Source organism: Nyctereutes procyonoides, unplaced genomic scaffold (genome assembly GCF_905146905.1).
Source record: "Nyctereutes procyonoides isolate TBG_1078 unplaced genomic scaffold, NYPRO_anot_genome, whole genome shotgun sequence".
In the NCBI taxonomy this organism is placed as follows: domain Eukaryota; kingdom Metazoa; phylum Chordata; class Mammalia; order Carnivora; family Canidae; genus Nyctereutes; species Nyctereutes procyonoides.
Window position 1 is genome coordinate 15,593,653 of NW_026575155.1, and position 139,150 is coordinate 15,732,802.

Consider the following 139,150-nt stretch of genomic DNA (forward strand, 5'->3'; position numbering starts at 1 on the left):
TCATGTTTCTGTAATCCTGCGCTGCTTACATTGAGTTAGAGCGCCGAGATTGATCACTACTACTGTGATCATCTGCCTCGGGTTTTATTACCTCCTAGAGGCTTAGCACCTCGGTGAGATTCTCCTTATCACATTTTTTTATTATATAAAAGTCCTAAAACCACATTGCCCAAAAGAAAGGAAATGAGAAATACAACTGTGCCAACCCCGCCGTGACTAACCTGTCCCATGCCTGCCCGGTGCTGGGGCTGCGGATGGACGGTGCCCTTGGCAGTTTTCTATCCTGCTGGGTGTTTCTGTGTAATAGCCAGCTTCATGAACTAACCACTGAGACCCGTGTGGCGTGTGAGGTTCGCAGGGCGGGGTGGCGTAGGGTGGAGTGCAGAGTTGCGGTGGGTTTCCTCGGACTGCTCCTGCCATGGGGTCCTGCAACTCTGGAGCGAACAACAAGTACAAGTATATTTCCATGTGCGTGAAGCTTTTCCTTGGGAACCAGGACTATTAGTTTATCCTCCAGTCTCCAGGAGTTGGCTCCCTCTCCTCTGTCCCCCAGGAAGGCTTGAAAGCGGACACAAGGGGCACCTGGGGGGCTCAGTCAGTTGGCCACCTGCCTTTGACTCAGGTCATGATCTCAGGGTTTTGGGATTGAGCCCCATGTTGGGCTCCCAGCTCAGTGGGGAGTTGGCTTCTCCCTTTCCCCCTGCTGGTGCTCTCTCTGTCCAATAAAATTTAAAAATTAAAAAAAGCCAAAATGAGCGGTGCCAGCCATGGCTGTGCTTGAAAGACCTGCCATGGTGCATCTGCTAGCAGCACAACTGTTGCCCACGGAGCACAGTTTTCAGATGTGTGCTAGTGCCCGTGCTCTCTTAGCAAGCACTGCCAGAAACATTGGTGTGACTATTACTCATGTTGTGTTTTGTATTGTTTCCTTAAGATGGATTTCCAGAAACCAGTCTGATGAATCACATGTGATTCACAGACATTTGTGTTGCTTCCATTTCCACAAGGTTTTTACTTTTTAAAAATTTTTATTTATTTATTTGTTAATATATTTTAGTACCTTTTTTTTTTTTTAAGATTTTATTTTTTTCATGAGAGAGCGAGAGAGAGGCAGAGAGAGAAGCAGGTCCCATGCAGGGAGCCCGACATGGGACTTGATCCGGGAACTCCAGCATCACGCCCTGGTCCAAAGGCAAGCGCTAAACCGCTGAGCCACCCAGGGATCCCCTTTTTTTTATTTTTAAAATATTTTTAAAGATTTTGTTGACAGAGTGAGCAGGGGAGCTGCAGAAGGAGAGAGAATCCTCAAGCAGACTCCTCACTGAGCGCAGAGCCCAACATGGGGCTCAATCTCATGACATTGAGGTCACGACCCAAGCCGAAACCAAGAGTTGGACACTCGACCCACTGAGCCATCCAGGTGTCCCTCCACAAGGTTTTTTGTTGTTGGTTTTTTTTTTTTTTTTCCTCTACGGGGTTTTGAAACCAGTTTAATATGTTTGAGTTAAGTAAGGTAATTATTGTTTCCTTTTGTGTTTTGCCTGTCACCTGATCTCTAGCATCCTTCTAGACATTTGTTCTTTTACACCTGTTACAAATAAACACCCTCAGGCTGGAGGGGATGATACATGAAGCATAAGTCTGTCCCTCGCTTATTGTGAATTCTTGTCCTAATGTTGACTGGCAGCCAGTTCATAACTGAAAACCAGAAGAATGTTGTGTGACTTTTATGATTCTGCTTCCAAGCACGTGCTTTGTGTTTTAAAGGTTGGTGTTGTCCTGCCTGTCTCCACTAGCCTCCGCAAACCAGGGAGGTGCTCCTCGGCTCTGAGGTCGCCACCAGCACCATCTGGCCGTGGCCCCATACCTTGCACATAGGAAGCACCCACATTGGGCTCCCTGGATGGAGCCTGCTTCTCCCTCTGCCTGTGTCTCTGCTTCTCTCTGTGTGTCTCTCATGAATGAATAAATAAAATCTTTAAAAAAAAAAAATTTACTGCACCCTAAGGGATGACAATACAAAACCATTGCTTCCCATAAAGCAGAGCCAGCTGGCTTTCGATGAAGGACCAGATAGGAAATCATTTGGGGGGTTGCCACATGCAGTCACTACTGCAGGGTCTTTTTTTCTTACAACCCTTAAAAAAATGGGAAGCCCATTCTCAGTCTTCGGCCTATCACAATGACAGTTTCCCAGGGGCCGTGGGATTGAAGGGGCTGCTGTAAGCCGCTTAATACAAGGGCCCACTAGACCTTCAGATCACTGGTGCATTTCAGGTACTCAGCACCCATGCTTCTACCGTGTTCTCTCCCGACCACCTTTATTTACCCTCCTCCTGTCTTTATTCTAGAAAGTTTTGGGGGTTTGTTTGTTTTTTAAGATTTTATTTATTCCTGAGAGACACACACACAGAGAGAGAGAGGCAGAGACACAGGCAGAGGGAGAAGCAGGCTCCATGCAGGGAGCCTGATGTGGGACTTGATCCCGGGACTCCAGGGTCATGCCCTGGGCCGAAGGCGGCACTAAACTGCTGAGCCACCGGGGCTGCCCTGTATAAATAAATTCTAATTTTAATGAACATTCATAAACTTAAAAAGTAAATTTTATTGGACATGCATTTCTTAGTGAAATGTACTGGAACTCTTACTACTTTTTAGTTTTTCCAGTTATTTCCTATATCCATGAATGAATATTACCTAAGGCTAGAAGGGGTTCAATTAAAACAGCCAAATAAAGAAAAAGAGCAAGTATAGAGCAATCATGGAGAATGGATGCAGGTTTTATGGGGCCTAAAAATTAGAGAGTTTGCAGACCTCTCTTAAAATAACGCAGAGTTACGAATTCAAAGTCAGGTGTGACAGTGAATATTATGTAGGTTGAGGAAAAGTAGCTTACAAATCTTAAAGAGTGGTAGATGCTATAAACTGCACAAAATCTAGAAAAATAACCTAGTTTAATTAGCCACACAACATACCTCTATGTGTCAGGCAGCTAATAAACATAACTTTGAGAGGCACCTGGGTAACTCAGTCGGTTAAGCGTCCAACTCTTCGTTTCGGCTCAGTTCACGGTCCCAGGGTTGTGATATCGAGCCCCGTGTCCAGTGCAGTGCTGCTGAGTGTGGATCCTGCTTAAGATCCTCTCCCTCCCGGGGCACCTGGGTGGCTCAGCAGTTGAGCGTCTGCCTTCGGCTCATGTCATCATCCTGGGGTCCTGGGATCAAGTCCCATGTGGGGCTCCCCACAGGGAGCCTGCTTCTCCCTCTGTGTCCCTGCCTCTCTCCGTGTCTCTCATAAAAAAATAATCTTAAAAAAAAAAAAAAGTTTCTCTCTCTCCCTCGCCCTCTGCCCCTCCCCAACACATGCAGGCACACACTTGCTCAAAAATAGAAAATAATGTTGCGCTGTATACTTAAAAAGAAAAAAAGATGTATTCATTTGAGAGAGGGAGCGAGCACACGGGATGGGGGGAGAGGCAGAGGGAGGGGGAGAGAGAATCCCAAGCAGGCTCCCCCTATTGAGCCTGGAGGCGGACGCGGGCCTCGAGCTCAGGACCTGAACCGAAATCAAGAGTCAGACACTTAACCGTCGGAGCCCCGGAGCCCCGGGCTGCGTCCTTCTTGATTGCTTCTTCACACGGACGATCGGGCTCTGTTTTGCCAGATGTAAAGATGACGCCATCGCTCCTCCGGCACGGCTGATCGGAATTTGGTTTTGGTAGTTCAGGTTCATAAACGTGACCCCACACAGAAGTCTCGGCTGTGCGTAGTGCTGCTCCGAACGCAGGGGTTCCGGGAAACTATTTCACACCGTCCCCTGAAAAGAGGGAAAGTAAGGGCCGCGTTTAACCGCATCTGCTGTGTCGCGGAGTCCGTCCTCGCCAGGAATTCTGTTCGTACAGATGGGAACTAAGCCCGCTCATAGGAGTTTTCATGATCTAAAAGGATTTTGCACCGAGTAGCTTCTGTTCCATGTGCTTCAGGACCCGCACACTATCCCCCCCTCGCCCCCCGCCCGGCTACTGCCAAGCGTCGCAGGACCCGGCCACATCACGTTTGTGGCCAGGCCGCGCACTCCTGGTCACGTACGTGGTCACGGCCGTGTCCGTGATGGCACGAGCCCGAGCCGCGGATCCCCTCTGGTCACCGCCTTCACACCCGAGCGCCTGGCGCGTCGGCTCCGTGGGAAGCAGGGCTGTGGTTGAAGCCGTTCCCACGCCAGACCAGCGACCCCCTTCAATACGTGCCACCTGCCAGGCAGGTCAGCGGGCCCCCAGCCACCCCAACACAGGCAGGGGACAGAGCAGGCTGGGGTGGAGAGAGGCTGTGGTCGGTAGCAGTTGGGACCCGGATGTCTTCCTTTTGCAAATTTGACACCAGCGGCCGGGCGGAGCCTTGCCTGGACCCCACGGCGCCCCAGTGGGGGCTGAAGCTTGTGGCCCCATGGGAGTGCCCCCACTGGGCGCGAGTAAGTGTCCTGCGGACGCGGTTGGCAAGTGACAGCGGGCAGGCTGGCCCCCCGTAGGAAGTGAGTGTGGATTTATGGCATTCAGTCCTCAGTCGGCAGAAATGAACGCCCGTGTCTTCCCCACGAGGCTGGAGAACCCACAGAACATCCGGGGTCTTGAGGATGTTGCCTTGATCTGCCCGGGGTCAGCGGGCCTCTCCGTCCGTCTCCGTGAAGTAGCAGCAAATACGCAGCGGAGACCCGGTCAGCGTGCGCAGCGCCGCGTCCTTCCGTCCTTCCTCGCGGTGAAGATCGCCGAAGATGCCCCGGGGCTGGCGTTCCCGGCATGCTTTTGGCTTTTTGCAAATACTGAATGCTCCTGCAGTTCTGTGGCCGAGGGACTGTCCTGCTGCCTGAGGACTCCCCTCCCGCTCCCCAGCAGGATGTGCAAGAGGCACAGCCACCTGTGACCGCTGCCCCACGCCCCCGGCCCCGGACGCACAGCACCCCGACACCGGCCGGAACGTCTGCGGGTTACACTATGTCTTGTTCTCAGCAGAAATACATATATGAGGGGCACCCGGGTGGCTCAGCAGTTGAGCATCTGCCCTCAGCTCAGGGCGTGACCTCGGGGTCCTGGGATCGAGTCCCGCGTCGGGTTCCCCACTGAGAGCCTGCTTCTCCCTCTGCCTGTGTCTCTGCCTCTCTCTGGGTCTCTCATGAATAAATAAATAAAATCTTAAAAAAAAAAAAAAAAGGAGAGAAGGAAATGCATATATGAGACCAGGGAAGAGGGCTCCGCCGTGGGGTCAGGGGCCCTGACTACGGGCACTGCCCTGGAAGCGTGCACGTGTCTGGGCCCACGCGGCCAGGTAGGCTGCCAGGTGGGTGAAAGGGCTGCCTGCCGCCCCAGCGAGAGGGTGGGCCCTCCAGAGCATCAGCTGCTCCGGAAGAGCACAGCCCGTGCCGTGGGCCACGCGCAGTCTCCGCTGCCCTGCAGCACACTGCAGATACCCCCCGCCCGCACCGGGTTGGGCGCCTGCAAATTGACTATAAACCTAAGTCACGTTGGGAATGAAACAGGAATGTTGGCAATGAACCCCCTCCTCGGCCTCTGCGGGTGGAGAGGCCAGAAGGCGGGCTGCTGGACTCCGTGAAGAAGCAGCTCTTCTTACCCAAAGAGGAGGACATGTCTCTCCTGTGGCCCGGTGGGACAAATCAGGACACTGAACATAGCCCGGGGCAGCCGTGCCAGTCTAGTGTCTCAGACAGGCAGCCGGCAGTTTGCAGACGCACGAAAGGGACAAAGGTGGGAGGAGAAGAGGGAGGTTTCTCTGCACTGCCCTCGGCAGTCAAGGCCTGGCCACCAGCTGGACCCCCTTGATGGGAGTGTCATACGACTGAGGACACCAGCCCGGGCCCTGGGGGCAGGACCAATCCCTCCACGTTGGCACCCACTACCCTTTCTCTCTTTCTTTGAAGCACTGGTTTAGAAATCTCTCAAAATCCAAACTAATCAGAGCCCAGGTTACAAGTACATCTTGATGTTTTCAGTTTGTTGGAAGCCTTGCCAAAGCTTTTATTTTTGAGTACGGGGCTTAAAATATACCCTCCTCAGCTCCGAGCCAGCCAGGGCAAGCCAACATGAAACCCCATCTTCCCTGGAACATATGGCAAGTCACTGCTGCTGGAACAAGAGAGAAAGCAGAAGAGAAAGGATATTATGGAAATAAAAATGTAGGCCTCACGCATGGCAATAGGCATAGCTTCATGCCACCAAAAGCTGTTTTTTTTTTTTTTTTAAGATTTTATTTATTCAGTCATGAGAGACACAGAGAGAGAGAGAGGCGGAGAAACAGGCTGAAGGAGAAGCAGGCTCCATGCAGGGAGCCCGACGTGGGACTCGATCCCAGGACCCAGGATCATGACCTGAGCTGAAGGCAGACGCTCAACCGCTGAACCACCCAGGTGCCCCTAAAAGCTGTTTCTGAGCAAGAAAATGGTAACGATAGAGTTTATGAGAACAAGAAAGGGAGACAAGGCGTCCCTGAAAACGGACTCAGGCCCCGGGGACCCACGTGCCGGAAGGACCCGAGAGGTGCCCTTTCCACGCTGCTACCAGCGATATGCTCCTGCGGGAGGAGCCCCCCTGCCTTGGCCTGAATGGTACTTAAAGCAGCTCCTTTTCTTCCTCCTGCCTCTCGGTGTGTCCACCCTGGTGTGTCCACCCTTCGTCCCTTGGCACTGGGCCTGGGGTCCTCAAAGCATCCTGACAGCGTCCCCAGACCCCCACTTGCAAACTGAGGTCATGCGCAGCCCGAGGGCCGCTACAGAGCTCGCGCTGCTTGGACTGTGTTTAAGGCTGACTTTTCGGCATCCTTTTAATGTCCCCTGTATTTTTTTTTCCACTCTTTTGGTTATTTAACCTAAAACCATAATTCTCCTCCCATGCTTTTAGCATTCTGGGGGTTTCCATGTCTCTCTTGTCTTTTCAGTGACTGCTGTAATTTATGGTTGTCGTTCCTAAAGAGCTGACAACACAGAGAGTCGGAAATTTTATGTCGTGTTACCGGAGAGCAACGTTTTAGATATTCGGGTTTATTGTTGGAGTCAGAGTGTCATTAGGAAAAAATGCGTCCGCCGAAGGAGACCGCGGGTAGTGTAATCGTAGAGGTATCGGGTTAATATATAATGTATAAGTCTGCGTAATGGATAGTTTTTATTATTCATAAAATGTTCAAATGACTCGCAGATGTGCGGCCCTGCAGCTGCTCCCTCCTCGCGAGCGGCCTCGGGCTGTGACTCAGGGAGGAATGCGGAGCCAAGGGGTCCTGGCAGGGGGCGCAGCCCTTGTGATATTCCCAGGGAGGAAATCGCTCATTGTCAGCGGGGGTGATGATGACAGTCCCATAAAAGGCTGAGCGGGGAGGAGCTGCTGGAGACAGAAGCGCCGACTGCGTGCTACGTGCTACGTGCTTGTGCTTTCGAAAACAAATGTATTGACTTCAAAATCCTTTCCCGTGATTTACTGTAGTCTGCTCTCCGCGCCCCCCTCCCCCCGACCCCAGGGCAAATCAGAGTGGCCCCCGGACACAGGCTCAGGGACGGGGCAGTGGGGAGAGCGGACTCCTGCGTGGTGGCGCCCCCGCCCCCCATGCACTCCCCACCCCCCTGCACCCCTACCCCACCCCCCACCGAAGATGCAGAAAGCATCCTTCAGAGGGCCCACTGCTCAGCCCTCACGGCATGCCCTGCCCGGGCACACCGGGGCCCCCGCGGCCCAGCGGCTCACACGTGATCCTGCAGGAATCCCCCAAGGGTGCTGGTGGAAATGCTGATTCCTGGGCCCGCGGGGGGCGCTGCCAGGACAAGACCAACACGCAAGGAGAACGATTTTCTGCGGGCCACTGCAACAAGTGGGGGCCCCATCCACAGATCGGGGGGGTCGCGCCTTGGACTTTTGCAGGGAAGGTGGGACGAGTTACAAGTGGGTGACTCACGGTGTCACTACCACCCGGCCGAGGGGGGCTCGGTCGGTCCTCTGAGCGGGAAATGTTTGTCTCTGTCTAGCCGGTCTTGCTGGGACAATTCGAATCTCAGCTAACCATGGATGAGACAAAGGACGGGAAACTGGAGAGTCTGCGTGTAAGAGGGCATCTTTGTGAGCCGTACGGGAACAGAGAGAACAGAGAGAAAGACGGACAGGGAGTCTCACCCGAGGCACACGGGGAAGTGGGGGCTTCTCGAGGTTGCTGTTTTCTGGGGGATCAGGTGATGTTCATTATTGTCAGCATCAATAATCTACATTTTTTTTAATATATATTTTTTAATAATCTACATTTTGACCAATGCCCAGACCTTGAGAAGGTCTGGAAACTTCGGGGGACTCCGCTATGGGGCATCAGAGCCATGCAGGTGCTGAGTCACCCCAAAACTTCGCCCATCATGTGGTGACCTGAGACGCCGTCACGTGGCCAACCACCCAAGTCCTCTCCGGGGTTTGCTGTTATTCCTGCTCATGGATGTTGGTCTTCCACGTCTCAGACCTCAGAGACCTCGGGCCTCTGCGTTCCCCATGAAGACGAGGGGCCTCACCACCCCGTTGCACAGTCTGTACGGGGATGGCCTGGCCCGCCCAGCACGGGGTACCTGGCCTTGCCTGCTCTCCTCAGTGGCCTTGGCCGCCCTGTCCTCTCTCCTGGACTTGGTGGACTGCCCAGAACGATCCGGGCGTCTCCGTGATAACCCTTTGTGGCCGGCAGGTGGCTTCTGCTCCTAAAGGGCCCCAGCCACCTCTCACCTGGCCCAGGCTGCTGTCTGCTGCCCTCCGCCCACGTGCTGGCCAGGGCCAGTGGGACACGGAGCGCTCTCGACCCGAGGGACCTGGAGACACTTTATGCGGGCGGCCAAGGGATGCTGTGCTGTTAGTTCCCAACACAAGGTTATCTAGGGCTGGGAGCCCATCAGGAGAGGACAAGGGGAGGCAGGAGTTCGCTGAAGCCAAGGAGGCAGTTGAATGCGGGACGCGGGCAGTGGGGCATGGACACCGCACCCATGGGGGCCTGGGCCTGAGCTCCACCTCGCTTCCCTCCTACCCTCTGAATTCTGGGAGCCAGAAGGAGGGAACCCAGGAAGCAGCCGGTGCGGGTGGCCCCTCTGGGCCCAGAGCAGGAGGGAGAGGGGTGCACAGACCTGGCGGGGCCGGCACCTCTGTCCTCCCCGGGGACCCAGGGCCAACCCTCCTCCTCAAAACTGCTGGAATGCCTTGGAGAGTCTGGAAGGGACACCTCTTCCAGGGGATAGTGGGCACCTCCATCTTCATCTCTTGGCTTCTATATTTTTATTTATTTGCTTCTGCATTTGAGCTTCTAACAAGGTGTGTGTTATTCGACAATAAAATCCAATACGCCTGTTTGAGGACATAAAGCAGTAGCGCAGGGGGAGGTGCTGGAGCAGCTGACCCACCCCGGATCCACCCTCCGGCCCTGGCCTGGCCCCTGAGCTGCTGTGCTGAGGGCTGGGGCTGGATGCGGGTCTGATTACTGTCCAGCCCGAGGCGCAGCCTGTAATATCGGCTCAGGGCCATCGCGCCGGGACAGCGGGACAGCCTGTGTGACCCTGACAGCGGCCCCCGGGCGTGGTGCAGACCCCGCAGCTCCCCTCCCTTCAAATGGCCCTCGCTCCAGATGCCAGCTGCACTCTAGGAGTCCCAGCTTCCACTCGTGCTTCTGACCGCCTGGCTGCAGATTCGAGAATTCCTACCTCCTCCTCTGGCTCGATCATGTGCTAGAACTACTCCGAGAATTCAGGAAAGCACTCTGATGGTGCTTATAGTTTCACCGTAAAGGACACAGATCAAGACCTGCCAGAAGAGGAGACCTCAAGGTGAAGTCTAGGGGGCAGGGCTCAAATGCAGAGTGTCTGGGCCCTCGGGTGCTCCATCCTCCCGGCACGTCCCCGCGTTCCCAGCCCTGGAAGCTCATCTGAGCGAGGGACGTCTGGAGTTCTTATCAGGGGTTTATCACTGGGGCACGTTGAATCACAGGTCACGTGGCTGAGCTCAATCTGCAGCACCCCCTCTTCCCCAGAGATCAAAAGTTTTGCCTGATATCACTTGGCTCAAAGTCCCAACCCTGTAACCCAGGTTGGTCTCTCTGGCATGAAGGGCTGGCATCCTGAGGCTGTGGCGGGCGTTAGCCACCTCCCTACCTCCCTAGCACAAACGCAGGTGTGGCCTGACGGTTTAGAGGCCCCCTCCCAGGAACTAGCCACAAAGACCTGCCACATTCTTCCTGTTAGGCCACATCGGCTTCCCACGGGCACAGCCAGGGACCGAGGGAGCCACCCTGGAAGCCACAGCCCTGTGGGACGCCAGACGTCCCGGCCGTGCTCCCCTGACGGGTACCCAGGGGTTCCCGAAGCTCGAAAAGTGGTCGGGAGGAAAACCCAGACATCCAAGATGTCAATTCTCCTGGCAGGAACAACAAAAGCGAGTAGGGGATGTTATTCAGAGTTGCAGGTGACCGACCGCAAGTTCCCACATTTACTCTTTATGACTCCCTTTGTTTGGATTTTTATTTTTATTTTTTTAAAGATTTTTATTTATTCATGAGAAACACACACACAGAGAAGTAGAGACACAGGCAGAAAGAGAAGCAGGCTCCATGCAGGGAGCCCGATGTGGGACTCGATCCTGGTACTCCAGGATCATGCCCTGGGCCAAAGGCAGGTGCTGAACCGCTGAGCCACCCAGGCTTCTCTGATTGGATTTTTAAATGACTTTTCCACCTAAATGTAACTTTGGGGATTTAGCTTGTAATTAATCCTTTCGAGGGGACTCTGATAGCTTCCAGAAGTGAACTCTTTCAACCCATTTAAATATTTATAGACCGAGATAAATCTGTCTATGTTCTTAATCTGGTTGAGTATCTTGGCCACAGCCAGCACCAGGGAGTTGGTGACCGGCTGTACATGTAACTAAGCAAATCATTTCGTGGGAGTTTGTGTCTGTTCTGAGGAGCAGAGGTGTCGGGATGGAGGGGACCACTCCCGAGGCCTATCCTACCGTAGACTCGGTGTAACGTGTCGGATGAGATGCCTCACTTTACGGTGCCCCTTCTTCCCCATAAAATGGAACAGATCACACTTTCTCCTGCTGCAGTGAAATAACCCGATGTCTGGGATTTGTCTGAAACTCCTTAAGAGGGGGAAAAACAACGGGAAGTGGATGGGCCAAGACTTGGGAAACATTGATAATCTTACAGTGGAACGATGGGTACTCAGAGGTTCATTACATTTCTCTCTCTGCTTTGGTGCATGTGACAATTTCCAAAATAAAAAGCTAATAATAATAATAATAATAACAATAATGCCCTCCTTGGTGTGCCGTGCAGGAACGTTCAGCAGTGTCCTCAGAGTACCTTTGCCTCTTGGAGAGGAGGATGGCACGTAAATACATTCTGAGTTATTGCTCTGTGGCCCTCAAATGATTTTATCACCCCTGGAGGTATCGTTGACAAGGAGACAGAGAATAGATTAGGACCCACGGGACCCACGGCTATGAAACACGAAGACGAAGCGTCCGAGGCATCGGATGCTACGCGGAGGATTTCATCTTAGTGTGACAAACTGGAAGCCCATCTGGGCAAATCGGCAACGTAGGAAATAAATTCGCAATATATCAAAAATATGTTGCCCACTAGCTGAGAATTTATCTCTGCATCTCCGTATGTGTCACATTTCCAGGCTCGTAAATGATAAATAATAAATGTTTATTTATAAATCACCAGTTCCCAGCGGCAGATGAGCAGCCTGGACGAAGAGACGCGGCCGCAGACGCTGGTTCATTCCCACCAGTGCGACTCGGGTCCACATGTCCCCCCAGTTCAGGGAATCGGGGAGCCAGTGAGAAAAGCGGATACACTGAGGAAACCGGGCCTGTCCTCACTGGCGGCTGATCTCGTGAAAAGTGCATCTGAGGACAGGGAGCAGCGGAGCACAGGAACACAGGCGGTCAGGTCTGCGCGGGTGCAAAGATGAACCAACGCACACGCATCCCTCCTCGGAAGAAGCCTGTTGGAAAAGACGTTGCAGCTGGCTTCCCGCAAAGCCCGGAGCTTTCTGGGGTAGTATAAAGGGAATGACCCGGTGTGAAATATCCCGAAAGGAGAAGAATGCCTCCTGGGGATGTCGGCGGCACCCCTCAGAGACCTGGGGTGTACGGGTCCGCATGGGCCACGGCGCTGGCTGGGGGCAGGGGTGCACCTGCAGGTGCTCAGCCGCGCTTGGGCAGCAGGAACCCAGAACCTTGGACAAATATGACAGTTGTGGACAAAGGCAATGTGGTTGTGGCTGAAAGTGGGGAGGACGATGTATGCAGAAGTATCCTGTACCTCTAGGCCTCCCGATTATTTATTAATTATTATTATTTTTTAAAGGTTTCATTTATTTATTTATGAGAAACAGAGAGGCAGAGACACAGGCAGAGGGAGAAGCAGGCTCCCCATAGGGAGCCCGATGTGGGACTTGATCCCGGGTCCCCAGGGTCACGTTCTGAGCTGCAGGCAGACGCTCAACCGCTGAGCCACCCAGGCGTTCCACAGGGGGATCTTTAAGTCAGCAAAAAGTACCTTTTTTTTTGTTGTTTTTTAGTAATCTCTGCCCCCCACATGGGGCTCGAACTCATGACCCAAGATCAAGTGTCACACACTCTTTCCACGGAGTCAGCCAGGTGCCCCAATAAGGAATAACTTTTGAAAAGACTTGTAAACTTTTACATAAAATTAGAAAAAGTTAGGCTAATTATAAATGATTCCCTTTTTTTTTTAAGATTATTTATTTGAGAGAGACAGAAAGAGAGAGAACACAAGCGAGGGAGAGGCAAAGGGAGAGGGAGAGGGAGAAGCAGACTCCGTGATGAGCTGGGAGCCCAAATGCGGGGCTTGATCCCAAGACCTGGAGATCACAACCCGAGCTGAGGGCAGACACCCGGCCATCTGAGCCACCGGGCGCCCCTAATTATAAATGATTCCATCCTGTTGGTGACAAACCTTCTAAAGAGCCTTATTAGGCCAGAACCTGTGTCCCTTGTTCACAATGAACAAAGGTAGGAAAAGGGGACACCCAGATACCAGCAAAGAGCACCCGCCGGGAGGGGGACCTGGACCTCATCTTCTCTGCGCCTTGAACTTGTCCAGATGGTCCCTCCCCATAAAAGGACCCAGAGAGCCTCCCTCCAGCTCTAAAGCTCCGTGAGCTCTTTCTGTTTTCTGGAAACAGAATCCCTCCCTCCACGGATCCTGCCCGTTTGCACACAAGAGTTCACGTGTTTGCAGGTACGGAATCGTGTGGAGGCGACAGGCAAGAGTGCCGTCCAGCCGGACAGGCCGCAGGGCGGCCAGACACACAGCCGCGTGGCGCGCGGGCCGTCGGACCCAGCCCACGGGTCCGGCCCAGGCTTTGTGCTTTGCTTTTTCCTCGTTGAAAACTACAGAAACAGCAGCTCCGTCCTCTGATGTCTCAAGAGATGCTAAAGGTTCATTTCAGCAGGATTAGGAGACAGCCGAGAGGGAGAGGGCCGGGCAAGAAGGAACAGAAGACTTTTCTGGCGCGAGGTGTCTGCGCGCGCTCAGAGCCCGCCCCCTCCTCACCCCTTGGGCGCCCACCTGCAGCCTCCCCAGAGGCTCCAGCGGACCTGGGTCCCCGCGAGGGCCATGCGGCCTGCCAGTGGGCGGGGAGGCCGGAGAGGGGCCTGCAGCCAGGCCACCACCTCTCTGCCCCCCTGCACCCCCAGGCAGGAGTGTCTGAGCCCTGGGGGCTTGCACGGGCAGGAGGGGCAGCCTTACACCCTTTGTGGGCAGACGGGAGCGGAGGTGGAATTGGAAGGCACGTTTTTCTTTTCTTTTTTTAAGATATTTTATTTATTTATTCACGAGAGACACAGAGAGAGGCAGAGATACAGGAGGAGGGAGAAGCAGGCTCCATGCAGGGAGCCCGATGCAGGACTTGATCCCGGGACCCGGGGGTCACGCCCTGAGCCAAGGGCAGACACTCAACAGCTGAGCCACCCCAGCATCCCTGAAGGCCTGTTTCTCTGAGGCTGACACTCAACTGTGTAATCCCGCCAGGAAGAACCACGGGTAAGTGGCTAACTTGGCACAGGCCTTCCAGAACCATCCACAGCAGCCGTGGCAGTCCACAGTGCCTGCCTGCTGTCCTGATGGCCTCCACGTGCCATCATAAAGGCCTAAATAGAAATGAAGAGGGCTGGGACTCCTGGGTGCCTCAGTGGTTGAGTGTCTGCCTTCGGTTCAGGGTGTGATCCCAGGGTCCTTGGATGAGCCCCACATCGGGCTCCCTGCTCAGTGGGGAGCCTGTTCTCCCTCTCCTCCTCACTTGTGCTCTCTGTCCCTGTCTCAAATAAATAAATACAACCTTAAAAAAAAAAAAAAAGGAGATGGTGTTGTAGCTCAGGGCACCTGGGTGGTGCAGTCAGGGGAGCATCCAACTCCTGATTTCAGCTCAGGTCATGATCTCAGAGTTGTGAGATCAAACCCTGTCTGGGGCTCCAGACTCAGCGCAGAATCTACTTGAGATTCTCTCCTCCCTCTGCCCTTCCCTGCCCTCCCATAAATAAAATCTTAAAGAGAGAGAGAGAGATGATGCCGCAGCTTGAGTCCAAGGCCAAAGGCTGTCTGCTGGTAGATTCCTGCCTCTGGGGGAACCTGTCTTTGCTCTCAAGACCTTCCTTCCAAGGTTGGGATGAGGCCCACCCCCCCCACCCCCCCGTGACGCAGAGTAATCTGCTTTACTGATTTACCTGTTAATTGCATCTAAAAGAAACCTTCACGCCCACATCTAAACTGGTGCTTGACCAAACATCTGGACACCATGGTGCAGCCAAGCTGAGGTACAAAACTAAGCATCACAGGTTCCAAAGCTCGGGAGGTACCGCCCCGCCCCCGTGCAGCTAAGCCCACGCCCAGAGCCAGCTGCACACACTTGTGTCACTCCACAGTTCCTGCCCCTTGCCGTCTGAGCACGTCGGCGGCCCCCCGTCGAGGGGGACGTGCACACAGCTGGCTGTGCCCCGCGCCCCCCGCCTGCTTCTGTTGTGCAGCGTGGGCCCCTCCTCTGCCCGCCGTGGGGTATTAGGTTTTAGCTGATCACTGACCTAGTCTAGAAATTCTCTTTCTCATTCCCTGTCTCTTTTTAAACATACACCAGACTATTATTGAGCCTTAAAAGGGAAGGAAATTCTGACCCGCGCCGTAATGTGAACCCCGAGGACACGATGCCAATGAAATAAGCCAGTCACAAAAGGACAAAGGCTGCGTGATCCCACGCGTACGAGGCACCTGAAGGAGATGGAAAGAAGAACCGTGAGTACCAGGGACGAGGCGCAGAGCCCCCCCCCCCCCCCCCCCCGCCAGATGGAAGCGCTCTGTGGACACAGCAATGTGCCTGCACTCGAGGGCATTGCCGCCTGACATACAGTCAAAGCAGCAAACTTTATGCTACATGTTGTTTATCGTTAAGTGTGTTACGTGGTTTCCAAAACTTGGGGATTTTTAGTTCTCTCTCTAGGACTGATTGGTGGTTTAGCGCCTCGGAGAGCGAGAACATGCCTTGGAAGACTTAAAATCCTCCTGAATTCCTTGAAACCTGAGCATCCTCGCTGGCTGGCTCTGTCCTGATGCTGGTGATCATGTTTCGACTGTTCATTGACTTCATCAAGAAATGATCTCTTTGGAGACCTGGCGTCTATCAGGTTGCAGAATCGGGTAATTTGGAGAATCGCTGGAGCATACACTGTATTACGGTATTTGAACGGCTCCTGGCACGTGCTGGGTGTGACCCTGGAGGAGTGTGTAAAAACTCAACTCCAATTAGAGTAAAAAGCAGGCAGGTTTGCACGTAGCATGTAACACCCAGCAGGGGACCTTGCACCTTCTGGGCTCTCATTACAGCTTAATAAGCAAGTGAGAGATGTAGATGAGGGGAAGAAAACTCCAGAAAGAGATCCTGCTGCGTAACAAATCAGAAGTCAGTTCAAAGAACGCCCCCTCTTCTGTGTGACATTAAAGTCGACCAGGTGGGGCGCCTGGGGGGCTCAGTCGGTTAAGCATCTGATTTCGGCTCAGTCATGATCTCAGGGTCCTGGGATCGAGCCCCGCATGGAGCCCCACGCTCAGCAGAGCTGATCATCCTCTCCTCTCTCTCTCTCTCTCAAATAAATAAAATCTTTTTAAAAGGTGTCCAACCAGCTGCTCTGAGAGCATGGCCCATGGGCCCCAAGGACCCCCAGGACCCATTCAGGGGAGTGTCTGTGGTCAGAACTATGGTTATAACAACACCGAGATGCTACTCGCCTTTTTCCCAGGGACCTGGGCCGAGCAACGGTGGGAAAAACCCAGGCTCCTCGGCACATCCAGGCAGTGGCATCAAGTCATGGGCTCTGCGCCTGCACCCACTCACCATCAAGACAGGATGGTTTCGGGACGCCTGGGTGGCTCAGCGGTTGAGCGTCTGCCTTTGCCTCCGGAGTTCTGGGATCGAGTCCTGCATCGGGCTCCTGCTTCTCCCTCTGCCTGTGTCTCTGCCTCTCTCTGGGTCTCTCATGAATAAATAAATAAATAAAATCTTAAAATAAAAAACAACAGGATGGTTTCTCTAAGGATGTGCTGAGGAAGCAGAATGTATCAACCAATTGCTACCAATTATTTGACCGCTGAATATGCGAGTTTTGATATTCTGTGTAAGGAAATGGGAAGTGCCCTCATCAGGTTCCTCCGCTGTGGCCCCAAGTACGGCGATGCCTGGAGGAAGGCTTGGGTGATGGTTTGAGCTGCCGTGGCTGCTGTTTCTCCATGGAACACCCCTCTCACTTGAAAGCACAAGTGACAGACAAACTTTTGCCTATTTAGACTCGGGGATTTGGCAGACATTTTCTTAAAAATGAACAAAGTAAGTTTGCCATTTCAAGGAAACCAACGGATGGGATTTGCTCTCAAGTGATAAAATGCAAACTCTCAAGTAAAAATTAAAATTCTGAAAAACTAAAAAAAAAATAAAAATAATAAAAATAATAAAAATAAAAACAAAATTCTGAAAAACTTGGGGGCACTTGGCTGGCTCAGTCGGTGAAGCATCTGCCTTCAGCTCAGGTTATGATCCCAGGGGTCCTGGGATCGAGCCCCGCGTCGGGCTCCCTGCTCAGCAAGGAGGCTGCTTCTCCTTCTCCCTTCACCTGGCTCATGCTCTCTCCCTCTCTCAAATAAACAAAATCTTAAAAAAAAAAATTCTGGAACTCTGAACTTGATCACATTGCAATGCTTATAGACTGTTCGGATGAGGTGGTGATGTTGACAATTGTGACTTTTCATACCGTCTAGTGAAATGTACCAACACTTGCAGAATCTGTATAACTCGGGCAGCTCCGGTGGCTCAGCGGTTCAGCGCCACCTTCAGCCCAGGGCGTGATCCTGGAGACCCCAGATGGAGTCCCACATCGGGCTCCCCACGTGGAGCCTGCTTCTTCCTCTGCCTGTGTCTCTGCCTCTCTCTTTCTCTGTGTGTCTGTCGTGAATAAATAAATAAAAAATCTCAAAAAAAAAATCTGTATAACTCAGTGGATTAATATTTTTCAAATGACCGGAGTGGCCGTGTGACAAAATCACGAATGGGTAATAGGTCCATTTGAAGTGCCGGAGAGACCAGTGGATTTTAGGCTAACAGCACAAAAAGTTCATTGATGCGGTGTCGGACTCCACATGGCCACACACCTTTCAGAAACGTCTACGTATAGGTTTTGCTGGGGTATCTATATAAATACTCCTGCACTTTCCAACTGCACATCTCTGCGAGGCCAAATTTCCTTCACATACGTCATCTAAAACAATATACCACGACAGACTGAACACAGAAGCAGATATGAAAATCCAGCCATCTCCTCTTAAGCTACACATTAGAGATTTGCAAAAGTGTGAAACATTTTATTCTTTTAATTATTTTTTGTATTTGTTTTTCCTAAAATACACTTTTTATATCATCAGAGAATACTATGGAGTAGGTTTCTTTTTTAAAAAATATTTTATTTATTTATTCATGAGAGACACACAGAGAGAGGCAGAGCCACAGGCAGAGGGAGAAGCAGGCTCCATCAGGGAGCCCGACGTGGGACTCGATCCCGGGGCTCCAGGATCAGGCCCTGGGCTGAAGGTGGCACTAAACGGCTGAGCCACCCGGGCTGCCCATGGAATAGCTTTCTTAATGAAAAGAAATTCTTATTTTTAAACTTTTTAAAAATTGTATTTATTTATTTGAGAGAGAGAGAGAGAGTGAGAGAGAGAATGAGCGAAGTGAGAAGCAGAGGGAGAAGCAGATTCCCTGCTGAGCAGGGAACCTGACCTGGGGGCTCGATCCCAGGACCCTGAGATTATCACCTGAATTGAAGACAGATGCGTAACCGACTCAGCCACCCAGGCACCCTCTTAATGAAATTAAATCAATTAATAAAAATCTTTTAAAAGCAATTTCTTGGTTTGATTCTCTAATGCCATATGTGTTCATAAGCCAAAAGCCAGCTGGGAAGAGTGGCAGGGCAGTGTCTGGCTGGCACAGCTCAGGGCCGGGTAAAGGGATTCATTCCAACTGCTCTGGGGAATGTAAGTCCAAATTTCCCAATTCTTCATATTTAGGAAATGCCTTATCTTATAAATTTAACCTCTTGAGTATTTCAGAAGGCCGGAGGGGAGAGACAGGAGCTAAAGAGACAAATGGTCTTTAAAAATCATTGATACCATCTTACACCCACTAGAATGGCTACGACAAAAACAAAAACAGAAAATAACCAGTGTTGGCAAGGATTTGGAGAAATTGGAGCCTTCGTACGTGGCTGATGGGAATGTAAAATGGTGAAAAACAGGATGGCAGTTCCTTAAAAAATTAAAAATAGAACTGCCATATGATCCAGCAACCCCATTTCTGGGTATATACCCAAAATAATTGGAATCAGGGACTCACGAACTGGAACAGATATTTGGATATCCATGCTCTTAAAAACAATTTTTAAAAAACTTTTTTTGGGGCCCCCGGGTGGCTCAGCGTTTGAGCGTCTGCCTTTGACTCAGGTCGTGACCCTGGGGATCCTGGGACCAAGTTCCACATCCGGTTCCCTTCAGGGAGCCGGCTTCTCCCTCTGCCTGTGTCTCTGCCTCTCTCAGGAATAAATAAATAAAATCTTTTTAAAAAAACCAACACAACACTTTTTGTATACCCACATTCATAGCAGCATTATTCACAATAGTCAAGGGGTGAAAATAACCCAAGTGTCCATTGGTAGATGAATGGGTGAGTAAAATATGGTATATGCAAACAATGAAATATTATTCAGCCTTAAAAAGGAAGGAAATCTACATGGAAAACCAAGTCATTGATGAAAGAAATTGTAGAAGACAGAAAGATCTGGAAAGATGTTCTATGTTCATGTTAAAATGTCCATATTACCCAAAGCAATATACAGATTCATGCCCTATTACAGGCAAGCCCTGTCCAATCTCAATAACATTATTCACAGTAGAGAACAAACAATCTTAAATTTTGTGTGGAACAGAAGATCCCGAATAGCCAAAGCAATCTTGAGAAAGGATAAATCCAAAGGTAATCACCCTCCCTGATTTCAAATATATTACAATGTTGTACTAGTCAAAACAGTATGGTGCTGGCACAAAAACAGGCACCTCGCTCAGTGGAACAGAATAGAGAGCCCAGAAATAAGACCATACATATAAGATTAATTAATTTATGACAAAGGAGGCAACAATATACAATGGGGAAAGGACGGTCTCTTCAATAAATGGTGCTGGGAAAGCTGGACAGCCCCATGCCAAAAAAAAAATATATATATATATATATATATATATAGAAATCAGACCACTATCTTATACCATACACAAAAATTCACTAAACATGGATTGCAGGCTTGCATGTGAGCCCTGAAACCATGAAACTCCTAGAAGAAAACAGAGGTGGGGCAGCCCTAGTGGCTCAGCCGTTTAGCGTTGCCTTCAGCCCAGGGCCTGATCCTGGAGACCCGGGATCAAGTCCCGCGTCAGGCTCCCTGCATGGAGCCTGCTTCTCTCTCTGCCTCTCTCTCTCTCTCTCTGTGTGTGTGTGTGTGTCTGTCATGAATAAATAAATAAAATCTTTAAAAGAGAAAGAAAAAAAAAAAAAAAACACAGGTGGTGAGCTACTTGACATCGGTCTTACGAGTATTTGGATTGGATGCCAAAAGCAAAGGCAACAAAAGCAAAGATAAACTAAAAAGGTTTTGCACAAGAAAGGAGACCTATGGAATGGAAGAAAATATTTGCAAATTACGTATTTGGTATGGGGTTAATACTCAAAATATATAAAGTACTCATAAAACACAACAAAAAACACACAATCTAATTTAAAAATGGACAGATGGAAAAAAATGCACAGATGGGGCATGTGGGTGGCTCAGTTGAGTGTCCAACTCTTGATCTCAGTTCTGGTCTTGGTCTCAGGGTGGTGAGTTTAGTGTCCACATTGGGTTCCACACTGGGTGTGGAGCCTACTTAAAAAAAGAAAAAAGAAAAGTAAAAAGAGAAAGGGGATGTGAGGGCGATCTGGCTGCGACATCTGTCACCCCATTGATCGCCAGGGTTGATTCGGCTGATCTGGCTGGCTAGGCGGGTGTCCCCTTCCTCCCTCACCGCTCCATGTGCGTCCCTCCCGAAGCTGCGCGCTCGGTCGAAGAGGACGACCATCCCCGATAGAGGAGGACCGTTCTTCGGTCAAGGGTATACGAGTAGCTGCGCTCCCCTGCTAGAACCTCCAAACAAGCTCTCAAGAGAAAGGAATGCCTGGTGGGTCGGTGGTTGAGCATCTGCCTTCGGCTCACAGCATGACCCAGGGGTCCTGGGACTCTAGGATCACGCCCTGGGCCCAAGGCAGGTGCCAAACCATTGAGCCACCCAGGGATCCCCGGTCAAGTATACTTTTTATAAATTTATATATTTATTTATTTGAGAAAGAGAGAAAGACTGAGTGAGTGAGAGCACGAGCGGGCTGGGGGTCAGAGGGACAAGCAGATGCCCCACCGAGCAGGGAGCCCGATGTGGGGCTTGATCCCAGGATCCCAGGATCATACCTGAGCCGAAGGCAGACGCCCAACCGACTGACCACCCGGGCTGCCCCCCTCAAGTGTACCTTAATAAAAGCAATGTGTGTACAGGAAGGCCGACCTGTCACATGCGACAACAGGGACATAACAGAGGACCCTCGGGGACCTTATACCAAGGGGCGTGAGCAAGAGGCTTTCAAGCAATGGTTCAACTGGGTCACTCTTCGTAACAAACGACGAAGAGAAGCGCACTTCTGCTTATTGGTTCCATCTCTCAGACCAGCGAGGGGTGCACGGCTTGGCTGGCAGCTTCAGGCGCAGGTGGGTGGGTGGGCTGTCCCCCCACCTCCCTGGTCCCCTGACCCTGGGCAGCAGCGGGTGGGACAGTCAGCTGGACTCTGCGGGGGCTTCCGTGTTGTGAGTTTTGTAACTTCAACGAGAAACAGATTTTTGCAAAAATGACACCAGACAATGCCTCTTGCCTCTGAAGCTAATTTAGAAATGGGCTGGGCAGGCCGGGAAACCGAGGCAGCCGTGGTGTCAGGAGTTGCTGGCGGCCCGGTCACCCGGTCACTCGCTGCTGCCATGGGCAGAGGCCTGCCCTGGTCGGGCTGAGACAGAGGCACCCCCAGCCTTCCGGGGAGCGACAGAGCGTGCCCGGCCAGCTTCAGGCCCCCTCCACTCGCCAGGGTTTGGGTGGTGACCCGGGTGAATACCCGCTCGGCATTCCCCCCCAGCAGGTGGTTCAGGGGGGCAGGCCTTGCACAGGGGAGCCCTGGGGGTCGGGGCCCCGCACGGAGCCCTCTCCCGCGTGGATTTGAAGTTCCCCACCTGGTACCTATAGGGAATAAGGATCACTCTTCCCAGAAAGGCTGGCTGGGGGTCTCTGGGGGGAAACTGCTTTCTTTAGAGCTCAGCTTCTGGGTTACCTGCTTCCAGCTTTTCCTCGCCTGGGAGCTATTCTACAGCCCAAGTTGCGGAGAGCAGACACCGATGCAGGCGACTTTTGCCCGTGGGCATGAAAACCACGGCGTGGGGGGGGGGCAATCCTCACCCCACACCTGCCTCCCAAGCCCGTTCTGCACAATTTGCAAGTCCACGCCAATGTTCCTGGCCCATAAGTGTGTCTGCCCTTCACGCTTTCCTTTGAACTGCTTGCGATGTGGGAAACAAAGGCAGAAGAGAAATTATTCAACGTCCTGACTGCCTACAGCCCACTGACAAGTCCTTGAAACAGGCAGTGACCTCCCTCTAGGGAGTCACCTCCTCGATGGTGACACTTTGCTCAGGGCTAAAGGCAATCTTAGCCCCACCCCGGGGACCCTGCAAGTCGGCTTTCACATATAACAATTCCTTTAGAAATGTCATTTATCTCTACTCCCCCAGATACGTGTTAGCGATCATCCCCAACACACGGGCCCCCCAAATCCATCTGGAGGGTCTCATGCCTCAGGTTTTATTAGACGGTAATAAATGAGCTTTTCCCAACAACAGCGAACCCCCTTTGAGGTCCTGGAAATCTTGCTTCCAATATTCTTCAGAGACTTACACTCTCCCTCACCCCTCCCAACTTGAAAGTGTATCATGGGCCACTCCTCGTGACTCCAGGGCAGCTCTTCCAGGCTACGGGTCCTGACCCCATGCTTTAGTAAAATCACTTTTTTTTTTTTAAGATTTTATTTATTTATTCACAAGAGATGAGAGACACACACACACACACACACAGAGAGAGAGAGAGAGAGAGAGAGAGGCAGAGACACAGGCAGAGGGAGAAGCAGGCTCCCTGCAGGGAGCCCAATGCCGGACTCGATCCCGGGACCCCAGGGTCACGCCCTGAGCCAAAGGCAGACGCTCAGCCCCTGAGCCACCCAGGTGCCCTAAAATCACCTTTTTGAACCAAAGATATCTCAAGAATTCTTTCTTGGCCATAGGCTTCGAAGCCTAAGCCTTTTCCCCATCGCTCGCACCGTCTTACCGGTTCTCCGGATCGGGAGTCAGGAAGGCGGGCGTCTGGCACACGCTGCCTGTGGGCCCGCACGAGGCTCAGGATTCTTCCTTCGGTCCACAGCTTGTTGGACATCGGTCCGCCCTGCACGTGGCCGCGGCTGCCGTTCCCCGGCCGCGTTTTGCTGGGATCCTTGAGGGATGGTGGTGAGGACAGCGTCTCCTGATCTCTTAGGGCTTCACTGTCGGGATTGTTCTCTCGAGAAAGCCAAGGCTTGGGAATAAAAGTGTGCGCGTCGGGACCCCTCCTCCCAGCCGGAGCTCTTCACAAGCTCTGCTAGCCCGGCGCCCCCAGCACTTTCCATCAGCCGCCCCATTTTCCCCTCTGCGCAAGCCTCTCAGACAGGTACCGCGGCCCCCCCTGAAGACAGGGAACTGAATGAAACTGCCTCCTGGGGTTTACCTGGCAAGTGGCAAAGCCAGACTTTGTACCCGGACTGCGGGCTGCAAGCCCAGGGCTCCTCTGACCATGCCACAAGCGTCTCTCTCTAAGATATTTATGTATTGATTCATTCATTCATTCATTCATTCATTTATTTGTTTTAGAGAGAGATGAAGAGAGACATCTTCATCTCATCTTCAAGCAGAGGGAGAGAGAGAGAATCTCCAGCTGACTCTGATGAGCACGGAGCCCAATGTGGGGCTTCATCTCACGACCCTGAGATCATGACCTGAGCCAAACTAAGAGTTGGATGTTTAACCCCTTGAGCCCCCCGCAACTGTCTCTTTAACACGGACAAGGAAACTGTCTCGTGTGAGCAGCCCCTGAGGTGGCCTGCTGGGATCCTCTCCTCCTGGAGGTCATGTCTTCGTGTGATCTCCCCTCAAGTGTGAGCGGGACCTGGGACTTGCTTCTCACCAATAGAGTACAGCAAAGGTGATGAGATGTCACTTCTGGGATGCCCGGGTGGCTCAGTGACTGAGCATCTGCCTTGGGCTCAGGGCGTGATCCCGGGGTCCCGGGTTCAAGTCCCACGTCGGGCTCCCTGCATGGAGCCTGCTTCTCCCTCTGCCTGTGTCTCTGCCTCTCTCTCTGGGTCTCTCATGAATTAAAAAAAAAAAAAAATCTTAAAAAGTTATTTCTGTCTTCCTAGCAGACTCTGTTCCTTGCTGGCCTTATCTGCCCTGTCATGAGTTACCCCATAAAGAGGTCCAGGTGGCAAGAAACTGAAGGTGACCTCCTGCCAAATGCCAGCAAGGAGCTGAGACCCTTGGACCATCCGCTCACCAGGAAATGAGCCCTGACAACAACCATGTGAGCTTGGAGATGGATCCATCCCCGGTGGAGCCTTCCAAGGAGCCCCCCAGTCCTGGCTGCCACCTGTGAGACCCTGAGGCAGAGGACCCCATGAAGCCAGGCCTGGATTCCTGAGGAGCAGAAGCCGTGAGATGATAAATACGTGTTGTTTGGAGCCACTAAGTTTGCGGTAATTTGTTACAAAGCGATGGATGCTAACACACCGGGTCTTAGACACCTTCATTCATGCGTTCGGCAAATACTAGTTTGCCAGGCACCCGTCCAGGTGCTCAGCATCCATCAGCGAAGTGAAATTCGTGCTCTTAGGAAGTGTAAATTCTAGTGTTTGCATGTGTCTGGGGGGGGGGGTGGTGGTGGTGGTGAAACAGTAGACGTAGCAAATAAGTTACCTCGTCACCCACCGATACAGTATGTTCCATGTAGCTACGCAAGTTCGCTGGAGAAGAAAGTGGGGTGAGCTGCTAGGGAGAGAACCCGGAGTTTGTGACGTTTTGAGAAAGGATCTTAAGGACTAGTTCAGGGAGGAAGCCAAGCAGAGCTCTTTGGGGAGAGTGCTTCAGGCAGAGGGAACAGCCAGTGCAAACACCCCGAGGCCCAATACACCTGGAGTGAGGGAGGAGCAGCGAGGAGGGAGGCTGAAGGGTGTGGGGGCGGGGATGACGTCAGGGGTGCCCAGGGGCACAGAATTTTTTTTAAGATTTAATTTATTTATTCATCTCACACACACACACACACACACAGAGGCAGAGACACGGGCAGAGGGAGAAGCAGGCTCCATGCAGGGAGCCTGATGTGGGGACTCAATCCCGGAACTGAAGGCAGGTGCTAAACCGCTGAGCCACACCCAGGGATCCCAAGACCTGGCCTTATTTTTAAGTGGTTTTCTCACTCATTTTCCTTACTGATGCCTCCAGATCCTAGCCATCCGTCAAGGCCAGCTCGAGCCCTGCCTCCCCCCACCGCCTGCAGCCTTAACCTGGAGCCCTCCCCCACGCAGGGCATTAAGTACCTTTGTGCCATTAGTGGTGAAGTTTTGGAATACAGGTGAGGCCCGGAGCCGACGGCCAAGCAAGGATTCCGGATTTTATGGAAGCCCCGGGACGGACCCGTGGGCAGGAAGAGCGGCTGCCCCGGGGCCTGGGTGGGGCGGCTATTTATATGCCTGGGAGTCCCGGAGGTGAACCAAAGGGAGATTTCAGAAGAATTGTCCTAAGACGCGGGAGGCCTTGCCATTGTCGGGTTAAAGATTGCTTTTCCCTCAAGCGAGGCATTAACATGAAGACAATTGGAAACTTCCTGAAGAATGTCACACATCCCACCCTGGCTGGGGGTTGTTTGCGGGTTATCAGCTGGGCTTTGTCCTCAGCGAGCCCTGCTGCTCAGCATCAGGGCTGCAAAAACTGGAGGTGATTGCTGATGGCGCCCCCAGCCCTTTGTCTCCCCCCCACCCCTGAGGTACCACCCCACCCCCGCGAAAGGAAGAAAGGTTAGCAGATCAAGGGGGTACAGTGAGGAAACCTGAGCACAGAGGCCACAGAGTAGGTGAGCGGAGCCCCGGGGCTCATGGGCCTTGTGACTTGTACCGGCTGTCACGTGACCCCACACACCCAGGTCCTCTCTCCGGCTTCCAGAACCCCTGCAGAGCCGCTCTTGAGGGAGCGGTGGGTGGGGAAGGATGGCCACCCCCATCCCAAAGCCATGTGTCCCCGCCCCCTCCAGTCTGGTTCAGTCTTGATGGATCCTCATCTTCAACTCCCTCAGGAGGCCTGGCTCTCCCAGGTCCCCCAGCCCTACGTTAAGAGGCTCTATAGCAAGCTGATTTGCAGACGTTATGTAACCTTATATTTTGTCTTCTGTGTGCATTCTTCAGAGAGTGAACTTGGCATTTTAGGTCTCGTGCAGGTGTTTGTGGAAACATGGGACAGGTGTTTTGAAAACACCTAGGAGCTGGATTTGACCTTTTCCATCTAGAGGAGGTTCACAGTACTCTTGCTGAAATGGTGGTGGGGGGGATGGTTTTGGAGACCAACATGAATGAGATTGTTAACGCAAACCGATGCACTTGATGGGGCACCTGGGTGGCTCAATGGTGGAGCGTCTGCCTTCCCTTCAGGGTGTGATCCTGGGGTGCCAGGATTGAGTTCCGCATCGGGGTCCCCGCAGGGAGCCTGCTTCTCCCTCTGCCTGGGTCTCTGCCTCTCTTTCTGTGTCTCTCATGAATAAATAAAATCTTTTATTTTTATTTATTTATTTATTTATTTATTTATTTATTTATTTATTCATTTATTTATTTATTTATTTATTTATGAGAGACACAGGCAGAGGGAGAAGCAGGCTCCAGGCCAGGAGCCCGACGTGGGACTCGATCCAGGGTCACCAGGATCACGCCCTGGGCCGAAGGCGGCGCTAAACGACTGAGCCTCCCAGGGATCCCCTAAATAAATAAAATCTTAAAAAAAAAATTGATGCACGTGATAAACGAGAGCTCTGAGGCTGGCTAGCGGGAGCTGGAGCCTGTGCTATAGCGGCTGTGAAGAACATGAATCTTCCTCGGATCCCAGGAAATATCACCATCGGTGACTTCAGTATGAAAGTGCCAAATCTGCCCACTTAGTAAAAAAAATTAAAAGGGCCCCAGTCCCAGGTGAAATCTAGGGGACAAAAGTCATTTAAGCTCACCATGCAGCTGTTCGCCAAAAATAGAGACAGTCTTAACTTCTGCTCTTGGATTTAAGCCAACGCGCTGCACAGAAGCCGTGTAAAACCAGGATGGAAGCCTAACGCCGCTTTTCTGGCTCAGCGGCTTTGAAGGCCTCGGGCAGTTCCGGGGCGGTACTTGTGTCTTTTCTGAACTGCATTCCTAGGGCTCCCCAAGGCACGCCTCCGTGCTTCGGCAACCGCGTTTCAAAAAGCGTCCGCGAAGGCTCCGAGAGGTCGGTGTTCTGCGCGCATCGGCGGGGCAGCCTCCCGGGTCCCAGGACCCCGGGGTCACGGCCTGGGCCAAAGGCGCTCGCCCGGCCGCTGAGCCACCCGGGGGCCCCGCGCATCTGCACCTCGCGCTGCCTCCCCACTCCGTGGGGTCCGCGCAGCCGCGCCCCCAGCACAGACCCCGCCGCAGCCCAGGAGCGGCCCGAGGCGCGCGGCCCCGAGCTGGGCACCGACTGCACGGCGGCCCCGCGGCCCGCACGCCAACCCCCAGCCTCCGAACCCCGGAGGGCGCCGAGGTCACCCCGGGGCGCGGCCGGCCCGCCGACTGGGGCCCCGGGGACAGGTGCGCTCGGGGCCCCGCGCGGCCGCTGCAGCCCCGCCCGGGGGCAGCGGGCGCACGTGCGCACCCGCCGGGGGAAGGCGCACAAAGGGGCCCGCACCTGCGCCAGGTCGCGCCCCGGCCGGCCCGATGGTTCGGCCCGCCCTCCCCGCCGGCCCGCGGCCGATGGTTCCGCCCACCGCGGCCCCGCCCCCTGCTGCATAGTCATGAGGCGGGCCGCTCCTCGCCCTCCCGGCGCGCCCTGCTGGGGGCGGAGCCCGGCGCGGGCGCGGGCGCGAGGCGGGGGCGGGGGCGGGGCCGGCCGCCGCCCGCCCCCGCCTCGCTCCCCGCCCCCGAGGCGCCGGCCCCGCCCCCCGCGCGCCGGCCCCGCCCCGCGCCGCCGCGGCGCAGGGGCGGGGCGGGGCCCGGGCGGCGCAGGCCCCGCCCCCCGCCTGAATATTGATGCGGCGCGCGTCGGCGTCGCCCTCCTCCCATTGAGCGAGGCTGTGTCGCGTGGCCCAGCGTCGGCGTGACGGTTGGACGCGGGCGCGGCACTGCGGGTCCCGATTGCTGCAGCCGCTTGTCAGTGTGATGAAGATTGGCACCCAGGTAAGCTGTCACTCAAGCGCTCCGCCGCCGCCGCCGCTCCGCCGCCCCGTCCCTATCAATCACGCCGGCCCGCAGGCGCCGCGGCCGTCGCCCCGCCGCCGCCGCCCGGGTCCCCGCGGGCCGCCATCGCCCGGGAGGGCCGCGCCGGACGCGCCGCCCGGGGCAGGGGGCGGGGAGGGGGCGCGGGTGGGGGAGGGGAGCCGCGGCCGCGGGGAGGGGCGCTGGCGGCCGGGCCGGCGCGGGGGCGCGCCCCGCTGGGGGTTCCGTGTGGCTGGAGGGACGCGGAAATTTCTGGAAGGCGCCGCCGCTGCCGCGCGGGCCCCGCTGCGAGGCGCGCGCGCCCAACCGTCCCTCTTGGAGCGCGGCGCGCGGGCCTGCGCGGGCGGGGGCGCGGGGGCGCGCGCGGGGGGCGGGGCCTGCGGGCGCGGGGGCGGGGCCTGCGGGGGGCGGGGCCGGGGCGGCTCGGACCCCCTGGAGGCGGGCCTCGGGAGCGGAGGGCAGCCGGGAGCGGGGCCCGGCCGCGCGGTTCCCCCGGGGCCGGGCGCCCCGGTTCCTGGAATCGGCGCCGCGGGCGGGGGGCGGGCGCGGGTGCCGGGAGGTGCGGGGCAGGGGCGGCCGCTCGCTGGCACCCGCACTCCTGCTGGGGGGAATCGGGAGTCACCCGGGAAGAATTAGGAAAAGTTGGGTCCGCCTTGCCCGGTGCGGGCGGCCGTGCCCGGGGCCCCGCAGGCTCGCCGCTCGCCGGCCCGGAAGAATCAGCTTTCCGCAGAAGCTGCGGGGCCTTAGGGAGCGAGCACTTCCCCACTTGGGGTGAACGACCCCCCCCCAGCTGTCGTGGGGCGTCAGTTCGCAGCCTTCCCCAGTCCGGGCTGGAGAGGGGACTCCACTCTGCGAGCGCGACCCGGCGTGTCTGGTGCATCACAGCACGCCCCGGGGCGTGTGCTCTAAACGCGCTAAGGGAGGGTCCGGGCGGGATGGAAACGCCGGCCCGTGCGCTCGCGGGCGGATTGGGAGGGTGGCGGGTGGGCGAGAGCCCCCCCGTGCCCCCGGGTGCTGGGCGTGCTGGGCGTGCAGGCCACGTGGGCTCGCGGGTGGGAGGAGCGCTGGCCTCCCCAGCCCCCAGCGCAGGGCCGGAGCCGCACAGTGCTCTGCTCCTACCAGCGGGACACGGGCGCTTCCCTTGCCGGAGATTTGTTTATTGTCCCAATTGTGTTTATTTATTAATGAGAAGCACAGAGAGGTAGAGAGAGAGAGAGGCAGAGACACAGGCAAGAAGGAGGAGCGGGCTCCACGCAGGGGGCCGGACGTGGGACTCGATCCCGGCACCCCGGGGTGACGCCCTGGGCTGAAGGCGGCGCTACACCGCGGAGACCCCCCGGGCTGCCCTGTCAGAGGTTTAAAAGCGGGAGTTAGAATCGGTGACAGAGGTGCATGAAACGTGACTTGAAAGCTTAGCCTCCCGTGCGGAGGATTTAAGTGTCAACAGGCTGCTTGCGTGCAGACGCATTTTGTTGGGTTCCCGCCCCCTGGTCTCCATGCATTTACGCTTGTGTGTCCGCGTGTTACGACTCGAGCGAGGTACTGCGGGGGAGCGCTGGGAAGGTGCTGGTGTGGACGGCGACATTCTAGCTGTGACTTTCACTTTTGTTGCAAATTGTTAACGCGCTGGAAACTGTTTCGGAGAAAGGCTGAAACCCTGGGGTGAGGTTAAAGGCTGTGCCTCCTGGGGCTTTTCCCCTGGCCTCCGGGCTCCTCACAGAAACACTGTAGAGAAAATAGGATGGAGGAGAGAGGCCTTATATTATGTTGAAATACAGTCACCAAAATATTGAAGCAAATCTATGCCCAGGATGCTCAGGCGCCCTCTGTTAGGTCACTTACGGCAGGTGAAGTCCCGGCTTCAGCGATTCCTTGTGGAGCAGTGACCAGCAAAACTGATAGTTGGAGGTGTCTGTGGCAGCTCTAGTGCTTTGTGAAAATCTCTGTGGTCTGTGTTGGGGACAAAGTCACAGGCACTGCTGAAACTCCCAGGATTTCACGTCTTTTGTGATTGAACGGGTGCTGAATTTCAGCCAGAGGTTATTGCAGACAAAGACGTGATGTGTTTTCTCATCCAGGTGCGCGAAGCCCGCGCGAAGCCCAAGGTCAGAACGTGTGCGGTAGACATCAGTGCCCTCCCATCACCCATTTGTGGGAATATGTATGTGCCCTTGTGTTTCCTTCCTCCATGGCTGTCCTGGTGGCAAAAGGGGTGAGGGAATAAGAGTGCAGAGGACGGAGCTCACAGCTTAGCAGTCTGGGGTCAGCATGGGTGAGGGGAGAGCTGCAGCAGCCACGGTAGGGGCGTGGGGGGAGTGCCATCTTATGCCACCACCAGGATCAGTTGCTGTTTGTCTTGGACAGTGGAGATAATAGTGTCAAAAACGTTCAGTCTGGGAATTGTTAGAATCAACATTTAAGAGCCGGGAAGCCTTACTTTGGTAGAGGCCTGGCTGCAGGGCCTGTCAGATGAGGCTACGCCTGCCATACCAGCCCCTTGTTTTGGGGTGTCAGCCCCACCACGTTAGTTACTGTTTCTGGAAAGTCGGTTCACACAAGCCTGTGTGACATCACAGCAAACGTGCTGACAGGGTAGTTTGAAACCGGTGACTTGGAAGCACTGTGGTTCTGAGGGTGCCGGGGGTGGGGGTGGGGGTAGAGCAGCTTCTGAACTCTCTAGGATTCCTTAGGGGAAAGGTTCTACAGTGTTTTCAAAGTATTGAAAACTGACCTACCAGCTTACAAGACTGAGAGTCTGTGAGTAGAATTTTTTTTTTTTTTTTTTACTTGTTCATTCATGAGAGACACAGGCAGAGACGGAGGGAGCCCGATGCGGGACTCGATCCCAGGACCCTGGGGTCACGCCCCGAGCCAAAGGCAGATGCTGAACTGCTGAGCCACCCAGGCCCCCCTTAGATTCATTTTCTTGTCCTGAGTTTTCCTTTAGGTGATAGCACACAGGTCCTGACAGATGAGCTGCCAGGTCCTGCCTCCTCTCCCCGTAGGGTACGCCGCTCAGTGTGGCTTGTGGGTGCTCCTGCCTGGGGGAGCTCCCCACCACCCAGAAGGCGGGTGTAACTTCGTGCAGCCCCTAGCCCAGTGCAGCCGGTTGGCCGCAAACGCCTTTCTCTTTGCCGTCCGTGAGTGATGCGTACACGGTGATAAGCGGCTGTGTCAGGTCTCGAGGTGGCGGGGAGCAGGCTGGCTGCCAGTCCCGGGGTTGAGGGTTACACAGCAGTAAGGAAAATAGGAATCTAGTGGGATCCCGGGGCCCACAGAAGGGTCGGCAGCCTGGCAGGAGTCTGGGCCTTCCCGGTTGGGTTGGACTCTCCCCTGCTGCCTGCCGCTCTGCACACGCTCTGCAGCTCTGCACACTCCCCGGCGCAAGGTCCCCTCCCCGCAGCCTGGGGCCCAGCACCACCGCTCATCCTCTTCCTGTTTCTCGGCGGGTGCACCCCGGGGAGACCGGCTGACTCTCCCTCCGCCTGCCTCCCAGGCGCTGACGCCCCCTGACCCACCCCCACCGGCTGGGTGCTGCTCGTCCCCTGCCTGGCCTGGGTGGGCAGCTCCTGCCTTCCGCACAGCACCCTTCCCAGCACCCTTCCCAGCGGAGGTTGGGTCGCCCCGAAGGGCCTGTGTGTGTGGGGGGGGGGGTAGGTGCTGTGATGCAGGTTCCAGCCGGAACAGTCTGAACAGACTTGGGAACATAAAGCTTCATGAGAGCTTGGCGAGCTCGCAGTACGTGAACTTTAGCTCTGCGTTCTTTTAAGTTGTGTGTGTGTGTGTCCTTCCCCCCACCCCCAAGAATGTACTTTAGCAGAATTTCTTGCAGCGTCAGTGCAAACACTTCTGTGGCCCTGTAGGGCAGGGGTTCTCAACTGTGAAACTCCTCACATTTGGGGCCAGATGCTTCTGTGGTGTGGAGGCCGTCCTGTGCATTATGGGCCGTAGCCAATGCCAACGGGAGCCTTACTTCCAGCTGTGACAACCAAAATGTCTTCGCATATTGCCAAATGTCACCCTTGGTTGAGAACTGATCTGAAACGGCATTTCCCAGAATGTAGTATGTGGAACCTGAGTTTAATGGGATCTGCATCTGTATTTACATATTGTTATTTTGTATCGTATTTGTAGTCAGCATGGTTCTGTATGTTTCCATATACTTACATGACCCACATGTTTCTCTTTTAAAAAATGTGTCTAAGATCTCCACATAATTTTGTGATTCTCTTGTTTGTTTTCTGCTTTGTGGCCATGTCTGATGTTGCACAGCCTTTTGAGCGTTTAAGTTTTGATATCTTCTCTGTTGTTTCCATTATTCTCTGGCCTGCCGAGCTTAGTGCTGGTGAGATCACAGGGGATGTGGGTAGGAAGGACGGTGCTCCTGGGTCCATTTCTAGGAGCACACAGCGCCCCGGGAGGAAGGATTGTCCCTGTGAAAGGGCCCTTGCTTTGAAGAGTCGGCTTTCTTATTTTTCATAAAGTACTCGTTAACTCTTTTTTTTTTTTTAATGTGTAGATATTTTATTCATCCATTTTTTTTTAATTTTTATTTATTTATGATAGTCACAGAGAGAGAGAGAGAGGCAGAGACATAGGCAGAGGGAGAAGCAGGCTCCCTATGGGGAGCCTGATGCTGGACTCCATCCTGGGACTCCAGGATCACACTCATAGCCAAAGGCAGGTGCTCAACCATTGAGCCACCCAGACGTTCCCTTTTTTTTTTTTTTTAAACAAACAGAGAGTTTGTTTTAACAGGATTTAGTATCTGATTTTATTTGAATATTATTATTATTATTAAAGATTTTATTTATTTGATGGAGAGAGAGCACAAGTAGGCAGAGTGGCAGGCAAAGGGAGAGGGAGAAGCAGACTCCCTGGTGAGCAGGAAGCCCAACGTGGGGCTCAAACCCAGGACCCTGGGATCATGACCTGAGCCAAAGGCAGACGCTAAGCCGACGAAACCACCCAGGTGCCCCTTTATTTGAATATTAAACTTCAACAGGTACCTCCCCAAACCTTGTTTGAAAAATAATTTCTTGATGAGTGTTTCCCTCAATATGAGTTGTGGACTGAACACCTCCCAGGGAAGAGGGCTGTGAAGCCGGAATGGAAGGCAGCGGACGGGTGGCCTGTGCTGCTGAGCTGCAGACACTGATGACTTCCCACACGCAAAAGGGAAAATCCTTGAACCACGGTGACAGTTTCCTGAAAGGTATCTGCGAAAAGATCTCTTTTTAAATAAGAATTTTGACAGTTTTCTTGGATTCCTCGACAGCTTTCTTAGCTTTATTAAGAAAAAGGCTTAGGGATCCCTGGGTGGCTCAGCGGTTGAGCGCCTGCCTTTGGTTCAGGGCATGACCCCGGGATCCTGGGATTGAGTCCCCACATTGGGGTCCCTGCGAGGAGCCTGCTTCTCCCTCTGCCTGTGTCTCTGCCTCTCTCTCTGTGTCTCATGAGTAAATAAATAAAATCTTAAAAAAAAAATAAAAAAGCTTAGTTTGAATGCTATGGTTGGCAGTCCTGTGCTGGCTACATAACCGGCTCTTCTAGAGACAATAAACCTGAAATTCCCCTAGAATTTCTTGCATTTCTTGATCGGTGGAATTGATCATGCTCCTTAGTTAAAGCAGCTTTTGAGAGCAGCTGTGAAGTGACCCCCTGGGAAAATAAACCCCTTGCTAAGTCTGGCAGCTAGGGACGGATGGGGCTGCTCCTGCATCAGGCATGTGTGTAGAGTCACTGAAAAATGCAAATGACTCCATGTCACCAAAACTGAGTTAGCAGATTTTAGATGGGTTAAAAATAGTATAGTTCAATTTTTAAAGTATCACATGTCTCTTTTGGACAGCTATACTCTAGGCCAGGGGTTGGCAGAGACAGAGTCCCACTGTGGGCTGTTCTTGTGTGGCCCTGGGGCCATGGATTATACATTTCAAAGGGTCATAAAAGAAGGAAAGAAGACTACATGATGAAGATAGTATGTGGCCCACAAAGCCTAAAGTTTACCTAAAATCTGGCCCTTTACGGAAAAAGTTTGCTGACCTCCACTCAGTTCTGAACTGAAACGTGGAAGTTGGTCTGGATCTAAATGGATAAAATTGCATAACTCTGTTGGGGATAAACGAATAACAGAAGGGAAGAAGTAGGATGGTTTCCCTTGGTGGACTGTCCCCTGCTGGGGCTGGTCTGTGATATCATCTGTGTAAAAACACGGCTGTGTGAATAGCTCCTAAACCAGAATTAGAATCGTGAAGGCTCCCATGTGACTACATGCTGGAAGCTAAATCTAGAAGTCTGCTTTAGTGACTAGTTCCTGTTGCTTCTGTGCTCAATTGTTTTTCTCTGTTGTTGGCATCTGAGCACTGGGAAACCTTGCTTCACTGATGAAGTCAGTACATAGGATTGAATTTTCTCCTGGGTTCCACCGCCTCGCCCAGAAGCAGTTGTTTCTGGGACCCCAGATGCTGCTGGGAAAGCGGGGGTGGAGGGGTTCCTTGGTCAGGAGCCTCTCCTGTGGGTAGTGCCCCCTGTGTGGGCCGGGCTCAGGGATTGAGGGCGGGTGGGCCCTGGGGTGTGGGGCTGGGCTGGGGCGCCCTCGATGTTCTTTGGTTGTTCTTTCTAGAATCCCCCCGACCTTTTTGTTTGCTTGCTTTCAAATGTTTCAGCATTTCCTTTGTAAAAGGAAAAAAAAGGGGACTAACAATCTTCAGCTCCTTTATGACAGCTGTCTTCTCCCGGATGTTTTTAACCTGTCAGGATAATGTCAAGTTAACTTGCCTGAGGATGTGCTATACCTGTTGTGTATTTAAGTGTTTGTTTCTCTGTTTCAATTTTAATGTCAGTCCAGTATATCCTAAGAATATAACCTTTAATGGTTTTAAGTTTTAAAAAAAATTATCATTTTGTCTGTTATTTTCCTTGTTTTTTTAAAATATTTTATATGAATTGACTTCCAAGTGGATAATTTAGTTAATTGAATTTGCAAGGAGTGGAAAACATTATGGAACATTCCCAGTATATCTGCCTTTAGGCTTAAGAGAATGTTTTTCTAATGTCATTTTTTAATGTAATAAATAATACTGAAAGTGACGATTATAGTGCAAATAAAACATTTAAATATTTTTTCTTTTTAGTTATATTCTTGATAGGGTGTCAGTTAAATTATCTGAAACCTGTCTAGACTAGTGAGAATAATTAGATGTTCAGAATAGTTAACGTAATATGCTTTGCTGTGTTTGATGTGGCTCCTCATTAAAAGGAGGCATCACACTACTGTACTAGGAGTATATAGAATATTAAATGTGTGGATGTGTACATAATGGTATAATACAGGTTACATGTCATTAATTGGGAATGAAGCATTACAGCTAAAAGAAACCCACAGACGATAAAGTTTAACCTTTAAGTGCCCTGAAATTCATTTTAAGGGGTTAAAAATGTTCCAAAATGATCCTAGATGTGTTTGCCCTCCCAGACTGTTCTGTTCTGTATGCACAATCAGCACTGAGCTTGTTAAGGACACAGTGTCCCAGCCCCTTCTGCTAGAGGACAAATTCACGGGTGGAAGTACAGAGAATGTAAGTGTATGTTTTGTTGGTGCAGCGAGGACTGTTAGAGCCATGGCTTGGGATGCTGGGGTTAGTGTTGATTTTGGGTGGTTTGAGAGCCGGCAGTAGAAGACCGAAGGGGGGCAGTGGGATTCCCAAAGTACCAGAGGGAAGTGAGCACAAAAGAACTTCATTTCAACAAAAGTGTTAAGAAGAACGAAGAGGGGTGCCTAGCTGGCTCAGCCTGTGGAACGTGTGACGTGTAAGATGAACTTCCATCTTGGGGCTGTAAGTTCAAGCCCCACTTTGGGTGTAGAGATTACTTGAAAACAAAAACTTAGAAAAGGAGAAGAAAACAAGGAGGTTTACTTGGTGTATTAAAGCCAAACAACTAATAGTAGATGGCATGAATAACCCCAAAGATATCAGTAACTACAATTAATGTAAAAAGGTTTAAATCTCCCAGGTGATGAGGATTCCAGACTTAGGAGAAAAGTGAAATCTAGTTAAATGCTATATGTAAGTGATACATCTAGAACACAGGGAAGTGGGAAACTAAGGGATGGGACACTATATCAGTCTTATCCAAAAGGAAGCAGGTTTAGAAACGTTAAACCGGACACAACTAGATTCAATTTACAAAGCTCTAGGGGAATACGTCATATTACTCAAAGGTATGGCCAATAACTATAAACTAATGTTAACAGTAAAACTTTCCAAAGTAGAGGGTGATGGTTCTGTGTGTAAAGGGGAGGACTCTCATGTGACTCTTTGCTAGCTGCAAACCAAGTAGACCAAAAAGGAGAAAAGATATGGAAGGGGAGTTCTTAACCTGACTGTTGACATTTGGGGCCAGACCATTCTTTATTAGGGAGCCACCCTGTGCTCTGTAGGTTATTTAACAACATCCCTGGTCTCTACTCACTAGATACCAGTAGCTACCCATCTCCCTAATTGTGATAGCCAGAAGTGGTTCTGGACGTTGCCAGATGTCCCTGGGGAGCCAAATGACCTCCAGTTGAGAGCCACTGATACAAAGGACCTAAATAATGCGGCCAATAGGGGGATGCCTGGGTGGCTCAGTGGTTGAGCAATCTGCCTTTGGCTTAGGTCGTGATCCCAGAGTCCTGGGATCAAGTCCCGCATCAGGCTCCCTGCAAGGGGCCTGCTTCTCCCTCTGCCCACGTCTCTGCCTCTCTTTGTCTCTCATGAATAAATAAATCTTAAAAAAAAATAATAATGTAGCCAATAGATATGTACAGGAATTTGTACCCAACAAACATTAAAATATGGATTCTCTTCATTTACATGGAACATGGAACAAAACTGACCACATATAGGCCACAGAGAAAAACCCCAGGTTTCAAAAAGTAAGTCCTGTGGGCCAGATTCTCAGACCATAATGTACCCTAGTTATGAACTTAAGAGTGAAAGGATAGCCAAGAATAACTCCCTGAAAATGTTAGGACCCCCTTCATTATATCTCTTGGATTAAAGAGGAGATCGAAAACTATTTTCAGACAGTATAAGTGAATGGGCTACATACCACAAGCATGGGATCAGGCAAGAACAGTTCTCAGGAGAAAGAGAACGTATAACTGAAATGCATTAGAAAACAAGAGAAGTAAATGCATTCAACTTTCAACTCAAGAAGCCAGGAAAATAAAATAAAGAAAATAGACACAAATCTATTTTTGCTTTTTGCAAATCTGATTAAGAAGAAATGAGACCATAATATTTACAGAGGCGATCTAACTGCACATCTGAAGATTTATAAATAATATACCATGTACGATTTGTTGGCAACACTTCTGAAGAGTTGTGGATGGTTTATGAGGAAGATGTAAGTGACCAGAATTGACCTTGGAGGTGGAAAACTTCCTCCTACAGACCAGCTTTAGATGAAATTGAGAAGTTAAAGATTTATCTGTTTAAAAAGACACTAGAGGGGCATGCGGGTCGCTTAGTCAGTGAAGCATCTGCCTTCAGCTCAGGTCATGATCCCAGGATCCTGCGATTGAGCCCTGCCTTGGGCTCCCTGCTCAGCAAGGAGCCTGCTTCTCCCTCTCCCTTTGCCTGGCACTCCCCCCGCTTGCTTTTTCTCTGTCATGTAAATAAATAAAATGTTTTAAAAAATAAATAAAAAGACACTAGGAGCCATTGTGTGAGTTCGATTAAACTTTGTATAAATGGTAGCAACCATCAACTTGATAAAAATATATTGGTCATTACGTTACACGGTCAAGGTTTTCAGGGTAAAGAAAAGACACACAAGTATGAAGTCAAAGTAGTTAGGTAAATACCCTGTAATCCCAAATTTGAATTGTAGATATTAGTGTTAATGTGTTTTGAAAAAAAATTTTTTTTGTTTTGAAAAAATTTTAATGAGAAAACATTTCCTGTGTCCTCTGAAAAGCCTAGAAACAGTGACCAAGCAGTAGCAGTGAGCACCCATGGCATCTAGATTGTGGTCTCTACATATCATTTCCCACTGAAAGGAATCAGGGCCCTGTGAATGGATGGGAAAGTCAGAGTTTGGTGTAGAAAATGAACAAAATGAGCCTGGAGTAGCTTGTTTTACCTGAAAGCAAGAAAGCTATCGAGAAATAGGGTGTATTAAAGGCTCTAGGATGGGCAGCCCGGGTGGCTCGGCGGTTTGGTGCCGCCTTCGGCCCAGGGCCTGATCCTGGAGACCCGGGGGTCGAGTCCATGTTGGGCTCCCTGCATGGAGCGCCTGTGTTCTCTCATGAATAAATAAATCTTTTTTTTTTTTTTTTAAATAAAGGCTCTAGGAGGTAACTAAAGGGGCTTGCATTGGCCAAAGATGGGATAATTTGGAACATCAAAAAATATATACATTTATATAAAACTGTACTTACTTTTTAAATGTTCAAGCCCATGAGATCATAATGTACTAAAAACAGCCTCACTGGTCACTATTGGAGGATGCTGGGGAACTGGCACATTATTCTGAGAGTTGATAGCTCAAGGTAAAGAAGCAAGCCTGGGGATGCCTGGGTGGCTCAGCGGTTTCACGCCTGCCTTTGGCCCAGGGCGCAATCCTGGAGTCCTGGGATTGAGTCCCGTGTCGGGCTCCCGGCTTGGAGCCTGTTTCTCCGTCTGCCTGTGTCTCTGCCTCTCTCTCTCTCTCTCTCTCTCTCTCTCTCTCTCTCTCTCTATCATAAATAAATAAAAATAAATCTTAAAAAAAAAACATAAAGAAGCAAGCCTTAAGGAACCCCATCACTGGGGCTGCAGTGGGGAGGATGGACTTTGGGGTTGGGGTGCGGTGGGGGTTGGGAAGAGTGGCCATGGGAGAAACATCTGGAAGCATTGCTGGGAGGTCAGGAAATGGAGACTTGGGTGGGGGGGTCCTTCATCCCCTCCTCAGTGATTGTTTCAGTAAACTTGTTGAATCAAAGCTAGATGACTTTTCTCCAAAGTGAAATTCTGGAAAATAATCTTCACAGTTGCAATTAGAGTCTTTGTCACCCAGCATTTTAACCCTTATATGCTCACGAGTAGCGTCAAGAATCCTTCACTTGCTACCATATACTTTTTGCTACATCGGATATTTTTTGTATGTGTTGATGAGGCATGAGGAAGGAGTTCTTTCCTTTTCAGTAATTTGTCTTATGGTATTTTGGAGATGCCTGACTTCCAAACCATGACTGTGGGAGGTGCCACTTCTACACCTAAGCACCAGGCTGTCACTCTCTTTTGACTCTCGTTAATGTTTGCAGAGCAGTTACGCATGTGGGCAGCATCAAGCATTACATCCTGGCTGGGATTGAAAGGCATTCCTGTGTGCCCATGGATCTGCGCCTTCCTCCACGCTCAGTGTTTCCCATTCTGAATGACACCATAATTCATAGATTGGATTCATGAACATAACATTGTAGGCATCAAAGTTGCACAGGTTACCAGATACTGTACTGATTTGCCTGCGAGTTCTACAGTTCTGTTAGAACCAGGGTTATCGTATTCTCAGAGATAATGTGTCAAAGACACAGCAGGGCTTCAGAGCCAGACTGACCTCACAAGGGGATTTCACATCTGAGGACCCTGTTACAAATGATCTACCAGAGTGTTCTGATTAACCACTAGTGTGAACCCGATCACTCCAGAAAGCAACCATTTCATTATGCTTGTGGCTGTGTGGATCAGGAATTTGAGAAAGGGCTACAGTGGAAACGGCCTGTCTCTGCCCCACAGTGTTTGGGTCCTGAGCTAGGAAGACTCAGGCTGGCAGCGGCTTGACGGCTGAGGGCTGGAGTACTTTGGTAGGACTTTTCTCAAATCATTTCCACTGCCTTCTTGTTCTGAGTCACTAAGGTCAACCCAGATTCAAGAGCTGGGGACAAAGACCCTGCATCTCAATGCGAAGAGTCAGTGCATTAGGGGATATGTAAATATATATACATATATATGTGTATATATATGTATATATATATATATTTTAAGATTTTATTTATTCACGAGAGACACAAAACAGAGAGAGAGAGAGGCAGAGGGAGAAGCAGGCTCCCTATGGGGAGCCTGATGCAGGACTCGATCCTGGGACCCTAGGCTCATGCCCTGAGCTGAAGGCAGATGCTTAACCACTGAGCCACCCAGGCACCCAGGGGTATGTTTTAAAAGTGTCTCACAGAGGTCTTGACATACGGAGTAGACATTTAGCTGATATTTCTTCTCTCATTTTCCCTTTTCTACCCTTTGTACAAAATGAAGAGTGAGCCTCTTAGGACAAATTTCCCATGCATCCATGCATTGGCATGGACTACATAAATAGGACTATGACACAGAGCTTTGAGACAGTGTCCTTCCAAATCGGTAGCGATTTTATCTTTTGAGTGCTTCTGCCTTAACCATAACCAGCTTGGTCATCAAGAGTCAAGGTGCCCGTGGCTGAACAAGAGAGCACATGGTTGATCGTAGTGTCCTTGGAGAGTAGTGCCAAAACCAGTTTTGCCAGCATTTTGCAGGAATTGACTGAGTTCTGAGATTTTTGTAAAAGCATCAAAATTGCAAAGTTTTGTGCATTTTTGTTACTACTTCAAGCCTTGGCAAATCTCAGGTCTTATTTCTTCTATTCCATTGGCCTGTTTATTTGTTCTTGTGCCATTACCCACGTTTGGTTGTTACTGTGGCTCTGTAGGAGGTTTTGGAAGTTGGTGTTTCTTAAACCTTTCAAGAGTGATTTGGCTATTCATGGACCTTTATTCTCCCATATGCATTTTTAGAATAGGCCTCTTGAGTTTCTCAGAAACAACAGGAATCTTGATTGGGACTGCATGTGCCAAGAACAACTGGTTTCTCCATGAACTACCAGAAGGAGAGGCAGGCCAAGCAAAGTTGGCAGGTACGAGGTTAGTGCGCACAAACTGGGGGCATTTCTTATCCAGCAGTCCACCAGAAAGCGTATAACAATGGTATACTTTTGACAGTAGTGAGAAAAGCCACAAGATATTTAGGAATAAATCTAGACAAGAATACAGAAGACCTCCACAGAGACCATCCAACTTCATAAGGGATGTGGGAGGGGGCCCCATGTTCTTAGATGGGGTCACCTGGTCCTAGAGAGATGTCTCCTCTCCCTAGATTAATCCATAAATACCTTTTTGACATTGTTTAAAAAATTGTGTCTTGACAGCAGGAACCTTGTTTTTGTTTCTGCTCCATCCCCAGCATTTAGAACCAGAGAAGACTGTCCCTAAATATGCCGACTGAATGAATGCACAGCAAATGTACGCCCTCCCTTTCCACTGCACAGGTTGCTGGGAGCCCTTTCCAGGCGGCTCTTGGATGTGACCATCCTGTTAATGATTGATGACAGGTGACTACAGTTGATTTCACCATTCCTCTGTGGATGACATGTAGGTTCTGTTTCCACTTTGTCTTAAGGTGGCTAAAAAACATTGTTAGCATCTAGCTTTTCTTCTGTGAGTTTTTAGGCCTTTGAGGCTTTTGAGCATAAAAAGAGGTTATTTAACAAAAAATTTTTTTAAGGATTTTATTTATTTGACAGAAAGAGCAAGCAGGGAGAGCAACAGGCAAAGGGAGAGGGAGAAACAGGCTTCCCATTGAGCAGGGAGCCGATGCAGGGCTCAGTCCCATGACCCTGGGGTCATGACCTGAGCCAAAACTAAGAGTAGGATGCTGAACCCACTGAGCCACCCAGGTTCCCTATTACATACTTTAAATGAAGAGTCAAGGCTAAAATATGAGATTAATTTGCCAAATTTTCTTAAATACGACAAATACCTTAAATAAAGGTCAAATACATGTTTTATTCTGAAGCTTAACATAAAAATATTAAAATCTAAATCTTCACAGGGCTGAACAACCCCCCTGCCCAAAGCCATCACTGAATCCTCTCAGACCAGCAGGAGCTCCCTTGTGGGAGCCCCACCTCAGCTAGGGGACTGTGGCTGGGGTGACAAGAGAAGACAGGCCCACCCTCCACCCCACATGCAGTGTCTTCCCTGATTCGTCCACCTGGTCAGAGCACAAAACACTTCACCACTTGGTGGAATTCAACCAATCCGTTTATATCTCTCCTTTTCTGAAAAACTAAACTTACTCTTCCCATCCACCTGGACAGGAACGCATGAAAAACAGTAAAATGCCTGCCTATCGGATTTGGACCATGTTTCGTATTTTTGTCCACCTTTAAGGTCACAACACTAACACTATATTCTTAGGTTGATTTTGAGAAGACTGTGACCTGGTTTTTGGCTAAATGTGCTTATGGTCAGATTGCTCTCCAGACCAGTTACACGGTTCCTGAGTCCCAGGACTCCTTCAGGATTCCAGGTGTCACTTCATCTTTGCTAGGCAAGTGTGGGACTCTTATTTAAATGTAATAATTGCTAGATGAAAAAGGATTATTATTTAAAAATTTGTATTTCTTTAATTACTAGTGAGTTTTAATATTTCTGTACAGGGAGATTGGAAAATCGTGTTTTTTTTCATCTGTACTAGTCCGGCTAGAACTCTTGAAAGGGCACCAAAGTAACAACTTCAGTAAATGATGTGTCCCCTTTTCAGAGTGCCTGGGTGGCTCAGTCATGAAGTGTCTGCCTTCAGCTCAGGTCATGATCCCGGGGTCCTGGGATCGAGCCCTGTGTCGGGCTCCCTGCTCCTCCCTCCCCTCCCTGCTCATGCTCTCTCTAACTATCTCTGTCACTATCTTTGTCTCTCTCTCTCTGTCACATAAATAAATAATAAAATCTTTTTAAAAAATGGTGTGTCTGTGTCTTTTTTTTTTTATTGGATGAGACTTTTAAAAGAGATGGATAAAAACTACATCGAACCCTTTGACACCATGATATTGTAAGTACACCGGATTGGCAATTCTTTGAGTTGCATTTTAGAGCTCTGTGTAATGTTAAGTGAAGACAGTGTTGTGTAAGTTGAACATAAGAGGAATTTATTTTTCTGTGTAATGGTGAGAAGAGATAAGAACTGATTGATTTTCTAAATCTCATGTTAGCCTTGGTTTTTACATACTGCTTAAGAAAGCAGGTATTTTATTTTATTTTATTTTTTTATTTTATTTTTTCATGAGAGACACACAGAGCGAGGCAGAACCACAGGCAGAGGGAGAAGCAGGCTCCCTGCGGGGAGCCCGACATGGGACTCGATCCCGGGTCTCCAGGATCAGGCCCCGGCCGAAGGCGGTGCCAAACCGCTGAGCCACCCGGGCTGCCCACAAAGCAGGTTTTGCTACGGATGAGCTTGCTGACTGCCCATCCTTGGGTCGGATGCCTGTCGTTTAGTTCCCAGTGAAGGGTGGCTTTCCCTTGGGCGCCCCGATCGTGGCTGGGGCCTGGCTCGGCTGGCAGCCTCCTCCCGAGCCCGAGCAGTGGTGCGGGGAGCCGCGTGCCTGCCTGCTTGCGGCTACGGGCCGGCGGTGAGTACCTAGCGGTGGTGGAGCGCTGTGCTGGGCAGGGGGATGTGGAGGGGGCTCCGCAAGTTAGGGGCAACACAGTGGCAGGTGCCCCTGCCGGACGGCGCTGCCTGTGGGCTCAGGGCGCCTTTGGGCCCCTTGGGTCAATGGCGCCACCTGGTGGCTCCTTCCTCGGGTTCTGTGGCGTCCAGTCTGCGGGAATGTGCGGCCCCTTCCTGCTCTGCCCGTGTTTTTACTCAACAGAGGGAGTTTCCCACCCCGCACCCCCTTTAAAGAATCCCCTGCATGGTATCCTGTTGCACAGGGAGCACATGGTTTCAAAGCTGTGGGCACAGATGTCAAATTTTCCGTTTGCGATGGGTGTACTAATTATGTCAGACCTTGAAGTCGTGACCAGTGTCGATAGAGAGAAGGACTGCAAATCCCTGGTTTCGAGATACAATTCTGACTTCCCTCCAATATTTGCGATGGACATTTTGAGACATAAAGCTTAAGAGTAGAAGGGGGACCCGCTACCTCCCCACCTCCTGGATTCAGCAGTTGTTGGTCTGGCCACGGTTTCTTTGGCTGTGTGTGTGCTGTTGAGCCTGTAAAGTAAGTTCTGGGTATTGTGACCACATCCCCACACGCTGCAGGCCTCGCTCCTCAAAACAAAGGTGCTTCTCACCGCGAGCGGCCCTCCCGCGAGGGTGGCAGCCCTGCAGCCCCCGCATCGCCTCTTACAGCTCTCGTAGTGGGCACATCCGGTGGTTCCTGCTTCTCTCTCTCTCTCTCTCTCTCTCAAGATTATTCATTTATTTATTCATGAGACACACACAGAGAGGCAGAGACCCAGGCAGAGGGAGAAGCAGGCTCCCTGCGGAGAGCCCGATGCGGGACTCGATCCCGGGACTCCTGGGCCGAAGGCAGGGGCCCAACCAGTCAGCCACCGGGCGTCCCTCTCATTGTGGTTTGATGTGTATTTCCCTGATGCCAAGTGATGTTCAGCATTTTTTCATGGGTCTGTTGGCCATGCGTATGTCTTCTTTGGAGAAATGTCTGCTCATGTCTTCTGTCCATCTCTTGACTGGATTATTTGTTTTTTGGGTGTTGGGTTTGATAAAGTTCTTTATAGATTTTTGCGTACTAGCCTCTTACCTGCTAAGACATTTGCAAATATCTTCTCCCATTCTGTAGGTTGTCTTGGCTTGGTCAGCTGTGTCCTTAGCTGTGCAAAGGCTTATTATCTTGATGAAGTCCCAGGAGTTCGTTTTGGCTTTGTTTCCCTTGCCTTGGAAGCCATGTCTAGCAAGAAGTTGCTGTAGCTGAGGTCACAGAGGTTGTGGCCTGTGTTCTAGGATTTTCATGGTTTCCTGTCTCACATTTAGGTCTTTAACCCATTTTGAGTTTATTTTGTGTAAGAAAAAGTTTCTTACACAAAATAAGTTTCCAGTTTCATTCTGCATATGGCTGTCCGGTTTTTCCAACACCGTTTGTTGAAGACACTGTCTTTTTTCCAGTGGATATTCTTTCTTGCTTTGTCGAAGATGAGTTGACCATAGAGTTGAGGGTCCATTCCTAGGTTCTCTATTCTGTTCCATTAATCTATGTGTCTATTTATGTGCCAGGACCATACGGTCTTGATGACCACAGCTTTGTAGTACAGCTTCAAGTCAGACATTGTAATGCCATCAGGTTTTTTTTTTTTTTTTTAAGATTTTATTTATTTACTCATGAGAGAGACAGAGTGGGGCAGAGACTCAGGCAGAGGGAGAAGCAGGCTCCATGCAGGGAGCCCGACGTGGGACTCTATCCCAGGTCTCCAGGATCATGCCCCAGGCTGAAGGCAGTGCTAAACTGAGCCACCCAGGCTGCCCTGGTTTTGTTTTTCAACATTCCTTTGGCTCTTTGGGGTCTTTTTGGTTCCATACAAATCTTAGGATTATTTGTTGCAGCTCTGTGAAAAATGTTAGTGGTATTTTGATAGAGATTGCATCGAATGTATAGATCGCTCTGGGTAGCATAGACATTCGAACAATATTTATCCTTCCAGGGCATAAGCATGGAATGTTTTCCCATCTCTTTGTGTCCTCTTCAATTTCTTTCATAAGCGTTTTGTGACTTTCAGAGTACAGATCTTCCCTTTACCTCTTTGGTTAGGTTTATTCCTAGGTATCTTAGGGTTTTTGGTGCAGTTGTAAATGGGGTCAATTCCTTAATTTCTCTTTCTTCTGTCTCACTGTTAGTGTATAGAAATGCAACTGGTTTCTGTGCATTGATTTTGTGTCCTGTCGCTTTGTTGAATTCCTGTATGAGTTCTAGCAATTTTTAGGTGGAGTCTTTTGATTACTCAACATAGAATATCATGTCATCTGCAGAGAGTGAGAGTTTGACTTCTTGGCCCATTTAGATGTCTTTTATTTCTTTTTGTTGTCTGATTGCTGAGCTTAGGACTTCTCGTACTATTTTGAACATCAGTGGTGAGAGTGAACATCCCTGTTGTGTTCCTGACCTTGGAAAATTTCTGTTTTTCCCCATTGAGAATGATATTTGCTGTGGGCTTTTCATAGATGGTTTTTGTTTTTTGTTTTTTTAAATTTTTATTTATTTATGATAGTCACACAGAGAGAGAGAGAGAGAGAGAGAGAGGCAGAGACACAAGCAGAGGGAGAAGCAGGCTCCATGCACCGGGAGCCCGACATGGGATTCGATCCCGGGTCTCCAGGATCGTGCCCTGGGCCAAAGGCAGGTGCTAAACCGCTGCGCCACCCAGGGATCCCTTCATAGATGGTTTTTATGATTTCAAGATGGTTCCCTCTTTCCCTACGCTGTGAAGAATTTTTTTTTTTTGCTGTGAAGAATTTTAATGAAGAAAGGACACTGTGCTTTGTCAAATATTATTTCTTCATCTATTGACAGGATCGAATGGTTCTTGCCCTTTATTAGTGCAGTGTATCACATTGATTGATTTGTGGCTGTTGAACCACCCTTGCAGCCCAGGAATAAATCCCACTTGGTTGTGGTGAATAATCCTTTTAATATACTGTTGGATCCTATTGGGGAGAATTTTGGTATCCATGTTCATCAGGGATATTGGTCTGTAATTTTTTGTTTCTGGTGGGGTCTTTGTCTAGTTTTGGGATCAAGGTAATGCTGGCCTCATAGAAAGAGTTTGGAAGTTTTCCTTCCATTTCTATTTTTTGAGACATCTTCAGAAGAATAGGTATTAATTCTTTAAAATGTTTGGTAGAGTTCCCCTGAAAAGTCATCTGACTCTAGACTCCTGTTTGTTGGGAGATTTTTGATGACTGCTTCAATTTCCTGACTGGTTATGGGTCTGTTCAGGTTTTATATTTCTTCCTGTTTCAGTTTTGGTAGTTTGGCAGTACATCTCTAGGAATGCAACCATTTCTTCCAGATTAGTCTAAATTGTTTGCATATAGTTGTTTATACTATGTTCTTATCATTGTATTTCTTCAGTGTTGGTTGTGATCTCTCCTTTTTCATTCATAATTTTACTTGAGTCCTTTCTCTTTTCTTTTTGATAAGTCTAGCTAACGGTTTATCAATCTAATTAATTCTTTCAGAGAACCAGTTACTAGCTGATCTATTCTGCTGTTGTTTTTTGGTATCTAGTTCATTGATTTCTGTTCTAATCTTTATTATTTCTCTTCTCCTGCTGGATTTAGGCTTTATTTGCTGTTCTCTGCCTCTGTTAGGTGTAGGGTTAGGTTGTATAGTTGAGGCTTTTCTTTTTTCTTGAGAAAGGCTTGTATTGCTGTATACTTCCCTGTTAGTACCACCTTTGCTGCATCCCAGGGTTTTGAACATTTATGTTTTCATTTTCATTTGTTTCCATAGATATATAAAATTCTTCTTTAATTTCCTGGTTGACCCATTTATTCTTTAATAGGATGCTCTTTAGTCTCCATGTATTTGTGTTCCTTCCAAATTTCCTCTTGTGATTGAGTTCAAGTTTTAAAGCATCGTGGTCTGAAAATATGCAGAGAATCATCCCAATCTTTTGGTACTGAAAGACTTGATTGAGACCTGATATATAATCTATTCTGAAAAATATTGAGAGCTGATATATAATGTGTTCTGACTGAGACCTGATATTGAGACCTGATATATAATCTATTTTGAAAAATGTTCCATGTGCACTCAAGGGTGTGTATTCTGTTGCTTTAGGATGAAATGCTCTGAATATATCTGTGAAGTCCACCTGGTTCAGTGTGTCATTCAAAGGCCTTGTTTCCTTGTTGATCTTCTGCTTAGATTATCTGTCCATTGCTGTGAGTGTGGTACTGAAGTCCCCTTATTATTATTACCAATGTGTTTTTACAATTTTTTTAAGGCTAAAATAAATTTATTCATTTTAGAGAGACACGCAGAGAGAGGCAGAGACACACACAGGCAGAGGGAGAAGCAGGCTCCCTGCAGGGAACCCGATGCAGGACTTCATCCTAGGATCCTTGGATCATGCCCTGAGCTGAAGGCAGATGCTCAACCACTGAGGCTCCCAGTCACCCCTAAATTTTTTATTGCTTGGTTTATATAATTGGCTGCTCCCAAGTTAGAGGCAAAATATATACACTGTTAGGTCGTCTTGTTGGTAGATCCTTTTATTATGATATGGTGTCCTTCTTCGTCTCTTATTACAATCTCTGGTTTAGGGCAGGCCAGGTGGCTCAGTGGTTTAGCGCCACCTTCAGCCCAGGGCCTGATCCTGGAGACCTGGGATCGAGTCCCACATTGGGCTCCCTGCATGGAGCCTGCTTCTCCCACTGCCTGTGTCTCTACCTTTCTCTCTCTCTCTCTGTCTCTCTCTCTGTGTCTCCCATGAATAAATAAATAAAATCTTAAAAAAAAATAAAGTCTAGTTTGTCTGCTATAAGGATGGCTACCCCAGCTTTCTTTTGATGTCCATTAGTATGGTTCTCCACCTCCTCACATTCAATCTAGAGGTGTCTTTGGGTCTAAACACACCTTGTAGACAGCATATCAGTGGGTCTTGTTTTTTTTTTTTTTAATCCAATCTGATACCCTGTATCTTTTGATTGGAGCATTTAGCCCATTTACATTCAGAGTAATTATTGAAAGATACAAATTTAGTGCCATTGTATTACTTGTAAAATTACTGTTTCTGTGCATTGTCTCTATTCCTTTCTGGTCATTGTTACTTTTGGGCTCTTTCTTTGCCCAAAGGATCCCCTTTAATATTTCTTGCAGAGCTGGTTTAGTGATCACAAATTCTTTTAGTTTCATTTGTCCTGGAAGCTCTTTAAAAAAAAAAATTTAAGATTTTATTTATTTATTCATGAGACACACACACACACACAGAGAGGCAGAGACACAGGCAGAGGGAGAAGCAGGCTCCATGCAGGGAGCTCGATGTGGGACTCGATCCTGGGTCTCCAGGATCATGCCCTGGGCTGAAGGCGGTGCTAAACCGCTGAGTCACTGGGGCAGCTCCCCCCCAAAAAAAATTTTTTTTAAGATTTTATTTACTCATGAGAGACACAGAGAGGGGGCAGAGACACAGGTAGGCAGAGGGAGAAGCAGGCTTCCTGTGGGGTGCCCGATGGGGGACTCGATCTGGTGACTCCCGGATCATGCCCCGAGCCAAAGGCAGACGCTCAACCACTGAGCCATCCCGGTGTCCTTGTCCTGGAAGCTCTTTATTTCTCTTTCTGTTATGAAGGACAGCCGTGTTGGAAAAACTATTGTTTGCTGTGTATTTTTCTCATTTAGCCCCTGAATATATCATACTAGTTCTTTCTGGCCTGCCAGGTCTCTGCGGACAGCTCTGCTGCCAGCCTTATGTTTCTATGCTTGTAGGTTAAGGACCTCTTGTCCTGAGCTGCTTTTGTGATTTTCTCTTTGTATCTGAGAATTGCAAGCTTCACTATTAAATGTTGAGGCGTTGACCTATTTTTATTGATTTTAAGGGAGGGGAGGTCCTCTGTGCCTCTTGGAATTGAATGCCTGTTTCCTTCCTCAGATTAGGGAAGTTTTCAGCTATAATTTGTTCAAATAATCCTTCTGCCTCACTCTTTCTGCTTCCTCTGGGACCCCAGTTATTCCATATTGTTTCACTTTATACTATCTCTCTCTTTCTCAGATTCCTTATTCTTCATCATTTTGTCTTCTATATCACTGATTTTTTTCATCTGCTTCGTTTATCCTATCAGTTAGGATAGGATTTTTTATTGTATCTCAATTTTTTATTGTATCTCAATTATAGCCTTTTTTATTTCGACCTTTAGATTTTAGTTCTTTTATTTCTCCAGTAAGGGATTCTCTAGTGTCTTCTATGCTTTTTTTCAAGCCCAGCTAGTATCTTCATAATCATAATGTTTTGAATTCTAGTTCTGACCTCTTAGTTATATCCATATTGACTAAATCCCTGGCAGTGAGTACTGCCTCTTGTTCTTGCTTTTAGGGTGAGTTCTTTCATCTTGTCATTTGTCCAGAAAAGAATAGATGAAAGAGAGAAAATACAAAATAGCAACTATGACACCAGAAAAATACACACTAAACAAATCAGAAGAGAACAAAAACCCAAAAAAACCCAAAAATCCAAAAACAAAAACACAAAAAAACAAGAATACAATCAAACAAGAAGTTGAACAGAACAATAAACTAGATCCTGGGTGTATTTTAGTCTGTTTGTTAGAAGCAACTAGATCCCAAAATAGGAAAGAAAGACAAACTTACATATATACAAAAATAAAATTGAATACAATGAAAGGAAGCAAAAAGTGGAAAAAAAATGACATGTAAATGTAAAAAAGAAAAAAGACTTAAAAATTGATAAAATAAGAAAATAGCTAAAAGGGAAATAAAATCTAAAACTGAAAGACTAAAGAATCATAAGAAAAAACCCACAAATGCTACCTGTTCCCCTCAGAGCTGGAGTTTTGCAATTCTGCATAATTAATTAACTTGGTATCAGCCTGAAGTCCCTGCTGGTCTTCTGGGGGAGGGCCCTGTTGCCCTGATTCTCAGGTGTCTGTGTCCCTGGGGATTGCACCCCGGTTGGGTTGCTGGGGAGCCGGGCTCAGTGAGCGTGGCTCAGGAACCACGTGGGGATGAAAGAGGTGGCACCCCGATCTCCAGCCCCCCGCTCTTCGTGAGCCCCCACAGAATCACTCTTGACTCCCTGTGTTTACCTGGGGAACATTTCTATCTCAGGCAGGAACACCCCCTGCCCCTTGGAGTCTCTGAACTTTGCAGACCCCTGCTGTGTGCTCCTGCTCTCTCCTCCCAGGGCAGGGAGGGGGGTCCCGCCACGTTCTGCCCCTGCTGGGCCCCTGCGGGAGAGGGTCACCCCTCAGGGCCTCAGTTCTGCTTTATGGCCACACCTAGCCGGATCCCCGCTCTGATGCCTGGGAACTCTGCCACCGTTGGGTGCTTTCGTTTTTTTTTTTGTTTGTTTGTTTGTTTGTTTGTTTTTCAATATTAGATTTTGCTTTATCATAATTCAAACTGAGCAAAAATGAAGAGACAGTAAATACTTTCCAACTATTATAATTCTGACAGAAAACAGTGTTTCTGTAGATTGGTGGTCCAATCAACGTAGCCAACATTTACTGGATACCTTCTACATGCCAACTAAGCATTTCTTTTTAATTTTTTTTATTTATTTACGATAGTCATACAGAGAGAGAGAGACAGGGGCAGAGACACAGGCAGAGGGAGAAGCAGGCTCCATGCACTGGGAGCCTGACGTGGGATTCGATCCCGGGTCTCCAGGATCGTGCCCTGGGCCAAAGGCAGGCGCCAAACCGCTGCGCCACCCAGGGATCCCGCCAACTAAGCATTTTGCAAATGCTAGCATTTAGTACTTATAACAACACTTTAGGTAGGTACTATATTTTTTCTATATTTTTTTCAGAGTGTAAAGATTATTTATTGGGGGGGGAGGCATAGACAGAGACAGAAAGGGAAAAAGAACCTCCACCAGATTCCTCACTGAGCGAGGAGCCTATTGCAAAATTCGATCTCATGGCCCTGAAACCATGAATTTTTTTTTTAAGATTTTATTTATTTTTTCATGAGAGACAGAGAGAGAGAGGTAGAGACACAGGCAGAGGGAGAAGCAGGCTCCATGCAGGGAGCTCGACATGGGACTCGATCCTGGGTCCCCAGGATCACACCGTGGGCTGAAGGCAGACGCTCAACCGCTGAGCCACCCACTAAGCCACCCGGGCTGCCCAGCAAATTGAATTTAAATAAAAAAAGAAAAAAGAAAAAAAGCTGGGCAGCCCAGGTGGCTCAGCAGTTTAGCGCCACCTTCAGCCCAGGGTGTGATCCTGGGGATCCAGGATCGAGTCCCAGGTCGAGCTCCCTGCATGGAGCCTGCTTCTCCCTTGGCCTGTGTCTCTGCCTCTCTCTCTCTCTCTCTCTCTCTCTCTGTGTCTCTCATGAAAAAAAATAAAATAAAATCTTTTTTTTTTAAATAAAATCTTTTTAAAAAAGTCTACTTCCTCAGGTTTTTTGTTTGTTTAGTTAAAGGATAAATATGCAGATTTTTAAGGTTGGGAAAGAAGTTCTAGTAAAAAAGACACATAAATATCTTTTTAGACACATAAATATTTACACACAGAAATATCTTATGTGTCCTTTAAAAACACCTAAATATTTGCCAACATATAATACCCAGTGCTCATTCCATCAAGTACCCTCCTCAGTGCCTGTCACTCTTGTTCTTTTTGTGACCCTGGGGGCCCTGAGATGATACTGTCCCACCTGGGATCCCGTCCCCATGATCACCTTTCAGGAAGACTACAAAAGTTCTGATTTTTGTGTTCACTGCTTCTAACACTTTCCAGTAGCGGCTTTCGGAGGCTCCCTACCCCTGCGGTTTATCTTCCCATATACGGCCTCCGATTCACGTCTCTAAACCTCCTACCTTGCAAAAAGTAGTTGCTTTTCTATTGGTAAAACTGCAGCAATTCTTTTCTCAGATCTCCGGTTGATTTTGCAGGTGTTCAGAATGACTTGGTAACTATTGAGCTGAATTCCAGGGACCAAAGTTAGGGTCCTCTACTCCTTCTTCATCTTAAGTCTTCTTGAACTAGTGTTTTTGTATTTTTTGGGGTAAATACTCAGTGGTGTATTTGCAAGTTCTTCAACTATTTTAGACATTAAACCTTTTTAAGATATGTCATTTGCAAATATCTTCTCCCATTCTGTAGGTTGCCTTTTGGTTTTGTTTCTTTTGCTGTGAAGAAGCTTTTTATTTTGATGAAATCCCAGTAGTTTACTTTTGCTTTTGTTTCCCTTATCTCAGGAGATATTTCTAGAAACATGTTATGGCAGATGTCAGAGAAATTACTCCCTGTGTTCTCTTCTAGGTTTTTTTTTATGGTTTCAGGTCTGACATTTAGGTCTTTAACCCATGTTGAATTTGTTTTTGTGTATGGTGTAGGATAGTGGTCCAATTTCATTCCTTTTTTTTTTTTCAAGATTTTATTTATTTACGAGAGACAGAGGGACACACACACAGAGAGAGAGAGAAAGAGAGAGAGAGAGAGAGAGAGAGAGAACGAGAGAGAGAGAGAGAGAGAGAGGCAGAGACACAGGCAGAGAGAGGAGGGGCAAGCTCCATGCAGGGAGCCTGATGTGGGACTTGATCCCGGGACTCCAGAATTATGGCCTGACCCAACGGCAGATGCTCAACCACTGAGCCACACAGGCGTCCCTCATTCTTCTGCGGTTTTCCCAACACTGTTTGTTGAAGGGACTGTCTTTTTTTCCCTGGGATAATTATTTCCTGCTTGGCTGAAGATTAATTGACCATAAAGTTGTGGGTTCATTTTTGGGTTTTCTGTTCTGTTGATCTGTGTATCTATTTCTGTGCTAGTACCATACTGTCTTGATGCTTACGACTTAATAATACAACTTAAAGTGTGGAATCGTGATGCCACCAACTTTGGTTTTCTTTTTCAACATTCTTTTGGTTTTGGGGGATCAAAAGATGTGGTGCCATGCAAATTTTAGACTTGTTTGTTCTAGTTCTTTGAAAAGTTCTGTTGGTATTTGATAGGGATTGCATTAACTGTGTAGATTGCTTTGGGTACTATGGACATTTTAACGATGCTTGCTCTTCCAATCCATGAGGATGGAATGTTTTCCTGTATCTTTGTGTCATCTTCAATTTCTTTGATCAGTGTTTTATAGTTTTCAGAGTATAGGTCTTTCACCTCTTTGGGTAGGTTTATTCCTAGGTATCTTATTGGACTCAACAGATTCTTGTTTTACTCCCAATTACTATCATACTTCATTGCTCACGTTGTCCCACTTTTGGCCAGTGAGAGCTTCTGCAAGCTGGTTTGTCCACATTCCCCATGATTTTTTGAGCACAGGTTCCAGGCTCATCTTGTCCTTTCTCTGTTCCAGCCCTAGGATCAAATCAGCCACTTCTCTAAGGAGCCCTGATCCTTTGTATTGGGGATTGATATTTATCAACCAAGATCTGGATACTAAGTGCTAGTTGCTACTGGGTGTCACTGCTTCTCAAGCCTCTCAGTGGACAGGGCTGGGCCAGTGTGTGCATGTACTGCACCTGTCATGTGTATGTAGGTGAGCTGTGCATCTATGGCTCTATGTTTGTGTGTTTTATTTTTTTTATTTTAAAGATTTGATTTTATTTATTCATGAGAGACAGAGAGAGAGAGAGAGAGAGAGAGAGAGAGAGAGAGAGAGAGAGAGAGGCCCAGGCAGAGGGAGAAGCAGGCTCCACGCAGGGAGCCCGATGCGGGACTCGATCCCGGGACTCCAGGATCACGCCCTGGGCTGCAGGCAGCGCTAACCCGCTGAGCCACCCGGGCTGCCCCTGCCTATTCTTTAAGTGGAAGTTTTATAAAATATTTTCTTTTCCACTTTGAATAGTCTCAGACCTTCAGATGGCTGATGGAGGGAGAGCTCCGCTCCCGCCGTGCAGCTCTGCGCACGCAAGCCCCTGGCAACCCAGGCCATCTCCTGGCCTGCCCCATCACTTTCTGGGCACGTCCCCTGGTCTGGGTTGCCTTCTGGGTAAGGTGGCGCTCGCACCTCCCGCTGCATCTGTACGGGGTTAAATAGCACAAATGTGGAAGCAGCCCCCGACACAGGTGCGCTTACCTGACGTCTCCGTGGCCGAGAAGGTAAAGGTGTGTAATCAAGTTACTTTCCAGTCTGCCCGTCGGTTCATAGATGTTCCGTTTGCCAGGGTGGCTTTCCCATTGAGTATCGGATGACTCTGGATGACTGGGGGACTGGGGACTTAGCTCCTCCCACAAAGCCTCTTCTGCTCTTCCAGTGACTGTTGAACCAGCCTGGTGAGCCTGTGGCTGCCCTGCCCTCTGCAGGCCTAGGATGACTCAGCCAGAGCCTGGCCTTGGGACGGGACCCTTCCTGCCAGCAGCCACAAAAGTGACAGTAATAGAGATCAGAAGAGGTTGAGAGCACAGCCTGTTGATGCGGGCACCAGGGCAGGCGGAGCTGGCGTGAGCCGCCATCCAGACCATGCTGTGGATGGTGAGCTCTGTGCGTCGTGATCAGAGACGGTGCTGGTTGTCGAGGACACAGCAGGACAAGGTCCTTGACCCTTAAGGACCATGTAGAGGAAGGAAACCACGAGGCACCACAGGACTGAGCAGAGGCTGGACGTGAGGCCCCAGGAGAGATGTGCAGGGCTGGTGCGGGCGAGCCACTGGGCGGACGCTGGGGATGATGATGGGGATGAGGAGTAGTCACGTGCGGGCCGCGCCCAGAAAAGGCCCGAGTGTTCCAGCAGAACTGCCAGGCAGCGGGAGCACCAGGCAGGGGGAGGAAGTAGTGTGGTGCCCTGTGACTGTTGGCACAGCTCCCAGTAGGAGAGCGCTGGCCAGGGCACTGCTGCCCACGACTTGACCTCCTGGGGTTTTCACCAGGTTTGCATTTCTGAAAAGCGGACAGTGGAGGGGAGGAGGGTGAGACCAGAGGTTCCCGTGAGCCGCTGCTGTGGTCAAGGTCGTGGGGAATGCTGGTTGGAGTCACTGCCCTGGGGTGGAGGGGAAGACAAGATGCTAGGAGGAGGGGCAGCTTTTGGTCAAGACAGAGACCATTAGGAGGTGACAGAGTTGGGGGTGCCAGGGGCAGAGGGGGCACCTTCAGTCATGACTCCGCATGGTTCACTTCCCAGCCTCGGGCTTGCCACGTCCTGCCCTCTCTCCTGCCTGCTCCCGTCAGGTCCTCCTCTGCCCGGCCCACGGACACACCCCTGCAGGTCCCCATGGCCGTGGTCAGCCGCACGGGTGTGACTGACACCCCCTCCTCCATCCACCTCCTCCGCTGGCATCAGTGGCACCACTTGGTTCTGTTCTTGCCCTGCTGGCTGCTCCCCATTCTGTGCTGGGGGCCCTGATTTCCCAACCTCCTGACTCTTACATGGCCTGCACCCTCTCCCCTGGGAGGCCTCTGCCGGGCTGGACGCTCTGCCCACTGTCTCAGTGTCCTGGGGCTGCTGGCACAAAGTCCCACAAGCTGGATGGACAAAAACAACAGATACATCTTTTCTGGTCTCAGCCAGAACCTGCAGTCAACCCAGGATGTGAAGGCTTAGGGGAAGGTCCTTCCTGCCTCTCTCAGCTCCCGGTAGCTCTAGGAGTCCTTGGCTTGGGGCTGGCTTCTGTCTTCACGTGGCGGTCCCCTCTGTGTGTCTCAGATCTTCCTCTCCCCACTCTTAGAGGACACCAGTCATTGGATTTAGGGCCTCCCCTAAATGCAGGATAGTCTCATTTTAAAATCCTTCATATAATTCCATGTGTAAAGACCCTTTTTCTAGAGAAGGTCCCATTTGCAAGGACTAGGGGCAGGGCTTCGGCTCTCTCCTGGGGAACTGTTCAGCCCCGGCTCGTACCAGCCATATACTGGTGGTCAGCAGATTTGCATTTCTGGTACGGTCTCATTGGCTCCGAATTTGTATGAGAAGCATCTCAAACCTAAAATGTCCCAACTCTTGCTTTCTCCTCCCAGGCCGCAGAACCTGCTCCTCTCCATCTGCTCCGTTGTGGGACATGCGGCTCTGCTCTGCCCGTGGCTCAGGTGGGAACCCCGCATGGGCCCCTGCCTGCGCAGCACTGCACACCTGTCCTCTGTGTGTCCCTGTCACGTCCCCCTTCTGCTCAGACTCTCCCACGGGTCCCTGTCCCCCCATGAGACTCTGTGGGACCTGGTCCTGTGCCCCCTGCTCCCTTACCCTCCCCTTCAGCACCCTGCCGGGTCACGCTAGCCCCCCTGCCCCCGGGGGTCTCCTTCAGGCACCGTCCCCGACCTTCCCCCCACCCCCCCGCCCCAAATTCTCTGTCCCTCCTGCTTGTCCACATCTCATCCCTTCCTGACGGCCGTGTGTAAGGGGGCCGGGGTGTGCCTCCCCCACCCCCACGACCTGTGTGTGCCAGTCTGGGCTGGAGCTTGTGCTCCACGGGCGCACAGGACGGTACCTAAGACAGGGGCGTCTGCTGAAGGAAGGAGGGTGACCCCGTTTGTCCCCACGTCCTGCTGGCTCCCCGGGCAGGTGGGCAGCCCTTGGCTCCCGTGACAGCCTGGCCAGCTGTGCCTCTGGCCAGTTACTTGGGCTCCCCAGGGTCAAGCGGGCCCGGGACCCTGCCCTGGGGGTGAGTGTGAGCGCCGAGGGGGTCAAGATGCCGAAGCATTTAGGAGCTGGGCTGGCTTTTCCGGCCACCGCTGCCCCTGGTCGTGGGCTTGGCGCCTTGTTCCTTACAGCTGTGCCTCGGGACATGCTTCTCCCTCCTTCCCCGGCCGCTAGTCTCGGGCTTTGTTCCCCACCCCCCACGGAGCATGGTCTCCCGCAGCACCCCTTCCCCCGTGACTCCTTCCCCCGTGAGCCCTTCCCCCCGTGACCATCAGCTAGTGAACAGGTGAATAGCTGCCCTTGACTTTATGACCTTCTCAGCACAGCCCGGACTGTCACACCGGGACCTGACTGGTTCCCGTGCCACATTGTGGGTGCTCCGATGGGGGGTGCTTGGGGGGGCGCTCTGCGTAGCCCCCACTCCAATTAGTCTTAATTTGAAGCTTTGCCTTGTCGTCAAGGACACGAGGCATTATTTCCATCTCCTCCTACATATGAGTGTTAGGAGAGTGCCCTGTGTGGGTTCCCATGTGTCCACCGGTGTCCCTGACCTCCCAGTGCCCGGGGGCTCTGGGCCAGGGCTCCTGCCCAGAAGGGGTGCCTCGTCACACAGCAGGGGGCGCCGCTCGCCCACCCTGAGTCAGTGCAGGCGCTACCTGGCCTTCCCCAGGAGAGCAGAGCCTCGCCTACTCATGGTGCACCCCGGGTCGGAACAGTGCCCTGCGTGTGTAGACAGTTACTAGATATTTGTTGGGTGAGTGGGTGAATAAATCTGGATGGCTACAAAACGTGAAGACAAGTCAGGGCCCAGTGCAAGTGTAAATTGGTCACGCTGAAGGGGTTGGCTTATGACGCATCAGGGTGGTTTTCTCCTCTCCGTGCGAAAATATGCATTTTTATGAAGTGTATGCATGCTATGGAATAAGGGGGGCCAGAGATGCTCTGCAGTGATTAACGGACACTTTTCTGCTTTTGTTTCCCCAGACACCATTTGCTTTTGACTCAAGATGATTTGATGTTTTGTTATAAAACTCATTAACCATGATGGCAACACAGACATTAAGCATAGACAGCTATCAAGATGGGCAACAAGTGAGCGCCTGAGCTTTGTTCTGCATTCTAAATACAGTCGATGGATCGGGTACTAAAACACGACCAGTGCTTTGTACATTTATAATTCAGTTTCCGTGAGGTTGCGAGTTCGATTTTAAGCATATGATGCATTTATTATATGTTGATCTCAGAAAGGGTAGCTGTAGAGTTATTCAAATCATTTCTTCAAGGGATACCAAGTTGCCAGTAATTCTGACTCCCCTAAGTCATAGTCTTTGGGAAATTTACCTTTTTGATGTCTGTGTGAGTGAGGGTTGTTACTTTTTAAAGAAAAACTGGGTATTGATGAAAGCCAGATGACTGGTTGCTGACCTGAGCAGGAACCATGGGGTTCCCCCTCCCCAGGTGTGAGCAGCGGAGGGGCCTGTCCCAACGCTCTGGGTGGCCTAGTTGCTGTGCTGTCCCCTCACGTTGTGTGGCTGTGCCCGGACAGCTTCCTCTGATACAGTGTGGGTGGCCTCTTGCCTGCCCTTCCACTGTCCGTAGACTTGATTCTCCTTGCAGCTGCAGTGAAGGTCTGGGTGTTTCATGTTCTGTGCCTTGAAGGAATTGGGGAGGAGGGGAAGGGGGGAGCTCAGCCCAGTACTGGGAACTCTCAGGGGACACCTGAGGTCTTGGGATGCTCAGTGTGTTCGGAATGGGGGCCACTCCTCTTCTGACTCTGAGCCCTGGAGCCTCTTCCATTGAAGACCTTCCAGGCTTTGCTTCCTGCTTCCTGTAGTCAGGAGGCGGTCGAAGAGTGCGCAGAGGCTCTCTTTTCGCCCTACTTGAAGGTATTAGTGAGCTGGATCACTAAAAGGCCAGGTGGACTTACCCAAATGAGGTCACCGCCCAGCATCAGTGAGGTTCCAGGTGGCGCCCGGGACCTCAGGCTGCCTCCCTCTTCTGTTGTGTCTTTCCGCAGTGGCCAGTTTTGTGCATTCCTGGTTTGGTTCTGTTACACAGACTTTGTTTTTGTTGGCTTGTTGTTGTTGGCTTTTAAAAAATGTTTAAGTGTCTTAGCTTCTCATAGGAATTGAGGGGTGGGGGTCCTTTTCAGCCTGCTCTCTGCCCCTGGAGGTCCTTTGAGAGTTCCAAGTGATTTTTTTTTAAAATGCAAAGCTAGTGTTGTCCTCCTCCCCCAGGCTGAGCCCTGCCTTGTGGACCCTGCATTGCCCTGGTCCTCCCCTCAGCACCCCGCTTCTGGGGATCCCTGTCCTGTGGCCTTGGCACTGGCTCTTCCCTCAAGCAGCAGTTTGGCCAGGGCCCTCCGGTCCTGCTGTCTGTGCTTCCATTGCTTCCTGTTGAAGACTGCCCTGCCTGCCCTGGTCACCACCGTAGCCTCCTCCCTCCCACCTGCCACCTGCCTCTAGTCCTCCCTCCCTCCACTGATCCTTATTCTCCGGTGTTGCACAGATCCCCTGCTGGCAGCTCTGTATCCCGGGCAGGGCCAGGCACAAGGAGGGAAAGAGCCTCACTTTTAATAGCTAAGCGCTTTCCCTTGATGTGGAAAAGTCCTTGTCCACGGTGCTTTGAACATTTACTGTTCTGCAGTATAGATGTGCCCCATTCACTTGGCCACTCCTCTGAAGTTGGACATTTAGGATTCTCTTTTTTCACAATCATTTAAACACACACACACACACACACACACACACACCCTGGAATAAATTTTTTTTTTTTTTGGAATAAATATTTTAAGGCTCTTTCAGATTTCCCTCCTGAAAGGTTGTGTTTGATTGGGCTTTTGTTAGGTGCTTCAGTGTTTTGTGTTTATGAGAGAGAGAGAAAGAGAGAGAGAGGGAGAGAGAGAGATCTCCCAGGCCCACGGCACCATCTACGGGCAGTGGGACGCAGGTATTCATGCACAGCTGGACCATCTGAGAGGCAAGGGCGGTGCTAGGGCCTACACTGCAGGGCTCCCCGCTTGGCCTGCACCCACCCCCGGCTGTCAGGGCTTCATGGCAGGTTGCAGGCTCTCAGGGTACATGGGGATAAGCCCCTTCCCTTGAGTGCCTGCACCCGGCTTCTTCCTCGAGGGACGGGGTTGTGGCAGCCGGGGGTGGGTAGGTGGGTCCCGGTCCTGAGGAGTTCAGGGGGCTGGTGATCTGCTCACGGGTAATTATAAGGTTCCTGCAGCAATTTGGGATTTCTTTCTGTAAACCGAATTCCTTATGTTTAAGGATTTAGATACCTTTCACCTAAGTTAGGAATCAAGTGGCTAGTTTAAAGCAACTTAACTGATAGTATCTTTTAATACTGTTTCTTTAAACACAGCTGTCTTTGCCTTCTGAATATGACTTTTTTTCCTCAAAATTTGTATAGCTTATGTATTCCTGAAATTAAAGAGTAGATGGCGAGAATTTCAGCCCTGTCCTGAATAGAATGTAGGGTCTGAGTGGTTTCTGTCACAAGAGTTTGAGCTATTTGTGTGTATTTCTCTTACTGCAGTGTTAGTGTGAGGATCTAGAGAGAGAAGAGATTATTTGTGTGCCACTTGCCTTCAGCACTGTGTCGTAGTATATTTTTGAAAATCATAAGCATTTCTCGGATACTGGTCCTCTCGGTTTTCAAGATAATTTGGAAATTTGACCTTTGTTGTAGCCATTTTCAAAGCCTATTAAATGCAAAGGAGTTTTGTGGGTAGCATTTTTATGTGTGTATGTATTGCCAGTCGTCCCATCCCGCTGTGTAGCAATTTACCATTTCTGTTGCATTTGTTTCTGTTTGAGAATAGAGTACGTAGTAGCAGTTTATGTTGTGTTTAGTAACCGAATTCTCCTCCTTCTTTCACAGATGCAAGTAGTAACAGAGTTAAAAACGGAGCAAGATCCCAACTGCTCTGAACCTGATGTGGAAGGAGTGAGCCCTCCACCCGTGGGGTCCCAGACGCCAATGGAGGCAGACAAGCAGGCCATTTATAGGTAGCAATGAGATGTGACGCATGTGGGTTTTTAGCAGGAATAACAGGAGTAGAGAACCTTGTTAAATGGAATATACTAGAACTATTAGGTAGGCAGGGTAGGGAAGTAGTTGATAACCACTGGAGTGAGAAGTTTGTCAAATTAAGATGTTACTCCTAATACCTTAAAAGTTTTGGAATAGAAATCTATGTTTTAGTCAATCTTGTAAAAAGAAACCTTTAGGCCAGGGTAGTTTTACTGGAGAATCCCGTAAAGGAAGAGAGAATGCTTCCCAGTACATCGCTCTGGTACTAAAGCCAGATACAGACAATTCAAAAAAGAAAAATACACACCGGTGTGCCTCATGAACTTAAGCATAAAAATCACTAATCAAATATTAAATCCAGCGGCACATAGAAAGAATAACATACACTGACCAAGTGGAATTTATCCCACGAACTCAAAACTGATTCACTAGTCAAACAGTCAACCAGTGAGGCCCACCACATGATCATACCAAATGACACAGGAAAGCATTTGACAAAAGTTAGCAGCTAATTATGATTAAAAACTGTCAGCAGAGTGGCAGTAGAGGAAAACTTCCCTGACCTGATGAAAGGCAACCTCAAAAGGTCTATAGTTCTCATCATAGTTAATGGCCAAAGACTGTTTTCCTCCGAGCTTGGGCATAAGCAGAGATGTCCACCCTGACTCAACCCATTCACACCACCGTAATGAAAGTCCTAGCCAGTGCAGTAAGGCATTTTTCTTACTTATAGAAAAGGGATACCAGATTAGAAAGGAAGAAATAAAACTGGCTCTGTGTACAAACAACATAATTGTCTATGTAGAAAATCCCAAGGATTACCGAAAAACTCCCAGAACTAGTTAAGTAAGTTTAATAAGGTCACAGATTACAAGAGCTACCAATCCCATTTCTTTCTTTCTTTCTTTCTTTCTTTCTTTCTTTCTTTCTTTCTTTCTTTCTTTCTTTCTTTCTTCTTTCAAGATTTTATTTATTTATTCATGAGAGAGACACACACAGAGAGCGAGGCAGAGACACAGGCAGAGGGAGAAGCAGGCTCCATGCAGGGAGCCCGACGTGGGACTCGATCCCGGGTCTCCAGGATCACACCCTGGGCTGCAGGTGGCACTAAACTGCTGTGCCACTGGGGCTGCCCACCAATCCCATTTCTATATGAGTGATATACAATTGGAAGCTGAAATTTAAAAAGACAATACTATTTACAAAAGCTCCAAAAAATTTAGGTATAAATCTAACAAAACACAGAAACTTTATGCTGAAAAACTAGAATGCCAATGCAACAATCAAAGAAAACCTATATTAATGGTGAGACACACCATATTCATGGTTTGAAAGGGTCAACATAGTAAAGATGTCCTTTCTCCTAAAATTGACTTGTAGATTTACCACAATTCCAATTAAAGCCTTAGCAGGATATTTTTGTACATATGGACGAGTTAATTCTAATTTTATACGGAAGGCAAAAGAGCTGGACTTGCTAAAACAGCGTTGAAAACAAAGAACAGAGTTGGATTTTGAGATGTACTATGGTGTTACAGTAACAAGGACGTGGTGATGGTGGTGAAGGCATAGGATCAGTGTCACTGATAGAGTCCAGAAGTAGATGTACAAAAACATGATTTATTTGATCTTTGACCAAGGCACAAACACAGTTTCATGGAGTAGAGGTAGAGTTTCCAACAAACGGTGTTGGAACAATTAGACATTCATATGCTAAAGGAAGATCCTTGACCTAATCTCACATTTTATATGGAAGTTTACTCAAAATGGAGTATAGATCTATTTTTTTTTAAAGATTTTATTTATTTATTCATGAGAGACACAGAGAGAGGCAGAGACACAGGCAGAGAATCAGGCTCCATGCAGGGAGCCCGATGCAGGATTCGATCCTGGGACTCCAGGATCACGCCCTGGGCCCAGGGTAGGCGCTTAACCGCTGAGCCACCCAGGCATCCCTGGAGTATAGATCTAAATGTAAGATTTAAAACTATATAAAACTGATCTGTCCACACAGTAAAATATTATTCAGCCACAAAAAGGAACAAAGTACTGACACATAACAACTTGGGTGAGCCTGGGAAACACCACGCTAAGCGAAAGAAGCTAGATGCCAAAGGGCACGTGTGGTATAATTCCATTTATACGAGATGTCTGGAACTGGCAAATCTGTAGGACAAAGTCGGTATGGTGGCCTGGGGCTGGGCTTTGGGGGAAAATGGGCAGTGGCTGCTCATGGCTGCCAGGTTTCTTTGGGGGAGGATGAAAAAGCTGCAGAATTGACCTTGGTGATGGTTGCAGTGCTCTGTGAACAGAGTAGACACCATTGGATTGTACACTGTAAGTAGATAAATTGTAGCACGTGAACTGTGTCTCAACAAAGCTGTTACACTAACGAATGCGTACATACATGCTAAAATATTCTCGTGCAAATGTAGAACATATATTTTACATTTTCCCCCCCAGGCATCCACTATTTCCATTATTAGCTTTGTTGTTTGAAAAATGTGAACAATCTACACAGGGCTCAGAAGGCACAACTTCTGCCAGTTTTGACGTAGATATTGAAAATTTTGTAAGGAAGCAAGAGAAGGAAGGAAAACCTTTCTTCTGTGAAGATCCGGAAACTGACAATTTAGTAAGTAAAATATGTGTTTTATTCTTATTTTTTTTACTTCTTCCAAATTTAAAATCCATTCAATAAATTTTAAACTTCCAAGTAGGACTTTAGAATGTAGTTCTGCTACAGGGGAGAATCGTGTAGTTCATGAAATAACTTCCCATGTGTGTGACCTGTCGCCACGTCTTCCAGCCTTCTCTGGTGACCTTTACTGTAGGGATCAAAGGAGATCATCTGAGCCTGCATCACAGAGGGACTGAGGATTCAGTTCTTTTGTAATTATTTGTGAAGTTTGTCGGGGTTGGTGTGCTTACATGCCCTGCGTCTCGGGCATGTGTGTGCCCCACTCCCGTTCTTGGCTTTTCCCTGATCGTGGCCACACAACCTTATTGTCCAGGACAGACCTTTAGCTCTGTCTTAGGCTGGCAGTAAGGTGTGGTGGGCCACAAGGCTGATGCAGGCACAGAGCCGGCCAGGCTTAACAAAGGGCCCCCACACTTCTCATCGCGTCCCCTGGCCTTTCTGCCTCACGTGGTGGGTGCCCTCCTCCCTGCCTCGGGAGGTTTGGGGTTCCCTGTGCCGTCCGTCTAAAGGAACTGCAGAATTTGTCAGAGTTAACATCCCTGCTGCACCCAAAGGAGCACTGCCCTTCTGTGCCGGTGGAGCACGTTAGCCTGCGTTGGGGGGACGATCCTGGGTTTCCTTTACCGCCTGCCAAGCCCCAGCCCAAAATCTTAGGGCCCTTATCAGCAGAAAAGCATCTTTAGAAAACTTTTTCCTGAATAAATGTCTCGGATCTTTGTTGTTTGTATGTATGTGTGTATGTATTTAAGATTTTATTTATTTATTCATGAGAGACACACAGAGAGGCAGAGACACAGGCAGAGGGAGAAGCAGGCTCCCTGCGGAGAGCCCGATGTGGGACTCGATCCCGGGACTCCAGGATCACGCCTTGGGCGGAAGGCAGGCGCTCAACCGCTGAGCCACCAGGCATCCCTCTTTGTTATTTTTTAATTTCTCATTATACGTTCAACTCTTGGTGCCTAGTGGGCTTTACCAATGCACTGTCTGAGCTGGAGTCAGCCTCCTCAGCTTTGACCTGGGTCCAACAGTGCCCGCCCTGTGGGGTGAGCAGCAGGAGCTGTCCCCGCCTCTGGATCTCTGGTCCTCAGCCAGCAGTGTGTGGGCCGCGGGTGTAGCCGGAGGGACCCAGGCTCTTCTGGCTGGCGTTCCAGCATAGGGCCTAGCAGAGCTGGGCACCCAGTCACTCGCTCTAGTGACCGATGGACTGGTTCGTTCCACAGCACATACGGATTACTGCCTCCAGGGTCACAGGGGAAGGAGCTGGGCGTTGGGTTGTGGATTCACAGGCCGGTACTGCTTATTATTACAGACCCTTACCTACTGCTGTGGGCCGGGTTACTCTGAAACTTAGTAAAGTCACCGTAAAACCTTTGTAAAAATCTTAAAAGGGCTGATCTAGTGCTGGGGGCAGAGTTCTTAGGCTTGACACCGAAAGCACAGTCCATAGAAGGCAGAGCAGGTAAATTAAGTTTTATCAAAATTAAGAGCCACCTATGAGATGGGTATGGATTCCTCCCCATTTACAGGTGAAGAAACCGGAGCAGAGGGAGGGGGAGTACCTTGCTCTTTGTGTAGCAGGTCAGTGGGGCTGAGTCGAGGCCCGGCTGCCTCCGGGTGCTGTGACTCCCCAAGGGCAGCTCGGGGACCATCTGTGTCCCCACACGCCAGATGCAGCGAAAGTGCCAAAGGTCTGTGGCGCTGGGGTGACTCGTCGTCTTGCCTGGTTTCTGATGGGATTCCCCTCCCGTCGGGGGCTGTGCGGCAGTCAGGCCAATACCCGACAGTAGTTATGTGCTGAGGATTATAATTTACCCTTAAGCTGCCATTTCCTTGTCTGAACGCCTTCATTTTCTCTGCTTCTAGATGGTCAAAGCGATCCAGGTTTTGCGTATTCATCTTCTTGAGCTGGAAAAGGTTAATGAACTGTGCAAAGATTTCTGCAGTCGCTACATTGCTTGTCTAAAAACGAAAATGAACAGTGAGACTCTCCTGAGCGGAGAACCTGGAAGCCCGTACTCCCCTGTCCAGTCCCAGGTATCTATGTGGGTCCTGCTGAGCTTCGGGGTGACTGTACGATCTGCAGGGGTGACGGGTGCTGACCTCTGAGACCAGTAGCCCTGTCAGAGTCCCTGGGCTGTCTTAGGGCCAACCTCCAGCCAGGAGGACAGGCCCTCGAGGCGTCGTGCAGTAAGTGGGGTGAGGCCTCGGCCTGTGTACCAGACCCTGGATCCCACCTTTCTGGAGGATGGACTGCCATTCACTGCTTTCCTTTTTCTTTGGAATATGGTTTTTGTTATTTCTTAAAATTGTGGTAAAATACACGTCATAAAACGTAGCATCTTAATCATTTTTAAGTGTATACTTCGGTGGCATTAAGCATCTTCCCACTGCTGGGCAAACCATTGTCACCATCTATCTCCAGAGCTTTCCATCTTCGTAGACTGAAATGCTGTCCTCATTAAATGCTGACTCTCCACCTTCCCTCCCCCACCCCTGGCTCCCACATTCTACTTCCTGTCTCTGTGAGTTTGATTAGTCTACGTACCTCATGTAGGGGATCGTACCGTATTTGTCCTTTTGTGTTTGACACGATGTCCTCAGGGTTCATCCGTGTTGAAGCACTATTATACTTGAGCCATTCTGTTGGTACATAGTGACACTCGTGGTTGTAGTGTGCGCTTCTCCGATGGCTAATGGTGTTGACCTTCTTTTCATGAGCATGTTTGCCATTGGTGGATCCTCCTTGGTAGAATGCCTGTTCATGTCTTTAGCTCATTTTCCTTCTTTTCTTTCTTTCTTTCCTTTTTTTTTTTTTTAAAGAACCTTCTTCTTTTTTAAAAATTTTATTTATTTGTTTATTCGTGAAAGACAGAGAGAGAGGCAGACACAGGCAGAGGGAGAAGCAGGCCCCATGCAGGGAGCCCGACATGGGACTCGATCCCAGGTCTCCAGGATCACACCCTGGGCTGAAGGCGGCGCTAAACCGCTGAGCCACCTGGGCTGCCCTAAGTACCCGTCTTTTATTGGCTGTATGGTTTGTAAATATTTTTGCCCAAGTCTGTAGCTTATCTTTTCATCCACTTAACAGGATTTTTCACAGAGCAAACATTTTAAATTTTGACCAAGTCCCCTTTATCAACTTTTCCTTTGATGAATTGTGCTTTTGGTGTTAAGTCTAAGAACTCTGCCCTGCCTTAGATCCCAAAGATTTTCTGTAGTTCTTTTTTTTCTGAAAGTTTTATATTTTACATTTAAATCCATGGCCCATTTATTTTTATTAAAAAAATTTTTTTTTCCATGACCCATTTTGAGTTAACTTTTGTGTAAAGTACAAGTTTAGGCTGAGGTTCTTTCTCTGGCCTCTAGATGTCCAGTGCTCCAGCACCATTTGTTGAAATTCCTCCACTGAATTGCTTTTATGACTGATTGTCAAAAATCAGTCAGGTGTATATGTGTTGGTTTGTTCTGGTGTTCTCTGTTCTGTTCCACTGATCTGTGTGTTTATACCATCCACTCTTGGTTATGGTAGTTATTCAGTAAGTCTCAAACTTGAATAGACTGTTTCTTCCCACTCTATTCTCCTTTTTTAAATTTATTTTAGTTATTCTAGTTCCTTTCCATATAAATTTTGGAATAATCATGTCTATATCAACAACAATAAAATTGAGATTTTGGGAGGAATTGCATCAAGCCTCTGTATCATTCTGGGGAGAATTGATGTCTTTACTCTGTTGACTCTTCCAGTTCACAGACCTGTTATGTGTCTCCACTTATTTACTCTTCTGTCATTTTTTTCATTAGTGTTTTGTAGTTTTGTTAATAGAAGTCCTGCACATATGTTTTTAGGATTAACGCCTACATGTTTTGTTTTGTTTTTTAGCAATTATAAATGGTATTTGTTTTTTTAAGATTTTAATTCATTAATTAATTTTTTAAAAAAAGATTTTATTTATTTATTCATGACAGACACAGAGAAAGAGAGAGAGGCAGAGACACAGGCAGACGGAGAAGCAGGCTCCATGCAGGGAGCCTGATGTGGGACTCCATCCCGGCTCTCCAGGATCACGCCACGGGCCGGAGGTGGCGCCAAACCGCTGGGCCATCAGGGCTGCCCTAATTTATTTTTTTTAGAGATTTTATGTATTTATCCATGAGAGACGGAGAGAGAGAGGGGCAGAGACACAGGCAGAGGGAGAAGCAGGCTCCCTGTGGGGAGCCTGATGCAGGGCTCGATCCCAGGACCCCGGGGTCACGCCCTGAGCCAAAGGCAGAGGCTCCACCGCTGAGCCGTCCAAGCGCCCCTAGTATTATATTTTAACTTCAGTGTCCCTATTGATATTTAGAAATACAGTTGATTTTGTATGTTTATCCTGCATCTTGTAACCTTGCTGAGCACACATATTGTTTCTAGAAGGTCCTTTTCACAGATTCCTTAGGATGTCCTACCTGTTTGGTTATGTCATCTGCAGATCGGAACTGTCCCCTTCCTTCCTGATCTGTATGCTTTTCGTTTTCTTGTCTTGCTGCGTTGGCTAGAACATCTGGCAATATCTTGAATACCATTGGTCAGAGTGGACATCCTGCCTTATTCTCAATCTTAGGGGAAAGCGTTCCTCCTTTCACTATCAATTGTAGTGTGTTTTTTTTTTTAAGATTTATTTATTTATTTTTTTATTCATGATAGATATATAGAGAGAGGCAGAGACACAGGCAGAGGGAGAAACAGGCTCCATCCCGGGAGTCCGATGCTGGACTTGATCCTGGGACTCCAGGGTCGTGCCCTGGGCCAAAGGCAGGCGCCAAATAGCTGAGCCACCCAGGGATCCCCTCAATTGTAGTTTTAGTGGCAGGTTTTTCCTAGATGCTCTCATCAAGTGGAGGCAGTTCCCCTCTAATCCTATTTTTCTGAGAGTTTCTATTAATGTTGAATTTTGTCAAATGCTTTCCCTGCATGAATTGATACGATTGTGATTTTTCTTGTTTCTCCTGTTAACATGGTAGTAGATCACATTATTTGACTGTTCCAATACTGAACAATCCTCACATTTTTTGAATCAACCCCACTTGGTATGGCACACAATTCTTTTTCTGTAGGTTCCTGAATTCTGCTTGCTAATGTTAGACGTTTGTGTGTCTGTATTGAAAGATATTGGTCTGTAGTTGCTTTTTTGTTACCATCTTTGTGTAGGTTTGGTACCATATTCAAACAGCTTTATGGAATAAAAGGAAAAGTGTTTCTTCCTTTTCTGTTTCTGGAAGTGATTGTGTAGAATTGGTGTTAATTCTTTACATGTTTGATGGAATTCTCCAGTGGCACTAGCTGGACCTAGAGATTTCTTTTTTGAGTTTTCAAATTATGCATTTGGTGCCCTTAGTAGTTCTGAGGCTGTTCAGATGAGCTGTTTCATACTAGCTCCCGTCTCAGATGTCAGATGCATGTGTGCTGGGTGGTCCACAGCCCTGCTTCTCGCCTGCTGATGCGTGTAGGGTCTGCAGTGCTCTCCTCTGTTTTGTCCCTGATATTGGTAATTTGCCATCTCGCTTTGTTTTTTCTAACTCTTATAGAGGTTTGTCAGTAGATTGATGATTGATCTTTGCAAAGAACCAGCTCTTTTTTCATCGATCTCTGTTGTTCAATTTTCATTTTCATTGACTGCTTTTGATCTTACTATTTCCTCCCTTCTTTTTAGAAAAAAATTTTTTTAATGATTTTATTTATTTATTTATGAGAGACACACACACACACATACACACACACACACACACAGAGGCAGAGACGCAGGCAGAGGGAGAAGCAGGCTTCATGCAGGGAGCCTGATGTGGGACTCGATCCCAGGACCCCGGGGATCACGATGTGAGCCGAAGGCAGACATTCAACCATTGAGCCACCCAGAAGCCCCTCCTTTCTTTTTGCTTTGGTTTCCTTCTGTTCCTCTTTTTCTAGGTTCTGGATGATGGGTGCTTGGGTTATTGATTTGGGTGAATTAACTTTTATTCTAACCAAGTTAATGGGCTAGATTTTATATAAGCTGTACCTACCAAAGCTTATACACACATTCGAATTGATGTGGCGTCCTGCAGAGTCATGGTCTTTGGATGATGTCCACCGATGCTGTTTAACTGCTCAAATATCTGGGTGTCTGCTGCGTGCCAGGCCCAATGCCTGGATGCCAGGTGCAGAGCTTCCTTCCCTTGCCAGCCACCAGTGCAGCCATCAGAGTGAATGGATAGATTGGCCTGTTGGCACGTACCTTCAGATGGGTGGAATCTTGATGTGGTGTTGATGGTCATCTTTGTGGAACCTGCTGCGGGCCGGGCCCAGACCTAGCACTCTACAGACATGAGCACCAGGGGGCTCACCTCTTTTACGATGATTAATACGATGACAAGATGAACGATAATGTTTTAGAAGCCAGATTGAAACTAGTATCTCAGTATTGATCGTCGTATTTGATACCGGGTCAGTCTTGGATCTCTTGGTCTGCAGGTATGTGAGGTGTGCTTTACAGGACACTTGTCGCCTCATTACATCTCTTTGTCTCAAATACCTTTCCTTCATTAATGATACCATTAGGCCACTTGTTTTAAAGTTTTACATGTGGGTTTTCTGTTTTCCAGTAACCCCTCCCTGTGTATTTCTGACCCACAGCAGATTCAGAGTGCCATCTCAGGCACGCTCAGCCCCCAGGGGATCGTGGTTCCAGCATCTGCCCTGCAGCAGGGGAACGTAACCATGGCAACAGTAGCAGGTATGCTGGGTATGCTGGCGGAAGAAAGGATGCTCTTTCCTTGAGCTTTTGTGGAAAAGTCCTTTATGTTACAACAGAGAAGTGTGTAAATGTAATTTCTAATTAATGTCAGTTTCTGATACAGGAGTGGTAAAATCTAGAGCTCTTAGAACTGAATGCCTGTTTCTTGTTTTAATTCTCAGTAACAATATGTTATGCAAATTGTGTTTCCCTACCAAAAAATTTGAGGGAGAAAGGTTTTGTTTTTTATTTTTTTAAAAGATTTAATTTATTTATTCATGAGAGACACAGAGAGAGAGAGAGAGACATAGAGGGAGGAGCGGGCTCCCTGCGAGGAGCCTGATGCAGGACTTGATCCCAGGACCCCGGGGTCACACCCTGAGCTGAAGAAGGGCGCCCAACCACTGAGCCCCACAGGTGCCCCAGGGAAGTTGTTAATAATTTATAGAGACAAGTCAGCCAGTAAAGTATTGATCATTTGAAATGATTTAAAAACCAGACTGGAGATTTTATTCCTTTCACACATACATTCAGTATATTGAGAATATGGTTTTAAACTGTTGAGACTCACGAGTATTTTCATTTCTTCCTTCTTCAGGTGGCACAGTGTATCAACCTGTCACAGTTGTCACTCCTCAAGGCCAGGTAGTGACACAAGCGCTGTCGCCTGGCACGATCAGGATCCAGAACTCCCAGGTGCATATGCCATTTCTGTGGGAGGGCTTGGGGACGAGTTGCGCGAGTTGGGGGGGCAGCAGGAGATCCAGGCTTGGTCTGTTCCCTGTGCCTGAAGATGGTTTGTCTCAAGCTGGCTTTCATGTAGCAATCTCCAGTTAATCTCAGTGTCAGTGTTTTGTCTCATTTATCCTTCGTTTTCCTCATTGTAAACAAGTTGGCAAAGTTCAGAAAGTCTAAGGAAGCAGAGAAAGTCCTCCATTACCCCTTCTCCTAAGCATCCACTGTCTTCAATTTTAACACCGGATCGTGTAGTTGTCTCTGGATCAGGAGACTTGCCGTGTAGAGACACTCTTCCTGCCCCCGTGGAGGTTCACAGCAGACCCAGCACGCCAAGGCCTTTCTGCTGTGCACCTGCTGGGCCAGAGCAGCGCTTCAGGCTGGTCCTCGGGGAGGCCAGGGCACTTCCTTAACATCCTCCCACAGCCTGATGGGAAAGCTGCGCAAGGGCTGCCCCTCCCCTGCTCCGGGTTGCCCAGTGGAGGCCCCGCCCCAAGGAGGCTGGTCTGCTCCTCCTGCCTCCTGGGGAATACCGGCTCCCAGAACAAAGGAGGCAGCTTTCTGGCCAGAAGCAGCGGGTGGACATGCTGTTACGTGCTGTGCTGAGGTCATGGTCCTGTCCCTGGGCCTATGCAGTAAGAGGAGGTTGGACTCGGCTGCATCTAAATTACAGGGACACACACATGGATACATACAGCCTTGTTTATCACATTTAGCTAGGGCTAAATCAGTTAATGTTTCTGTTATCGGCTCCTATGTAAGAGCGCACATTCATTCTTTCTGTTAGTTCTTCGTCTTTGGCCTGCACACGTATTTTGCACAAGCTCATGACGACTTGGAGGCCCAGCCTGGGAGATGTTGGTGTCTCCCTCAAGCAGAGAGCAGATGTGAGAGGGTCTGGGGCAGCCACAGGCTTGCCCCGCCAATCCAGGGGTTACTGCCTCTCACTTCAAGGACAGAGTTGAGCTGGGGCAGGGGGCCTTGTCATCTGGGCACATGAGGTCTCACCAAGCCTGGCAGTGGGTAGAGGAGAAGCTGGGCTCCACCAGCATTGTCTTTGGATTCTCCAACCAACCCACTTTCCCTGGAGCTTTCCATTTACATGGCTGTGAACACAAGGCAGCATCTGGTTTGCAGGTGCTTTTAGAGAAAGACACTTTAAAGTGAGGTGCCTTCCTTATATAGTAGAGGTTTATTTGCCCTGTTGCTTAAGAAGAAAACTTTCTGGGGTGCCGGGGGCGCTCAGTCAGTTAAGCGTCCAACTCCTGATTTCAGCTCAGATCATGATCTCAGAGTTGTGAGATCATGCCCAACTGCTCACATTGGGCTCCATGCTCAGCAGGGAGTCGGATTCTCTATCTGCCTCTCCCTGCTGCGTGCTCTCTTGCTCACTCTCCCCCTCTTCCTCTCTCAAATAAATCAGTCTTTAAGAAAAAAAAAAAGAAATTTTTCTACTTAACTGAATTTTCTTATAGATGGACATGACTAGTTTAGCAAACACACAGAGTTTGTATTCAGCATAACCCCTTCTGACACGGGACGTGCATGTGACCCTCCCCAGCCCCGTGAGGCAGACTCCTTGCAGCCTGTGCACTGTCCCGGCACTGGTGCTCGGTGGTTCTCCACCGAGGTGGTTCACCCTGCACCTGTCCCATCCCCGTCTCACCCCTGCCCAGTACAGCTCCTGGGGCAGCAGGGCCAGAAGCCAGAGACACGAGCTGCCCCAGGTTTGGAACAGAAGAATAAACAGATGGACTGTGGGCCCTGGGGGCAGGCGTTCTTTGAATAAAATCTGTATGTGGTCCATGTGATTTTTATTGTGGCTATTTGGGCTGCTCTGGGCTCTTTTTTCCCCCGTTTTCTTTTTTTTGGGGGGATTGGTTCTTGCTGGGCTTCAGATAATTGGGGAGAGTGACTTAACCACTGATAGTTTCTGTTTCTGTGTCAGAAACTATGGGGTAGGTTTTACCAAGAAAACTGCTCACTGCCCGTCATGGCTCCTGTTGTCACTCTGGCCCGCTTCATTCCGGGCAGCCAAGCAGTGGCAGTCACTGGTGAGCCCTTGCAATGCTCATCCTGTGGTGTCCCCAACCTGCTCCGTCCTGCCCCGAGTCTGGCTGGGGCAGACTTTAGCATCGCCACTGCCCCCCAGAAGAGCATCGGCCACTGCAGGCCACGTCCTGACCTACTGCCCATCAGCAGGAGGCAGGATTTGGCCTCTTCCTAGGACATCTCCATGGAAAGGTGTTTCTACTTCTAAAAATATGTTTTCGAGAAACGAGAAGTAGCCAGGGGGATTTCATTGGTTTCCTGTCCCTCCAGCCCACCCCTCTTTCCCAGGAGAGTCTTATTTATACGATATTTATACATTTTAGGTTTCTGCTATTGTTTGGCTTATGACAAGGTTTTTTGCCTCTGTTTTACTCTTATTTTGCTTTTTTAAATCTGCTGTGTGTCCAGCTGAGGGTGCAGGGAGCTGAGAGGCATGGAGCAAACCACTGCCTTTCCCGCCTGTTCCCTCCTCTCCCCTCAAGCAACTGCTTTCTGATCTTGCTGCTCTTTCCTCCCCGTTTCTAAGTAAGAATCCTCCCTCTTCACTCCCCCGTAAGCCCCTGGATTGGGCTCTCGTCCTGGTCGGGGCCTAGGCCATCTGCACACTCCCCTCGCTGAGGCTCTTCCCCGTCCTGCTCGTGCGTCGGTGTGGCCAGACCTGTTCTCAGCGTTAATGTCATCATGACCAGTCAGCACTGCTCTCCACGGAGCTAAGTGTGACGCTGTGAGCACCGGGCTTCTCCGCCTCAGAGGTGTCTACCCCAGTTCAAAATGCTCTGAGGGTGCCCTCGCCAGCACCCTGGCCTGACTCCCAGGCGCCCCGCTGGTGAGAAGGCACAGTGGTGCTGCGTGTCCCCAGCAGCTCTCCCCTCCCGGCCTCAGGGGCTCTTCCCTGTCCAGGCTGGACATTGGGCATGTTCTTGAACTTTCCTTTGACATCCCGTTGAAGGAGTTCTCTACTTTCTTGGTTTTACTCTCCACTATGAACATTTCCAGCGAACATGTGCATGGGAAGTACATTTTGTTGAGTCTCTGCAAACCTGAAAAGACTTTATTTTGGTGTCGTACTTGATGCAGTCCGTTTACAAGTACGGTTTCGGATGACATCGCGTGCATCAGGACGGGGAGCGAGGCATTCCTGGGCTCTAGTGGCAGTGTCGCCCTGGGGAGGAGGTCAGCGTTCACTGCTTTTCTGTCGCTGTTTTCTCCTTTCAAGCGCTTCTCTGAGCTGTTGCTGAGCCCTTGGAAAACCTCGTGTTCCTGAGTCTGAGACCTCTCCTTGCGGTCTGGGACAGCCCTGCCCCCACCCTGGCACGCTCCTTCTCTCTTTCCAGAACCCTTGCTAATTGAACATTAGACTTTCTGAATCGAACCTCTGAGTTTTTGTGTTGTTTTGTATTTGTGCTCCCGTTGTCTGCTTTCTGAGAGGTTTCCCTTTACCTCCCGGCCCACCCACGCAGGCTGACCTCTTCAGCTCAGTTTGGATTTCCTAGACTCTTCCTCGCCCTCCATGCTTTCTTTTGAAGTAGCTCTTGTTTTTGCTTCATGGGAGGTTGAAGTTGTCTTCAGTTTCTGCATTCTGTTTCCTCTGCGTCTCAGTGTTTCTTCACTTTGGTATCTTTGGTTTCAGTGGAGGCTTTCAAGTGTTTGGGGACAGTTGGCTGTCCTCGAACTATAAACATGAGCTGCCGGAAAGCCGTTGGGTGCAGGGCAGGTGCGGGCCATGGCGGGCCGCCTTCTCCGCTGGCTGGCCTCCGGAGTGTGTTCTCTACCCAGTGTCTCCAGAGAAGGACTCTCAGATTTCTTGCCCAGGGTCTAGGCCTGGCTGTAGGGGCAGGAGTGGGTTGGGGTCTCCCATTTTGTGGGTAGACTTTTCTCAGACTTTTCTCACCCCCATTCCTGGCTTTGCATCTCATTCCCACTGTCCAGCTGGACCCATGGGTCCCCAGGCTCCTGCAGGGCAGAGGGCAGATTGGTCGTCTGCAGAGAATGATAGAGAGGGTCTGGGGGCTCTCGCTGCTTCTTAGACAGACTTCTGACCAGTCTCCTAGGCTTTTAAATCCCCACTTGTCCAGTCCTGGGCTGTGCTGGAGCTCAGCAGGGCCCGTGGCCATTCCGTGCAGAGGCCCTTGGCTTCCTTTCTCACGTCACCTTGTTGGCACTCAGGCTCTCTTGGGAGCATCCGTGAGGTCGAGTCACACAGCCAGCTGTCACTTTGCCTCTCTTTGAGCCTACATTTGCTTTAACCGTGCACAAAAAAAGCAACACTGAGCATTTGTCAGATTTCATGAAGAACATATATTAATTGAGACAAGTAAGGCAGATGAGCTAAATTTTGGCCCTGGGTGCTTTGGAGTTAGTATTAAAAGTTCATTTCCTATTCTTTTTCCTGCACACGAACACGAGTGTCGAGGGGTGCCCAACACCATGGCTCTCAGGCCTTTAAGAGATGAATACATTTCACAAACACTTAGGCCTTTATTAATAATCTTGAGTTTTAAACATTTCAGAGGCAGGTAGTGTCTTGTCTCCTGTAAGTCAAAAATTCCGCTTCGATGTCATTGAGGCTTTTAGAGAATATATCCGAAGTGACCTGGAGCCAATGGAAGTAGAGATAATACAGTGACCTCCCGAAATTGAGTTCCTCTCCTTTCAACTGTGTCTGTGAAAACATCACATGGACGGTGGTTGGTCTCTTCAGTCAGATTCCTGCATGAGTCCTGGGTTGCCGCGTGCACAGCAGCAGAGCTGTGCCCAGTGTGTCTGCGCCCGGCCCCGAGCGAGCGGTGCTGCTGGCCTTCCTGGTCCGTGTCGTGTGCGCCGACGACACCACCTCCACAGGCGTGCTGGGTGTGAGCGGCGGCGCCTGGGGCCTGGGGTCGGTGGGTCGGAAGCCTGGCCCTACACACCTCAAATCTTTCTTATGTTTGTGTGAAAGACACGCATGTAACGAGTGCTGTGTGGGTCCTTCCTTTAGGAGGGAAACAGGCAGAGTGTGTCCCTGCTGTCCTCAGGGGCGACGGAGGCCGCGTCTGCGGTGGCTCCTGAGGCGTCTGGGCCAGCGGCGGTCGCCTCGGTCCCCCGTGAGCCGGGTGTCTGCACTGTGTGTGCCTCTGTCTTTCCCTCCGTTCAGCCCACGTGGCCGCCTCTCGTTCCTGCCTTCCCGCCTGTTCCTGCTGACTGCTCAGATCTCTAGGCCAGGGTGTGGGTGTTGTCACGGGCGTGACACGAAACCGAGCGGTGGGCTGGCTGGGGCCGTGGGTCTCCCCTGTCTGCGGGGCAGTGGCTGCAAGGCCCTCCAGGCTCCTGCGTCAGCGCCTCGCCGGCCGAGGGGCCACTGAGCGTGGAACAGCAGGGTAAATAGAGAGAACGCAGAGGGAGCCGCCCCGCAGGTGAGCCCGTGCGGCCGACACGCGCCTCCGCTGGCAGCACGTCATTTAGCCATGAGACCTTTGCTTATTTTCTCCATGTGAAGTCGTAAGCTACTTGCATGTGCCGTGATTTTCTGTACTTTCTAACATTGTTTTTCAATTGTTTAAAAGCTTCAGTTACAGTTAAACCAAGATCTAAGCATCTTGCATCAAGATGATGGCTCATCTAAGAATAAAAGGGGTGTTTTGCCGAAGCACGCTACCAACGTGATGAGATCTTGGCTCTTCCAGCACATAGGGGTAAGCGCACGTGACCGCGCGGCCAGCAGCGCCTGGAGACGCCCGCTCGCTGGCTTACTCTCCAGGAAAAATGTACTGCGTGTGCGGACAGGCCTGGTGTGTGTGTCGGTGTCTGGTTGACTGTCCCTGTGTTAGGGCGGAGCGTGGGTCAGACGAGGTCCCTGCCTCAGGGACGTCACCAGGAGGGCCCCGCTGCCAACACGGGAAGTACTTCCCGCCCGTGTTAACCATCTACGGCCACACAGGGTGACGGGGCGAGGCCACCCTAGAGGAGTGCGCAGAGAGGAGGAATGCAGGCAAAACCTGGGGAAGCAGTGACATTTTAGATCTCGGATCTCAGAGGAAGATGAGGTAGGGTGGAAGGTCGAGCCGTGGACAGCAGTCGGCACATGAGCTTATTGACCTTGAGATAGCCTTTGGCCCTGCAGACAGCCCCGGCCCGTCCACACGGAGCCTGCACACCTGTTTGCTCACCTGGATCAGGGCCACACCTGTGAAGGTGGCCCGTCTGAGGAAGCACACACTTGCTCGTCCATATACTGGCCAAGACTTGCTCATTACCCATTTGCAATCCTCATCCCTATGCCCCTGAACCTGGGGAGGCCCATGGCCAGAGCAGCTTTCAGGAGTGACAACCCAGTGTAGCAGCCAGGGTCAGGAGCGATGGGCTTGGCTAGGGGAGTGTGTGACGAGACAGAGGCAAGTGGCCACTACCTGCTGTGTGCAGCCTGACCGGGGGAAGGGGGGCGCCCACGGGGTCGTGTAGGCACAGGTGCAGAGGCCGCTCTGTGTCCGGGAGGGGAGGCGGCCCTGCAGGGAGCCGGCCGGCAGCCTCGGGAGCCAGCTTTGTGGCCAGGTGCTTTCATCGCAGCTTCCGTTCCCTCGGAGGGCACATGCCACCAGCCCCCCTGCAGCCCTGGCCGCCTCCCTGTCCCCCGTTGCCCACGGCACCAGCTGGCTCTGCCCCTTTGCTTCAACCACCTCGGGCACACACTGGTGTCTTTGGTCACTGACTGCTTCCTCCGCGGCCCTGCCTTGCTCATTGGTGTCCCAGGGCCCTGCGGCTGTCAGCGAGGTATCCCTTGGGCCCTTTCTGCGCATCCTCCCTCTGGGGCACCCGCTGCCTGGGCCTGAGGCCCACATTTGTTCCTGGCGTCGGTCTCCATCCTTGCCCTGACCGTGGGCCCCCAGGCCAGCGCCAGTCTCCGTCATCTCCTGTCTTCCGGGGTTCAGCCCTTGTCACTGCCAGCCAGCACCCCCTTTTCTCTAACTGGCGCCAGGCTCTTTCCCTGGGAGACAGTGGTGCAGGGTGGCAGCCGACCCCGGGCTTGGAACCGGGCCGTGAGGTCGCCAAGCAGTTCTGGGGAGGGGACAGGACCCCTCTCCCTTTCCTGGCCCCCAGCTTCTCTCCTGTCCTGCTCTGTGGCTCCTTTCTCTGCTGAGCCACCCCGCCTGCAGGCCACGCCGCCCGTTCGGGGAGCAGTGCTGTCTCTGAGCAGCGGGGCCACATCCGGATAGTCGTCCTGGAAGTGAGGGCTTGTGCGGACACAGTGGTTCGGCGATGTTCAGCATAGCGGTGGGAAGGCTCGGGATGTGATTCGGGCACATCCGTGGCTGGGCTGTCTCACAGCTAGTTCCCGTGGTAGACGAGGGCCCGAGCCCCCGGCAGGCCCAAGGGTGGAGTGAGAGGGCGGGCCCTCCCCGCCGCTGGGCACCGAGGTGGTGCCGCCCGTGCGCGTCTGCGCCGCAGGATCGCAGATGAGTGCTGGCCTGGGCGGCTTCCTCGGAGGTGCCCTTTAAGGTCGTAATAATTTCTAAAACAATAAATCCTGTTTGTTCCTTTTATTTTCTCCTTTCCTACGAAGCATTTTCTGTCCCCTCTTGCCCACGATTTTTGAGACCCAGTCCTCTTCGCTGGAGGCCAGCGGTTTACTGCACGGGGGGTTTGCTTTCTGTCTAGTGCACTCGGGCTTCCTGCCCCCTTTTATTTTATGAGCTTTTAAACGGTATTTGCATTTCTGTAACCTCTACCCTGGGGCCATATGTGGTGGCATCACACCGAACCACTGTCCATCTGAGGGGACAGCCAGCACGGGGGGACTGTGGCACCATGCCGCGGTGACTGTCCCTCTTGCCGCGTGCTCTCTGGGGTCCTGGACAGTCCAGAATAAGGGACTTTGGTGCCGGTAGGTTTTCCAGTAAATGTCTCAGGGTTTCTTTTTTTTTTTTTAATTTATTTATTTATGATACTCACAGAGAGAGAGAGAGAGGCAGAGACACAGGCAGAGGGAGAAGCAGGCTCCATGCACCGGGAGCCCGATGTGGGATTCGATCCCGGGTCTCCAGGATCGCGCTCCTGGGTCAAAGGCAGGCGCCAAACCGCTGCGCCACCCATGGATCCCTGTCTTAGGGTTTCTACACGCGGGCGGTGATTGGGCCTTGGAGAAACCGCTGATTACTGTAGGTAGGGCTCATTTTCCTTTGGTACATCTGACAGTTTTGACAGGTACTTCTGGTTTAATTCTGTTCTTTAAAGTGAACTGTTTTCATCCTAAAAGAAAGACGACTGTAACAGGCACGCCCCCCCCCTTCCCCCGCCAAGCCTTGGGCCCAGCCCTTCCCCGGGCGGCACACACGGACCCAGCACGGGGTGGTGAGCAGCCCTCCGTGAGTGCTTGTGTCAGCTTGCTCTCATGTGCCCGTGATCCAAGTGTGTCGCCCTGTGTCCGGCTGCCCTGCCCCTCTCCCGCGTCCTCCCTTTTAGCCAGCTGAAGGATGGGGAGCGTGTGGACTCTCCGGCCTCAGCTTCCTCGTCCGCAGGACGAAGAGGACGGCCGACCATCTCAGAAGTGACCGTGAGGCTCAGTGATTCACTCACTGTAGGGTGTGCAGCATGACCGCTGTGCTGTGTCTGGCTGGGTCAGAACTTGACCACATGTCCCCAGCATATGGCTCATAGCTGGGGCCTCAGTGAAGGTGTCCCTAAATGACAGATTGAATCCCAGGCTCCGGGGAGCGAGGCCCCATGGCCACAGCAGCTGGGGGCAGGGGTGGCACCGCTGGCCGCATCTCTGAGCCTTCTCACCCTGTGCCCGACCGCGCCTCAGCCTGCGCTTTAACTGCTCCCGGTGCGGGTAAACGCATCCTTCTGTTTGGGACGCTTGTTTAAAAAAAAGAAATGATAAGACTAAAGAGGTTGGGGCAGAAAGCACTATCGCTGCTTAGCAGCTTTTGACTAAAAATTATTCGTATGCTTCTGTTCTACCTAGATAAGCTGGAGTTCCTTTTTAAAAACTGAAGTTCACATTAACGCTTCTTTTTATTTTTTAGCATCCCTACCCGACAGAAGATGAGAAAAAACAGATTGCTGCTCAGACAAATTTGACACTGCTCCAAGTTAACAACTGGTAAGCGGCGCCCATCAGCATGACCGAGCCTCGAAAATGCACTAATAAGTAGTGGAATTTGGTTGAAAATATCTTGAGTTCTTTTAACTAGCAACACTCTGCTACCACAGGGGTGGAACTGGTGGCAGGATATTTGAGAATAAATCAGCGCACACTTTGAACCTTAACCTTTGATGATCGATAATACTTCACTGTGGACTTTATCCTACATCCTGCGTGTCCGGTTAGAAGTGTGTTTCTCCAGGGGCGCCTGGGGGCTCAATCGCTTCGATGCCCGACTCTTGATCTTGGCTGAGGTCATGATCTCAGGGTTGTGGGACCGAGCCCTGCGTCAGGCTCCACACTGAGCATGGAGTCTGCTTAAGATTCTCTCCCTCTCCCCACCCGCCCCCGCTCACTTGCATGTGCGCGCTCTCTCTCTCTCTCTCTCTCTCTCTCAAAAAAAAAAAAAATGTGTTTCTCTTTTGTGTTACTCCTACCCCTAAGCCCCCACATTCATTCAGAAATGTGATGTTTTTATCAATGAGCTTCTTTAGGCAATGGATGGTGGCGATGAGGCATCCTGAGTCCCCCTGTGGCTCTACCACCTTTGGAAACCCTGTGTCACTTTGTCCCACTCTGAGTGGGGGAGGCAGCCCCTCTGCTGTCCATGTGGTGGTCCTGCCCCACGGCAGGACTCGTCCTAAGAGGGGAATGCCTAGGGCAGTGCTGACTTTATTAATGAAGTATCTTGTTCTAGTTTCAGTGTCACAAACCGCTGTGAACACTTGGTCCCACATTTCTAAGTGTGTTCATGTCTCACTTGTACTCACAGAGGTGGGAAATGGTTTCCTCTCATAAAATGGGCATCGATTAAAGAGAAGAAAGCACTAATTTTACCACTTGTAAACACTTATCTTTTTAACTGTTAAAATTTAAACTTGAGGTTCGGGTAAATTCTGATATAAACGACAATCTCCAACATATGCAGTCGTATATGCGGGAGCATATGTGCATATAGTGCTTTGGGCTGCACTAAATATTTGTTATCGTGCTTTTGGGTCATTGTTTTAGCTTTGGGTACCAATAATACAGGCCATGCTCTTATTTCCTATTGAATCTCACAAACAGCATCAGAAAAACAAAGGTTTCACGTGTGTTGTTGCTGTGACATTCATGATAGCCTAGTATGCTCCGTTTTCTCGCGCGTCTCATGTGACACTTCCTGTCTGGGTTCAGTCCACATGATGGTCAATTGATTGATCGGGGGTGGACCTTAGAGTCACTTCTTTGGACATTCTGATACTTCTGAGGCTGAGCAGCAACAAAAGCATCAGAATGTTACTTTTCATCTGTTGACATCCCCCAGCTTGTTCGCTTGCTGCTCTATTATGTTAACACTCGTCTTATCTGGAAGGTTTGACATCAATTTTTAATTTTTAAATTAATAGTTTACCAGCATGACTAGCATAAAATTTCTAAAATCTCTTCATATTTGTAGCTACTTTTACTTTGTGAGTTTCTTTCCTTTTACATTTACGAAAGTTACATGTTGGCCTGAGCTCGAATGCCCTGTTAGCTCGTGCCCGTGCCTGGCAGCCTTGGATGGGAAGGCTGAAGAGGCAGATGCTGCAAGCTTCCCTCCCCAGGCGGCGGTGGGGTCAGGGCCCAGCTGGGGGCTCCGCGACTTCCAGGGCCCACCTTGCTTGTGTTCCAGGGGCCAGGTCACTGCCTGAAGCTCTGCGGCCTCAGTCCCCTCATTTTCATTGTAGAATGTATCGTCCAGTGATTGTAGATGCTTCTGAATGCTAGGATTTTAATTTTTAGACTCTGTGTAATCTCTGCAACCAACGTAGGCCTGGAGCTCTGGGCTGCAGATGATGAGTGGCAAGCTCTGAGCTGGCCAGGTGCCCCTGAGGGTCAGTCAGGATGTTAAGTGTGTTCCGGCTCTGCTGTGCATCTGGGGACCTGGAGAGCGGGGCTTGGTGGCACAGGGCCAGGACCAGCCTAGAGCCCAAGTTTCCAGGGGAGCTTGTGTTTCTCTTACACTGGGAACACAGCTCCTCACCCTCAGAGGCCTCTGCTGGGGTCCGGGGTCAGGGGAGGTGAGGTGACCCCCCTCCTCACTGGTACTCCTGGAGGTGGCGGCGGGACGGCCCCAAGCCTGGCAGGTGCAGCTGTGTCTGCAGCAGAGTGTGTGGTCCGGAGTGCCGCAGGCTTCCGCGGGGGGCGGGAGTGGGGGCCCGGAGCTCCCCAGCCCCCCACCCCCCCGCCCTCCCAGGTCCTCTGGGGGCACCGCTTGGGTGCTGCGAGGGAACGGGCTGAGGAAGGCAGTCTTCCCTGCACATATTTACAGTCAGTGCCGCGTGTTCCCACGTGCGACAGTGTGCTCCCGCCGCTCCACCTGGGTGGGGTTGGTCCCTGCGGCTGACAGTCCCTGGGGGGGCGGCCCCAGGGTGCCGGCAGGGCGCCCGCACAGCTGAGTGACTTAGGGCAGGGGCCCCTCCACACCCTGTCACCTGTTGAGGGCCGAAGCTCCGGCCGAGGCCGCGTGGAGGTGAGCACGAGTGGTGTCGGGCGCTGTTTGTACCGTGAGGTCCGGGCCAGAGGGGACCGCGGGGGATGCAGGGTCACTGCTCGCAGGGCGACGGGACGGGGGATCGGTGGGCAGGGCCGCCAGGTCCAGTCTGGTCCCCCGAGCTCAGACGTCTCCCCTCCCCCACCCCCCAAGCTGGGGGCTGGACATAGCGTCCTGGTGACCGCGCCGTGTCGCCCTCCATCCCCAGGTTCATCAACGCCAGGAGACGGATTCTTCAGCCTATGTTGGATTCTAGCTGTTCCGAGACTCCGAAGACGAAGAAGAAAACTGCTCAGAACAGACCAGTCCAGAGGTTTTGGCCTGACTCCATCGCCTCGGGAGCCGCGCAGCCACCGCCCAGCGAGCTGGCCATGTCGGAAGGTGGGCGCCGCTGGGGGGGTGCGGGGGGGCAGGGGCGGGGGCGGGGCAGCCTTGACCTCCCGGCCTGGCCGCTGTGAGCCGAGGGGCGTGGCTGCAGTGTCCCCGTGTCCCGTGGGGAAGGCGCCGTGTGCAGGGCACCCTGCCGGACAGTCGTACGCAGCACGCCTGCGTCTCGGGGGCCCCACGCCCCGTGTGCTCTGTCCACCGTCACGGCCCCGGCCGCCCTGGTTCATCCTCTCGGACCCCGTCCCCTCTCCCCGCACCACGTTCTTACGTGTGTAGACACGGTGTTGTTAGCTCCTGTTCCCATTTCCCTTGTTCCTATTTCTGCCCAGCACCGAGGACACTCTGGGGCCCTATTTCTCAAATTCATGTCCTGCAAGCCCCCCGCCCCCGGGACCCCGGGTGCCCATCTGTCCTTACCACTGTGCTTTCCCTGGCTTTGGATGCTGCTGCTTATTTCCATTTTGACGGTTTCTGTGTATGTCTTGGGGCTTCACTAACCCCTCTTCTGTGGCTAGGCTGCCCCCGGTCCCCCCTGAGAGTCTTTTCCTCCATTCATGGCTCCACTTCAGAGATTACGGTCACCGTCACTGTTCTCAGGGTCCTGACATCTGTGGGTCCCACGCTGGTTCCCTCCCCAGCGTCCCTCGTTTCCCTGCCTACGGGCCTGCCTGGCCATTTCTAAGTGGACGGGAGGCACTGGGACCGCCCCCTGGCCAGGGCTGGGGCTTCTGCCTTGTGGCCCGTCTTCTAAGGTCTGTTCCAGCACTGAAGTCACTGGGACCCCCTGACCCTCTGGTGCTTTGCTTTGTGTGATCGGTCCCTGTCGGTGACCCAGTGGTGCTCAGTCCTGGGCCCCCCCACAGCCAGGGCAAGACTTTGGATTGTCTCCCTCCCGCAGCCCCCATGCAGTCAGCGCTCAGAGGCCTGGCCACTGTCCTCTGATCTCCGGTGGTTCTCCGCCGGGGCCTGATTGTTTGCTGCGTGCGTGTGCAGACCCGTCTTCCTCTGAGTGTACAAGAGGGCTTTGCACAGCTGTGCTGCCGGAGGGCTGGGTCGGGCCCCTCACAGTGGACTGTAAACCATGCTTTATCTTGTTTCTTGAGTTGCACTTGTGTGCATTTAGAGCTGCGGCTTCATCATTTGGGTCTTGATATGCGGTGGTCTTATAGTTAAATAATTTATGGTTTCAGTTTTTGTTTTCTTTTTTAATTCAAGAATTAGTTTCAAAGATAATAGTTCTCTCTCCCCCTTCCCCTCTTTCTGTCCTTGGAAAAGACAATACCTATATACTGGGAAGAAGTTCCAACAAAACTATCCAGTGAAAAGTGACTTTTCCCTCCATCCTGGCTTCACATCTTCTCCAGAAACCATCCTTATTACCCATTTGTGTTCCCAGTTCATAGATGACACGATATACTGTGCACAGACAAAAGTGAACAAACAGGTCTCTCTAGAAATGTTTCCCAGACTCTGATACATGACACTATCTTCTCCTGCCACTGTCACCTATGACTCCTTCTGCAGACCTTCACGGATGGGCATGCGAGACCCCTGCGTGTGTGCAGTAGCAACAGAGCACCTCACTGTCCCTCGGCTGTTAGGCTGGGAGGCACAGGGCGACCAGCATGTTATAAGGTCCCTGGTCTCTTTTGTGTTCCTCGTGGCACCTGCTTTCTGCCCTGCATGTCTGTGTTCTTACAGTCCTGACCACTGTGGCCTTCGGTGGACCAAGAGCTTTTAGAGCATATTAGCTGAGGGTGGAGGCTGGTTCTAGAGACATTTCCTAATCCCCGTTGAACATCCCAGAAGCCTATACAGGGTCCTAGCAGACAATGCCCAGCTGAGTAACGGGGTGTCTTCCTGTGTGGCTGCTAATTTTAACGTTCTGCTGTAGGAGCCGTCGTGACGATCACCACGCCCGTGAGCATGAACGTGGACAGCCTCCAGTCTCTGTCCTCGGATGGTGCCACCCTGGCAGTGCAGCAGGTCATGATGGCGGAACAGAGCGAGGACGAGTCCGTGGACAGCACGGGGGACAGTGCGGCCACGCTCGCCCCCACCCACCTCAGCAGGCTGGTCCTGGAGAACAGCGACTCCCTGCAGTAGGGGGCCGGCGCGGCCCAGAACCACGGGTGGGCTGGCCTGACTTTTTATAGTTTGCACAGCAAACATTTTACACAGTTTTATTTCTAATATGTTTTATATGTAGATAGAGAAGAGTGCACTTTTGTATTTCATAGTAAGCTTTGAGAGCATCTTTGCTGGTGCAGCGACTTCTTTCAAGTGTGTGTGTGCGTGTGTGTGCGCGCGTGCGTGCGTGTGTGGGTTTTTAAGGAAATTCTTTAAAGGTTTAACGCTAAAAACGTGATGAATGACAAACACCCCCATGAGCCCCTACTTAGACTAAGGAATAGTGCTGCCATTTTCTGAAAAATTATGCAGTTTTAATTTAGTTCTGTGGTTGAAGCAGGTCTCGGTGGGCTGATTTATTTGTGTGGCCCATGGATTTGAAAGAAGCTTCTGCATCTTAAAGCTGCCAGTGCGAGGCGGACACCGCACAACAACAAAAGTGGGCGTGACTCCATGGTGGTCGCGCGGCGGTCTGAATACGCTTAGGTTCTCGCACATTCGGTGAGCCTGTTTCATTTGCTATAGATAAAAAGAAATTCCTATTTTTACCTTGCTGGAATTATTGGATAAAAAGCTATTTTTATAAATTCGTTATGAATTGGATTATGACTATATTGAGGATAAAATTTCTAGAGAAGAAACAATACGTGGTTACTCTTTCAATTTGGAATGTTCTGAACTGACCAAATTTCATGAACCTCCCCAAAGTTAGCTAGCATTCCATGGTTCTCTGTCATCCCAGGGTAGTGGTTTATATTTACTACTATGAAAGACACACCTGTTGAATGAAATTTTGATACCTGCAAATTTTAGTTTATATGTAAATGCTTACACTTGATCTGAACATAGATCTAAAGGTATTGCTAAATAGGACTAGGTGAGTCAGGTGAAGTGGTGGCCAGTAATCGATTAACAGCTCTTACCACCCGTATTTCTGATTTAAATCTGACTACAGTTAAATGGTTACCCTGCCACTTAGCTGTGTGTTGTTTTAGGATGTTTTAGTCGCCATATGTTATGCATAGAATGTTTATTATAAACTAATATAAAATGTCCTCTACCCCACTGGCTCAGAGTGAGGGCCAATAACCCACGCTCAGCTCCGTTCAGCCCTGTTACGTAATTGACATCTCCCCAGAGTGACACGGTGCCCCAGACAGGGGTGACGGCACGACGGCAGACTCGCCTGCCTTTGGTCCTGGTGTCTGTATTTTCTCCTTGTCCGTTGTTGCTTTGGAATTTTGGAATTTCCAGAGCTCCCCCCCCCCCCCGACTTGATCACAGGAGATTTGGAATGATTTTAGGACTTCCATTTCCTGGCCACAAGACGAACCGAAAGAGTAGACTGGGTTTTATTGACTTCGTTTTCATGTATTTGCAAGGGGGGCTCTTTCTCAGAGCGAAACAAGCCACCTTGTCTCATAGTAAAGTCTTTATATGGTCTTACATGGGATGCCCACAGTTTGTGTTTGGGGAAGTCGTCCGTTCTTGCGGTTCAGCAGCGGGAGCTGGCTACAGACCAAGGTTCCACTGAGGGATATTTTGAGCTAGGGCAGATTTTGTTCTGCAACTGATTTTTCCCCCCAAAATTTATTGACTAAAGCTAATCCCAGAGGAGTATTTCCTAGATAACGTAGAAAGCAGTTAGAAATACATGGAGATTTCTCTTAAAACATTTCAAGAGCTTTAGAAGAAAAACTTGACTATCAACTCTCCGCGAGAGAATCACATTTTAAAGCAGCAGTTACATTCCTTATTTATAAGCGATTTGTAATGTTTTCAGTAAGTCTACCCAAGTTTAACAGATCATTTTAACTTGACCTAAAGTCTGACATTGTTGGACTTCTTGAAGCTAGGACCGGTGGAGTCCATCCAGCCTTCCTCCATCCCCAGGTCCCCAGCCCCTCCTATAGCCACCCTGCTTGGGTGAGCACAGTTCTCCAGAGTGTGGACTCCGCAGGTCACCGTCCCCCTCCCTGCCCCAGGATCCCGGAATCGCACTCCCTGAGTCTCCGCTTGTTAGTTGAGGGCTGCACAGACTTGGTCAGTTGGGAGACGGGGTGTGGCCAGGGTCCCACCGCCCAACTGGCCTGAGACTCGGCCCCCTGTGCCCAGTGACACATTATGCTCCCTCTGGCTGAGGCTGGTTTTCTGAGGCTCTAAATCCTTACTGGGTTCTAGGATGAGCCATTCAGAGAGAGGCGCTTCGTCTACGGCCATACCACCCTGAACGCGCCCGATCTCGCCAGAGAGAGGCGCTTCCGGACAGGCCCGAGGTTCCTTCAGACCCTTCCTGGAATCACAGGTGCTCGGCCACGGCCCTGGCACGGCCAGCTGGGCGGCTCGCAGATGGCCGTCCAGCATGTTTGTCGTCAGTCTGCAGGTTCGAAAGCCCCGATCTCCAGCCCTCGGGCCATCCAGGGAATCTTTAGGAAGGGGACACCATCGAGCGGGCGTGCATTTTCAGTGAGCAGATTCGATCCTGACTTTCCGTAAGGATGCTGTGGATGCGTCCTGAGACCCACAGGAAGCATGTTGCTGCCCCGCTGTTCGGAGGCCGAGGGGGTCACCTGCCAGTCCTCCAGGCGAGCTGCAGCCCGGGACCAGCTCCGCGGCGGCCTTCTGACGGCAGACGGCCCAGTAAGTTGAGGGATTTACCCAGTATGCAGAGTAGGGTGGGCGGCCAGGCGCCCGGCTTGCTCCCGGACCACAGCACTGCCCACGCCCTGCCCTCCAGGGTCGCAGGGGCCTTTCCTCCCCCGCGGGAGCGAGCGCCAGGGCACTTTGCTCCCAGACGGGCTCAGATGTTCCCGGACAGTGGGAAAGGCCCATCTCTGGCAGTCAGTGACAGAAATGACTCCGCAGTCTGCCTTTGTTGTTATGTTTGGTCTATGAACTGACAATCTTTAAAATGTGAATACTGTAACAATATGTTTTCTTGGATTGTTGTCTTTAAAAGGGATTTTTGTGAAGCAATTGATTTATCAAAGCAAAAAAATTAAACATAGAAACATGCTTTATGGATGTTTTCTTTTCTAAAGCTGATGTCCCCACAAGCTGCTTTTCCATTTTAAGTAAAATGTTGAGATGGTGGACAGGTTTTGCTGGTGACCTGGGGTTCCAGTGACCCCGCGCACTGTTGAGGAATTAGGATCGTACTGCACTGGGACACTCAGGGCCATTTGCATTTTCAGAAACCTTTCTTAAATTACTTATTTCAGTTAGTCATTGGTATTCTGGGGGGAAAATTGGAACGTTTTTGTTTTTTATTGTAGTTTATCATCAACCTAATTATTTTGATAGTAACAAGAAAACGATTCATCAGTGAGGTCTCGCCTTTCACAGTGCATGTTGTAAAATGACACCCAAGGCCGTTCGGGACTCGGTGAAGAGCTACATTAAAACAATTTCAGAGAGTTTTTCTTTGTAGTCCAGTGTGTTCTGACTACCCCACCCCACCCCCGAACTGTTTATGCTTAGAGGCCACGGTCAGCAGACTTCAGTATTTTTAAAAAGGGCATCTGCGATTGTAAATCTTGTGGGCAGCAAGGAGAGCCAGCTCCGAAGTACATGGTTTCAGGAAATGTTCTGATTGGACAGAAAATGGAGCTTCTGTGTCGTCTCTCCACCTGCTCCAGGTCAAGAGGACAGGTGTACCTGAATTTTTACCAGGTGAGACCTTGGCCCAATCTTTGACCTCTTGAGGCTTCAAGTGCTTTGTTTCCTAAAAGGAAGAAGTTGGTTTATAAGGTTTATTCTAGCTCAAAAGTAATATTTATAACTAATAAAATTCTATCTATCTATCTAGGGCGATAAGTAAATAAGTAGTGATCTAGCAAATCCTGAAAATAAGAAATATATTTGGATTAATGTTTTGTGTTTTGTTATATTATGCAGAGGTCATAAGTCAGGAATGTTTAGCGCGTATGCTGTGTGTATAGACACTTTGTGATGAAATTCTTAACAGCAGTGATTTTTGCCGTCCTACAATTAGATCCACTTGTCTTCAGTAGGATCTAAGATCCTCGAACCATTTTTAAACTAAACTTTGCAAAGCTGCAGAGCTGTAGCATCTGAGCACAGGTGCTGAGATGATGATCCCTAGGTTTCCAGCAGCCCACTCTCCCCGTCACCCTGGCCCCCGACCGGGTCCCAGGTCCAGCCGCCTCCTCCCAGCAGCATCTCCTTAGCTCTCCCGCAGCAGTCTGTGAAGGGCTACTTTATGTGGCTAATTGAATAATTTAGCATTTTACATACAAATAGTATTTAGAAGGTATTACCTGGCACAGATGTTTCCATTTCTCATGTCTTTATTTTAAATGGACCCAAGACTTCAGCCCATGGAAGCCAGTGATGGCTTTAATATAAATGAGGAGTTCTTTTATTGTGGTGTTTGAAAAGGAACATTTTAAGGATGGTGATGGCTTCCTTCCATTGCTTAGACATTTTTTAAGAAAACGGCTTGTGGAAAAGAATTAGGTATATTTTAAAATCTGTTGCTTTATGGTAACTCTGTTTTCTCTAATATTAACACAGCAGTCAGGTCGGAAATAAGTAGTGAAGCCCGTAAGTGTCTACACTGTGTGTTAGTGTAGACCAGAGATCTCAAGCCCAGAGTTCTGTTAGAACGGAACGGTGGGGTTGAGCCAGAGAAGCCAAGACAGGATGGGTTCCAGAAGTTGTCGAGTGTGTGCAGGGCACTGGGTCGGGTCCCCGGGAGGTAATCGGTGGCATGTGTCAGAGTCAGAGAAGCAGGGTGAGGCAGATGCCAGATGTCGGGGCTCCTGGGGAGAGCACTGTGGATCAGTAGAGGAGGAGGAGGGAGCTTATCTTTGTTACCCCGTGGAAGACCTTCTAAGGCCCCAAACACACAAATGACAGGATAAAAGATGAGGGCATCTGGCCAGATCCGAAGGAAGCCTTCCTGTTCAGTGAAGGACACTGCGGACGTGAACAGGTGATAATCTGTGAGAAGGGTTTTTCTTTTCTAACATCTACACCTGATGAGGAGGAGTTCAGACTTAGGTTTAAGGGCAGAGTCCTACAAATCAAAAGAAAAAAAATGAAATCCAGAGGAAAATGACAGAGGATACTACTCGGCAGGTCACGGAAGGGCGCATCCGCACGGCCCACGGGCACAGGCAGGAGCGCCGGCCTCCTAACCAGAGCTGCAAGTCACAGCCTCCTTGTCGCTCGGGCCCAAGGGGGGCAGGCGGGTCCTGAGCCTGTGTAGAAACGGGGGGCCTGTATCCCGGGGTCGGAGCATCACTGGGAGCCCTGCCGCGGGGCCCTGCTCCGGTACTCGGGGTACCGCTGTGTGCCCTGCCGTCCTGGCCGGGGAGCCGGGACGCGTACCTGTGCGAAGTCCGCACGATGCTCCCGGTGGCGTTGTCGGGCGACACCCTGGGAGTCCAGTCGGTTCCGAGGGGCAGGGAGGGCCGGGGGGTGGGCGCCACCAGCTGGGCGAACGTGGCAGGCGGGTGCTGCTGGGGCTCTTGGCAGGGCGGGGGGGAGCGGGGGTGCCTTCGCCGTGTGCCCCCCAACCTGTGATGGAATGTCGCTTCCCTCGGTGGCGTGGCAGGGAGCAGGGTAGCGCGGCCTCCTGGGTGAGGGAGCGTGGGCGCCCACGTGCTGGGTGTGGGCTGCGCCGTTGCTTTGTCCCCGTCGGGCTGCCCGCCGGCTGCGGCCTTGAGCTCGGGCAGGAGCGGGGAGGTGGAGGCAGGACTTCTGTTCCGGCTCCCGCTTCTCAGGGGTCCCGCCCCTCGGGCCTCTGCCGGCCAGCTCTGACTCCCAGGGCGCGAGGAAGTGGGCCTGGGATCCGGGCTGGACCCAGGGTCCAGAAGCTTCTCTGGGCCTCCCCAGTAGTGGTCTTTACGGGGGCAGCGGAGGTGGCCCCTCCCCTCGTGGATTAAGGCCTTTACCTCACAGGAGGGAGCGTGGGTCACGCCTGCACGCCCCGAGGGGTCTCCCCGGCCCCGGGCTACTCCCCACGCACCCAGCAGCCCCCGCGGGCGTGAGCGGCTCTCCCTGGGCCAGGGTAGGGGCAGCTGCCGCCTCCAGTGCTCTGCTGCCGCTCGTCCTGCCCTGGGGGCCTCTGTCCCTTCGGAGTGGAGTCCCGCGAAGAGGAGGGTCTTGTCGGTTGTCGGTGGCCCCCGTGGTGGGTGCCTGTGGTCACGGCTTCTCCGGAGCCCCGGGCCTGTCCCAGGCTTCCGGCAGGTGAGTGGCGGCTGCACGGAGCGCACCTGCCCCAGGACGCAGGCTGCGAATCCAGCCCGGGGCCTGCGTCCCGCGGGGGGTGCCGGGGGGGGGGGGTCACGAGCTCTCTGCCCGGGGGTCCAGGAGTGAAAAACGGGAACCAGGAAGGAGACATGGGACTTGGAAGTCATTTTTACTCAGTGTTTGAGGGGTGGTTTCGTGGTGGCCCGCTTCCCGCTGGGCGCCCTAAAACTGCTGCGTCTCCATGCGGCGGGAATGTCTGTGTTCGGCCGTGGGGTGCCCGCGGCTGGTTCGGATCCTCCAGCGCTGGGCGCCCCTCCAGGACTTTGTCCATAAAGTGAACCCCTTCTCTGAAACCTGGCTGAGGCTTGGGGAGCCCTGGCCGGGGGACGCCGGGGGACACCTGGCACTGTGCCCGAGGCTCTGACCGCCCTGCAGCGCTTCCACCGGGACCCCTGGGCCCCTCCGGTCTCATCCGTGGAGGGGAGGTTTCTCAGTGTCCACACGGTGCTTCACGGTCTTCGCCTTTCTTTGAAGTTGTCGACTTTTAGTGAAGCAAATACCCGTTCGAGACAAATGCAACTTGTGACTTTAGTCACTGAATTTAAAAAGTCGGCATGAATTTGTTACAGAGCGTTACAGAAAATTGGAGTCCGTTTTACATTTGAATCCTGGGGCCGTCAGCCTGTAGACGCTCTGCTGCCCCCCCCCCCCAGGGCTGTGTTCATCAGGCACCAGGCGGAGCCCCCGACACCTGTGGGTGAGCCCCTGGCGGGGCGCCCACGAGCACCCTCCCTGGCCAGCCCAGGGTGGGTCACACCGAGCCGTCAGAGCACCCCCCTCCAGTTTCAAGGCCGGCTTTCAGGGGCCCCAGTGGGAGCCAGGCTGTGAGGCCCAGCCGGGGCACAGAGCCCACCCCCATCCCTCCTGGTACCTGGTCTGTGTGCCCCCCCCTTGGTTGTGGCAGTGCTGCCCCCCACGCCCTGGCCCCGGAATCCTGCAGACGCAACAGGTCCTCCTCCTTGGTGGCCTGGGCGGGGGGCGTCCAGCCTGCCAGGCCTGTCCGGTGCCTGCATCCTAGCAGCAAAGGATGTTGGGAGAGCGATTGGTGCGTCTCGGTCTGCAGCTTGAAGGTGGGCTTTGTCTCTCCCCACGGCGCGTCAGGAGGGGAGGCAACCCACAGCCCAGGACGAGCGCTCATGGCCAGGCCTGACCCATGCTCCCCAGCCCGACTCAGTGGGAGGAGGGGTCCTCCAGCCCCGTGGGACAGTCACAGGGACTCAGGGAGCTCCATCGGCTGGCCCTGTGGGACACTGGTGTCCTGAGCCAGCTGTCACTTGGGGGGGGGATTCCCTTAAAAAGGGCACCCTCAGGAAAGGGCAGGGCACATCCCCACCCATCTCTGATTTTTCTTTTCCCTTAGGACCGGCACCCCCCCACCCCCACCCGAGCTTATGGCCAACTGACTGAAGACCCCCTTCCCAGCTTCCCTTGCAGCCTGGTGTGGCTCGGTGGCTCCTGCCACCGCTGAGCTGAGCCTCCCCCTCACAAAGTGTTAACGACAGAGGAACCACCGTTTGTAAAGGTGTGTCCAGCGGCACCTGGGCTGCTCCGTGCGGGAGGACATGGACACGGGAAGGACACATGCCAGCAGTCGGAGGCTCGTCATGGAAGGCCTGCTGCTCCGGAGAAGCGATGTCTGAAGGTGACAGAGGGCGACAGCCCCAGGGACCTGCTGGAGGCATCTCCTGAGCCCCGTGCCTGCTGCTTCCACCGCAGCCCTGCCCAGCCAGGAGGCTCATAAAGTGCCCCAGAGACCACCCCATATGGCCACAGGCACCGTCCCCCGGGTGTCAGGCCCCTGGGGGCTGCTGTCTTCTGTGGCCAGCATGAGCGGCAGGGGCAGGAGGCTCCTGAGAAGGTTGAGGGGCCATCAGGGAGGGTTGTCGCCACCAGCCTTAGGGCACAGACCCCACAGTCAGGCCCAGGACAGGGGAGGGGAGGGGAGGCTCTGAGCTCCACGCTGAGCATCCTGTCTTACGTTCTACCCATGGACCCACGGAAACACACTATGAACGTGTGTTAGCAGTTGTTAAACACCCACATTGTTGCGGGAAAGTCAAGTTCCGACCCGTGGGGATCTTGTAATGACAGCGTCAGGTACTAATGCCAACCCCACTTACTACCAGGCCTGTGACTGAGGTCCACAGGGCTCTGACGTTCCTCCCCCTCAAAGCATCCCCTGGAGCCCTCTGTCCTGCCGCGGCGGGAGCAGCCCTTTGTCAGGGGACCTGCCTTCCCCACCATTCTGGGTGCCCTCCAGGATCTTATTGGGTGCAACACACTTCCAGTGCTTTTCAGGACCAGGGGGCCAATTTGCCTGGGTGGAGATGTCTGTGGCCTGCGCCCCAGCGGTCATCTTGCTGTTAAGGGAGGGTCTAGCCTATATTCCTTCTATTCTGGATGTTTTTTAGGCTCTGCTCCCTTGTCTTCCAGCCTCCACAAGCTAGAGATCAAGTCAGATGCTTTTCTCATTCCCAAGACTTTCCCCTGTCCCCACCCACCTCTGGAAGCTGCTTCTGGATCCTGTCCCTAGTGATCTGACAAGTCACAAGGATGTTCCCTGTGAGCGTCTTCTCTCATGCATTGTGCTTGGGTGGTGGAAGGACCCTCAACCTGCAAAACCGTCTTTCAGTCCGGGCAGGTTCTTGAACTATTTCCAGTCAAGTTGTGGGATCCAAGAAGCTCAAAGAATTCTGAGCACAAGACACGTGAAGAAAAATACACCAAGGTACATCATGATTCCCAAAATAATACTGAAAATGAACAAAGCTGGAGGGCTCGCAGTTCCTGATCGCAAAACTTACTACCAAAGCTCTAGCCCTAAAAAAAAAAAAAAAAAAAGGCTCTAGTCCTCAAAACAGTGATATGGCCCAAGGACAGATCTCTTGACCAATGAGTAGAATTCAGAGTCTAGAAATAAATACTTCCATCAATGGACACTTGATTTTCACCAAGAGTGCGGAGACCACTCAATGTGGGGACACACACACACACACACTCTTCAACAGATAGACCTCCATGTACAGAAAAATGAGGTTGGATCCCTATCTCACACATGTATAAAAACTAACTCAAAATGGGTGAATGAATCAAGTATAACAGATAAAACTATATAGGTCTGAGCAGAAAACAGGTAAAATTTCATGACCTTGGATTTGGTAATGGGTTCATAATTATAATACCAAAGGTATAACCAAAGAAAAAAACAAATTGAACTTCAGAGTTCAAAATGTGCACTTAAAAGTCATCATTAAGAACTGGAAACGTTACCCCACAGGAGGGGAGAAAATACTTGCAAATCTCATACCTGGTAAGGGTCTAGTATCTAGAATACATAAAGATCTCCTACAACTGGGCAATAAAAGATAACACAATTTAAAAATGGGCAAAGAACATGGATAGGCATTTCTCCAAAGACCCACAAATGACCAAAAAGCACATAAAAAGGTGCTCAGCATCAGTAGTCACGAGGGAAGTGCAATGAGGAAAACCACAATGAGATACCACACGCCATCAGTTACAAAGCAAACAAACCCCCCAAAACTAAAGAAATGACAAACGTGGACAAGGATGTGGAGAAACTGGAACTTTGTGTATGGCTGGGGGGACGTATGGGGGCGCGGCCACCGGGGAACAGTCTGGTGGGTCGTCAACCTGGAATCACCACATGACCCAGCACTTCAGCCTCGGGGATAGAACCCAAAGAATTCAAAACAGATCTTCAAATAAATGCTCGTACACAAAGGTTCACGGCAGCCCAGTTCCTGGCAGCTGATGTCCTAGATGAAGGGACCAACAAAACGTCCATCCACACAGCGGACCATTACGCAGCCACGAAAAGGAACGAGGCACGGAGCCTTGCTACAGCGCGGGTCAACTTCAGGAACATCGCGCCGAACGAAGCAAGCCAGACGCAAAAGGTCAGATTGCATGATTGCGTTTATAGGACGTATTCCAAACCAGTAAACCCACAGAGACAAAAAGCAGATGGGCAGCTGCCAGGAGGGGAGGGGAGGGGACCTGGCTACACGGCACCGAGACCGTAACATCTTTAAACTGTTCATTTAAAGGTATGAAAATTTCACCCCAATCACAAAGCCCCAACACCCCAGTCGCTCTGACCGCCCCAGGCCCCAGCAGACACACGGACCCCACACCTCCCTAGCCACCTTCCTGCTGCTCCCCAGTCTGGATTCTTCTCCAGAAAAGGCACCTTCTTCTGCTTTTACCCTCCCACCCCTACCCCGGTGATTCCGTGGCCTCATCCACCTGGTTGACTTCTTGTTGAAACTCAGATTTTCTCATTAAAACGTTTTAGAAGAAAGTTAAAGAAAAGCCCATGCGCTCCAATAAACCATAAACAGACTCATTTAGGTAGCCAGGTGTCACTAGGGGGGAAGCTAGCACTTATGCGGGTCCCGGGCTAAGCACCCTACACCTGCTCCTCGCACCCATCACGTTAGAGCAACCCCAGCGTCAGGCGGTTAAAAATCACATGTTGGTTGGTTCAGTGTCTACAAGAGCAAAGGAGAACGGAGCCCACCGGCGGCGTGGGGGCCGTCAGAGCTGGACCGTGGCCGAGGCAGGTCTGGGCTCCGGCCCGCTTCCTGACTTGGTCTTCTGCTCCCGCTCCCGGGCAGCCACGAAGTTCAGCAAGTCGATGGCAGTGACGACCCTGAACACCGTCTGCCTCTTACTGGACTTCTCACTGCCATGGCCTGAGGGGGAACAAGGCGGTCGGTCTAAAGGCCCCTCCACGCGAGTCGGGGGAGGCAGCCACGCCCACACCCAGGCCCTCGGGAAGCAGAGCTCCTGAGGCCTCGCCCGAGCCCGCAGGTGCCTGGGTGCCGGAGCCCGGCGGCTCCCAAGCAGACCCGACACCGAACGCCGTCTTCTGACACGAGCCGTCGGGGCGAAGCTGCAGAGAGCGGGGCCCTGGCCTCCCCGCCCCCGCTCTCGCTCCGTCTCGCTCCATCTGCGCGTCCCCCTTGGTGTCTGACACTCGCGTTGTGGCGTGAGGTTCCCACGCTGCCCACACCCGTGAACTATACCGGCTCACGGCTCCGGCCGACTTCAAGCCCAAGCTGTTCTCTCGGGCCTGGACGGAGCGCCAGCCCGGGGCAGCCACGCTGTGCTGACAGCAGAGGGTTGGGGGACGGTTAGTTTGATGTGTCCGCTTGACTGAGTCACAGGGTGCTCAGATATTTGGGCAGACGTTACTCTGGGCGTCTCTGGGCGAGACCCGATACCGCATCGGGGACACGGAGTAGAGCCGATGGCCCTCCCCGGCCTGCTGAGCCTCCCCTAACCAGTCGAAGGCCTGAACAGAAGGAAAAGGCTGGTCCCCCCCCAGCAAGAGACCATCTCCCGCCTTTGGGCGCAAACCCTAACATCGGCCCTCCTGGGGCCTGAGCTCTTGGGACCTGCCGGCCCAGTCCTCATAGCCTCCTTCCCTACGAGGAGCGGCTGCAGAGGCCCAGGTCCCATCTCTCCCCAGCACCTGTCCGCGGCCTGCCCTCCGCCTCTCAGGGCAGCGGCCACGCAGGGAGGGGGGCTGGCACGGGGCCCCCGAGGAGACCGGCCACGCACAGCCCGCAGGAGTCCGCAGCTTTGCAGCCCCTCCTGGAGGGTCGCCCGGCGCCGGGGCGTGCAAGCGCCGTCAAGGACGTGGCCTCGGGCCTCTGGCTGGGCCTTTGGGCCGAGCCCTCGCTCTTGCCAACACAGCTGGAAGCAGCCGTTGGAAGAGCTGCCACGTGGGCTCGGTCCAAGGAAACGTCACTCGTGGACCCTCAACCTGGAACCCCTTTTTGGTTCCCTAGATACTCGAATACGAGTGTGAGACCAGGAGGGCGAGCCTCCCGCTCAAGCCTGGACACCCTCCTTTGCCCACGGAGGCTGCGATGCTGACGCAGAGCCCACTCTGGGGGAGGGGGTACATACCTGCAGGCCCCCCCACCACGCCCAACACGGCCAGGCCCCGCGCTGTGGAGCCAAGGACGGGGGAGGGTTAGCCTCGGGCTGGGGCAGCCCAGGCCCAAGACCAGCCCTCACCCTCCCCAGAACTGGAGCGGCAGCCCCTGGCCTGCGGGCACGAGGCGCGGCCTGGAAGTGGCTGTCGCGTGGTGCTGCGAAGGCCCGGGCTGCCGGGGGTGAAGGTCGGCGCCACCGACCCCCAGATGCCCTTCGAGGGAGCTCGCGGCAGGAAGGCGCACGGAAGCGTGGGCCCGGGCCGTGGCAGTCGGCGCCCCCCACCTGCCCCCCGCCCCGCCCGCGGCAGGCCCCACTCACACTGGATCTGCTCGTGGACCACCAGGGCGAAGTGGTCCATCTCCAGGATGTGCGAGAGCTTGCCCAGTGGGTCCGTCAGGTGGATCTGGAAGGGAAGCGGAGGTCAGCGCTCACCGGGGCCGCCCAGCCAGGCCTCGAGCTGGCCGGAGCCTGAGGGCCGCTGCCCCCGTGTCCGCTGCCCCCGGGCCCTCCGGCAACGGAGCAAACACAGGAACGGCCCGGAGACGACGAAGACGGGAGCCCCGCCTCTACTGCGCTTTGCCGCCCGTCACACGAACGAGCACCGACCCAGCCTCGGGGGGGAAACCCTACAGAGAAGGGGAGCGGTGGGGACTCGCCCCGCACCATCCGCTCGAGGCCCATCATGGGAACTTATGGGAAGAAAGAAAACAGTCACTTTGGGGCCCCCTGGAGTGGCCCGCGTGCCGCCCCAGAGGAAGCGTGTTCCCAACGAGATGGGAAAGGGATTTGGGGCTACGGGATGGACAGGAGATCCAGGGCGTAAATCGGGGGCCGGGAAGACCAGCCACGGATGGAGACCCCGGTCCCCACGGCGGGGGGAGCAGCGGCCACCACCCGGCCCATCACCCTGCTCGGGCCCTGGTTCACCACCAGCTGACCCAGCGCCCAGGTCCAGGTGGGCGCCCCCCACACGCTCACACCACAGGAAAGACCTGAAACGGGGTTTCTCAGTCCAGCCTCCTGGGACCTTGCTGGTCACAGGGTCCCTGTGTCCAGAGGGAAGCTGTTTGCCTCAGCGAGAGGCCTGGATGCCCCCGTCTTTGTCCGCACGTTCTCTTAGCAATCAGCCCAAGAAGGCCGCTCCGGGGACCGGGCCACCTCAAAGGCCTTCTAGCACCCCCGATGGACAGACCCTTCGGCCCCGGGACACGGGGTGTGCGGCCCTCCAAGGCGGCCTCTCGGCGAGCTCATCCGAGGCTGTAATTCCAGCGGAAAGCTCTTTCCGGCCTCCAACGGCCCAGAGGGAGAGGCGGGGTCCACGAGGCGGGGTCGGTGGACGCCTGGGCCCACAGCCCACCGGGAAGGCTCGCGGCCCGGGGCTCTGCGCGGGGCCCTCCAGCGACCCCATCACCCCGCAAGGTGCCCAGGGGCTTAGACGGGTGTCACCTGCAGTTAACCATGGCACCCGGCGGTCCCCTTGAGGGACCTGCACAGTCCTCCCTCCCCACAGCCTCCACTGCCGCCCGCTCCTGGGGAGGGGCCCGGGGGCTGCACCAACCCCAGGTGATCTCCCAAGCCCAGCGGCCACACCGCAGCCCGCCGGCGCCCTGCCCAGCTGCCCTGGCCACGGGGGAGCTCTGGGGAGTCCAGGAGGCAGGTCCCACCGGCTTTACGCTGCGGCCCGGAGACCCCGGCTCCACCCGCAGTGGCCCCTCGGTGTGTCGCCCCCACCAGCCCTGCCTGGCAGCTCAGCGAGGGACACGGACACCCGGGGGCCCTGAAAGGAACAAAAGGGATGCGGGCGTTGGGGGGCACCCCCCAGCTCTGCCTCCAGCCCTCAGGCTCCGTCGGAACAGAGGCTCCCCCGTCGGCGAGGCTGGCGGGAGGCACGGCTGGGTGCAGCCAGTCCCGGGGCAGCAGCCAGGCACCCAGTCAACCCCAGAAGGCCCGAGACGCGGCAGGGGGTGGGCAGGACAGGGCGCTGTGGGCAAGGAGATGCACACGTGCGTACGCGAGTCTGGAGAGCACAGGGCACCTGCAGGGGCAGGGACGTGCACGGCCTTGGCGTGCTCGGGGTCTGCGAGGGGTGGAGGACGCCTCTAGGTAACCGTGGGGAACACGCTCACAGCGTGGCAGTCACCTCCATACACGGGAGGGAAGGAACCCAACAGCCTGGCTCGGCAGGGCCGGCCAGCCATGTGTGTGCGACACTGGCTGGGGACCCGGGGGCCAGGCGGCCTCACAGAGCTCACCCATGTGCTGGGTGCTCTGGGGGTGACCAGGGGCTCAGGGAGGCCATGAGGAGGGACGACTGAGCAGAGGCCAGCAGGAGGGGCAAGGCGGGAGGTCCAGGGAGCACAGTACAGGGTACAGTGGGAGACGGGGATGGGGGTGGGTGGGTGGGATGGGGGGGCACAGAGCAGTAGGGATGGGATGGGGAAGCAGTGGGTGGTGGTGGGGCAGGGGGGTGAGAGGGTGGGAAGTGGTGGGGGATGGGGGGGATGAGGGGACTGGGAGCAGCCTGCCCTGCCCGCCTGCCCAGGGCCCCACTGGCCCCGGCTCATCTCCCAGAACATTCTAGTTCTCACTGGATCCGGGGCTTGCCAGGGATTCCCCAGGAGTGCGTCCAGGAAAGGCCGGGACCCTGCGTGGGGCATGGTCACGCCCCCAGATGCTGGCTCGGCCGAGGAGATGGCCTCTGGGCCTGCTGCGGACCCCCAGCCGCATGCTGCCAGACCTGGGGGTGCCTGCGCCCTGCCCCGTGGCCTGGCCGGGGCTCCCACCCGAGCCGCACCTGCCTCCAGGCAGCAGCGCCCGTACCTGCTTGAACTGCTTGTAGAGGACTTTCTGCACTTGGTCTGACGGCTGGACCTTCCCGGCGCGCAGGGACGACAGCATGTTCCCCAGGGTCACCATCCCCAGGATCATCCTGGGGGGCGGGGGTGGGGCTGGGGGTCAGCGCAGGCACCTTCCCCGCCCGGGGCAGAATAAGCCCACGGTCGCCCTCGGGCTCAGATCTGCACTGCAAACCGGGGGGCCCTCTGGGGGCCTCCCCTCTGACCAGTGTCGAGGGCAACCAACTGGCAGCGTCCTGGGACAAGGGCTTTGGGGCTACAGTTGGATCGTGCGGGGAGCCCGGGCACACGGTCGTCTGCGCGGCCTTCCAGGGCTGGCCGTGTCCCCTGAGCCTGCCCCGTGCACACACCGAGGCCCCGGGGGTGGGGGGGCAGCAGGGCCCGGCTGTGCGCGTGACCAGCCCCCCGCCCCCCAGCATCTGCGGCTCCAGGCACAGCCCAGGGTGGGGGGAGCGACACTGACCCTGACTCGTCCACCACGGGCACCTGGTCGAAGCCCTTCTCGCGCAGGATCTCGATGGCGTGCTCACAGGTGACCGTGGGCAGCACCGTCAGCGGCGCCGACAGGCTCAGCTCCTGTACTTGGAGGTGCCACCACCTGGGGGGGAGCAGGGCGGCCGTGACCTGGGGCGTGGAGGGGCAGGAGCGCGTGTCCTGTGGCCACGGGGGGACCTCGGGAGGCGGCCTCACCACGGCTTGGTCACTGTGAAGTCCTCCTCCTTCAGGAAGCCCTTCTGAAGCATCCACTTGTCACTCAGGAACTTGGACCTGCGGGCGTCGGGAAGTCACCAGGTGGGACGCGGGGTCTGCCCGCGTGGAGGGGGACACGGGGGTTCCCAGAGGAGGCGCAGCGCCCCTCAGCAGACACCCTGAGGCCTGGGGGGCGGACTTGGGAGACCCCGGGGTCTGCGTCTGAGGAGCACAGGGCACCGGGGCTCCTGTCCCCGGACCCGAGCCAGCAGGCCCCCTCCCAACACTCCCCCATCACTCGGGGGCAGGCACAAGGGAGTGCGACCTGCTGGGGATGAAGGATTCAGGCCCTGCCCTGGCACCCACCTGGGACCCGGGGACGCGGGGTGAGAGGACACGCTCCGACCCCGTACAGCCATCCCCGTGGCTCACACACACCCTCGCTCGGGCCCGCCCCACCCCTCACACCCGCTCACACCCACACAGCGGCCGGCCAAGCTCGCGGGGCGTCAGGCGTTCGTGGGCAGCCCAGCTCAGGGCCGTCTGGCCGCAGGACCCCGGACGTGAACCCGCCTCTGGGGAACCAGCTCGGCGTGGTCACGAGGGGCAGCTGAGCGCCCTGGGCATGCGTACCCACGGCTCCCACACTATGGAGGAGGTGGTGAGGGTTTGTGGGTGGGACGGGGGGGTCTCTGGGTCCCTGCGCCCTGGGGACCTGCTGCAGCTGGACCCGTGGTCGTCAGGCCTGGGACACGAAGTGCACAGGTGCCCGGCACCATCGGCCTGAAGGGGCCTCGGAGGCCACTGGTCACACGTGCCGGGGCAGAGCCAGGGGCCATCCCACCCCAGCCACAGGGGGACCGAGCTATGGGGTGAAACGTGGGGGGGGGCCTTCCTCCTCCTCCCCCCGCTGAAGCGCTCGGTCCCGAGGTGTGCGGAGCCATGGGGGCAAGAGCCCCTCTGTGGGGCGTGCTGGCCTCAAAGGGCGTCCCAGGACCCAAGATGGGGATGGGACCTGCAGGGGGACCCCCAGGCCAGGAGGGGGGAGCAGAGGCTGCGGGGGGTGGGGGGCGGTGCCCTTACATGTAGTTGCGCACGGAGTCGGGCAGGATCACCACGCAGCGCTGGCCCTCCTGCAGCTCCCGGGCAGCCTTCACGGCCACCGACACGGCACTGCCGGCGCTGCCACCTGCGGGGCAGGTCGGGGTCAGACGTCCCCGCGGGGCAGCGTGTGTCGTGCATACGTGCCCGGACGAGCTCTGAAGGGATCTTGGGGGGCCACCCGCAGGGGCTGCCTCTGGGGAGGCCCCACTGCTCAGCGTCCCCGTGTGCCTCTGGCCCCGAGCTCACACCGCCCGGGCGGTCAGACCACCCGCTCCCCCAGGAGCTTTGCATGGAGCACGTGCGCCGTCGCAGGTCCTGCGGCTCAGGCAGGCGGCCTCGGGGGCGGCGGCAGGAAACGGCTGGCGAGCAGAGCTGTCCCGTCGCCTGCCCCCCGAGGCCCGGGCAGCGGGTACCCTCCAGCCTCCCCGGGGCGACCCGGCACCCTGTCCCAGTGGCGACCCCAGTTGACGGTGAGCCCCCGCTGCGAGGTCAGTGCTGGTCCTGAGAGCTCTGGCCTCGCCCCCAGACACCCCGCCCCACCGACAGCACCGCCAGGACACGTCCCTCAGCTGGGCCAGGCCAGGCAGGAGGCAGGTGCCTGGCGCACCCCCGGGCCCCGACACCTATTATGCCGGGAGCACGGTCTTCCCGTGACACTACTGGGGGTCGGCTAGGTCCCCCGGCCCCTCAGCTCGCACGCCCCTTCCCTTCCCGGTCCGTGGGCCGCACCCCGTCCTCAGCAAGGCGGTTCAACACAGAAAACCAAGCACACAGACCCTCCTAGGACCCAGAGCCCGGCCACCTTCTGGAAGGACACCTGCTCCGTGGCCCTCCCGCCCTGCCCCGGAGGAGCGCGGCCGCCGGCCTGCAGCCTCAGGACGAGGGCGCCGTTCACGCGGCGCCCGTCCGTCCCCCGCACCCCAGCCGCCAGCCCGGCGCCCGCCCAGCGCTCACCGCACAGCAGACCCTCCTGCGCGATCAGCATGCGGGCGAAGGCGAAGGCCTCCTCGTCGTTGCTCTTGAACCACTTGTCCACCACCTGCGGCAGGACCCACGCCCGAGGCTCTAGAGGGGCTCGCGCACTGGTGTGGGGGTGCGGCCTCTTGGACACCCTGGGTCCAGGAGGCCGTGACCCTCCACAGACGCGTCCCGGCCCCGCATGTGGGATGGGATTCTCGTGCGTGAACACCTAGAACTTTCTCCCTCTCCCAGGTCCCACAAGTTCTCCCTCTGGCAGCCAGAGCTCTGCTCCGGCCCCGCTGCACGGCAACGTCCCCCAGGTAGAAGCGCCCTCCAGGCGCCTGAAAAAGAGCGTGCCTGGGGTCCTCCTCGTCCACCTGGCTCACCTGCCCTAAGCCCCTGCGCAGGGCCCTGATTGTGCACCAGCTTCGTCAGCATCCACAGCACATGCCTGGGACGCCTGGGACGGGGCGGGGCGGCCCCCGTCACCTAGCCTCGCCCCCCAAGGCCACGCTCCGCCCACCTGCGGGTGCAGTGCTCGCTTTTCTGCGCTCCCTCCCCTAGGAAAGCAGGTTCAAGGGGGCACGGTGGCACGGGGGCAGAGGCTCGGACCCCCTTGCAGGGGAAGCGCCCTGGCTCTACCCACCGTCCGGTCCAGCACCGTGGGGATGAAGTCGTAGCCAATCCCCTCCACCTCGTACGCGGTCTGCTCCGACTGGTTCAGCTCCTCGGGCTCTGCTAGGATGGAGCCTTCGGGATCCACCCCGATGATCTGCAGGGTGGGCGGCACGAGGGCCCAGCTGGCAAAAGTCTCATGTGGCCACGCCCGGCCTTCGGAGGTGAGGTGGGGTGGGGTGGGGGTGGAGGGTGGCAGTCCCACCCCTAGCAAGCACCTGATACAGACCTGCCCCTGGGGTGCAGGCTCAGGCCTCAGGCAAAACCGGAAACCCAGGAAACCAGGCGAAGACAAATGTCACCCCGGGGCACTCAGAGGGACAGGTGGGGCGGGGGAGCTGCCTCACGGGGGAGACGCTGGCAAGCAGGGCACCCCAGGAAGGCCGTGGGGGACAGAGGGTGCTCAGGGCCACCAGCTGCACGTCTGTACAACCCCCTCCCCAGGTCCACACTCAGCCCCAAGCCCACATGCCCTCCCGGCTGGGGCAGGTGCAGCACCTGAACCTACGAGCTCCGAGCTCTGGAACAACCCTCGGAGGCCACCTCCCCCCCCGGGGGGTGTGAGGGCGCCTTGGTCCTGGGCCGTCTCCCCGCAGGGATCTGAGCCATGGGGGGGGCAGGGGGTCGTCGTCAGGCTTCTGGGCGTCAGGTGCCAGAGCCTCTGCCCTGGAGTGGAAGGTCCCTGTCCTGACCCTGCTTACCACCTGTGTCTAGGACGGTGTCTAATGACGACCCCCCGCCCCCCGCTCAGCCCAGGCCCCCGCGGGGAGATGCACACAGGCAGGGCCCAGAAGCCTCCACCGCCCGCCGCGGCCCCGGGTTACTCACTTTGCACCCCGGGCATTTCTCCTTCAGCTTCCTGGCGACGCCCGTGATGGTGCCACCTGTGCCCGCCGAAGCCACCAGCATATCCAGCTTCCCTGATGGGAGAAGCCGCGTCAGGGAGAACGTCCTCAGGCCCTAACCCAGCTGGCCCACCACACTCGGTGTTTTTTTTTTTTTTTTAAGATTAGGAACGCCCGGGGGGCTCAGGGGTTGAGCATCTGCCCTCGGCTCAGGGCATGACTCCGGGTCCCGCGTTGGGCTCCCCGCAGGGAGCCTGCTTCTCCCTCTACCTGTGTCTCTGCCTCTCTCTGGGTCTCTCAAAAATAAATAAAATCTTAAAAAAAAAAAGATTAGAGAACATAAGTGGAGGAGGCAAGGGGAGAGGAGCAGGATCCCCGCTGAGCAGGGAGCCCGAGGATGCAGGACTCGATCCCAGGACCCCGGGGTCATGACCTGCGTGGAAGGCTGACCTCCGGAGCCCCCAGGCGCCCCCGCCCCGGAGAAACCATTGTTATGTTCCCACAGCCCCTCATTTGGGGGCCAGAGCTTTTTAAAAAGTGCTCGTGACCCAGGGGGGGCTTGGTTCCAGCCTTTGCTGAGCGACACACGGCCACTGAGATCCCGATCTGGCCTGAGTCCCCAAGTGCCACCCGGAGGCCTGGCCAGGACGTGCCGCCTGCAGGGGACGGGGAGGCCGGTCACCGGGCACCACCCACAGTGGCCAGTCGGGGACGTGGCCGAGGGAAGGGAGTCACAGAGGAGACAGGAGGCTGCCCGCCTCCCACACTGCCGAGGGGCCGGTGCGGGCGCCCGCAGACAAGTCCCCACCCGCGCCGAGGCACTTTGGCCAAACGCGCAGATTCGCCCACGGGAAGCCTGGGCGAGCACAGGCCCGGACCTCGCCACGGACGCCTGCGGCAGCACCGGATCCCAGGCGGAGGCCAGGGAGCAACCGCCTGGCAGCGCCCCGCTCAAGTCTCTGGGGAGATCACCACCACGCCCCCTCGGGCCTGGGCTCCCAACGTGCGCAGAGGCTCCAAGGAGCCTCCCCCGCCTTCGGGGAGGAGAAAAGCCCGAGCGCTGAATTCCACACTGACGTCGGGGCCCGAAAACCGCGTGGAGCCCCGCGGCCCGGACACAGAAACAGGGTAAGGAGGTGTCCCAGGAGACGCCAGGGCGAAGGCCCAGAAAGCACAGCGGAGGCAGGAAGCCTCTCGAGGGAACTGCTCTGGAGAGCTTGTCACAGGGAGGGACAGCGGGGCTGGGTTTTGAGGGGCGAGCAGGAGTTGGCCAGGGACAGCGTGGTGACTCGTGTGCCCCAGGCAAGCAGGGAGAGGCGCGTGGAGCACAGGCGCGCACCGTCACACTGCTGCAGGATCTCCTCGGCGGTGCTGTCGTAGTGAGCCAGCGGGTTGCTGGCGTTGCGGTACTGCGGGGACAGGCGGCGAGGTCAGACACGCGGCAGCAGCCACGGGGCACCAGGCGCACGGCCCGGGGCGAGCCACAGGGCACCCCGGCGGCTCGGGAGCACGTGGAACGTTCAATCCAGCCCCCCCGAGGGTGCACTTCCTCAACTAGCCCACTCCCGCCGCCCGTGTGGCATCCCCAACCCCAGCAGGTCCCCGGAGCCCCCCGCACAGGTCCCCACCCCAAGTGCACACGGGCCCCCAGACCCCGGCCTCACCTGGTCCAGGATGTGGGAATTGGGGATCTCGTTGTGCAGCCTCCACGCCACCCCCACGTGCGACTCGGGGGAGTCAAACCGGGCGTTGGTGGGCGTCCTCACGATCTCGGCCCCCAGGGCCCGCAGCACATCCACCTGCAGGGCATCGGTGAGGCCTGTGTCCCCACCCCCCGCCCCCCAGGCCCGGGGCGCAGGGGCAGCCCCAGGAGGCGACCCTGCCCCCACCTTCTCCATGCTCATCTTCTCCGGCATCACGATGACGCAGCGGTAGCCCTTCACGGCGGCAGCCAGGGCCAGCCCGATCCCTGGGGGCGGGCACAGGGTCAGGGGGGGCCATGGCGCCACCCCAGGGCCCCTACCCACCCATCCACCCTCCCCCTGGGACAGATGCAAGAAGAGCTGAGCAAACTGGAGGGAAGCGCCCGGCCACACAGGCCTGCACGCGGCAGCGGTCACCGCAGGCCAGGGGACGCCCCCACCCCGGGCTGTCCCAGCACCCACCGGTGTTCCCGGACGTCGGCTCAATGATGGTGTCCCCGGGCTTCAGAGTCCCCGCCCGCTCGGCGTCCTCGATCATGCGCAGGCTGATGCGGTCCTTCACGCTCCCGCCCGCGTTGAAGAACTCACACTTGGCCACTGCGAGCCAAGGATGAATCAGGACAGGAGGTGGCCCTGGCCCTCTAAGTGATCCCTGACCCCACCCCCCACATTCTGACAGAGCCAGGACGTGGGGACACACATGGTCTTGGCTGGTTCTGTAAACCAGCCCCTGCGGTCCCGCCTGCGCCTGGCAGAGGGTGCTGGCGCCCTGGGAACCTCCCACCTGCCCGTGCACCTGCCGTCGCCCAGTGGCAACAAGAAGCGTCGGAGAGAAAAAACGTCGAGGACCCCTGCTGGGTGGACGGGCCAGAACGAGCCCCTGTGGGGTCGCACGGTCCCCACAGAGCGGTTGGACATGCAGCCGGCGGCCCCTGGGTCCCAGCCCCGCGCCCTCCCACCGGGGGCTGCAAACCCCCAGGCCTGCCTCCTGTCGCCATCACCCTCACGGGAGGAGCCCCTCGCCCGGGCCACGGGGCTCCCCAGCCATCTCCCGGCAGTCCTGGGCCAGGGCCTCTGCTCTTCCTCCCAGCTCTTAAAAACACGTCATGCTTGCATCGGGGCGTGGACATGGCACCAGCCGCGCCCGGAGGGACCCAGCCGGCCTGTGGGGAGGGGCACAGGCACCTCCCTCTGGTCCATCCCCGTTTCCTCCCGCCAGACAGACCTCAGCCCCGAGAGCCAGGCTCGGCGCCCCTGGGACTCGGCAGCCTGCGCTGGGCTCCCTCCAGGACGTGGTGGTGACGGTGCCGCGGCTCCCGCTGGGCCCCGAGACTAGCCTGAGCCGCGCTCAGCGAGCCTGTCGGGGGGACTCGCTGACCTCACCACCAGCACGGCCACCCGGCTGGGCCCTGGGGGCTGGCGCTGATGCAAGGCCAGGGAGCGGGCCCGTGCCACCAGGGATGCCCCCAGCGGCGCCCCCAGCTCAGCCAGCCATCGTGGCCTCAGGCCCTCCTCCAGCCCCACCCCACGTGGGCTCTTGAGGCCCTGTCGCCTCCGTCCCCTTGGGGGTCAAGCTGCCTGGGGGCACCAGGCCTGGTCCCCTCCACCTGCTGCCCGCTGTGCGATGGTGCTGCTGCGCAACGCAAGCCCGGGAGCCGTGATGGTGAAGCCGTGCCCCCCCTTCCTGCACAGAAGCCCCTTCCCCAGGACCCCTAACACTCGCGGGTGGTCCCCTGCTTGCCAAGGACCAGGCCACACACGCTCCCCACGTGCCCACCGCCTCGGGACGCAGAGGGACCTTCTAGCCCTGTAAAGCCAGCAGAACGGAGACCAGCCCTTCCTGCCCCGCTGGTGCCCGGGTCCCCTGTCACATCGCCCCCTCCTCAGATGGGGCTCCTTCCTGCTTCTGTCCCGCCTTCCCCGCTGGCCCACGTTCAGCCCGGACCGGAGTGGCCGGCTCGCTCACCCCGCACTTCCCCTTCTGGGCTCTCCCCCCGTCTTCCTGGAAACGGCCTGGACATCTGTGAGCCGGTGGGTTCCCGGCCCCTCTGCGCCCCCCACCCCAACCACGAAGGTCCCCGGCAGGCGGGGGGGGGCCATCCCCACGTCCCCGGGCCCACCCACCGGGCCAGGTACTCACGGAGCTCGCACTTCAGGCCAAACTTCTTGCCAATCTTGTTGATTCGCACCATGGGGGTGTCCCCAATTTTCTTCAGGATATCAGGCAAGATTTTGGGGGATTTTGCCCTAGAACAGAGTCGTCCGTGATGAGTCAGGCCTGGCAGTCCAGCACACTGTGTCAAGTAAGTCAAGTAGCAAATCAAAGACCTGGCTTCACTGGGATCTGAGTGATGACACAGACCTACACGCCGGGTAAGAGGTCAGGGCACACTCACACACGCGTGTGCACACAGGACCCCCCATAGGATTTCTTCGACGCTTGAGTTACGTTATTTCCAAGGAAGAAAGAGGCCGTAACAGCACGGACTTCAACGGGCCCTGGTCCGTGCGCTCGGTGCGCCTTTCCCGGGGACCTTCACTCAGTTCCCTCTCTCAAGCCGACCCCTGACCCTCCTCCCTTCTCCCCCGGGGTCCTCCCCCAGCCCCCTCCCAGCTCCCATCCGCCGGCCAGCTGTCCCCCTTCACATTCAGGTGACCGGCTTCCTCTCCCCGCTCTTCCACCTGCTGACAGGTGTGCACAACCCAACTGGCGGTGTGCAAACCACGCTACGTGCACCTCCTGAAGGGCCCCCTCCACCTCTCCCCTGTCCTCCCGCTCCGGGACGGATGCCAATCCCACACCCTCCTCCTGTCCGCGCCAAGGATGTGCTCACCAAACATTCGCCTGGGAATACGCACCTCTGACAGAAGGTTCCAGAAATGCAATCGCTGCCTACACCCTCAGGTTTCAAAACTACGGGCCGTGGTTCTCAGGCTGCAGCGAGCCCAAGGCACCGGGCACCCGTCCACCCCGCATTCCTGGCCCCACGCCCAGCCCCAGGGCCCAGCTTAGGAGGCAGCATTCCACCCCCGGGGCCAGGCCTCCACACCCACAAGGTGGAGTCCAGCCTCCCCCTGCGGCCTCCCAACAGGAGGGACGCCGGGACAGCAGGGAGCACCTCACGGACAACCTCAGCCCCGAGGGAGGCCGGGCCCTCAGGCTGGGCCTTGATTCAGTGACTCCAGCTGCATCCTCTCGGGGGCTGAATCATCCTGCCCCAGCCCGGGAGGCCCGCCGGCTCCAGGCAGGAAGACGTGGGCCTCCCGACTCCGGACGGGGCCTCGGGCGCCGGAAACCCCCTGAGCACCTGCCTGACGTGACCAGGGCAGGAGCCGGGGATCAAACCGACCAGGGAAGGCACAGGAGGCCCCCGGGGGGCAGCCCCACAGCGTCTGGCCCTCCCCTCCTGCTGCGCCCACCCTGGTCCTCCTTCTCAGCCATTCCACCTGGGAACCATCTAGAACCTCCCCCGACCGCCCACCCAGACCCATCACACCTGCGGCCTCACCAAGAGGAGCCCCGAGCACCACGGGCTCCGGGGCATGTTGGCCGTGCACTCTCCCCGCCGGCTTTTCAGGGGGGTTAATTAGGCCCGCAGGTGAGGCACAGGTGTTATGCACCCAGTCGGGGGGCCTCCCACCCCAGTCCTGACTCAGGACTCAGGAGCCCTCAGGAAGCCGGGTCTCTCCCTGCGGCCCTGTGCCCCCTCCCCGGGAGCCACCCCAGCCTCTGCCCACCGCTCATCCCCAGCTGGGCCTCCGCAGCTCCCAGCACGGAGATGGTTCGATGTTTGCAGCTTCCGGACTTGGGGCTTTTCCATCTCCATCCGTGAGCCCCCCTGGGGCCCACGCCTCCCCACCACCCCTCGCTGCCGAGGGTGGGTACAGCAGCGTCTACACAGTAAAAATCAAACACCTTGACTTATTTGTTCACTTCTGGAAGATTATCCTAAGGACATAAGCACTCAAGTTTTATCGGGAGTCCAAGATTTTAGTCTTTTTTTATTCCTTTCCCACAGACGGATCTCCTACACTTAGAACAGGGCACAGACGACTGCCAACATCTAAATACGCAGGAGAGGGACGCCCCGGGGCTCAGTGGAGCATCTGCCTCCGGCTCAGGGCGTGACCCAGGGCGTGACGGATCGGATCTCCCCCCCTTCCCCCCTCCCCGCAGGGAGCCTGCTTCTCCAAATGCCTGTGTCTCTGCCTCTCTTTGTGTGTCTCATAAATAAAATCTTAAAAACACTCAAAAGAGGACTTCAAAGTTCTTTATGCAACAGTCCCAGTTCAAGCACGAAGAGCCCACTGCCGACAACTACCTCGTGATCAGAGAAGCGTGCACGGCTCAGGCTTAAGGGGGGGCGCGCAGGCTGCGTGCCTAATTGCTGCAGCTGTGCGCTCGCCTCCAATGCGAGCATACGGCCTGTGGGGCTGGGCTAAGAAAGTCCCCTCGGTGGGTCCCTCAAAGCCTGTGACTGGGGCACATCCGTTTAGTTACCCAGCGTCGACTCTTGCCAGGCACTGGTCTCGGTGCCGGGCTAGAGCGAAAACCAGCCTTGGCCTCTCTGAGCCTCGGTCGCTCATCTAGAAGGTGCCCCCACCCCAACCCCAACCCCGTCCCAGCTTACCCCCATCCCGAGCGATTACAAGGGGGGACCAACCTCAGGTCTACATGGCCATGTGGCTTCCAGGTGACAACCTCCTCTGTTCAGGGCAATAGACAACGCAAGAGGAGGTCACCGACCGGCACTTACAGGGCAGTGTGGTGATGCGGAGACTCCGCGAGGGGCCTGCCCAGCTTCCAGGAGCACCTGCTGGGGGCATCGGGACGGATCCAGAGGCGCTCCTTGGCTTCTTCATCTGCTGGGGGCCCCTTCTCCAGGGATGCCCCTGAAAGGTGGGGGCACCCTGCGGACCCCACTTCTGCTTGGGGTGTCTCGGAAGGCATGCTGGGACCTGGCAGAGGGAGGGGGAGAAACTGATTTGGGTCAGGCTTTTGTTTTTTTATTATTTTTAATAAAAGATTTTATTTATTCACAAGAGATCATTTATTCATCTCGGGGTCCCGGGATCGAGTCCCACGTTGGGCTCCCTGCATGGAGCCTGCTTCTGCCTCGCCTGTGTCTCTGCCTCTCTCTGTGTCTGATGAATAAATAAATAAAATCTTTTTTCTTTAAAAAAAAAAACTCATTAAAAAGCAGGCAGATGGATGGGCAGGAGGGAGGGAAGGAGGGACGGGGTGAGCTCACTCCTGGTGAGGCCCCACTGGGCTGCAGCCCTGCCTGGCTCCTTTGGGGTGACAACCAGCAGGTGCCACCCCCATCTTTGCAGACCCCGGGATTGAGCTCAGCCCCTCCTCTGCCTCCTACTTCTGTTTCCCTGCACTGACCAGGAGACTGGAGCCCCACTAAGCGCAGACGGATCACTGAAACCCCGTAGCGCCAGCTGTGTGAGGGGACGGGACAGCTGCGCAGATGAGGTATGTCCCGCCTGCCATCCGGAGAGAGGAAGGGCTCGGGGAGACTAAGGCAGTGTCAGTGAGCGTGGACGTCAGCGAGGAGTCCTGTGCACTAACCGTCACACGGGTGCCTACTAATGCAAGAGGTTACACGGGGAAACTGCGTTAGGAGGCAGGCATCTACCTGTGAACCCTCCGTCCCGGCCTCTCCATTTTTCCTATAACTAAAACCGCTGAACGAAAAATAAAATAAAAAAGGCTCAGGAATCCTGTGGGTTTGGAAGAGTCCCGGCCAGAAGCTCACGGCAGAGAATGTGGCTCAGGGTGGTCGCTGAGCACAGCCCCACGGCTCCTCTGAGAAACAGAAGGGACCCCAGGTCCCAGCCCTGCACCTCCTCTGCTCCCCAAGAACTTCCTAAGGCAGCTCTGCCGTGAGATGGTGGGGGGTCCTCTCCTGGAGATGCAAATCCAGGCTCTTGCAACCCTCCCTATCCTGCTCCCTTCCTCCTCTGGAGCCATAGGGCCAGGCTGGGTGTGGTTCCCATCACCGCCTGATGCAGCCGGGCCCACGGGCTCCCCATATTGCCCAGGCCAGACCTGCACTCCGGGAGCCTTGCCACCCCCTTTGCAAGTCACGCCCCTTGGACAGTCTCCAGGCCCCAGGGACTGGGGGCGATCAAAAAGAAACCAGTCAAGAAAAAAAAAAAAAAAGAAAGAAACAAAGAAAGAAACCAGCCTCCCAGCTTAGCCCCGGGTGCACAGACTTCTTTTATGGGGGTGCAGATCACCCCCCAAGCCACTCAAGGACAACCTTCTCCAATCTTTTGAAAAGCCCTAAGCGGAACAGTGCCTGTCCTTGGTGGGGCGCCGGAGCAGGCCGAGGGAGGGCAGGGGACTCTCCCATCCTGCAGGAGTCCTGGGGCGCAGGGGTCCCTCAGTCCCCATCAGAGGCCCCCAGGCGGGCCAGGTCGCTCGCAGACGCGGCCCTGTGCCTCCTTTCTGGAGACTTGCTCGGCGCAGCCCCGGGCCAGGTGAGGAGCTGCTGTGGACCCAGATGGAAGCCGATGGCCTCTCCGCGGCCCCCAAAAGCACTGGGCCGGACGCTGGCTCGGGGCCGGGACTGTGGCCGAGCACGTGCGTCCCGGGGAGGCGGCCTCACCTGGCGCCACCTGGGCTGGCTCCCGCCCCACCTTAACCGCGACTCTGCGGACACGTACCAGTCCGCCCGGTGCTGGGGCTGGGGGGAGGGGGGTCACAGGCAAGAGTGCAGCTGTGCCCACAGGCAAGAGATGCAGCCGGGGTGGCCCAGCGGTTTAGGGCCTGCTTTCGGCCCAGGGCGTGACCCCAGGGTCCCGGGATCGAGTCCCACGTCCGGCCCTGCATGGAGCCTGCTTCTCCCTCTGCCTGGGTCTCTGCCTCTGCCTCCCTCTGTGTCTCTTACGAGTAAATAAAATCTTAAAAAAAAAAAAAGGAGGCCGTACGGGGGTTTGGAGAGCGCCTGGGGGCACTTCGGGGTAGGCACGCCCAGGGAGTCCTTGGGCAGCTAAGTTGCTCCCCATCCCCAGGGCGGCCGCCGCCTCGCCTAGGGTCTCCCCCCACCCCCGAGTCCGCCCGGGCCGCGGCCCCGCGGCGGTCCCCCAAGGGCACCCAGCTCGCGTGCCGCCCCCGCACCTACATCAATATTTACTCCCCCCCCGCCCGGACAAACGGCGAAAAGAGCCATTTGCGAAACAGCCGCTCCCCGTCCAAAATGCGATGGAAAATCGATGGTCGCGCGCCGGCCCCCGCCCCCGCCCCCGCCCGGTGCGCTCCGCGGCCGCGGCCACGTGGGTGCAGCACCTCGGCCGCCGCCGTCCGCGCGCGGGGAGCGGGAGGGTCCGGGCGCGGGGCGCAGACCTGCTCGGCCGCGTGGGGGCAGACGAGGCAACTCCGCGGGGGGCGACCCAGGCCGCCGGGACCCCCGCCCGAGCCCCGGCCCCGGCCCCGGCCCCGGCCCCGGCCCCGGGGCGCTCACCTGGACGGAGAGGCGGGCACGCGGGGCGGGCTGGGTGCATCCGGGCGCCGGGGCTGCGGCCCGACAGCGGGGACCCGAGCGCGAGCCGCCGCCAGCCGGGAGCCGGGAGCCGGGAGCCGCCAGCCGGGAGCCGGGAGGCGCGGGGACCCCGTGGCCGGCCGAGCCCGCAGCCGATTGGCCCCGGGGGGGGCGGGGGCGGGGCGGGGCGGGGCGGGCGGCCAATCCCGAGGGCCGAGCTCCCGGGCCCGCCCCCTCCCGCACCCCCCCTCCCCCACGCGCCCCCCGCCCCCCACCCCTCCACGGTCCGGGACCCGCCCCGCCCCCGCAGCCTGGCCACAGTCCCGGGCCCGCCCCCTCCCGCACCCCTCCCCCCCACCCCACCCCCTTCACAGCCCGGGACCGCCCCCTCCCCCAACCCCCCGCCCAACTCCCTGCCCCCACAGCCCGGCCGCGATCCCAGGCCCGCCCCCTCCCCGCACCCCTCCCCCACTCTCCCACCCGCCTCCTCCCCACCCTGCCCCACCGCCCAACTTCCTGCCCCGCAGCCCGGCCGCAGTCCCGGACCCGCCCCCTCCCCGCACCCCTCCCCACTCGCCCCCCCGCCCCCACTCCCCGGCCCCGGCCCCGGGCCCCGCCCCCTCTCCCCCGCCCTCACCCCCGCCCCCACTGCCCAACCGCCGACCCCCGACCCGGCTCCCACTCCCCTTTGACGCCTCCGCCGCCCGGAGCCCGTGTGCCCCCCCCCCCGTCTCCCCCGTTCCCGGGGCCCCGCCCCGCCCCGCCCCGCCCCTGCGCCCCCGCGTCCCGATTCTGTTTCCTGGGCCGAGTGATGCTGCGCGGGAGCTGCCGAGCTCACAGCCTGCGCCCCGGAGCGATGGGCTCGCGAGGCCCGAGGCTGATCCCGCCCGGGTCCCCGCGGCCTCGGGTCAGGGGCACCAGCAGGCGCCGGCCCCGTCCCTGCCGCGCAGGTGCGGCCCTTGGGAGCCCCCCCGCCCCCCGGGTCTGCGCAGCCCCCCCGGGGGCCCTCGCTCCCCCAGCACTGGGAAGGCCCCGGGGCGCAGGGGACTTGGCCAGAAGAAACCCGTGTTGCACAGGCCTCGCCATCACCCCGGGGCGCGCCCTGGGGCACCCAGCCTTCTCTCCAACCCGTGTGCTCGCTCCTTTTAAAGAGCCTGCCCCTGGGTCCCTGCTTCCTCCTGGCACCTGCAGGGACTGGCGAGCCAAGGCGGTGCCACCAGGTGTGGGCCGAGGTAGCAGCATCAGAGGCTCTGCCCAGCACCTGGCGTTGGGCTTGGCCGTCCTCTGCCACCGGCGGGCGGGCTTTTGTACAAGGCTCTGGCCCTCAAACAGGGCCCCTACCCCTGGGGTGCTTCTCTTCCAGGGGAGGGAGCTCAGCACCGTATCTTTTTCGTTTCTTTTTTTTTTTTTAAGATTTTATTTATTTATTAACAAGAACTAGAGACGCTGGCAGAGGGAGAAGCAGGCTCCCCTAGGGAGCCCCATGCAGGACTCCATCCCAGGACCCGGAGCCAAAGACAGATGCTCAACCGCTGAGCCACCCAGGCGCCCCAAGATTTTATGATAAAATCTCCACTCATGAGAATGAATCTGAAGATTGATAGAGACAAGAATGGGGCCTAGTATTAGATCAGTTGGTCAGGAAGTCTCTGTCCCGACAGGTGACAGCCACCTCTTGTTCTCAAGGAGGAATGTTCCAGGCTGAAAACAGCCACCGTGCAAATGCCTGGGGCAGGAACACGCTCAGGCTAGAAGCGCTGAGGAAAGGTCAGGGTGGCCAGAGCAGGGAACACAGGTGGCCCCGGGGAGGGGGCCGGCCAGGCTCCAGGCTTCAGCCTCCACATTCCAGGCCCGCAGAGGGTTTCAGGCCAGGGGGGTTTACATTATGCTCTGAATTACTCTCTTTTCTGGCATAATTTCTGCCAGTCACTCAAGAACAGAATGGGAATCCTCAGATGCTCACCCAGATTCCCAAATATTAAACTTGTACTAACTCCTGGAATCTGTCAATAGGACCTGATTTGGAAATAGGGTCACTGAGTATATCATCAGTGTAAGAGGGGGTCGGGCCACCCGGGGGGCTCAGCGGTGGAGCGCCTGCCTCCGGCTCAGGCTGTGACCCCGGGGTCCCGGGATTGAGTCCCGCACTGGGCTCCCTGCATAGAGCCTGCTTCTCCCTCTGCCTCCCTCTCTGGGGCTCTCATGAATAAATAAATAAACTATTTAAAAACATCAAAAAGTAACTTAGAAAAATCACCTGCCCTACTGTTTAAGGTGCACACCGCGGTCAGCGGGCAGATAAGGAGAATCAGTGTTCAGACTGGCACAGCCAGGCCACCGTGAGGTCGCACCGTAAGGTCCCTGTTACTCGGAGGATCCCTGTGCCTGCTTGTAGCCCCGGGGGCACCCAGTGCAGGCGCCTACAGGCCTCAGTGGCCTGGGCCCACTGGGTCACTGTTTTGAGGCCCAAATGGCCCCGGATCAGGACTGGACAGGACCCTGTGTCCATCGTGCCGTGAGCGCCTCCTGTTCCCTGTGTGTTTCCAGCCCACCTGGACTCCCTGCCCCAGTCCTGCGATGACGGGGACACGTCCCCCGTGGGCCTTCGTGCGGGCTGAGCTGTGCCCTCCCCGGGTTCCTGAGCGGGGCCGCAGCCCCACAGCCGAGTTGGGAACTGTGGGTGTAGGTAGTCATTAACGAGGTGATGGCGAAAATGAGGCCCCCGGGGTGAGTGACCTGTGGCCAGGCTGCTCTGACCTCTGACCTCCACCAGCCCCCTGCCCCCGGGTTTAGCAGGAGTCCCACAAGGTCAGTTTAGAGACCCCCCATTCAATGGCTGTCACCTGATGGAGTGCCGCATGCCCCCCCCGACCCCCCAGCGCAGCCCAAGTCCTTGGCCTGCCTCCCTGCCTTCCGTGAGTCCCCGCCCCCCATACCCCCCACCCACCCAGGTGTCAGCCCCCAGCTGTCCTCCTGTTTGGGGCCGAGCCCAGACTCTCTCCTTCCACCACACGCCTGTCCACGGAGCCTGTGACTCTTGATCCCGGGGGCATGAGTTCCAGCCCCACGCTGGGAGCGGAGATCACTTGCAACAGAAAGTCTTCCTTACCGGTTCACGGTTCACGCAGCGTGGAAGGCACAGCGTCCTTAACAGGAGGGGCCTGGCTTCCTCAACACACACGCGCATTCCTCACACTCGGGAGGCTGGTGGTCCAGCTACGGCGCGGGCCTGCGGAGGGCTCTTGGGAGCACCGGCCCTTCAGTCCTCAAACCAGGGCGGGGGTGGGCGTGGGGGACACGGCCATTCAGCGTTCGCAGACCTGCACCCGGTCTGACCGGTGGCCTAAGACGCGGGAGAGGCAGGGATGTGCACACAGGAGGCAGCAGCGTCCACACGGCCAGGAGCCAGGCCTCCGGAAGAGCCAACCCTGACCAGGCCCCGACATCAGACTTCCCCAACTGGGGGAGAACAGGTGTCTGGTGGTGGTGCTGGGGGGGGTGTTTCCTGCCGCTGCACCCGGGACCCCCAGGGCTGCAGAAGGCTGTGCAGCTCACAGAGGATCAGGGGCCCAAGGAAGGTGGGAGTCGTTCTGGGGAGGTGGGATCGGGAGATGGGGGTCTTCTAGGTGCAGGAGCACAGAGAGACCGTCCCCACGGCGGGGCGGGGCAGCCTCCGGCCTCTGCCCACCCCAGTTCCAGGGCTCAGAGCCAATCTCTTTGGCCATTTTTAAAATTTTTTATTTTTTAAGATTTTATTCATGAGACACAGAGAGAGGCAGAAACACAGGCAGAGAGAGAAGCAGGCTCCCTGTGGGGAGCTCGATGCAGGACTCGATCCCAGGACCCCGGGGTCATGCCCTGAGCCAAAGGCAGACGCTAAACTGCTGAGCCACCCAGGCATTCGCCCCACCTTTTTTTTTATCCTTATGGTATTCATCTCCATAACAGAGATAAATAACCTGTATTCCTCTTCCTTGATTCAGGAAATTCATATAATGTCTATTTTATTTTTTGACAATACCTATTTTAAATAGTCAAAATAAATGCCATTTATTGTCCCAACAACATTTTATTTGTAAGCTGTATTGCTGCAGTTCCAACACTGTACAATCACCCATTTGAAGTGGACCGTTGGGTGACTTTCGGTGTATTCACAGAGTTGCACAACTATCACCAGTCACTTTTAGGACATTCTTATCACCACAGCAAGAAGCCCTTATCGGCCACTTGTCCATCTTCTCTGGGCAGCTGTCTGTTTGGATCCTTTGACCCCTTTTAAACTGGGTCGTCTTCAACAACCGAGTGGTTAGGAGTTCTGTACGTATTCTCGATACTGCACCCATGACAGGGTTTGCAGATATTTCCTCCCATTCTGTGGGGTGTCTTTTCACTGTCTTCATGGTGTGTCTTGCACAAAAGTGCTTCAATTCCTCAGTTTTGATAAGCTCCAATTTACGTGTATTTTTCCTGTTGTCACTTGTGCTTTTGGCATCGGATCTAAAAAACCAGTGCCAAATCCAAGTCATGAAAACCTTCCCCAGGTTGTCTTCAAAGTGTTTCATGATTTTAATTCTTTTTTTAAGAAATATTTTATTTCGGGCAGCCCCGGTGGCCCAGGGGTTTAGTACCGCCTTCAGCCTGGGGTGTGATCCTGGAGACTCGGGATCAAGTCCCACGTCAGGCTCCCTGCATGGAGCCTGCTTCTCCCTCTGCCTGGGTCTCTGCCTCTCTCTCTATGTCTGTCATGAATAAATGAATAAAATCTTTTTAAAAAGAAATATTTTATTTATTTATAAATAAATAATAAATTTATTATTATTTAATAATAAATAAAGGAGAGGCAGAGGGAAAATGCTGGCTCCCTGTGGGGAGCCCGACGGGGGACTCGATCCCAGGAGTAAGTTTTGAAATCAGGAAATACAAATCTTCCAACTTGGTTTTTTGAGATCTTCTTGGCTATTTAGGATCCTTTAAAATTCCCCATGAGGGCAGCCCAGGTGGTGCAGTGGTTTAGCGCCACCTTCAGCCCAGGGCGTGATCCTGGGGACCCGAGATCGAGTCCCACTTCGGGGTCCCTGCATGGGGCCTGCTTCTCCCTCTGCCTCTCTCTCTCTCTCTCTCTGTCTCTCGTGAGTAAATAAATAAAATCTTTTAAAAAATAAATAAAATTCCCCATGAATGTTAGGGTCAGCTTTTCCATTTCTGCAAGAGGGCCGTTAGGGTTGTGGTAGGGACTACTTCAGATCTGCAGACGGCCGTGGGGGAGTACTGACGTCTTAACACTGGTAAATATTCCGATCTGTGAACACAGGCTGACTTTGTTTATTTGGGTCCTTATTTTTAAAAAAAGATCTTATTTACTCACGAGAGACACATAGAGAGAGATGCAGAGACACAGGCAGAGGGAGAAGCAGGCTCCCTGCAGGGAGCCCGAAGTGGGACTCCATCCCGGGACCCCGGGGTCACACCCTGAGCTGAAGGCAGATGTTCAACCGCTGAGCCCCCCGGGCACCCATCGTGGGTCTTTAATGTCTTTCAGCGATGTTTTGTGACTTTCAACGTACAAGTCCTACACTTCCTTAATTAAGTGTATTCCCAGCTGTTACTCCTTTGGATGTGGGGAGTGAGTCTCCTGGTCTGTGAACATGGGATGTCTATTTCTTTTTTTTTTTTTAAAGATTTTATTTATTTTTGAAAGAGAGAGCACAAGGGTGGGGGCAGAGGGAGAGGAAGAAGCTGACTCCTCTCTGGGCAGGGAGCCTGGTGCAGGACTCGATCCCAGGACCCTGAGATCGTGACCTGAGCTGAAGGCACCCGGGTGCCCCAGGATGTCTATTTCCTTCAGTTCTCTCTCTCTCTCTCTTTCTTTCTTTTTCTTTCTTTCTTTCTTTCTTTCTTTCTTTCTTTCTTTCTTTCTTTTCTTTCTTTCTTTCCTTACTCTCTTTCCTTTTTTCTTTCTCTTTCCTTTCTTTCTTTCCTTTATTTTTTCCTTTCTTCCTCCTTTTCTCTCTCTCTCTCTCTCTCTTTCCTTCTTATAAATATGTAGAAAGAGCTCTACTATGAAGGATGAGCTCATGCAGTTGAGGCTGAGCAGTCCCACCATCTGCCATCTGCAGGCTGAAGTCCCAGGGAAGCCGGCCCCACTGCGGAGGCCAGAGGAGCCCGAGAGTGGATTCTCCACGGCGGGAGAAGGCGGCTGTCCCAGCTAAGGACAGAGCGGGTCCACCTTTCAACAGTGATTTGTCGCGTTCAGCGTGTGAGTCTTAAACTCACAACTTTTTACACTCCCTGCCAGCTCTTGGCTTTGTAAAGCAGGCCTAGCTGGGGGGGGGGGGGGCCCTCTCCTAGTCCCTCTCGGCGCGGCCCACGCGCTGCCTCCGGGGACCGCCGCGGCGCTCCTAGCGCCCACTTGCCAGCAGGTGCGCCGCGCTGTTCAGGACCCGCACCCGCGTGAGCAGAGACTCCTACGGCGGCCTGAGGGGGTGCCCGCTGCTTCATCGTCACCTGACGGGGCAGGGCCGGCCTCCGGACCAGGATTCCGCCCCAGGCCTCCGCCTGTCCCCGCCGCCCGGCCCGCTCCTCCCGCCAGGCAAGCAGCCCAACCTTGGGACGCGTCAGGCTGAACCACGTCAGACTACTGATGTGTGACCTTATTCGACCTATAAACAATGGCAATTTCATGTGATTTCACTTGTTTAAAACAAAAAAAAAGAGCTGGGATTTGAAGCAGGTGCCTGAGTATATTTATCCAGCGGGCATGGGCTCCAACTGCGCGTGAGCCAAGTACACCTGGGCGCGCCTGGCATCTTCTGAGCCAGAGGATGCGGCGTGTGCTGAGATGGGGGCCCCGCTTTGGGGGAGAGCTCCTGTGCTCCAACGGTACGCCCCACGCGGACGGAGGGCAGTTCCCCCCTGCCCCGGTGCGTGCCTATGAGTCATCCGTCCTGTGGGGACCCACGGCCAGGCACGGGTACGGGTGTGACGGAGGCTGGGCCGGGCACCTCTCCTGACGGGCTCTGCGGACACGCAGTGGCTCAATTTTCGGGCCTGTCCTGCTGCACCTAGAACAGCCTGCACGGAAGGCAGCACCCGGTGGGCCTCAGGACTGTCCGGGGGAAACACTTCCATCACGGGAGCAGTGGTGGCGGGAGAGGCCCTGGAACAGGGATGGTGACTCAGCCTCGGGCGAGCTGTCCCAAGGCCACACCCCGGATGCTGCGCTGTTTTGTTCGGTGGACCTCGAGAGCCAAGTTCCCGTTCTCCGGTGAGCGCCATCAGCTGGAGCTGATGAAGCATTCGCCACCCTCCAAGTCCCCCGAGACGCCCTCGCTCCCCGAGGCAAATCCTGTGGGGTCTCATTCATGCCGAGTCTGCACTGGGCTCCAGGACGTCTACAGACCACGGGACAGAAGAGAATCCAGAAATGGCCCCGTCTACACAGGCATATGCAAGGGCACCCCTTGCCTTGGCACGGAAGAGGTTTTTTTTTTTTTTAAAGAGATTTTATTTATTAGAGAGAGAGAGGCAGAGCCACAGGCAGAGGGAGAAGCAGGCTCCATGCAGGGAGCCCGACGTGGGACTCGATCCCGGGTCTCCAGGATCACACCCTGGGCCGTAGGCGGCGCTAAACCGCTGAGCCCCCGGGCTGCCCGAGGTGGTGGTTTTTACCTCCAAACGGTGCTGGAGCAACACGATGTGCACACGGAACCGGAGCTAACCCCACACCACACAGCCGCTGTGAGCCACGGACCCAACGTGAAGAGGGCGAGACCACCCAGCTTAGGGCAAAGAGAGTATCGGCGGGAACCTGGGGGTAAAGATCCCGCAAACGGGGGCCAGAAAACACTGTCCGCAGACCCAAGGCTGATACGCTGGGACCCGATTAAGTTCCAGAGACAGCCCTGAGCGGGGAGAGGCCAGCCACGGGCCAGAGAAGCACCCGCAGCGCCCATCGACCACGGCCGCCTCTGTGCACCACGTGTCACCAACTCCTGCGACACAGAAGAAAAAGTGTTTCATGTTGTATAAAAACGGGCCAAGCCTGGAACAGGTGCCTCCCGGGAGGCTGAGTGGCTGAGGAGCCACAGCATGTGCCTGCGCCCCCCAGGAGAGCCTCAGCGACCCAAACTGGAGCGGCCTCCCCCAGACTCAACTGCCGTGCCCCCCAGATTTGAGCTGCCCCCCCGCCCCCCGCTGCCCTGGCCACCCCGCCGGGCCTTGGTCCGTTGTCCACATGCCTGAGACGCGACCTCAAACACATCAATCAGATCGCTCTCCCCGTGCAAACCCGTCCTTGGGCCCCCGGGCCCTGCGGGATGTCCCCCCACTCCCTCCTGCGCGGTGTGCCCTCAACGGGCTGTGCCAGCTGCTGCCGCCCGCCTCGCGCCCCAGGGCCCTCTGTGGGTGCCCCGCCCCCCGCCCCATCCTGAGCGGGGCCTGCAGGGCCAGCCAGCAGCCCTCCCTGAGCCTGCGGCCGCCCACACTCCATCCCGGCGGGGACTGCCCCCTGCCGGTCCCCAGCGAGGACCACAGCTCCTGGGGTGGACACGCGGTGAGTGGGAAGCCGAGGCGTCAGGGGTGCGTTTTGCCCATAGGGATCCGGGTGCACCCAGCGGGGACTCCTCCGCCTGCCCCCCCCCGCCCGGGGGCGTCCTCCTGCGGCCTCCCGCTCTTGCAGCCACGGCGGCCCTGCGCCGCTCCCCCGCTCCCTTCTCTCGGGCTGCAGCCGGCAAGTCCGCTGTGCCCAAGCCACAGTGAGCGCTGAAAAGCAGCCTGGCCAGAGCACGGCAAGTCAGACGTAACGGTTCCGTTTCTGGAAAACTTAAAACCTGGGGACATAGGGCCGCCCGGGTGGCTCAGCGGTTTGGCGCCACCTTCAGCCCAGGGTGTGACCCTGGGGTCCTGGGATCGAGTCCCACATCGGGCTCCCCCCCACAGGGAGCCTGCTTCTCCCTCTGTCTGTGTCTCTGCCTCTCTCTGGGTCTCTCATGAATAAATAAATAAAATCTTAAAAAAAACCAAACAAACCTGGGACACTGTCGTGTTTAAGGAAGTTTAAGGAAGCGGGTTTAAGGAGCTGGTGACAACCGAGGGACCCCAGCTGCTGAGCGGCTTCCTCTGGGAAGAGAAGAGCCCTGCGGGGAGGCCAGACACACCACGTAAGCAAACAGGTACCTGATAGCGTGTCATTCCCCTTGGAACCCCGAGAACAAATCCCACTTCACGGTGGCATATTGATTTTGATTTTTTTTAAGATTTTATTTATTCATTAATGAGAGACACAGAGAGAGAGAGAGAGAGAGAGAGAGAGAGGCAGAGACACAGGCAGAGGGAGAAGCAGGCTCCGTGCAGGGAGCCCGACGTGGGACTGGATCCCGGGACCCCAGGATCACGCCCTGGGGTGAGGGCGGCGCTAAACCGCTGAGCCACCGGGGCTGCCCTGATTTTGATTATTTTTTAATTAGGCAGGCTCCACGCCCAACGTAGGGCTTTAGCTCAGGACCCTGGGATCAAGAGCAGCGTGTTCCACCTGCTGAGCCAGCCAGCCCCCCCCCACGCGTGTTTATTTTCAAGGGGTGTGAGATTCTCTGCCAAGATCTTATTTAACGGGTTCGTATCCATATTCAGAACGAGACTCTCCTGCAGTTTGTGGCTCTGTCCCCTTTGCTGTGAGGTTTTATCAGTTTTCACACTCATTTCAAAATATGAAGGACTTGGAAGCTGTTCATTTTTGACGGGGAAAATGAGTTGCACCCGACGGGGTCAATGGGACAGGAGACCCTGGGCGGTTTTGGGGGAAGAGGTGTCCTTCCCCGGGCCCAGCCGCACACACCAGGGTTAGGCCTAGACGAGCCGCCCGAGGAATGCAAACCCACGTGGGGCGGAGGGCACCCCTGACCCCACAGCCCACACACCTTTCCTTGTTGCTGGAAGGCGTTGGCAGCGTCGTGCAACTACTGCCCTGGGACAGCGGTCAACCACCAAGGCGGTTTCCTCAATTCTCGAAAGGTGGTGTGCGACCCGGGACACAGCCCGATCCCACGAGGTCCCCCCACCGCTGCCATGTCCGGGCTGCCCCAAAGCCCCGCACCTGTTTGGACCGGCGAGGAGGGGCTGGACCTCCGTGACCCTCCGTGACCCAGACTGCCTCCCACTTCCAGCCCCCAGAGCGTCTCATTCCCACGCCCCCCGGGGGGCTCGGCGCTCGTCCCCAGGGGCTTGTCTGCAGCCGCCGGTCCCCGAGCCGCCTCTCCATCGAGCGCCCACTTCTCAGAGCCCTGGTCTCGCCCCGAGGCGCAGCTGAGGAGCCTAAGTGCCAACGGGCCTCTCCTCCAGCCGGCCCACTCGGTGCCCCCTACGGGCGGTGCCGGCCGAGCCTGGGGCGCCCACACCGTGGGGAGGCCCAGCCGAGGACCCGGGGGCACCCTCTCCTGCCGCTGCCGCGTGGCGGAGTCCACAGGCCGGAGCCGCACGCCGAAAGCTCCCAAGCTCACGCGTCTGGGGCTTCCTGACGGTCTCGACGTCTCTGCGTGTTTGGGAATTTCCATAATAAATTAAAATGCTGTTTCTTTCATGAAATGATGGTGAAATTTGACAAGTCCCACTTGGCAAATCATAAGCTCATAAGCGGAGACTCCCGCGCGGATCAGGGCCATGTCTTTGGGGAAAGCCCCGCGTCTGGGCAGCGCTGGGCTACAGGTGCGCCCCCTGGGATGGCCCCTGAGGGTCACCCCGCGCCCCCTGCGATGGCCCCCCGCGTCACCCCATGCCCCCTGGGACGGCCCCCCCATCACCCCGCACCCCTGGGACGGCCTGTCTGTTCTGTCTGTGCAGAAGCAAACGTGTGGTTCTATCCTGTTCGTGCTGTGAATCGAGACTTTACTTTTTAGGAATCATTTGCAGTTGCAGTTTTGGTAAACAAGGAACCCTGAACATCACGAATGGTGACGGGGTAGTTGACCACTTAGTGTAGACGCTGCAATCACGTCACGCATCTTTCTCTAATAGGAGCTCATTCAAAAGTGGATTTTGAGCAATTTGCAGGCATAGGTGACCCCGTTCCCCCGTGAGAAACCTTTTAGAGGAGCGTTGCCTACTACACACACAGCAAGCTGGTGAGTTAGGGCCCCGTGTCGAGGGCACGCAACACACGGGCTTCAAGTTAGCGAGAACCGCCGGGCGGCCTGCGTGAGAGCACAGCTCGCCTGCGGCTCCTGCTCTCCATGTGGTTCCAGTTTGAACACCTGGCACGATACTCATTTTTAAAAAATATAGACTTATTTTTAATTTATTTATTCATGAGAGACACAGAGAGAGAGGCAGAGACGCAGGCAGAGGGAGAAGCAGGCTCCCTGCGGGGAGCCCGATGCGGGACTCGATCCCGGGACCCCGGGGGCACGCCCTGGGCTGAAGGCAGACGCTCCACCGCTGAGCCCCCGGGCGCCCCTCGGCACGATATTCAGGACAAGAAACCTCTTAGCGACGTTCTCCTGGGCCTGAACTCCTTACAAATCACCATGACTTCAGGGGCGTTCTTTCCCTTCCCACAGAAATCCCCACGGGCCCGGGGTGTGTGTGGGCGCCGCCACGCTCGCCGGTAGACGCCGGGACACTGTGCTGGGAAGCGGAGGCCAGACGCCCCCAGGTCCTCCCACCCGAGGCGCAGGGTTCCGGGTTACGTCAGTGGTGATGTTTAAAGGCACTTGTGGGATTTTTGTGTATGTTTTAACAACTTTTACAGGAAAGGGGGGATTCTAACCTTGGTTAAGAAATACAAAATAGCGGCGCCTACTGGGTTCCGGTCCCAAGTTGTCTGATTACCAGCTACACAAAACCTCGGCGATCTTGCTTCTCCTTGGGGCGCCTGGGGGCTCAGCCAGTGAAGCGTCCGCCTCCGGCTCAGGTCATGATCCCAGAGTCCTGGGATCGAGTCCCGCATCGGGCTCCTGCTCAGCGGGGAGCCGGCTTCTCCCTCTGCCCTCCCCTCCTCCTGCGTGCTAATAAAGTCAACAAATAAAAAAATCAAAATGCCACATTCCCTCCCTTCACATATAGTGGAAATTACCCAATCATCTCTGAACTCTGACCAAACTTGGGCAGAAAACCTTAAGTTCTTTTTTTTTTTTTTTTTTTTTTTTTTTTTTTAGAAAACCTTAAGTTCTACTGCTGACGCTCGGGAGTGTGCAGAAAGGTGACGCAAACACAACTTCCTAGACCAACTGAGAACTGCTGCCCCTTCATCCCAAATCATCTGCCCATAACCAGATACAGAACTGGTTTTGACACAGACTGAACTTGAACAGAACGTTGCCATTAGAACTTTAAAGTTTCATCACATAGAATTAGATGTTCATAAAACAAAACCAAATCCCCCAGCCCACCCCCCTTTGCCAGGTAAGTAGTATTTTCTCCCAGGTGCCCGTGTGCTGTTGCTACAGCCGGGGGCTCCTCCCACACTACAAAGGCAGGACCCGGACGGACCGTTGTTCCCCCAGCACCAGCAGGTGCTCCCAGCCCCGGAGCCAGGGGACAGCCAGGCCCCCATGTGGGCACCCAGGGGCGGCGTGCCCTGCAAGGCAACCTCCTGATAAGTGTCCCCAGCCGAGGTGTCCGTGGGGCCGGACCAAGCGGACAGCCATCGATGTCACACCCCAGCACCCGAATGGCTGTCGTCACTGGCACGGCCCTGCACCATCGGACACGGAGCCCACGTCACTGCAGCCGTCAGGGGACGCACCGCCAGCTCTCGTGAGCTCTGGGCACAGCCAGGTTTAGGCCACATGGAGACTCTCCTGGTAAGAGAAGCGGAACACGATGGGGCCGCCGGAGGTGTCCCTGCCGCAAGTACCTACCGAGCTAGCAGTCATTCCTGTGACCCCAACCCCCACCCCCCCGGCTCTCTGGGAGCCTCAGCGGAGAAATGCTGGGTCACCAGTGAACATGGAGGTAACTGGTTAACAGGTGGGGGTGTCTGTCTCAGCCTGAGTCTGAAACCATGGCTTCGTTTATACCCCAGTCACTGACAGGTATTAATCCTCACCTCCAGGATGGAGACGTGCGTGGCTGCCAAGCAAGGGAGAGGGAGCGAGTGACTTTCCACAAGAAATAAGTTACACCAAGGATACTGTATCACTACAAATTTTATTCAGAAACCCATCTTTGTTTTTTTTTGTTGTTTTTTAAAAAAAATTCCCGTTATGAACTGGTTTGGTCAATCAACTACAACACTGTCTAGCAGACATACGGTAAAAACGGCATGGCTCAGAATCGCCCAGATCTTTCGCGGTCTCTCGACCGCCTCCTGTCACGCTCCCGTCCCCCACCGCCGCCGCCGCCACCGCCGCCGCCGCCACGACCACGGTCTCTAGACCGAGAGCGACGCTCCCGAGACCGGGACCTCGATCTATGCCTGCAACCAAAGAAAAGAAACAAAACTGTGTCATCCGAAGCAAAGCATCCAACGGTATCTCACAATGATTAACGCTTCCGAATACAGTATCCCGCCGAGTGGATGGCACCAATAAAGGAAATCGCTCCCACGAAACTGCACGCCCATGCTGTACGTGCACCCAGAAGTCAGGGCAGAAGGGGAGCTTGTCAGGATCATGAGGCAGGTGACCCTCCATGGCCCGTGCTTCCGGGATGCCAGCTCCAAGGGTCAGGGGCTGTTTGACACCCCCCGAAGCTGGTATCAGGCCCCAGCCCCTCCCCCGCTGGGCTCTGGGGCGCGGAGGGCAGGGCTTGTCTTCTCCCGTGCTTTCTGTTGACAATGAAACAATCACCAACAAGCCCTACATCTCCTGGGACCTGTTTCCCAGGAGGGGGTGAGAAGCCCTGGGGTCAGAACTCAGCCAGGCGGGATAAGGTGCCTCTCCTGACTTCCGGGCTCACTCTCTGTTCTGTGGCACCGCAGGCTGCCCTGCACCACCGGGACCACACATGGGACCCTGCCCGATTCCGCCCACGCTCCCTGCCCCCAAAGCAAATGGACACCAACTGGGAGCCCCCAGAGGAAACACGCAGCACATGAAGTCATGCTGAGGGATAAACCCTGTGCTCACGAACCCACTCTGACCGCCTCCCCCTCACGCAGGTCCCAAGGGCTTGCAGGACAATGTGGGATATTCTTTTAAGAGTACATTTCAGGGCAGCCCTGGTGGCGCAGCGGTTTAGCGCCGCCTGCAGCCCGGGGCGTGATCCTGGGGACCCTGGATCGAGTCCCACATCAGGCTCTCTGTATGATGCCTGCTTCTCCCTCTCTCTCTGTCTCTATGAATAAATAAATAAAATCTTTAAAAAAAAAAAAAAAAAAAAGAGTACATTTCATACCTGAAAATACATACTATGTCCCAAACAGTGACTTTTACACTCAGGGCACGCTTTACTTGAGAAAGTACCTTCCAGAACAGAGAGCACCAGGAGGCAAGAGAAGGCTGTGGGAAGTACTCACTTCTTGCGCCGGCGCCCGTACAGCTCCCGCCGCAGCTCCCTGGAAATGGGCTTCAGGTGCATGAAGTTGCAGAAACCGCCCCGCGTGCACTCCCTGCGGGGAAGCAGAGGCCACCATGCCGCGCGCTGCCTGCTAGTCCCCCGCCAGCCCCCCCGCGGGCCCCGCACCTGTGCCGTCACCTACCCCATCTCGTACTGGCGGCAGCATGCCTCTCGGAAGTCAGTCACCGGGGAGAGCTCAGCATGGATTGGCTGCCCATTAAACCAGCGGTTGTTCAAGTCAATCACGGCCTTTTCCGCGTCTTCCTCTCGGCGAAACTGAAAAAATGAAGCAGAGATGCCTGCTGCCCACACTCACCCAGAAAGACCTCCTATCCAAATACACGTGACACGTTCACGGGGGCAAAAATATAGTGGGATGCTGCTGCACAGCAAATTTAAAGACAGACTATCTTTATCTGCAATCGGATCACATAATTCTGTGATGGTCTGAGATCAGACACACACAGCCTGGGCTTTCGATCAGTTAAAAGAGCAAATGCAATGATTTGTGTAGGCCATGGGAGCTTAAAAAAAAAAAAAAAAGGGAACAAGAAACCACACATATAAACCAACTTCTCCTGCATCTAGACAGCCCGTCAGCAACAGCGATGAAAACCCCAACACTGAAGTGGGGTGACTGCGGTGTCCCATCCATCCCTCCGGCACCCACGGCTGCTGTCATGCCCAGGCTCTGGCCAGCCAAGGACCGAGTGCATTAACATCCATGACTAGCAGCGAGCGTTCAGAACTTTGAAGTTCTAACATCCAAAAGTAGGCGGTCTTTGCTCTTTAGTCTGCATCAGTCAAGAGACAGAACTCCCACCTGTCAGTCTGTTCCTACCTTGACGTACACGTTCCCAACTAGGTGGTCTCCGAGGTTATCACAGACATTCATCTCCTCGACTTCCCCATACTTCTCCTCCATTTCTGTAAAAACCTCCTGTGGGGGGGGGGGGGAACGGGACACAGTAATTTAAGGCTCAAGAGATACTTAAAGTACCACCTGCACATAACTCCCATTTAAGCATATCTATGAACAGGAACATATTTTAACTCCTTGCAAATGGATACAGAAGGCGAACAGGCTGGTCACTGTCAAATAGTATCTCACCTCAAAGAACTCATCATAGTGCTCCTGCATCTCGACGTCACTCACGGCACCTATGAACAACAGAAACCTTGCTGGTTAGAGACGGAGCCTTAAAGACAACGCTGCTTTTAACTCAAACTGCTACAGTAACACACATTAGATTGTCTAGAGAGGAAACACAACAGAGCTGCATTCTACTGGAGCACTGAAGATACTGCGTGACAGCCAATTGTTAAAAATTTTAAAGTGTGGTGAAGTTTTTAAATGCCCCCTATGACAGTCTCAGTTCTGGCTATTAAAATCACAGCAAGTTTTAATCAGCATCAAAGGGCCACGTTTTCAGAAAGTGTTAAGGAAAAAGTTTACCCTCAAGAAATTTTTAAATGATAATTTTCTTCCTTTTAGGATTTAAAATAGAGGCCAAGGAATCACACTGATTTTTTCCTCTTTAACAGGCTAAAATAAAAGCTGAAATCAGGGTACGTGATTAAGAGCTAATGTTCCTGACTAATTTCTTACAGATTAGCAGCCACACAATGCTATTATAAAATTCTTTCTGATGCGATTAAAACCCAAATGACGATAAAGACTCAGTAGGAAAATTACCAAGTTCAATTACAGTAGTTCGAATGCCTCTGAATAAAGGGAAAGTTACAATGCTTTGCTTAAGGAAGCATTCTTATTTTATATTCCATAACTATTCCCATCAAGTTTATTCTTCATAATGCACATGCACTAAGTGTAATCAATCATGTCCACTGTGTGGGCAGATTTTCCAAATTTACATTCTACCCTTATTATCATTCTACCAAATTTTACTGTTCAATTTCTACAATTCTCTTAACCTAAACCTGAGAAATCACAAAGCTGGCATGTCAATGAACCAGTGTCCCATACAGCCCAATCACGGAGCCTACAAAGGCCGAGTGGCTTCAAGGCTGGGCCAGCTTAATGTTCAGTTGTCCCCTCCCCGACCACACCCTGGACCGGCAGCCTCATCAGGCGGTGAGGGCACTGGGGCAGAGGCACGCGGATGTATCCACCATGCTGCCTGGGGCAGTTTCCCTGGAAAACTTTATCTTTTGATTCTGAGAATGACTGACATTCACTTTCTAATGCATGGGAGGGGGAAGGAGGGGTGATTCCTGCCATCTTAGTTATTTTTGAATTTCCAGGGGAATCCAGCTTGCTTTAGAACCCAAAACCTCTTGACTGCATTAGGCAACAACTACTCCTCTTGACAGCCCGGTACAATTTAAAAGCTATCGTGGACATGACCTCCTTCCCCGGGCAAATCAAGTTCTTAAGAAGAAGTAGTCGGGAGAAGAGATGAAGAGATGCCCATTCCAAAGGGCAGATTGTAATCTTTACATTCCCTTCTCACATCAGAAAAAAATGAGGAGAAAAGACATTTGCATGCTCAAAGTGCTGGCCCTGTTGAGTCAGGCTCTGGTGGTGGTTCAAAGACTGTTGTAGTCATGGTATTTCTAATTCTCTCCCTGGAGAACAGCATTGTACCTTAGTGACTTCTGGGAAGTTCAATTTGAAAATGCTCAATAGTGGTTATATTTTATCCTCTAGACTCTGGTTAAAAATCTCCAGTCAACCATATAACTAGGGCAGGACAGAGATAAGTGATTAAGACACTGGTCAACTGCAAAGTCATCTACGTGACTCCATGGATCTTACATAATACCACCTGAAGATACCCAGTTTTCTCACAGAAACTTTCTTCAACTGGGATTCATACTTCCATACACGAAAGGGCATGTTAAAAAGTTGTAAATTTAGGAAACTGATGAACTCGGCTGGCTGAAATTTACTCGAAGGCTCTGTTGCAGGTTCATCAGCTTAAATGGATTTTCTACCTAAATTGAACAATCAGAACTTCATTTAATTTGTAGAATCTGGAGCCCATAATCGGAATATTTGGTAACAGCTCAACTTTTATTATGTAGCATACGCACAACAAGAGCACTGTGAATCGCAGGTAAAGACACGAAGAAAACTAATCCAACATTGTTTTGTCAACGAAGCATCCGCAGTCCCCAAGTAAACGATCAGGGCAAAGAATGATTAATTGTCATTACTCAATCATCAACCTCTCATTCGTTTTACCCCAGGGCAGGGCTGTTACGAAAATTATTTAATAAGTCCATATGTAAGTACTTCCCTCCACCTATTGATTTTGTTTCTTTAAAAAACAAAGCAAAACCAAGTATTTTAAAACAAGGGCTACCCGTAAATCCTGTTGCCATCAGATTCAGGGAAACAAATGATCTGCTATCAGGTCAGCACAGCATGGAGAAACACGGTGTGTTGGCAGGAAAACCTTCCCAGCCCTCCCCCACACAGACACGTGCACTGTGCACTCACACAGCCGCACAAAGAGGGTGGGGAGGGTGGCCCGGGCGGGCGGTGTAGACTGCCCTGTGAGCTGAGGAGCCGTGGGCCAAGGATGTGTGGGACTTAGGTCTGTGGCTATTCAGGGGCACCTGTGGACAGCATTTTCTATTACGTTTTGCAGCTTCAAAACAAACTAGAAAATGAGAAGCTGTTTGGTTTGGACCCCTTGATTTTAGCAGGAGTCCAGGATGATCCTTTCAATGTATCCAGATGACTGAATTCATTCCACGGCTCAAGAGCCATAAAATCTAAATTTTAGCTTTTCGAAACTTCCAGGGATACTAATATGGATCCTGTTCTTGAAAAACTACCCCTGAGGAAACACAACGTTTGTAACTTAAATTTACTATTTCTCAACATAGGGAGAAACGAGCAGTGTCTACTAAATGCCCAGACTAGCTCCATCTCCCCACCAAGTACACCTTTTCTTTTCCACACGTAGTAAGCTAGCTTCTCCAAGTTGCAGAAAGCTACGTAAAGGACTTTGGTTAAAGACTGAGTCGGCATAGGGCTGGCGTTGAGGAAAACTCAGGAGTCCGTGCAACTCGGAAGATCCTCATTGGGAAACACTCTCAGAACAACTGCTCTTACAATAAAAGCATGAGCTCCAGAATGGAGTTCAAGAAAAAGTCTGATAAGACATAAAACCTCAAAAATAATTTCAGAATACTGTTTTTTAACATGAGAGAAATTTTCGGATACTGTTGCTCTTAAGAGGGGAAGAACACAGCTGCACATTTAACTCCAAGTATATTCTCCCCTGGGATGACGGTCAAGGTAGCAAGAGCAGCAGCTCCAAGCTATCGTACAGGGAGGGTATCCTTTCTGGTCAGTTTTTGTTTCTTAAAAAGTGGGCAGGAGTTCAAATCTCAGAGGTTTCCATGGGGTCAGTGGGACACAAGCTCTCGACACCTCTAGTGAAAGGCCGTCCTTGACACTACAGCGGCAGACCAGGTGGAGCTGACACTGAGCTCTGACACGCAAGCCCAGGGAACCAGGGAAGGAACTTGTATGAACTTACAGCGCAAACCGTCAGCAGACTGGGAAGAGTTTTGAGGGTTACGGTAAATGTTCAAGAGGGCAATGGTCTGAAATACAAAACGCAACAACTTTATATTATGGAAAATTAAATTTAAACACTTAACCGGTTTCCTGTGGCGATCACTTCAGTCAAGACTCAGTGCTGAAAAAAGAGCAAGTTATTTTCTTTCGAAGCAGAGAGGTTTTTCTCTTAGTTGGTGGCTGTCTTGGAGCACCCTAACACTGCAACGTCACAGAGATCCCATGATATGCTGCTATTGTATTTCTGTTCACGGGACGCAAAGATTCCCCATTTCCAAGTTCCAACCCAGTTACGAGTGCAAGCAACTTGGCAGGTTACTACCCAAATGGTCTTTGCTATTACAGAAAACTTCATGAGCTGAGAAAGTGCCTGCATAAACTGATGACAAAAACCATGGGAGCAGAGAAATACAATAATTACATATCATGAAATCTCCGCTTCCTAGAGGAAAAATTGTAATGGTGAAATAAAACCCACACTTATTGGGCAACTTACCTTATTGATTCCTAAACATTCCTAAGATTTTTACCTTTACAGAAAGAACTTAATAAAGGCCAGGGGTTCAGGCACTGGAAAGACCAGTGTTTGGCTGGGAACTGTCAAGTGTCACATGGACAGACCCCCTCCCTCTTGTTAACAAACGTCAACCCAGGGAAGAGGCCTCCCCAGCGCCCTTGCCTCAGACAGCCTCCTGAATGTGGCCAAGTATCAGGTTCTTGCCGTAGGTACCAAGGCCTTCCAGCACCTTGTCCTGTTTGCAACAGCTCTACGTCAGCAGCTCAGAAGCCAACAGTATTTGTCTCAATTAAGAGTGGGCTCTTTAACACCATTGTTTTAAAAAAATTTCTCCAACTGTGGGACTTACAGTGTGAGCCGTCAGCCGTCTGTGCACTGTTTTGGGGATTACGATAGATGTTTTGAATCAAGATGGTCTGCGGGGAAAAAAAAATAAAAAGGGGAATTCTACTGGCTGCTGTGCATGTATTAGACAATTGCAAAGAGACAACTTGTTTGCAAATGGCTCAACGCTTGCTTGTCTGTTTCCCACAAGTCAGACACTTGTCCTCTGAAGAGCACACCCAAACCATCATATTATGAAAACAGAGTGTGAGCAGTGACTTAGGTCAAGTCAGCCAGCAACCAGGAAGAAACTGTAGCCATTCTTTTCAGTAGTCCCACATTATTCCAGCGTTTTAATGCAAGATAAATGATAGCAAACTAACGGTTTTCTTATACTCCAAGCTAGCAGACACTAAGATGTTGAAAAATTCACATGCTAATCATATTCCCCACACAAAAGGATTTTTTTTTTTTTTTTTTTGGAAAACCAAATGCGTAAGTCAACTGTATGCAGTCCATCAAGCTGTCTGGTCTCACAGGAAACAGGCGCACCAAATGGGTGTCCTGACTGTCATGGACACCTATCCCACATTTGTTTGCTTGGTGGGGACCTCTGTTTACATAATACAATAGCTTAAACATCTGTTCTTTTCCGATCCTTCTTTTAAGGGAAAAAAATCCTTTTAGCCCTTGTGCTTTAAACTGGATCAGGAAGACTTGAAACCTTACATTGTACCGTTCTTCTTAAAATCAAGTTGTCTGAAAAAACAAACCATGTTTAAGTTAGTAGGCTAATATATTACATGAATCTTAACGTCCACATCACTGCAAGAAGCTTAAAAAGAAACCCACACTGAGTTTTACAAGCTGAACCAATATACTGCATGATTCAGAAAAATAAATGTTTCGTCTCAACAACACAGGTCCACAGCAGTTTTGTGAGTGGCTTTACAAAACCTGCAGTTCTGTTTCTAGCTACATTTAAAGGAAGAAGTTGTGTGGGCACACCCCAAAGGTCTGCTATGGGGAAACCCACACGGGAGGAACATCAACCGCCAGGCCATGACCATGTACATGATGGTCTCTCTCACACACACACACACACACACACAACCCTTCCTGCAGAGCCTTGCATCTTCCCCCAGCCACCAAGTACTGTCCGGGTCAACTTATCTTGGCCTCGGCTGTTTCCCAAAGCTGACTTGACTCAGTTTTCAATGGGAATCACCAGTAAGCGTAACAACTCTGATAGAAAGCTATACAGAGCCCAAATATTCAACAAGGAATTCATTTTAGGTCTTGCTCGGGTCATCTGGCAGTGGTTGGTTAGTGAAGGAAAACTATACCCAGAGGGGGCATTGCAATTCCATTACAATTGGGGTCAGGATTGCCTGAAACCAACCAAGCCCGTAACAATGAGATGCTCAGGTGAACACATAGAACTGACCCCAACGTTAATGGAATCGCTGCCCCTTCTTGATCCAAAGTACTCAGATTAACTTCACATTAACATTCTGAGGTATCAGTGATTCACACAGAAAATAAACCAAATGGCTCTGGATAGCTTAAAGAAAACTTTCCTACCAGGATCATTTCTCTCTCAGCCCAACACCTGGCCCACAGAATCAAAAATCTCAATGGACACGTAAGATGTTTTGCCCAATCTACAATCACCGGCTTAGCTGGGGAGATTTAGTTCAGAAATCAAGCCACTTAAAAAAAAATTGCAGTAAGGTTTACAGCAAGATCTACAATATTCTGAGATTCAAAAAAGAGACATATTCTCCTAAATTAAAGATAGGTTCTTGTTATACTAACCATGCTGTGTCAGTAGAATAATGGGGGAGAGGAAGCCATCACCCCTCTTCTAAAAACATATTACATTGTGGGGTTTTCTTTGGGCTTAAATTAGAAAATATAAATGTCTCTTTCCTACAGCAACTGGCTGATTTTCCTAAATACTTATAGTAAAATGTAAACATCTGTTCTGGCAGAAGTTTAAGAACACGTGAACAGGATGATGTGAGCTCAGAGGCAGGGTCTGGCAGCTTCCAGGGGCTACACACAATAGCTACCCAATGATTCAGAGGATGCCCACTCAGATGTCACCACCAGTGGGAAGGAACTTAAGCCCTCAGTCTGGAAAGACTAGAATTTTTCAAAGTCTAAATATCCAGATAAACATGGGCAGAAGTTTCCTGTTCCTATTACAGGTGCTTTTTCCCTAACTCCTCAGTGATCACCTGTTGGATGCAAATCCCACCTGTTCTTCAGTTAACAAACAAAGCCAACCAAAAAATCTACAATTTCTGATTGATCTAAACTCACAATGGACGACCTAAGCCCAAGCTAACAGGCACCTCTCAACCAACCAAATAGACCGGCTACAAATAACTGAAGGTAAAAGCCCATCTTCAAATGTTAAGTTTCATTTTTAATGTTTCTATGACATGATGTCATGGCTAACCCCTCACCTGGGCATCTGCAAGAGGGGGCACACCCAGGACTACTGGGGGGAACCCCTGAGCATGTGCTGAGAATGGCACAAGCACCCCTGTGGGTGGCTCTGTCCGTCTCTGCTGCCTGGAGAGAGCAAAATGCAGAAAGCCCACTTGGCTTCAATCGGTGCCAGGAAAATAAGGCTAAGTCCACACTGGTGAGGCTGCCCCCACTGGACCCACGTCTATGAGAGGGGCAGAAGGGGTGGCAAGGCGGCAAAGACCAGTCACAGCCAACAAGCAAACATTAATCACTTCTTTGTAAAAAGCTTCTCTAACGGTGGAGGAAGGACCTGTCTTGCAGACCTCCTCCTGGGGGTGGTTCACTGGTCTCATTCTCATTTAAACAGAACATACAAACACAATGGAGACTAAAACTACTAGAGAAAAAAATGTCCTATGTAATACATGGAAAATCATTAACTGCCTCTGTAAAGTACATGAAGTTTTGATAATTTGCATGAATACAGAAAAAAGAAAGAAAAAAAAAAACAAACCTGGCTAAAGGTCGGTTTATTGTGCAACCGAGAGCATCTGTCTCCATGACGACATGCTCCAATTTTGAAATAAAATGAACAGTTGACTCTGTAAGGGAAAATAAGAGCTGATTATTTTGCTGGGAAGGCATCAAACAGATGTAAATACGTCAACATCACATATGCTTCTGAACTACTTTTCTTTTGCTTTGAGAAAACACAGGCATACAGTTTTCTTGGGTAGCAGGTACCTTCCCCTTCCTAGCAGCATTTCCGGGTGACCCACCCCTCAATCTGCCTCTGACAAACACGTTAGTCCTTCAATGAAGAGTGCTCTAATTCCACCCCAGACACCCCCCATCCAAAGCCACTCCACTCTCAACTACTTGCTCTGCTCTGCTGTTTCTTCTTAATGGAATATTTAAGCTTAAAACTAAATTTAATTCAAAACATCTCTATTCTCTAGCGTTCCATGATGAAATTCTCTCTTGAGGACACCAACACAGCACAGGGAGGGTTGAGATTCTGACTCTGCTACTAGCTACCTGGGCTTGGGCAAGTCACCCCACCTCTCCTGGTCCCAGGAGCCATCTGTAAAATGAGGAAAATGCCAAGCTGGCTTTGTTCCAAGAATCACATGCCATGTGTACACTTCATACTTAGCGCTCATTAAATGCAATCTCTCACTAAAACAAAGTCCATGTTCTCTCATTCATGACGCCAGACCAACAGGAAATTTCCAAACACAGGTCTGAAGTACGGCAGTCTCCTGGTTTCAATACACTGAACACAGGCTATCAGGGGAACTCATCTGCTTGTTCCTACACAAGGCCACCTCCTGTCTGTATCACTAAGCTCTCCCTTAGGACCGTTCAAATACCTGGATGATCCAGGATCAAATCAACACTAGCAATCCAGCCATCACCGTGACAGCAACGTCAGATGGCTCAGACCTGTGATGGGTCATGAAATCTTACTGGATGAGCACCACTCAAAGCTAGACTTGCAGACTTGGGAGGGTCACTCTGTAGGTTCAATTTTTTTAGCAAGGGCTCTACGTTCAGACAGCCAATCCAGAGTTAGAATCAAAGGGTCTTAAAATTTGATGGTCTGCAAAGATCAATTAGCCACCAATTTATCAGGTATCAATAAGCATGGAAAAGTCTGAATTTACCAGGGGAGGAAAATTACGTATTTGCAAACTTATTCTTAAGTCTTACTTCACGTATAATTTGAATACATAATTTACATCTTCAGAAAATCACCTGAAAATTAAGAGCTTATTTTAAAAATACCTCAGAATGGGCAAAACCCCCGCCTGAACAACACCCAACTATTCTATATAATTAAAACAATCTTTGTTTCTGTACTTTCAGAAATGGCTTTAATTTCATAGCACTTGACTAGAATTTAGTATATCAGTCAAAGCTTTCCTACTAATAAACTTTTAGCAATCCACTTATTAAACCACTGAAATAAAAGAGATTTAAAAAAAAGTGACCATTACAGAGAAGATATTAGAGGACCAACCTTGCTTGAATTTAGAAAATGACCATAAGTTCAAATGTAGGGCTACATAAATCTTTTTAATCGGCACACACCTACATTTTACTTCTAGCTTGGGGGGGAAAAAACGTTAGCAAGAATCATCATCTTTGTTTCTTAGGCGTTGATACTGTGTCCTGGAAACTAAAACCCCACAAATCTCCCCAAAATGAGACAAGTAACATATTAAATAATCAAGTTTCCTGAATTAAAGTCGTGCCTTTTACAATACGGCTTTAGTAGGCTAAAATGTGGTTACTTACATCAGGAATATAAAAAAAGGTTAATTGGAATAAACCTCTAAAAGTTCTGCAGAGTACAGCGAAAGCACCATCTGATGTAGCTTTTTACAAGAATAAGGAAAAAAACTTTATGGACTACAAGTCATGGCCCACACTATTACAAGCTCAGGGAGGAAGTTA

General features: G+C 53.1%; 4 protein-coding genes across 11 annotated transcripts in view; 1 reads left to right on the top strand and 3 right to left on the bottom strand.

Moving 5' to 3' along the window:
• The first annotated feature begins 28,119 nt into the window (after window positions 1-28,119).
• PKNOX1 (PBX/knotted 1 homeobox 1) lies at window positions 28,120-87,192 on the top strand. Of its 6 annotated transcripts, none has more exons than XM_055313600.1 (12): window positions 28,120-28,212; window positions 56,698-56,766; window positions 58,301-58,408; window positions 61,205-61,332; window positions 63,821-63,992; window positions 65,922-66,092; window positions 70,708-70,807; window positions 71,406-71,503; window positions 77,137-77,265; window positions 80,596-80,672; window positions 83,438-83,610; window positions 85,511-87,192. In XM_055313600.1, the coding sequence occupies exons 3-12, from the start codon at window positions 58,358-58,360 to the stop codon at window positions 85,720-85,722; spliced, it is 1,311 nt and encodes a 436-aa protein (XP_055169575.1). In that variant the 5' UTR covers window positions 28,120-28,212; window positions 56,698-56,766; window positions 58,301-58,357; the 3' UTR covers window positions 85,723-87,192. The 6 variants fall into 6 exon arrangements, with proteins under 6 accessions (XP_055169575.1, XP_055169580.1, XP_055169578.1 ...); XM_055313603.1 differs by lacking the exon at window positions 28,120-28,212 and adding an exon at window positions 29,218-30,356; XM_055313601.1 differs by lacking the exon at window positions 28,120-28,212 and adding an exon at window positions 41,399-41,637.
• Window positions 87,193-90,087: 2,895 nt separating this feature from the next.
• Window positions 90,088-95,803, bottom strand: LOC129502142 (proline-rich protein 2-like). Its single transcript, XM_055313607.1, has 2 exons — window positions 91,102-95,803; window positions 90,088-90,787 (listed from the first exon to the last, which is right to left on the bottom strand). Exons 1-2 carry the CDS (start codon window positions 92,130-92,132, stop codon window positions 90,601-90,603), a joined length of 1,218 nt encoding a protein of 405 aa, XP_055169582.1. The 5' UTR covers window positions 92,133-95,803; the 3' UTR covers window positions 90,088-90,600.
• A 143-nt stretch (window positions 95,804-95,946) lies between these two features.
• Window positions 95,947-114,460, bottom strand: CBS (cystathionine beta-synthase). 2 transcript variants are annotated; one of them, XM_055313598.1, is made up of 16 exons: window positions 114,303-114,460; window positions 111,585-111,786; window positions 108,968-109,074; window positions 107,290-107,424; window positions 107,014-107,093; window positions 106,789-106,923; window positions 106,464-106,533; window positions 105,108-105,199; window positions 104,251-104,376; window positions 103,599-103,683; window positions 102,624-102,729; window positions 101,541-101,618; window positions 101,314-101,448; window positions 100,816-100,924; window positions 98,314-98,398; window positions 95,947-96,743 (listed from the first exon to the last, which is right to left on the bottom strand). In XM_055313598.1, the coding sequence occupies exons 1-16, from the start codon at window positions 114,340-114,342 to the stop codon at window positions 96,586-96,588; spliced, it is 1,743 nt and encodes a 580-aa protein (XP_055169573.1). In that variant the 5' UTR covers window positions 114,343-114,460; the 3' UTR covers window positions 95,947-96,585. The 2 variants fall into 2 exon arrangements, with proteins under 2 accessions (XP_055169573.1, XP_055169574.1); XM_055313599.1 differs by lacking the exons at window positions 111,585-111,786; window positions 114,303-114,460 and adding an exon at window positions 109,190-109,365.
• A 12,981-nt stretch (window positions 114,461-127,441) lies between these two features.
• Window positions 127,442-139,150, bottom strand: part of U2AF1 (U2 small nuclear RNA auxiliary factor 1) — a 13,532-nt gene continuing 1,823 nt past the window's right edge. Inside the window, exons 2-8 of one of the 2 annotated variants that reach the window (XM_055313547.1) lie at window positions 137,205-137,292; window positions 133,328-133,394; window positions 129,922-129,971; window positions 129,652-129,750; window positions 128,953-129,086; window positions 128,770-128,862; window positions 127,442-127,728 (exon numbers count right to left, since the gene is read on the bottom strand). In XM_055313547.1, coding sequence (XP_055169522.1) covers window positions 127,581-127,728; window positions 128,770-128,862; window positions 128,953-129,086; window positions 129,652-129,750; window positions 129,922-129,971; window positions 133,328-133,394; window positions 137,205-137,292 — 679 coding nt within the window. In that variant the 3' untranslated portion in view covers window positions 127,442-127,580. Of the gene's footprint in view, window positions 127,729-128,769; window positions 128,863-128,952; window positions 129,087-129,651; window positions 129,751-129,921; window positions 129,972-133,327; window positions 133,395-134,234; window positions 134,302-137,204; window positions 137,293-139,150 lie in introns of both variants that reach the window. The other variant, XM_055313546.1, reaches the window with a different exon arrangement.

What these genes read in the sequence shown, in the direction of transcription:
- PKNOX1 (XM_055313600.1), top strand. Translation starts at nt 58,358, where the DNA reads ATGATGGCAACACAGACATTAAGCATAGACAGCTATCAAGATGGGCAA. An exon ending in ATCCGGAAACTGACAATTTA is followed by an intron (nt 63,993 to 65,921) that starts GTAAGTAAAATA and finishes CTCTGCTTCTAG; the next exon opens with ATGGTCAAAGCGATCCAGGT. An exon ending in GGCTCTTCCAGCACATAGGG is followed by an intron (nt 77,266 to 80,595) that starts GTAAGCGCACGT and finishes TTTATTTTTTAG; the next exon opens with CATCCCTACCCGACAGAAGA.
- LOC129502142 (XM_055313607.1), bottom strand. Translation starts at nt 92,132, where the DNA reads ATGACTTCCAAGTCCCATGTCTCCTTCCTGGTTCCCGTTTTTCACTCC. An exon ending in ATCGTGCGGACTTCGCACAG is followed by an intron (nt 90,788 to 91,101) that starts GTACGCGTCCCG and finishes TTTGATTTGTAG; the next exon opens with GACTCTGCCCTTAAACCTAA.
- CBS (XM_055313598.1), bottom strand. Translation starts at nt 114,342, where the DNA reads ATGCACCCAGCCCGCCCCGCGTGCCCGCCTCTCCGTCCAG. An exon ending in GTGCCCGCCTCTCCGTCCAG is followed by an intron (nt 111,787 to 114,302) that starts GTGAGCGCCCCG and finishes TCCCTCTGCCAG; the next exon opens with GTCCCAGCATGCCTTCCGAG. An exon ending in CCCGTGGTGGACGAGTCAGG is followed by an intron (nt 100,925 to 101,313) that starts GTCAGTGTCGCT and finishes CCCGCCCCCCAG; the next exon opens with GATGATCCTGGGGATGGTGA.